Genomic DNA, 121,896 nt, shown 5'->3' with positions numbered 1-121,896 from the left:
ATTCCAATCATAGGAATACGGGGATATTTTTGTCCCAACCTTGTAAAAATCTCTCGTAAGAAGCATACCATGTTCCTTGGCCCTTGGCCCATGTACCCGAAAACCTTATGACTATTATGGAAGAACTAAATGCAGGTCGTTGATCAACACTATCTATACTACATGTAGTCTCCTACCTTATCGGGTCCTCTCTATCTGTCTACTCTAGAGATGCAAAATAAACATTACAATATGATTTTTTTTTACCATTTTGGCATTTTTGCCGGGGCAATTTAAGAATGAAAAAAAACACAATTATATTTTTCAAGTCTATCTATCATGTTGGATGGGTTATGGCCATGCAAGTCTTGCTATTTGTTCATACAGATCAGATATCAATGCCGTTTCTTAAAAAAGCCAACGGTCAATATGGTGCGAGTTTTGAGCAAACTCGTCCTAACTCAGACCTGGACCATCTTTTTTACTGCAGGACAGATCAACATGTTCAACAATCAACAAGAAATTCTACAGGCCACTCTCCTTGTGCGATGCACATGGACACCTGCAGTGACACACATGAATGCGTCCTTACAATTTGCAATTTGCCAGTGGCATGGCAACTGGCAAGGCACCGCACCACCTCTCATGTACTCCCTTTTTCGCGTGTTGATGAAAAATCCAACTACTAGTATTATAAGATTAATACTGCCATGTTCTTTTCTCCAACAAAAATTGGATAAACTTTTGGATAAAAATGACATGCTTTTTAAACTGCTAAACGGTGTGTTTCGTGTGAAAACTTTCTATATAAAAGTTGTTCTAAAATATAAGATTAATCTATGTTTCAAGTTTGTAATAATTAAAACTTAATTAATCACACGTTATTACCACCTCATTTTGCGTGAAACACTTAATCTTTATCTTCATCTTCATCTTCATCTTCAGAAGATTCAAACACCAGTATCTGTATGATTGTATCTCCTTGTTGCGTCTGTGGCCCTCTCCCCTCTACACTATGGTGATCAGTGTTCATCCATCTGCTCTCCATCAATGCCACTTCAATGCTCTCGGTCCATATCAGCATCATATCAGAGAACTGGTCATAAATGAATGAGTGAGCATTTAACATGCTGAGACATGCTTCGACACAGGAACTAAGGAAGGAAACTGGTCATTGGTCAAGTCATCGTCAAGCTTGGGCCACTAAGTTCGACAACAAATCCTGTTCTCAAACATGGCAACAACAGTATTATAAAAAAACATGGCAACGAGTGTTTAACCCAGATTTGGGATTTATATCACCCAATTTTCTGAAACATAGGATTTATATCATACCAGATTAGCCCTTCAAAATGTGGACTGACCAACTAATTTGATAAATTTGCAATCAGGAAGGAATGGATGCGTACAAAAACTAGAATATGACAAAAACAAAGCAGAACAAAAATCTGACGGTAAGAAAAAACAGCAGACAGACGTGTAGGTAGACAACGTTCACACCAGCTGTTCAGCAGAAGCTTTTTCTATATTGATCGCAATGAGAAACACGAAAGTTATTTACGGAAAGAACAGATATCCATGAACCAAAATTATAAATACTGTTAGTCTTGGTAACACTCAACATTTCAACAGATCAGCAGGCAATTCTAACACTGACAGTGCTATTCGCCGATCAACATGACCAGCTAATTTTCTTGCAGCAACATTTCTTACCCGGTCTCTAGAAACCCACATGAGAGAAAACAGGGCAGCCAACTTCAAGATTTTGGTCATCTTCAAAGGGAGATGGTCTGGTCCTGATCAAAGTTTGAAATTATTAGCACAGAGAATTTTGAAACCTCAGCAAAATATAATACTAGCAAGTCTTAAAAGAGTTTCTCTGAACGACCGGCCACGTTAAACTAAGGCCAAGTCAACGCAGAGCCCCCGGAGCTTTTGCTGCCACCAGCACGCCACAAGTCCAAAACACCTTTCTTTGACTTCACACTATTCTTAGTTTTTAAATTTATTTCGCAACAGAATAAATTACTAAGAGGATAGCATCATAGCAGATGTTGGCGTCTCTGTTCACAAATGTGAATACTAATAAATTACTAAGAGGGGACACGAATATCTTCAATCCTAGAACACAAGTTGATTAGTTGAACAGGCAGCAAAATTAATTAATACTAGGAACAGTACTATTTCGCAAACAAAACTGTAGAACCAATTTTCTGCACCCCTCCTGCAAAAAAACAAAATAAAACCCACCATTTAATAATTCACCACAATTTTAAACAGAATATTACATTTCATATTGATTATTCTTCTATAAACAAACACCAGGTCTTCGGGTACGTACCTTTTCCGCAGAACCCTCTACTGTGCCAGGTCAAAGAGCGTTCATTCTGCAATATCTCGTGAAGTGGAGCCTTGCTGTCCATATGAGTTATAAGACCAAGCTTACCTTCCTCTCAGGTTCCAACCACCATAATCAAATTACTCCAAAGGCCAAGCTCAGCTTCCATTCGTCCCAGGTTCTCAGCCCTGGCTGCTCTGCCAAGATCCATCCATGGCTCCTCTCTTCTTCCTCCTCCTCTTCAGCCAAATCTTTCTCTGCACCGCGGTGGACACCATCAACTCCACCGCGCCGCTGTCCGGGACGCAGAAGATCGTCTCCAAGGGCGGCAGGTTCGCCCTTGGATTCTACACCCCGCCACAAGGTAACAACACCGCCTCCGGCACCGGCAACTACTACATAGCTATATGGTACAACAACATACCGTTGCAGACGACGGTGTGGACGGCCAACAGCGACTTGCCGGTGTCTGACCCGACCACCGCATCCTTGGCCATCGGCAGCGATGGCAATCTTGTCCTCCTTGATCAATCCAAGAACAGGCAGCTGTGGTCGACCAACATAAGTGTGGCCTCCAGCTCCACCGTTGCCGTCATCCAGGACGGCGGTAGCCTCGACCTCATGGATGCCACCAATTCATCCATAGTCTACTGGAGGAGCATAGATCATCCGACAAACACCTGGCTTCCGGGCGGCAAGCTGGGGCTGAACAAGACCACTGGTGTGAGCCAGCGGCTTGTGCCATGGAGGAACAATGCAAACCCGTCCCCTGGGTTGTTCTCCCTTGAGCTGGATCCCAACGGCACAACGCAGTACTTCATCCAGTGGAACGACTCCATCACTTACTGGACCAGCGGCCCTTGGAACGGTAATATCTTCAGTCTTGTGCCCGAGATGACGGCCGGTTACAACTACAACTTCCGGTTCATTAACAATGTCTCGGAGAGCTACTTCATATACTCCATGAAGGATGACTCGATCATCTCGCGGTTCACCATTGATGTGAATGGGCAGATCAAGCAGTGGACATGGGTACCAGCCTCGGAGAATTGGATCTTGTTCTGGTCCCAGCCACGGACACAGTGTGAGGTGTACGGGCTCTGCGGTGCATATGGAAGTTGCAACCTCAATGTCCTGCCGTTCTGCAACTGCATCAAGGGGTTCAGCCAGAAGTTTCAGAGTGATTGGGACCTCCAGGATTTTACTGGTGGATGCAAGAGAAACGTACCTTTGCAGTGCCAAACCAACTCAAGCTCTGCACAGACTCAGCCTGATAAGTTCTATTCCATGGTTAGTGTGAGGCTACCTGATAATGCTCAGAGTGCAGTGGCCGCTAGTTCTCAGGCCTGTCAGGTTGCTTGCCTGAATAATTGCGCCTGTAATGCTTACACTTACAATAGTAGTGGCTGCTTTGTTTGGCACGGGGACTTGATTAACCTCCAAGACCAATACAATGGGAATGGAGGAGGCACACTTTTCCTCAGGCTTGCAGCGTCTGAACTTCCAGACTCTAAAAAGAGCAAGAAAGTGATCATTGGTGCAGTTGTAGGTGGAGTTGCTGCAGCTTTGATAATCCTTGCAATTGTGTTGTTCATCGTATTCCAGAAATGCCGCCGAGACAGGACTCTTCGCATATCCAAGACCACTGGGGGTGCACTGATTGCCTTCCGGTACAGTGATCTGCAGCATGTCACCAGCAACTTCTCAGAGAAGCTGGGTGGAGGTGCCTTTGGCACAGTATTTAAAGGGAAGCTCCCAGATTCAACAGCCATTGCAGTGAAGAGGCTTGATGGACTGAGCCAGGGGGAGAAGCAATTCCGTGCTGAGGTAAGCACCATCGGGACCATCCAACATGTCAATCTGGTTCGCCTACTTGGTTTCTGCTCTGAAGGATCAAGAAGACTGCTTGTCTATGAGTACATGCCAAAGGGCTCCCTGGAATTGCAGCTGTTCCATGGTGAGACAACGGCACTGAACTGGGCCATAAGGTATCAAATTGCACTTGGAACAGCAAGGGGCCTAAATTACCTGCATGAAAAATGTAGGGATTGCATAATACACTGTGATGTTAAGCCAGATAACATACTTTTGGATGAGTCATTTGTACCCAAAGTGTCTGACTTTGGTCTAGCAAAGCTATTAGGGCGGGATTTCAGCCGTGTTTTGACAACAATGAGAGGGACAAGGGGTTACCTTGCGCCTGAGTGGATCAGTGGTGTGCCGATTACTCCTAAGGCAGATGTCTTCAGCTATGGCATGATGCTCTTCGAACTCATATCAGGCAGAAGGAATGCTGATCTAGGGGAGGAGGGAAAGTCCTCTTTCTTCCCAACTTTGGCTGTAAACAAACTACAGGAAGGTGATGTGCAGACCTTGTTAGACCCCAGGTTGAATGGAGATGCCAGCGCTGATGAGCTCACAAAAGCTTGCAAGGTTGCCTGCTGGTGTATCCAAGATGATGAAAATGCCAGACCTACAATGGGTCAGGTCGTCCAAATTTTAGAGGGATTCCTTGATGTCAACATGCCTCCTGTTCCAAGGTCACTGAAGGTTCTTAATGAAAGCCCTGATGTCATAAATTTTTTCTCAGATGTTTCATCAAGTCAAACTTCGCAGATGCATAATAGCACAGCTTCTTCGCAGACAAAGAGTTCTACTTCAGGTGGTTCACAATTTCAGAGCTCATAAATCAGAAAATCCTGAATTTGATTAGGGAAAGACATTTACGTATTTGAGAGTAATATGAGTGACTCATGTTGTACATATGCTATGCTTTTCTGTAGTTCTGTAGTTCCATGCCTTCTGTATATTAATAGCACATAATTGAGCTATCACGAAGTAACACATTGAGCCATCCACCATGTATTAGAATTTTCATGTTTAACCTATGAGGAGGCCTGACTGCACATGTTAACATTTGATAAAGAGTCCCAGCATGTGCTTCAATTCAGGTGTTATGATCTGCTTGCACATAACAATCTGAATAGATTAAATTTGGTAATCTTGAGCTACTTGAGAATAAATACTCCCTCCGCCCCAAAATATAAGCATTTTTAGCACAGTGACAAGTCAAACATTTTTAACTTTGACCACTAATAGCAAAAAAAAAAACAATCATATAAAATTGATGTTACTAGATTTATTATTAAACAATCAAATATGCAACTCTTTTTATTTAAAACATCTTATTTTTATAGATATTGTTGGTCAAAGTAGTATCTCGGAGACCATGTCAGGGTTAAAAAATGTTTATATTTTAGGACGGAGGGAGTAGCTATATTTTCTTTAACATCTGCACTGGTTAAATATTTTTCAAATTCTTAAGGGCCAAATGCCATCATCTGAGTAATTACACCATTGTTATCCTGTAAATTTACAAAATAGTTTTTTGGCAGGCCAGTAGAAGAACCCCGGCTGAAGTTTTGTTATACTAATAACAAGCCCTCACATTAATCTTAAAAATTCTAAAAGAAATAAATTCACACAATAATAAAAAAAATGGCTAAACATGAGCACATTAATCTTTAAAAAAGGAAACCATGACCGTCAAATTTGATTTAATGTTTTCGTCTACGGCCTACATGCAATAGATAATAAGTATCAGAGTAGTAGTAGTTTTTAAAGTAATAGTCAAAACTCAGAAGCATGCGTTCCATGCATTGCACACAATATGAAGATAAGAACCAGAAGGCATCCATGAATCTGTTTCCTGGGCGCACATGGCCTGGAAAAACAAATCGAAGTTCAGTTCATAGTAACTCTATGTATACAAGGTCTGAACATATAAATATACACAGAATAATTAGATTTATTTTCGATTCCCATGTTCTAATCAAGTTGATTTACACTATCTGCCCAATCAGTATGAATTAAGGCATACAACTAAAGCATACCTAGAGTAATATGTAGCTAGCTTACATACTAATCTTGTCTTAAAAATGTTCTTAGGCTGTAAGTAATCATGAAAAAAAAGATTTATTAGGTTTTAATTTCCAGAGTTTAAAAACTAAACTTCCATACTAAATATAAGCATCATGCTGCAACAAATTACAAAAGTATCCACACCCAAAGTAATAACTTCGTTGGCAAAGAGGAAAAATATAAGTGTACTGTATTCTCAGAAGATTTAAAAAAGTGCTGGCAAGGAATTTTCTTGTTGTTTAGATAGAGTTTTCTCAATATATTAAATTAAATTATTCATAAATATAAATAATGATGTTCCAAAATCACATAACAATAAAAATACTAGCCTGTGCAGGTGTACAGACTGATGACTACAGATGCATAATCACATGAAAAACAACATTAAGAAAGATGTAAAACTGAAATCGAAACTACAGCATGATGCACAGCAGATTCTATGCAATTACATGAAAAGAAAAAATAAGTGATTGCCAAATAAACCATCTATGCTCCTGGTGATGCACAGCTTTATCATGTTTCTGCCTTTTACACTTGAATAACAAGATGAACCACCAAAAACATCTGATGATTCAATGGCCAAAACAGCGTTGCAATTGAAGAACATATTACTACTAGGACAAATATGATATATAACTTACTAAAGGTGAGTTATATCGCTATATATGATGCTTAAAAGAAGACATTATTTGGTTTGAATCACCAGAACAGCAGTAAAACAGAAGCAACTAGGAGAAGAATTCAGAGTTTGAAAGAGGATGTCCGTTCTTTAGTCAAAAAAAAGAGGATGTCCGTTTCACATTCTGTGTCTGGACTTATTTGTGAACAAGTCGTGTCTAACTCTAATCAAGTGCTCACACATGGTTGTGCTTGTTCCAGATGGCACAATAGCATCCTTCAATTCACAGGAAACTAGACTAACAACATAAAAAAAATATTATTTTGGAAGACAAGTCAAATGAGAAGGATGACAATAGAGGGAAGAAATAACTCTCTACCTTGTGGCTTTTGCATTAACTAGAAGAATACCACACATCCAAATTTCCATGCAAAAAGGATGGCCCCTCCCAGCAAGAGGAAGATATGTTCTTCCTTTTCTTTTCTCATATTATCAATCTTCCATCTTTACACAAGTACTTCTGCTTTGACTGATACAATCTCAAGAGTCCAATCTCTTTCTGGTAGTACAACTGTTGTCTCAAAAGAAGGAAATTTTGAGCTGGGATTCTTCTCTCCAGGTAATACTGGAAACCTTTATGTTGGTATATGGTTCAGAACCACATCAAAGAAGGCTGTTATCTGGGTGGCCAACCGAGACAATCCTGTCACAAGTGCTACATCTCCAGAGCTCAAGATATCAGAGGATGGAAATTTAGTCCTCCTTAACAAGTTTGGAGAACCAAAATGGTCATCAAATGGTACTTGGAATAAACCAAGAAAGTCAATAGTTGCAGTTCTTCTTGACAATGGAAACCTTATTCTGAGGGATCAAGGTAACTCTTCTGATGTAATCTGGCAAAGCTTTGATCACCCAACAGACACAATACTGAGTGGGCAGGGATTTGGGATCGATAAGATCACCGGTGAATACCAGGATCGTGTTTCTTGGAAAGATCCAGAAGATCCTGCACCAGGTCCTTTCTCCAACCATGTGGATCTAATTAGATTGAACCAATATGTCTCTCTCTGGAATCAATCTAAAGTTTATTGGCAGTCTGGGAACTGGACAGGACAAGCATTCACATCGATCCCTGGAATGCCACTAAATACTGAATACAATTATGTTTTCATTAATAATAGTCACCAGCTCAAGTTTATATACACCACAAAGGATGTATCCATAATCACAAGAATAGTTCTTACCGTTAACCGTCAACTCCAACGCCATACATGTCCAACAAATCAGAGGAATGGATAGTACAATGGTCTCTACCTGCAGCTCTGTGTGATGTTTATTCAGTCTGTGGGCCTTTTGGAGTCTGCAAAACAGGTTTTGATGAGAAATGCTACTGCCTGCCAGGTTTCAGGCCAGTTTCCTTGAGGAGCTGGGATCTTGGAGCATGGAATCAAGGTTGTGTTAGGAAAACAGATATCTCTTGTGTTGACTCTAATAAACATAATGACCAACAAGAGAAGCATGCATTTCTCAAGATTGCCAACATCAAAGTTCCAGGCAATCCAATGCAATTGAATGTTCAAAGCGAGGAGGAGTGCAGATCCATATGCCTGAACAACTGCATTTGTACTGCATATGCACATCAACATGAATGCATTGTTTGGAATAGTGAGCTCCGGGATCTTAAACAATTGTCTGATGGTAATGTTGATGCTATTGATATTTATGTACGTCTTGCAGCATCTGATCTTCAAGTTCAATACAATGAACATAAGACACATCATATGAGGCTAATTGCAGTGCTGGGAAGTACCTTTGTTGCACTATGTGTTTTTGGTGCAATAATTTGGACGTTTCGAAAAAGGAATGCAACTCAAAAGGCTTTCTCCAATGATGATTCTCTCATCCTATACAGTTACTCTTTTTTACAGCACTGCACAAAGAATTTCTCAGATAAGTTGGGGCAAGGTAGTTTTGGTTCAGTGTACAAAGGATCACTCCCAAACTCTAAAATGATAGCTGTAAAGAAGCTTCAAGGAATGAGGCAAGGCGAGAAGCAATTTCAAACTGAGGTGAGGGCCTTAGGACGAATTCACCACACAAATCTGGTTTGCCTCAAGGGTTTTTGCTTGAGAGGAGCTGAAAGGCTTCTGGTATATGAATTTATGGTAAATGGTTCTCTAGATTGTCACCTTTTTAATAATGTGAAGGTGTTGGACTGGTACACAAGATTCCAAGTTATTCTAGGTATTGCAAAAGGATTACATTATCTCCATGAGGAATGCCATGAATGCATCATACACTGTGATATAAAACCAGAAAATGTACTTTTTGATGCGGACTTCAGCCCAAAAGTGGCAGATTTCGGTCTTGCTAAGCTTATGGATCGGAATTTTAGTCGGGCACTAACAACTATGAGAGGAACAATAGGATATCTTGCACCGGAATGGATCGCAGGTCTTCCCATCACGTCAAAAGCAGATGTCTACAGCTATGGAATGATGTTGTTTGAGATAATTTCAGGCAAAAGGAACACAGAATTGATGGAGAGTAAAACTATAAAGTACTTTCCTGTCTGGGCTGCAGTCAGGATAAGCAATGGTGACATTTCTGAAGTCTTTGATCATAGAATGCATGACACGAATGTTCAAGAGCTGGAGAGAGCATGCAAGGTTGCATGTTGGTGCATTCAGGACAACGAGGCTCATAGACCAACAATGCAGCAGATAGTTCATACCTTGCAGGGTACTCGAGATGTCGGGTTGCCCCCAATACCGGCATTTCTACAAAACCTTGTGGAAGAATATGATCCTGCCAGCTACTCATAGAATGTCTAGTATAATGCATGGTAATAGTGTTATCTGAATAATTTAGTGACTGTATACTGGAGATTTGGTTAGTAACTATCATGTTCATCTATGTCTAGTAAACCAGGGTTTTTACATTTTCGAACCAAAAAAATAAACGAAATGCAAGCAACCGCAAAAAGAAATTTTCAGATTTTTTTTTCAAACTGAACAACTTTTCGCTAAATAAATAGACTCGCAATTTTGGGCCAGAGACATTTTCTGCTGGGACCAACTGGTAAATCCGAAATTTCAAAAATTGAGGCAAACCAATTGACCATTCTGTTACTCGAACTTTTAATGCTTTGTGTCTCTTTTATGAGCTTTTGTTGCAAGTATCCTTAATGCTGTGGGTGCGTGGTTGTGAGCCTAAGTTACTGGTGAAGTGAGCCGTTCTGTAGGGTGTTGAGTCTAAGAACTCTTGTATGGATGTTGCAAAATCACATAACAATGAAAAATTAAACGGAATGCAAGCAACTGTTAAACGAAATTTTCAGATTTTTTTTTTTACAAATTGGACAACTTTTCGCTAAATAAATACAAACTTGGAATTTTTGGCCAGAGACATTTTCTGCTGGGACCCACTCGCAAATCCGAAATCTCAAACCTTGATTTAAACCAATTCACCATTGTGTTATTCGAACTTCTAAAATTCCTTTAATAGTTCATTGAAGCGGTTACAATGCTCAAGTAGCACCTCTAGATCCTGGGTTCAACTTTCCTCGAGAGCGAATTTTAGGCCTACTTAAAAAAAATGTTACTCGCTGGCCCCTCGTAAAAACACATGTCACGAAACGACCTATGGAGAGCGGGCCTTGTGTACGAGAAAGGGGCCTCAAAGTCATCCGGCCATCCTGCTACTACCTGCTACTACTCTATATCATGATGAAATCACTCTAGTTCCCGTGGGAAGTCCAGAACCAATTCGCACAACTCTCTTCAATGCCAGATTTTCCGGATTACTAGCCAATGTACCGATTCCCCCATTGACGCGCAACCAACAGCCGAATGGCGGACTCCGGCACAAAATCCCCCAGAAAATATATGCTCACCACACAGCTATTACAATTTTTCAATGATCCAATCACACGGTTAGTGAGCTAACAATGAAAAGGCAACCCCCCCCCCCCCCCCACCCACCCCCACCCCCACCAAAAAAAAAAAAAAAAAAAAAAAAAAAAAAAAAAAAAAAAAACCCGGCATGACGCGTTGGAGGCTGGTCAGCCGCCGCGCGGAGGTCAACCAAATGGGGAAAGCAGCGGTGCAGCCAGTTCGAGAGGAGCTAGCGGAGTGGAAGAGGAGGCGCGCCGCGCGTACCTGGGGGTCCTGGGGTTGGAGCGGCGAGAGGAAGACGACGACGAGTGCGGACATCTTCCTCGGCCCTTAAAAAGATGTTGTGAGTACGGCCCAACTAAATATAGCACCTTCTTTTGGGCCGGAACGGGGATTACCAGGAATGGGCCGGAGCGGGATTCGGGGAGCGTGTTGGGCCGTATCTCACGTGTACCAAAATCATGAAGTGCGAGTTTATATATATATTACTAGTAAGAACTTTAGTTAATGCCTTCATTAGTACGCCTAACTCGTCTCGCCAAGATCACGTGATTAGGGAATTAACGCCAAGCAAAATGACCAAAACTCATCTCAAAATTTTAAAAAGAAAGACTAACACAAGAAACCATCGACTTCTTGGCTTGCATTAGCTGTATCAGCTAGCCAATCGATTATTCCAGCTTGATGCATTGTCACATGGACGGCTAAAACACATGTGATGCACACGCATCGTCGCCTCTGAATTAACTAGATCTCCCTCAGTTCCTAACCCGGCCGCCTACATGTTAGCTTGTCAGAGATGGACTAAATTGGTGTACCATGTAATTACCTTTAACACTCTAAGATCCACCCATTAATACTGTATTAAAAATTAAGTATACACTCTTTGATTTGACATGTACTGATAGCAATCTACATGTATGGTTTTGTTCTTTTTTGACATTCACCTTGAGGTTAATCTTTGCATCTGATCAAATCGGACTCTCGAGTTTTGATGAGCATGTTGGTATAATAATTAAGAGGTCAGAAGAACAGGAATTAAGATTCGTTTGGACTTGTAATTAGTAAACCAGACTAGACGGTCTACTGATCATAGCTGATTTAATACAGTTCTAAGAGCAAGGTTAATAGTATAGCCAACTACTGGCTCCAATTCATTTGTAGCCAATCTAATAGCCAATTCATACAATAGTTGCTTACTATACTATTAGCACATGGTCCCACTGCCATACACACATTGCGTCTTGGAGTCCGTGCTGCAGCTGGCTACAGACTTGTAGCCCGCTGCTATTCTCTCTCATCTTTTATCTTATTAAAATATGTTTGCAGCTGGTTTATAGCCTGCTATTATACCTGCTTTAACAGTACTCCTACATCTACAGATCTATTTCTTTTTTAGATGACTGTAGCTGGTAATGTGGTGCATAAATTTCAAACATGCATGTACACATGCCTGGCAAACTGCAGTACTGCCATTGTGAACACATACTAGTATAATGCCCTGTCTGCTATTGTAAATCTCAAGTTCGTAAATGGTTTCGAATTGTCTAAAGATTAACCAATATAAGGTTCAAACTCAACTCATACAGTGAGATATAAAAAACAAATTCAGCATATAAATAGTAGTTGTAGTATTCATACCTGATTTTTTTTCCCTCTTAATGTATATGTTGAATTTGAGATTTTTGATGGAGTGGTAGATATTACTATATTCTGTATACAATCATTTTTTTCAAACTATCTTAACTATTTACATTAAACATAGAAAAAGAAGTACACGAAGTGACATCTACGAAAGACGTACCGTCACATTAATTTATATGCTACCACAATTGTGACACTAGCTAACACATCGATCACACATGTTCAAGAGATATAGTCCAAGATAATTAATATCCATGACGTTGTGCATATAAAATCTTTCCAAAATGTTCTTGTATATGCATCCGCAATTATGAACAATATATATATATATATATATATATATATATATATATATATATATATATATATATATATATAGCATTTGAATACTACCTCTCTATTCCATATTATAATAGTCTCAAACTTCAACTTTAACTAAGTTTATTGGAAAACACAGCAATATGTATAACACCAACCATGTACCTCGTTTTCCGCACGCATGCTTTTCAAACTGCTAAACGGTGCGTTTTTTTACAATAAGTTTTTATACGAAAGTTGCTTTAAAAAATTATATTGATCCATTTTGAAAAAAATTAGCAAATACTTAATTAGTCACGTGCTAATGGACTGCTCCGTTTTTCGTGCCGAAGGGTAATGTTCCCAACCCAATGTAACGAACGCAGCCTAAGTTTCATTCAAATCAACTATTAATATATTTTTATAGTGTGCTTGTTTCGTATATCAAAATATTGCTAATTTTTTACAAACTTGGTTTTAAACTTTAAAAGGTTTAACAAAACCCATATGATTTACTACCTCAGTTCATAAATACAACCACCTAGAACCAGACGAAATGCATCGTAGTACTGTGAATTTAGACATGATCAATTTGGATAGAATATATCTAGATTTGCATACTAGGATATGTTATCTAATTTACTACATACATTCCAAAATATAGCAACTTAAAATCGAACAAAACAGATCCTAATATTGTGAATCTGGATATACTCAATTTGGACAGAACATATCCAGATTCGTAGTACTTTGATGTGTCTCACGTCCGATCATATATGTTATTCAGATTTGTAGTACTAGGAGGTGTCTCGTCTAGTCTTAGGTGTTGTCCGGATTCGTTATATTAGGATATATCTTATTTAATTTTAGGTTGCTATATTTTGAGACGAATTGAGTAGTAGTAAACATAAAACGGAGGGAGTAGTAGTACATAGATTAATTCACCACAGAGATGCTTCTCCGAGCAGTGTGTGAACTCTTATTTCGATCAATATAAGATCTGGCCATTTATTTTATCTCCCTCAGTTCTGTGAGATCAATTTGGATTCTAGCAGTATATACTTATAACCGGCATCACCAGATCTCAATGAGTAAAAAAAAAAAATCAACACACAACATGCAACACATTGAGGTATAAACTAACTTATATGCACCAACTTGTACACTGATTAACAACAAAATCAGTACTCTCTGCAGATCTGCAAAGAGAGAATCATACTGGATTTCCGATTTGTTTAACAAAAACAAGAGAGAAGCAAACAATTAAAATCTATGCTGCCAGATTTCTGGTCGTCCCCTCGCACTGGATCGATCTCTCTCTCATGCATGCACGGTGATCTAATTAAGCTACTTCTGCTTAACTGCAACTTGCATAGGTAGATCCATCTCCAACGATCTGATCGTTGCACCCACATGCTCGATCGACGACGACTGAATAACACCAGGCCGTAATTAAGGCGGCAAAAGTTGACTTTCACAAATAACCTGAGCTTATATATTACAGTGGCACAGTTAATTCAGCTGATTAGCAATGCAGCTTATTAACCAAAGTAACCATATGGCGATATTTATTAATTAGCCTGACAAGACGTAAGACAGTACAGAGCATGCATGCAAAGCACTGCAGACAAGTGCGTTTTTTGGGTCAGCCTGCAGGCACATGGACGCAACATGCTTATGCATTCTGCTGCACGTTTTGTTCATCAGTGGTTTGTTTAGTGCTCAGACGAAGCAACGTACTAATGCATGACACTGTTGACTTTTTTTCAACGTTTGATAATTTATCTTATTAAAAAAATTTATATAATTATTATTTATTTTATTATGACTTGATTCGTCATCAAATGTTCTTTAAACATGACATAAATATTTTCATATTTATATAAATATTTTAAATAAAACGAATGGTCAAACATTGATTGAAAAATCAACGGCGTCATATATATAAATTAATATATGGAGGGAGTAACACGTTTGGTGAGGCGAGGCGACCGATCAATCGATAGACGATAGTTGCGGCGCACGCAGATCTGGATGCACGCAAATATTCATTCAACCCAACGATCAGTCACTAGTACAGTACTATATATACATGGTGCATCTGCACACTCTCTTCAGCTTCAAGTACCAGTAGGGCAGCACACTTGCACTGGCTTAAGCTTGCCAGTGAGCTCTATAGAGTGCTCGTCATGGCTTCGCCGGCGTCGGTCGCCGGCGGTGGTGAGGACAGCAATGGCAGCAGCAGCCTCATCGACCCGCTGCTAGTGAGCCGCACGAGCAGCATCGGCGGCGCGGAGAGGAAGGCGGCCGCCGGCGGCGGCGGCGGCGCCAAGGGGAAGCACTGGGCCGCCGCCGATAAGGGGGAGTGGCGCGCGGCGAAGGAGTGCGGCGGCGAGGACGGCCGCCGGCCGCTGCTGTTCAGGTCGTACAGGGTCAAGGGCTCCCTCCTGCACCCGTACAGGTACGTACATCCGATCGAGTGTACGATCGAAAAATCAGCGACATTGCAATGAAAATCTTTTTATGCATAAAGATTATTATTAGTACTGAGCTTGCTAGATACAGAATCTGGACGCTATACTTTTGTTACTTCCTCTGTATAAGTTATTTTAGTATTTCCCACATTTATCTTGATGTTAATGAATCTAGATAGATATATATGTTTAGATTTATTAATATCAATATAAATGTGAAAAATACTAGAATGACTTACATTGTGAAACGGGGGAGTATCTAATAATAGAAGTATCTAAAAATTAGTTAAGCCGGGAATGTATGCGTTTTCTAGTTGGTAGAATGAAGTATATATATGCAAGTCAATGAGCACGTTGATCATTTGGATGGATCGTGAGTGATATATATTCTGCTCCCGGATTTCTTTCAGTGATAATCCGTTGACTCGTAGTAACCCACAGTACGGCCTCATGTTTCCAATAATGTCTTTGCAGCTTATAATTGGATCAAGAATATTTACCCTTTCTGGTCACCTGGGCATGTGCATTTACTTGCATTTCTAGAAATAATTGTTTTTAAGATAATAAATAAAATTCAGCCTTCGTTTCAATAGAAATTAACTACAGTCGGATCATGTTTTTTTTAATCTCTTACAGGGCTCTGATCTTTGCACGCTTGATTGCCGTTCTCCTCTTCTTCGGATGGCGGATCAGGCACAATAATTCTGACATAATGTGGTTCTGGACAATGTCAGTCGCCGGTGATGTTTGGTTTGGTTTTTCATGGCTACTTAACCAACTCCCAAAGTTCAATCCGGTCAAAACCATACCTGACCTTACTGCCCTAAGGCAGTACTGTGATCTCGCCGACGGAAGCTACAGACTTCCCGGCATCGATGTTTTCGTCACCACCGCTGATCCAATCGACGAACCGGTTCTATACACCATGAATTGTGTTCTCTCTATTCTTGCGGCTGACTACCCTGTTGATAGGTCAGCCTGCTATCTCTCTGATGATAGTGGAGCATTGATCCTATATGAAGCATTGGTTGAGACAGCCAAATTTGCTACTCTATGGGTTCCATTTTGCCGGAAGCATTGCATTGAGCCTAGATCCCCAGAGAGCTACTTTGAGCTCGAGGCACCATCGTACACTGGAAGTGCACCAGAGGAGTTCAAGAATGACTCTAGGATTGTGCATCTTGAGTATGATGAGTTCAAGGTGCGATTGGAAGCACTTCCTGAGACTATTCGTAAACGATCAGATGTTTACAATAGTATGAAAACTGATCAAGGAGCACCAAATGCGACTTGGATGGCTAATGGGACCCAATGGCCAGGCACGTGGATTGAGCCAATAGAAAATCACAGGAAAGGACACCATGCTGGAATTGTTAAGGTACATAACTCCACCTTAATTTTTTTTTCTAATGTATTACTAAGGGGATAATATCATATTGTGCAATCCGCAATTACCTTGTTAAGTGGATTCACCATAAATTTTCCATTAACATGACCTACATATTTATCAATTTGAACAGGTTGTGTTGGACCATCCCATCCATGGCCACAATCTTAGCCTGAAGGATAGCACGGGCAACAATCTCAATTTTAATGCCACTGATGTGCGCATCCCGATGCTTGTATATGTGTCTCGTGGAAAGAACCCAAATTATGATCATAATAAGAAGGCGGGTGCATTAAATGCGCAACTTCGTGCCTCTGCTCTACTCTCCAATGCACAATTCATCATCAACTTTGATTGTGATCACTACATCAACAATTCTCAAGCCCTCCGTGCAGCAATTTGTTTCATGCTTGACCAAAGAGAAGGTGATAATACTGCCTTTGTTCAGTTCCCACAACGCTTTGACAATGTTGACCCAAAAGACCGATATGGCAATCATAATCGTGTATTCTTTGATGGCACAATGCTTGCCCTAAATGGTCTCCAAGGACCTTCATACCTTGGTACTGGTTGCATGTTCCGTCGCTTAGCTCTCTATGGTATTGATCCTCCTCATTGGAGACAAGACAACATCACACCTGAAGCTAGCAAGTTTGGTAACTCCATACTCTTATTAGAGTCAGTGTTAGAAGCCCTAAACCAAGACCGATTTGCTACACCATCACCGGTCAATGACATATTTGTCAATGAGCTGGAGATGGTTGTGTCAGCTTCATTCGACAAAGAAACCGATTGGGGCAAGGGTGTTGGATACATATATGACATAGCCACAGAAGATATAGTCACGGGTTTTCGCATCCATGGGCAAGGTTGGCGATCCATGTATTGCACCATGGAGCATGATGCATTCTGTGGCACTGCACCTATAAATCTAACAGAACGTCTTCACCAAATTGTACGTTGGTCTGGTGGATCCCTAGAGATGTTCTTCTCCCACAATAACCCACTTATTGGAGGTCGTCGGCTCCAACCTCTCCAGCGTGTCTCATACCTCAATATGACAATCTACCCGGTGACATCACTCTTCATTTTACTCTATGCTATCAGCCCTGTGATGTGGCTTATCCCCGATGAAGTATATATTCAGAGGCCATTCACTAGGTATGTGGTGTACCTTCTCGTGATCATTTTGATGATTCATATGATCGGATGGCTCGAGATAAAGTGGGCAGGGATCACATGGTTAGATTATTGGCGCAATGAGCAGTTCTTCATGATCGGCTCAACGAGTGCTTACCCAACAGCTGTGCTTCATATGGTGGTCAATCTTCTCACAAAGAAGGGTATACATTTTAGAGTCACTTCAAAGCAAACAACCGCTGACACCAACGATAAATTTGCTGACTTATATGAGATGAGATGGGTTCCCATGTTAATCCCAACAATGGTAGTTTTAGTTGCTAATATCGGTGCCATTGGTGTAGCTATTGGAAAGACGGCAGTATATATGGGAGTATGGACGATAGCACAGAAGAGACATGCTGCAATGGGACTCCTATTCAACATGTGGGTTATGTTTCTCCTTTACCCATTTGCACTAGCAATCATGGGGAGATGGGCAAAGAGGCCAATCATTCTTGTCGTTTTGTTGCCAATTATCTTTGTAATTGTTGCCCTTGTATATGTTGCTACCCATATCTTACTAGCAAACATTATTCCATTCTAGGTGCATAGATAAAAGATTGTATTGTTTAACTTTTGTAATAAATAATATTGTTCTTGAACTAATCCAATTGTGTCAAATATTTTTGGACTTACCTTATATGAGAACTTTCATATGTATTACCAACTGTCTTTACATATTCATGTCATATATATTCTTCATATTGAACATATAGAAAAATCACTTGAGTAAATAGAAAAGCGAGTGGTTTACATCTTAGGATGTTGGTAATCGGTATAATTGGCAAGGATGCGTCAACCTCTTTAATATAACTTTCTTGGTGAACTTTAAAAAGACCACACTTGGGCTATATCTATATGAATATGGTGGACCGCGAGGTTTAACACTGAAAAAATACTACCACTGCAGATGCATGCTACCATTCAACAAGCATCTAACTCTGAGTCTGTTCAATTTTACTTCTTTGGACTTCCCTTATATGAGAACTTTCATATGTACCATCAACTGTCTTTATATATTCATGTCCTATATCTTTTTCATATTGAACATATAGAAAAACCACATGAGTAAATATAAAAGCAGGTGGTTTGCAGAAAGAAATTTAAAAATATACTGTTCATTTATTTTTTTAACAAAAATATTCGGGATACAATTGTTTTGGCAGAAATATACGTCCGATCTCACACGATCGTTGTGCGAAAATGACGTGGGTATGACGATACGGACGATATTGCTGCGGTATCGTGCAGCAATGGTGCGAGACCGCGCGGTCTCGCAGATGAAAAGAGCGAGACCGAACAGTCTCGCGAAAGGAAAGAGCTAGACCGAAACAATGTCGCATAATGAAACAGCGATACCGAATGTGTTGTCCAATGGTTTCGTTTAACTAGTGATTGATTACCATAATTAGTGGTTAATTAATGATGATTAGGGATTAATTAGTCGCTAATAAATGTGATTAAACATTAATTATTGGCCCTGTCGCAGCCATGCCGTGCGGTCTCGCACAAGCAATGTGCGAGACCGTACGCTCTCGCGGCTAACCAATACGAAACCGTGGCGCATCGTCACCCCCACGTCATTCTCGCATAGTGGATCAGCGATACCGTATCGTTTTCGTGCTTTCATCCAGCGACGATGGTATACTTTTGTAAAAAAAATTGTATCCTGAATGTTTATAAGAAAATTATAAATAAACAATATATTTTTAAATTTAATTCGTGGTTTGCATCGATTTTAGGATATTGGTAATCAGTAGAACATGCAAAGATATGTCACCCTCTTCAATGTAACTTCTCTGGTAAGTTTTACAAAGATCACACTTGGAGTGGATCTAAATGAATACGGTGGACCGCTCAACACTGAAAAATGCTTTACCATTCGACAAGCATCTAACTCTGATTATGTTTGTTTTTTTTTCCTTAGAAAGGAATTTGAATTGTTGGTTCAAAGCAAACAAAAGTAAAATCCAATATATCTGTCTATGCTATTCGGTTTTGATTTTTTTTTCACCTTTCTAGTTCTCCAGAACAGAATTTAGACCGCTATTTAGAAATACCTATTACTAACTCTAATTAAACAAGTTACAAGAACTGTGCAATAATGACAAATCAAGTGGTGTAGCTTTCATGTGTCCAATTCTGCTAATGGTAAAGAATCTGATGAACTGTTAAAAAAATTAGATGTCTAAGGACACCAATTATAAAGTGTTAAATAAAAAGAACGAGAGTATGTGTGTGAGTTTAGGCAGGTTTAGGAAGCACACGAACTGATTCGGAGCAAATTGCACTTAGTTAATATGGATTTGCTGAAATACTATATTCAACGGGCATGATTTGGTCAGAAATTACGGACTAAAGTACAGACTTCTCTCTTTTCTTTTGTGCTAACCCTTCCTCAGAAAAACTTAAACAACTCCGCTGGTTCTTTCCAAAGAAACATAAATAAACTAATAAATAACTCAAATGGAACATCTCAGTTATTAGAGTATCTTCCCCTCGAAAAAAAGTTATTAGAGTATCAGTGGGCGAGCTCGTCAGCTGCTGATTTCATTTCACCGTTGCTATCCCCATCAAGTTTGGCTGTCCACCACTTGATCACTGTCTCATATATACTCGATCGATGCTCTCCTTGACCTCTCTCCCTTTTATTTTTCCTCCCCTCTGACCAGCACGGCAGCTAGGTACGTACACAGGTTTTAACTCTGTCTTCTCATACAAAACCCGGCAATATTTTTTTTGAAAATTTGAGCTTACGTACGTACGTTCGTACGTACGCGCTTGATAACATCATCAGGAGTTCAGAACTCAGAAAGGCCAACACATGCGTGCACAGTTTTGGGCATAATCCATGCACTTGTTTCGATATATATACTAGTAGTAAGTAGTAACAACTTGAGTACGTACTCGGTTCGGTTTTTTGTTCGTGTCCAAGTGGACAACACTATGTTCTCCCTTACCTTTCGTTCCAGCTGTTTTTATGATTTTGACGTGGAAGCTGCAGCCTATCTCTATCTTTTTTAATCACCTGAGTTAATCATCAAGTGAATGATCACTCGTTTATTACACATAAACTAAGGTGATTATAACTTTTTTAAAAAAAGAACGACAAGAATGATTTGTATGAAATATATTCCTTTCTCTATCTCAAGATATAATGGATTTTGAATGGATGTGACACATCCTAATAGTACGAATCTGGTCACCTAAAATATAAGAGATTTAGGATGAATGGGACACATTCTAGCATTACGACTTTGAAATCTGGCCAGGTTCCTGTCCGAATTCGAAATATTAGAATGTACCCCGTCCATCCTAAATCTCTTATATTTTGAGTGGTCAGATTCGTACTACTAGGATGTACTGCCACATCCATCTAAATCTCTAATAGTTTTTGAACGGAGGAAGCATTCAACAAGCATATATTAAATTTAAATTCAACTAGTATAAATTGTAAAAAAAAGAGACAAATTTGACTACAAATATATTACTTAGAGTTTAATTTGTTATAACATGTTGAATTTAAATTTGAACTTATATGTTTGTAGAGAATGATATATTGCATATTAATTTATTTTGTTAGGTACTCCTTCCTTATTGTATTATAAGATGTTTTGATTTTTTTTAAGTCAAAGCAGAGTTTATAGAAAAATGTTGAAGTATTTTTTTATAAAAATGTATCAAAATATATTTAATGTTAGATTTAATGAAAGATGTTATAGATGTTGCTACTACGTTTATTCCACAATATAATCAAATTAAAGAAAACTAAAAATGTCTTGTAATATAAATTAGATTGAGTAGGTCTCTACTGTTGCTGGTGCAGATGTACACGTTTTATTTTTCCTTGTTTCTGAAGATGTCACACGATCAGCTGACTTGGCTGCTAGAGGAGAACCGAGAATCTGTAGTTTCTGCGCCCGACTGGTGACCTTGTGCCGGTGGTTTTTGATCGCCAACACGATGATCGTTGCTGAGTTTGATCGAAAGAGAGGAACGAAAATTACATACGCTGCAGAGAGGAAAAATGCTCATCAGCTTGCTTCACTGTGACAGTGGCGGCTTCTTGTACTGTACGTAGGTAGCAGCAGTATTTTGACCAGGCAGGGGTGAGACGATGATTAATTAAACTCATGTCGTTTCGCCGCGCTATATAAGCCACCACGATGTGTTCACCAGTTCGCCACGGAGCTTACGTAGTTAGCTAGGTGCGTTTGCGTGCATGGAGTTGGCTACGGCCTCCACGATGTCCGCGGCGGCCGTGACTCGCCGGATCAACGCGGGCGGCCTCCGCGTCGAGGTCACCAACGGCAATGGCGCGGCCGGCGTCTACGTGGCGGCGGCGGCGGCACCGTGCTCGCCGGCGGCCAAGCGGGTGAACGACGGCGGCGGCAAGGATGACGTGTGGGTGGCCGTCGACGAGGCGGACGTGTCGGGGGCCAGCGGCGGCGATGGCGTTCGGCCGACGCTGTTCCGGACGTACAAGGTCAAGGGCAGCATCCTGCATCCTTACAGGTCTGACCGCCTGGGCCCACACTGATGTCAAATACTAACTGCTCTTAAACTTAATCAAGCTTAAACAAATGAGCAATTTTACTGTACTTAAGAAAGTAGCATGAGGTACTAAAAATTTAGTGTAAAATTTGGTACCTCTTGATACATAGGTACTATAAGATACCAATTTTACAATAGAAAAAAATGGTACCTCATGATACCTCCTTAATAACCGTAAAATTGCTCTAAACAAATGAGCATTCATTTTGATTGTCCTTATGCTGTTCTCTAATATACGAACAGGTTCTTGATCCTAGTTCGACTGATCGCCATCGTCGCCTTCTTCGCGTGGCGCGTACGCCACAAGAACCGCGACGGCGCGTGGCTGTGGACAATGTCCATGGCCGGCGACGTCTGGTTCGGCTTCTCGTGGGTGCTCAACCAGCTCCCCAAGCTGAACCCCATCAAGCGCGTCGCGGACCTCGCCGCCCTCGCCGACCGGCAGCAGCACGGCACCTCCTCCGGCGAGCTCCCCGGCGTCGACGTCTTCGTCACCACCGTCGACCCCGTCGACGAGCCGATCCTCTACACCGTGAACTCCATCCTCTCCATCCTCGCCGCCGACTACCCGGTGGACAGGTACGCCTGCTACCTGTCCGACGACGGGGGGACGCTGGTCCACTACGAGGCCATGGTGGAGGTCGCCAAGTTCGCCGAGCTGTGGGTGCCCTTCTGCCGGAAGCACTGCGTCGAGCCGAGGGCGCCGGAGAGCTACTTCGCGATGAAGACGCAGGCGTACAGGGGCGGCGTCGCCGGCGAGCTGATGAGCGATCGCCGCCGCGTGCGGCGAGAGTACGAGGAGTTCAAGGTCAGGATCGACTCGCTGTTCAGCACCATTCGCAAGCGATCTGACGCGTACAACAGAGCGAAGAATGGCAAAGATGACGGTGAAAACGCGACATGGATGGCTGATGGGACGCATTGGCCCGGCACATGGTTTGAGCCGGCGGAGAATCACCGGAAAGGGCAACACGCTGGGATTGTTCAGGTACGTAACGTACGCATGAAGAGAGAATTTATTCCTTTTCCAATATCTAAAGACAGAGTTATTGCATTTTAGTTTCTGTTTAGGGCATCCACAACGTGACCATAAGAGTGAGCCTTAAGACTTTTTTTCAGCTATATACATTATGGACATGGACATAAGGCATTAAATGCTTAGAAACAGCTCTAAGCTTATAGTTGAACTTAAGAGATTAAAAAATGATATCTAATGGAGCCTATCAGCATATGGTTGCGAATTGGTGGTATGTTTCTTCTTTGATGGGACCCAGTGGGACCCGACTTGTTTCTCATCCAAGGCCATAACCATTGTAGAGATAGATATAGCTAAAGCTATCTGCACATGGGCCCACCCCTATCGCTCATTCAGCAACCCAACATTGAGGTTGCCCTTATAATCTTGTTCTGACGACAAATTTTGTCGAGTGGAGATGGACTATTGTTCATAGAGGGACATGTCCCTCGTCTCGTTTAGTGCATATCATTTAAAAAAACATTAAACTTTTTTTTAGAAAAATAAACAAGATAGATCAATATGTGACATATTATTCCACAAACACACCAGTTCAAATTTAGTCTATACAATAAGAATAAAAGTAATAGATTTGACTAAAAATTGCACGTTCTATTTAGAATCAATATATTTTGTTATTTTTGTTTCTTCTTATATAAGTTCAGTTTAAACTTGCAAGTATGTAAAATATCATATCCCATATTGATCTACTTACTTAAAAAAAAACTAGCTAAGGCCCCTACATTGCAACAAATACTGTAAGAGATAAAAGAAAACACAAAAAAAATATACAAGTTTATAGCATAGTTAATGGATTAGAATATAATGCAATATCTAAAAATAATATTTACGTGTGGACCTTATGGTCACATGGCAGCTTGTAACATTAAAGACAATTTTAGACACCATCACTAATATCTTTTAATGCAGTATAAATATAATTTTTTTTAACTTTGAGGCAACATGCACAACCTAGACATTCCCTCCGAGAATATAATAGACTTTCCCCAAAGTGAGTGGTTTTCTTTGTGTTTTTGACAGGTTTTACTGAACCATCCCACCAGTAAGCCACGGTTTGGAGTGGCGGCGAGTGTTGACAACCCGTTGGACTTCAGCGGCGTGGACGTGCGGCTCCCTATGCTGGTGTACATCTCGCGCGAGAAGCGCCCCGGGTACAACCACCAGAAGAAGGCCGGCGCCATGAACGCGCTGCTCCGCGTGTCCGCGCTGCTGTCGAACGCGCCCTTCATCATCAACTTCGACTGCGACCACTACGTCAACAACTCGCAGGCGTTCCGTGCGCCGATGTGCTTCATGCTCGACCGGCGCGGCGGCGGCGACGACGTGGCGTTCGTCCAGTTCCCGCAGCGGTTCGACGACGTCGACCCGACGGACCGGTACGCGAACCACAACCGCGTCTTCTTCGACGGCACCACGCTCTCCCTCAACGGCCTCCAGGGCCCCTCCTACCTCGGCACCGGCACCATGTTCCGCCGCGCCGCGCTCTACGGCCTGGAGCCGCCGCGGTGGGGGGCGGCGGGGAGCCAGATCAAGGCCATGGGCAATGCCAACAAGTTCGGCGCCTCGTCGACGCTAGTCAGCTCGATGCTGGACGGCGCCAACCAAGAACGGTCGATCACGCCGCCCGTGGCGATCGACGGGTCGGTCGCCCGTGACCTCGGCGCCGTGACGGCGTGCGGCTACGACCTCGGGACGTCGTGGGGGAGAGACGCCGGGTGGGTGTACGACATCGCGACGGAGGACGTGGCGACCGGGTTCCGCATGCACCGGCAGGGGTGGCGCTCCGTGTACACCTCCATGGAGCCCGCCGCGTTCCGCGGCACGGCGCCGATCAACCTCACCGAGCGCCTCTACCAGATCCTAAGGTGGTCGGGCGGCTCGCTCGAGATGTTCTTCTCCCACAGCAACGCGCTCCTCGCCGGCCGCCGCCTCCACCCGCTGCAGCGCATCGCCTACCTCAACATGTCGACCTACCCGATCGTCACCGTGTTCATCTTCTTCTACAACCTCTTCCCGGTGATGTGGCTCATCTCCGAGCAGTACTACATCCAGCAGCCGTTCGGCGAGTACCTCCTCTACCTCGTCGCCATCATCGCCATGATCCACGTGATCGGCATGTTCGAGGTGAAGTGGTCGGGCATCACGGTGCTGGACTGGTGCCGCAACGAGCAGTTCTACATGATCGGCTCCACGGGGGTGTACCCGACGGCGGTGCTGTACATGGCGCTCAAGCTCTTCACCGGGAAGGGCATCCACTTCAGGCTCACGTCGAAGCAGACGACGGCCAGCCCCGGCGACAAGTTCGCCGACCTGTACACCGTGCGGTGGGTGCCTCTGCTGATCCCGACCATCGTCGTCCTGGCCGTGAACGTCGGCGCCGTCGGGGTGGCGGTCGGCAAGGCAGCGGCGTGGGGGTTGCTCACCGAGCAGGGGCGGTTCGCGGTGCTCGGGATGGTGTTCAACGTGTGGATCCTGGCGCTCCTCTACCCGTTCGCGCTGGGGATCATGGGGCAGTGGGGGAAGCGGCCGGCGGTGCTGTTCGTGGCGACGGTGATGGCCGTCGCCGCCGTGGCGATCATGTACGCCGCCTTCGGTGCGCCGTACCAAGCTGGGTTGTCAGGTGTCGCGGCTTCTCTCGGTAAAGCGGCGTCGCTGACCGGGCCATCTGGGTAGGGACGACATGAGTCCGGATTTGAATTTGATGAATGATCTCGCGGGGGTAATAATCCGGGTGTTCAGATATATCTCGTTACGTCATGAGGGCGGCAGCTGATTATGTGCTAGTCTACTCTGATCGAGTGAGACTTGAATTATTTTTTAAAATGTGAAGACTTGAATTATTTTATTTTATTTTATTTGTTCAGTGTGATATGTTGGCATTAAATTCATGGAGAACTTTTTTTTTTCTCTGTGTTGTTTTTTCTTAAAGAGTACTCCTATATACTGCTATACCTATAGATGGCACAGCATTACAAGTTTAATTAATTACAAGTTTAAGTACCATTTTAGTGTGTTATATACACTACTAGTCACATGCCCATGCATTGTAACGAATCTAAAGGAAAACCGATGAATGGTATGGGTTCACAATTTTTAAGTCATTTTTAATACTTTTTCAATTCGAGTAAAATTTTGTAATAGAACTTCTTTGTTTCATTATTTAAAAATTCAATACTTTTAACATAAATTTTGAAACTTTTAACTTAAAATTTAGAACTTTCAAATTGAAATTTTAAAAACACTAACCCAAATTAGAAACTTTTTGGCTCAAAATTTGAACTATTATAAACACGTAATAGGAAAAAAAAAACTTTAAAATGTTCCATATATGTTGGGCCTACAAGTCTGCAGGGCCATGGAAAGGCCTGGAGCAGAGGCATAGATGCGTCAAATAAATTTTCCATAGGAGTAAGTCTATTTTGCCTTTCTCATCTCTGGTTGTTGATTGAATCACTTCCCTCAATCATAAAACCGGGTAAAATGACTCCCCCATCTTTAAAAACCGGTGCAAATCAGCTTCTTTGGTGGTTTGGAAGGTGTTTTTTTGCTCATGTAGCATATTGACTATGGTTGACTAGCTAAGTCAGCGGGTGGGATCCACATGTCATAAAAATCTCATATACTTTTGCCCCTCTCCCTTCCCCCTCTCTCTTGCTAGGCGGCAAACAATGGCGGCCAGCATCGTGGGGCCTAGCTCATAGCCGCTGAAGGGCTAGCGCGGGGCGAAGACGGCATCAAGGGCTAAGTGGGAGGGTAGGGATGAGGAGCAGGTCACCCTTGACGTGGGAGGATGGAGGTGGAAGGATGGGGAGGAGATCGCTTTGGCATCGACAGCGGAAGAGAGAGAAGGTGGCTCGAGTAGTGGGGAGTGGAGTGGGGGGTAGGAGCGACGGTAGAGGAGGAGCGTTGAGGAAAGGAGGAGGGAGGGTGGCAGAATATAGTGGGAGAAAGTAGTGAAACCGACGGGTGGAGGCGGAGTAGTGGTCGCGGCAAAGAACTGCGCCATCTCCACGATAGGGGAGACGGTGTAGAGTCCACAAGTTTTGGGAGGAGGACGCGGAGCGCGCGAGTGCATGGGGTGTCGTCGACGCCACTGCTGTCCGGACACCATGAGGAAGTAGATGACGAGGTTGTTGCCCCGGGCAGTGGAGACTGAGGAAGAGGGGGTACACCCCCGGGCGTGATGTACTAGCTACAAAAAGGAGCTGGAGCATGCACCGCCAATGCACGGCGACGAACATCGAGGTGGTGGTGGTGTTGCAGCCGCGGTGACGCCGTCGTCTTGTCCCTCGCCGACTAGTCTTGCTGGGCCCCAAATCCGCCGCCTCCCCTCTCTATCTGCGTGAGGTACCCTCTGGTTAGGGAGCTGTCAAGCTTCTCCCCCCTCCCCCCTTCCCCCCCCCCCCCCCCCGCGCCCTCTTTGCCCCCACCTCTCGACGTTGTCTACTTGCCATCCTCCTTCTGCGTCGGCATCGGTGAATTTATTGGTGGAGAGCATATTGACTTCTGCACCGCCATGCCATCACGCTGCCCACTGCCGCCTCCTCCTTTGCATCACCGCTTGTTGTTGTCTCTCAGTCGCCCGTAGGTAAGAGAGACGGAGGAAAGGTGAAGAGAAAGGTATGGGAGGAAAGTAGAGAGAAGGATGACATGTGGACCCTACTGATTTTTCCGTAGAGGCTTACCTGTGAGTCTATGATAACATAAAGCAATCTAGGCCATGCATTTGTGAAGGCTATACTGAAGCGCTTCTCAATAAGGCCTTATTATAAGGTGGTGGCCCATTATTTGTTCAAAATATTAGTAATCAGTTCGAAGCCAATGACAGCACCGGCCGGAATAACCAGCCAAAATATGCTAAATTTGAATTGAAGATTCATAGTTCTATTTTTATGAGGAAAGTTTCAAAGCCCCACAGCTTGGCCGATTTCATTGGATGCCAGAAACACAACTACACAAGTGACAAGACCAACGGTTACTGCTTGCAGCGGAATGGGCTGTAGCTAGCTGCAGCAAGTACAACCGAGCAAGGCCATAATTTAAATTGGAATAAGATTTGGATATGATTCGTATCCTTTAATCACAATATTAGATATCTCGACCCCTCAACTATTAAAACCGATGCAATTTGACTCTCTCAGTGTTTTTGGAGGACGGTTTCGCTGACGTGGCATCTACGTGGCCGTGTTGACTTGGTTTGTGGCATTGACATGACGCTTAGGTGTCATTAGAGTTAAAAACATATATGTGGGACCCATTTGTCATTCACACACAAAAAATTGTGGACCCACTGACACGTGGGACCCACACGTCATCCACTCCTCGCTCCTTCCTTCTCGCTCCCTCCCTTCTCTCTCTTCTCTCTCTCCCCTTCGACCCCATCACCGCCTGCCGCTGAGCGCGAGGAAGAGGGCGAGGAGTCGTGGCGGTGAGGGGCGCTCATGGCAGTGGAGGACCTGCTGGCTGCTGTCGCTGCTCCGGTCCTCGCCGTTGTCAGAGTCAGCACCGCTCGCGTTGACGGAGAATCCCGAGGAGGCGACGAGCACATGCCGAGGCTTGAACCCAGCTTTGTCAGCGGGACAAAGGGGGGACTCGATGAAGGTGGTGGAGCTCTCCTCCTGCTCCTTCAACACCATCTCGTGCAGCTTCCCCCTCGGTGTGCCAGCAGGAGGGGGTATCCGCCGCCGTGTACCCTGCCGCCGTGCAGTTAATTTTATGAATTCTTCTATAGTTTACGGGGCTTAATTGCAAATCTATTAACTTATTAAAGTAATAGAAAAAAGAATCTCCACGTTAGTTCTCACGGCCTAGAAATTCTCCTATTAATCAAAGAAAAAGAAAAATAGAGTCCATACAAGTATATAATTTAGAACTAATGAAAATTCGAAATTAGAAAAAAAATAAAATTAAAAGTTGAGGTTAGAGTCATATAGAAATACAATTTATAAATAACTAAAATTTGGGATTAAAAATAAAGAATTTTAGGAGAAAAGTATAGTGTCCATATAGAAATACAATTAAAAAGTAAAAGAAATTCAGAATTAAAAAAATAAATATTAGAAGAAAAGTATAGAGTGTATATAGGAATTTGGAATTAATTAAAATCTAGAATAAAAATAATAAAATTAAAAATAGAGTTTAGTGTCCATATAGTTAAAATTAGTACACTTGTGGACGTATGGTACATAGATCATGTGTTCTCATCTTGATCTGCATAATAAAAAAAGTTTAAATGCATAAATTCGCTAAAAAGATCTTTGAGAACTTAAAGTCAAAATGTCATGCAGAACAAATTCAAGTCTTCACATTTTTCTCTACTATTATAAAAGTTGAAGAAGTTTTTGCCGGTATTTTGGTACGTCTCATCCGTGTTTGAGTTGGTTTTTTAGTTCGTTAGCTTTTGAAAATATAATTCCGTGTATGAGTCAAATTTTAAGTTCGTTTGTTTTTTTTTGTGGGGAAGAGCAAAGATATATTACTCAACCAGAGGAGTCCTTACAGAGAATCTGAGATATTATGCTACAAGTATTTCCTAACCAGAAATCAGAGATGTGATCACCACGAGCTTTACAAGCTAAAACATGGCTGGCTTGATTCTGGGATCTCTGTATCTTCTTTATGGTGACTCCTCTCTCATCTTCCAGCAAACATTTAATCTCGCTGACAATATGCGAGAAGACAGATCGATCTTGGTCTTTTGAAAGCGCCAAATTAACCACTGTCAAGCAATCTGTCTCTATGACGATGGGGAGAATCGTCCACTGGAGTGCCAATCCAAGTCCTTCGACACAGGCAAGAAGTTCAGATTCTAGCGCCTCCTGGCATCTGTTCAAAAACCTGCAAGAGGAGAAAATTACCTCTCCTGAACTGTTGCGCGGAACCATTCCTACTCCTCCTGTTTCCTCCTGTGGATGGAAGGATCCATCGATATTCAGTTTCATCCACCCCGCTGGTGGTTTCTCCCACGGCACGGGGACATCCTTGACAGAGCAGCAAGGGGCAGGAGCCCGCTTAGCAATACCAACAGCCAGTTTCCCTTTCTCCAAATTTGCACCAGGATTCTGCTTGATTTGGACAATTGTTGACATATAGCTTTCCAGGAACCGCCTTGACGCCCACACGGGGGCAGCCGGCTTCCTATGAGTTATATCATTACGAACCTGCCAGTTTCGCCAAAGGATCATGAGAATCATAGGGCGCTCCTTAGCTGGAACTCTCCCCAACCAGTCCAAGAACCAGTAAGAACCCCCTCTGATCGAATTAATGTCAGATACAAGTTTTCCTGCCTTGGCCATTTCCATCCAAAGATTCCTGGCATGACTGCATCGACATAGAGCATGTCCAGTATCCTCTCTTTCTCTATCACAGATGGTGCAGGAATCACTCACCTCCAGTTTCCTCTTCTTTTTATTCTCCATCGTTGCCAAACTGTCTGTGGCTACTCTCCAGGAGAAGATCTTAACCTTGTGTGGAACTTCACATTTCCAGATTAAATCCCAAGAATTCTTTGCACAAATTGAAGAGGATGAAGAGCTCTCATCCTTGGATGCCAGCCTCACTGCAAGGTGATAGGCGCTTCTCACCGAGAACCGGCCGTTCTTGTCGGGGTTCCAGGATATGAAGTCCTCCGTTTCCCTATAGGGTAGTCTGATTTTTAAAATTTCCTCTGCATCAACATTCCAAAAGTATTGAGAGACCTTAGCTACATCCCAAGCACCATTCTCATCAATTAGCTCTGAAACCCATTTCAGACGATAATGTCGTTTGACTGTAATTGGTCTTCTAGTAAACTCCCTCGGCAACCATGGATCTCTCCAAATTTTCATTGATTTCCCGTTTCCTATCCTCCAAATTAATCCTTGTTTCAGAAGTACCAAACCATATTCCACTCCTTTCCATCCAGGAGAGGCATTACCGCCAAAAACAGTATCAATGAGGGAACCATTCGGATAATACTTCACTTTCAACACCCGAGCACAGAGACTATCGGGAGATTCAATCAACCGCCATGCTTGCCTAGCTAGCAAGGCTTGGTTGAACCATCTAATATCCCTGAAACCCATGCCACCACTCTGTTTTGACTTCATTAGCACATCCCATGCCTTCCAATGAGTTTTTCACTGTCCATCCTGAGATCCCCACCAGAATTGACGAGTGAGTTTGTTCAAATCCTCACACACAGACTCTGGCAGTTTGAAGATTCCCATGACATACACCGGTATCGCTTGGAGGACTGCTTTGATCATTATTTCTTTGCCGCCAGAGGACAGGAATGTTTCCCCCCACTGAATGATTCTTTTCCGTATCTTCTCTTGAAGACTTTGGAATTTCCCTCTCTTCATCCTACCTTCGGGAGTAGGGAACCCCAAGTACCTTTCTTCAAATTCGTCTTTCTCAATGTGAAGAATACTCTTAATTGCTTCCTGTATTCCTGGTGGAGAAGCCTCACCAAACATAATAGAACATTTCGCTGGGTTTATTAGCTGTCCAGTCCCAACTGCATAAGCACTGAGAACCTCACTTACCGCAATCGCCTGCTGTTGTTCAGCCTTGAAAAATAACAAGGTATCATCTGCAAAGAGCAAATGAGATATACCAGGAGCGCGTCGACATATCTGAATAGGAGAGATGGACCCCTGTGCAACTCTTTCTCTCAACAACATAGACAAACCATCAGCTACGAACAGAAACAAGAATGGCGACAGAGGATCTCCTTGACGAAGACCCCTGGAGGGTGCAAAGGAGCTAAGGAGAGTTCCGTTAAATTTGACAGAGTATCTCACCGAGGTAACACATGCCATAATCCAGTTAACCCAACGGTGAGCGAAACCCAACTTGTTCAATGCCATTTCCAGATACCGCCAATCCACACGATCGTAAGCTTTCGATAAGTCTAGCTTGTAGGCACACATTGCTCTATTCTGTCTTCTGTTAGTTTGAATGGTGTGGAAGCATTCAAAAGCCAGCAAGGCATTATCTGTAATTAGGCGACCTGGCACGAATGCACTTTGCTCACAGGAAACTAGCTCATCAAGTATAGTCCTCAACCGGTTGACCAAACATTTCGATACCACCTTGTACATAACATTGCATAAACTTATAGGTCTGAAATCCTTTAGCTCCATGGGTTGATCAATCTTCGGGATAAGAACTATCGCTGTGTCGTTTACCCCATCAGGCATAGTGCCTGTCTGAAAGAACTTGCTAACAGCATGTACAATATCCTGTTTAACAGCACCCCAATTCCTCTGATAAAACCGAGCAGGAAAGCCATCAGGGCCTGGTGCCTTCAGGGGACCAATTTGAAACATTGCAAGTGAAATCTCCTCCTCTGTAAACTCCTCACATAACTTATTATTCATAGCATCAGAAACCTTTCTTTGGATCAATCTCGCAACCGATTCTGGATTGATATTGGGTCGCCAGTGTACACCTCCTTGAAATAATCAGTTGCCATTGCTTCCATAATTTCTGTCTTGCTGTGGACAATCCCTGCACTATCCCGAAGTTTTTGAATTCTATTTTTCTTAGCCCTCCAAACTGCCCGGCTGTGAAAGAATCGAGTATTATGATCACCTTCCTTCAACCAACTAATTCTGGAGCGTTGGAGCCACAACATTTCTTCCTTGTATAACAATTCATTCATATGGTCTGAAGCTTGCCGAACAACTGAACTATCAGCTCCATTCTCTAACAGAGCCGCCAGTCTTTTTCTTGCCTTTTCTAACTCCCTGCCTATATTCTTAACCTTCCTGTTACTCCAAGAACGCAGTGAAGCCATCACCCGATCTAGAGCTTTGTTAACTTCCCCCAGGTCGCCCTTATCCCCTGCATCAGACCAAGCATCTGCCACAACCTCAGGGAAATCAGCTTCCCTTTCCCACGGTATCTCATAGTGCAAGCACTTGTTACGTACAGTGCTAGTATCCTTCATCTTACAGTTTAACAAAAGAGGTGAATGGTCAGAGCAGGGAGAAACCAAATGAACAACATGTGCCTCAGAGAAAATATCCCTCCAACTATCATCTGCAATCACTCTGTCCAATCTCACCTTCACATTGTTCCAGCCTTCCCTACGGTTATCATAAGTATGGGGTAGCCCTTTGAAACCCAGGTCACTCAGACCACAGATCTGCAAGACATCCCGGAAAGCCTTCATCTGATTCTCATTTCTCGGTGTTTTCGAAAAGTGTTCGAATTGCCATAAGGCTTCATTAAAATCGCTTATGACCATCCACGGAAAGTTTGACGATTGTCGAAGGGCATTCAAAGACGACCACATACGGTGCCGATTCTCCACCCGAGGTTCGCCATACACAAAAGTAACATGCCAAACAGGATCAATCGGAGACAAACGAACATACGCATCAATATATCTTGCATTCACATCTTTAATATCAACAATGACAGATTCGTGCCAGAACAAAGCCAAACCACCACTCATACCTTCACTACTAACACCAGTAAAACCTCTAAGACCCAACCTTTTACTGAGGCGGCTTACCTTCTCAACTCGCTGCCTTGTTTCACACAAGAAGACTAATTGGGAACCAGTGTCCTTGACTAAGGTATACAGTTCACGAACTGTCGAGGGGTTCCCTATCCCCCGACAGTTCCAAGCCAAGCAACTCATTGTCCCTGGCGGGACCCTGCCGTAGGTCTCGCCAGTGAACCAGCAGCCCCAGCGCTGGTAGCTTCCAAGCCAGTCACCTCCCCTGTTGCTCCACCATCCTTCTTGAGTCTCTTTAGCGACCGTCCTATGGACTCAATGTCCTTCTTGCTTTGAGCTGTGCTCTCCTCTAGCTGTTTGTACTCCAACAAAGCTTGCTGAACAATGCCTGTCTTCTTTGTATCTGACAAACTGCCTGTTTTCCTCTTGCTCGGACTGCTTGTTTCATCCATAGAGCCTTCATCCAACGAGTCCTGATAAGCGCTCAGATCCCTGACAGCCGGTATCATCTCATTTGAAGGGATTGGCAACAGCTCCCCCCCTCTTTCAGCCATAATCAAATCTCTAGAGAGCCCCTTATCAGTATTTATGGGTTTATGCTGGGAACTATTCATGTCCGACACGCGTATCTGGTTGGCCTGTTCTGCTAGTTGGGCATCCACACCTTCATCCCCTCTCCTTCACCTGAGATTAAAGTCGTACAAAAAAATCTCTAAAAAATTTCGTTTGTCACCGGAGTTCGTTTGTTTTTGGAAATATAAAATGAATCGTACAAGAAAATCTCTAAAAAAACTTGTACGCTAACTTGAGATTAAAGTCGGACTCCTAATTGCAGCTCATGATTTTCTAAAAAAAAATTATCAAAGCGAATTCCCACATCGAACTTCACCCTAGTTAAACCGTATAACAATAATAATAAGATTAAAATAGTATTCATCTGTTGCAACGCATGGGCATATTTTCTAGTAAAAGAAAAATTCAAGTATCACCCAAGGGGCCGAGTAGCACAGAATAGCAAGTATGTTAGAATTGAACGTAAGCTAAAATTAGCGCACTTGACTTTTAGATCTGCATGTATGGTGGTGGATGTGTGAACGTCTTTCGTTTAATGAGTAATACTGTAAAAGGTCTCCGAGAATTTAGCGTCAATATATGCACACTGGACAAATTCAAGTCTTCATATTTTTAAAAGAACAATTAAAGTATCACCCTAGTGGCAGAGTAGCATAGACTACAAATATGCTAGAATTGAACTTAGGCTGTGTTTAGTTCAGTACGAAGTTTGGATTTTGGTTGAAATTGGAGATGATGTAACTGAAAAGTTGTGTGTGTATGACAGATTGATGTGATGGAAAAGGACTGAAATTTGGATCCAAACTTTGAATCTAAACACAACCTTAAGCTAAAAGTAGTTCACTTGGCTTTTAGGATTTCTTGCAAAGTGTTGTTCTCCCTCCATATTTCTATATAGTTAGCACCGTTAAATTTTTAAGTTACATTTGATTATTTATCTTATTTAGAAAACTATACAAATATGAAAAATAGAAGTCATAATTAAAGTACTTGTAGTGATGAGACAAATCATAAAAAGATAAGTAATAAATGTTTTTTAAAAGGATGAATGGTCGTATGTAAGTTAAAAAATCAACGATGTTAAACATTATTTAAAAAAGAGAGTACAATTTTTATAGAAGGGTAATAATTACCGAACATTTGTATTCAATCGGATATATGCATCTTTTTAAATTGGTAAACAACCAAACTTGAAATTCGCTCTTATGGATATTTGAACTCAGGACCTTGGGGTGCTACTCAGATCAATGCAACCACTAAGCTAAATGCCTTTTAGCAAAAAAAAAGTCAACGTGTTAAGAATCCAAATAAAGTAATATATGTCGTAAAAGATATCCGAGCATATAAAGTCGACAAATCACGCTGGAGAAATTCAAATCTTGTCATTTTTAAAGAAGAACAATCCAAGTCTCACTCGTATAGAGCAGACTAGCAATATAGTCAGCCGCTCCTATGACGTAACGACATAACAGAAGTAACAACCAATTATTGCACCAAGAAAATAATCAAATACTCAAATCAAATCAAACGCGATCGAACTGTCCCTACCCGGATGGCCCGGTCAGCGACGCCGCCGCTTTTCCGAGAGAAGCAGCACCACCTGACAACTCAGCTTGGTACGGTGCACCGAAGGCGACGTACATGGACGCCACGGCGGCGACGGCCATCGCCATCGCCACGAACAGCACGGCCGGCCGCTTCCCCCATTGACCCATGACCCCGAGCGCGAACGGGTAGAGGAGCACCAGGATCCACACGTTGAACACCATCCCGAGCACGGCGAGCCACCCCGGCTCGGTGAGCGGCCCCCACGCCGCCGCCTTGCCGACCGCCACCCCGACGGCGGCGACGTTCACGACCATGATGACGATGGTCGGGATCAGCAGAGGCACCCACCGCACGGTGTACAGGTCGGCGAACTTGTCGCCGGAGCTGGCTGCCGTCTGCTTCGACGTGAGGCGGAAGTAGATGCCCTTCCCGGTGACGAGCTTGAGCGCCATGTACAGCACCGCCGTCGGGTACACCCCCGTGGATCCGATCATGTAGAACTGCTCGTTGCGGCACCAGTCCAGCAGCGTGATGCCAGCCCACTTCACCTCGAACATGCCGATCACGTGGATCATGGCGATGACGGCGACGAGGTAGAGGAGGTACTCGCCGAACGGCCGCTGGATGTAGTACTGCTCGGAGATGAGCCACATCACCGGGAAGAGGTTGTAGAAGAAGATGAACACGGTCACGATCGGGTAGGTCGACATGTTGAGGTAGGCGACGCGCTGCAGCGGGTGGAGGCGGCGGCCGGCGAGGAGGGCGTTGCTGTGGGAGAAGAACATCTCGAGCGAGCCGCCCGACCATCGGAGGATCTGGTAGAGGCGCTCGGTGAGGTTGATCGGCGCCGTGCCGCGGAACGCGGCGGGCTCCACTGAGGCGTACACGGAGCGCCACCCCTGCCGGTGCATGCGGAACCCGGTCACCACGTCCTCCGTCGCGATGTTGTACACCCACCCGACGTCTCTCCCCCATGACGTCCCGTCCTCATACGCGCACGCCGTCAGGGCGGCGAGGTCGCCGGCGACCGACTCGTCGAGCACCGCCAGCGGCGTGATCGACCGTTCTTGGTTGGCGCCGTCCAGCATCGTGCCGACGAACGACGTCGAGCTGCCGAACTTGTTGGCGATGTCCATAGCCTTGATCTGGCTCGCCGCCGCTCCCCAGCGCGGCGGCTCCACGCCGTAGAGCGCGACGCGGCGGAACATGGTGCCGGTGCCGAGGTAGGAGGGCCCCTGGAGGCCGTTGAGGGAGAGCATGGTGCCGTCGAAGAAGACGCGGTTATGGTTCGCGTACCGGTCCGTCGGGTCAACGTCGTCGAACCGCTGCGGGAACTGGACGAACGCCGTGTTCTCGCCGCCGCGGCCGCGGCCGTCGAGCATGAAGCACATCGGCGCCCTGAACGCCTGCGAGTTGTTGACGTAGTGGTCGCCGTCGAAGTTGATGACGAACGGCGCGTTCGACAGCAGCGCGGACACGCGGAGCATCACGTTCATGGCGCCGGCCTTCTTCTGGTGGTTGTATCCGGGCCTCTTCTCGCGCGAGATGTACACCAGCATGGGGAGCCGCACGTCGACACCGCTGAAATCAACCGGATTCTCAGCACTCGCCGCCAATCCAAGCCTCGGTTTACAGCTTGGATGGTTCAGTAAAACCTATCAAAAACACACAAAAAACCATTCACTCTGATACAAATTGTCCGGACAAGATTGTAGACAGAAATTAAACATGTGTAGTGCCCAAATACCTGAACAATTCCAGCATGTTTCCCTCTCTGGTGGTTGTCAGCCGGCTCAAACCATGTGCCGGGCCAATGTGTGCCATCAGCCATCCATGTCGCATTTTCGCCGGCATGTTTGGCGTTGTACACATCAGATCGCTGGCGAATGGTGCTCGAGAGGGAGTCGATCCTGACCTTGAACTCCTCGTACTCTCGCCGCACACGCCGGTGATCGCTCATCAGCTCGCCGGGGACGCCGCCTTTGTACGCCTGCGTCTTCATCGCGAAGTAGTTCTCCGGCGACCTCGGCTCGACGCAGTGCTTCCGGCAGAAGGGCACCCACAGCTCGGCGAACTTGGCGACCTCCACCATGGCCTCGTAGTGGACCAGCGTCCCGCCGTCGTCGGACAGGTAGCAGGCGTACCTGTCCACCGGGTAGTCGGCGGCGAGGATGGAGAGGATGGTGTTCACGGTGTAGAGTATCGGCTCGTCGACGGGGTCGACGGTGGTGACGAAGACGTCGACGCCGGGTAGGTCGCCGGAGTGCCGGTCGGCGAGGGCGGCGATGTCCGGGACGCGCTTGATGGGGCTCAGCTTCGGTAGCTGGTTGAGCACCCACGAGAAGCCGAACCAGACGTCGCCGGCCATGGACATTGTCCACAGCCACGCGCCGTCGCGGTTCTTGTGACGTATGCGCCACGCGAAGAAGGCGACGATGGCGATCAGTCGCGCCAGGATCAAGAACCTGTAAGGATGAAGGATGCTGCCCTTGACCTTGTACGTCTGGAACAGCGGCGGCCGGCCGCCGCCGTCGCTGCCGCGGGCCCCCGACACGTCCGCTTCGTCGACGGCCACCCACACATCGTCCTTGCCGCCGTCGTTCACCCGCGTAGCCGCGGGCGACCAGCATCCGTTAGTCCAGCTTGTCACCGCTGCCGCCGCGGACATCGTGGAAGCCGTGGTGGCCGCCGCCAAGCATGCAATGCACCTAGTTAGCTAGCTCCTCCTTGTCCATGGCAAATTATTTCACGCCAAGCGGGCTTTATGCCTTTATGTAGCGCCGCAAACAACATGAGTTTCATGGGTCTGTTTGAGAGCTTCTTGCAACTACTGTACTGCTTCTTCTAAAATCAGAATCTCTTTTAAACATTATTTTTTAAAATTCTATGAATCCAACAATATAAATTAGAAAATAACTACCAACTAGTTAATTATTAGAATTTTAAGCTTCACCCTAAATAATGACGTGTCTACCTACCAAGTCAATGTGCTACTATTGCTACTATACGGCCTCCACCAGACCACCACACTAGCGCAAGCTGAGCATTTTACTTTCTCCGTACCAAATTATTGCTACCTAGAATTAGAGAATTTTGGTGAGAGAGTAGTGATTTCTATGCCCACGGTTTCTTTATCACCAACACTATCATACTCCTAGTTGCTGCAAGTTTGATAAAAGAGAGGACGAAAAATACATAGTTTGAGTATAGTGTGTTGGCTGCAGGAAGTTACTACCTCCGTTCGATCAAAATATCTTATATTTTGAGACGGAGGAGGTACTAGTCGAGTATAGAAACAGAAACTACAGATTAATTCTTGTTCTTCGTTGACTAGCAGATCCAAGTCACGTCTTCAAAGAAGAAAATGTTACTACGCTGCACGCCTGCACCAGCAAGTTTTCATGTTGTTTTATCTAAATTCCGAATTTCTGATGATGCTATCAAGCGCGTGTACGTACGCGTGAGCTTGATCGGATCTTTACAAAATTTAATTACAGTATTTTTTTTTTTTTGTGAAAAGACGAGCTGAAAGTTGAAACCAGTGTACTAGCTTGCTGCTGTGCTGGTCAGAGGGGAACAAAAAACAATTTTTATTTTTTAAAAAGGAGAGGTCAAAGAGAGCACCGGATACGCGAAGCTGACTGGTGTACACAGCCCAATTGTACCAACGCAGCCTCCGGCTCGTACGACCAGCTCGCCCACTGATAGTAACTGAGATATTCCATCTCTTACGGTCTTACCTAACCTTGTCAGTTGCCAGTGGAGTTGTTTAAGTTTTCCTGAAGAAGGTTACGGAGTAATTAGCATAAGTAAAGCGAGAAGTTTGTACTTATATATATATATATATATATATATATATATATATATATATATATATATATATATATATATATATATATATATATATATATATATATATATATAACATATAACTCTGCGAACCGCTTTCTGTTTCTACAATCTTTTTATAGTTGTCTACTTGTCTATTTATAGTTAACTTGTTTGTTCTAGGTTTTTTATATGCTTAGACTTCTTTCCACTCAGATATTATATTGTACAATTGCTTCAGGAATACATTTATGTTTGGGAAGTGCTGGACATTGCAGGAGTTGTGTTCCAAGAAGGGACTTTGGAATGAGGATACAATCCAATGGAGATGGTCGGCCAACGGCCTCTATACGGCAAGGTCTGCATACACCATGCAGTTCAGGGGAAAACAAGATCAGAGTCCGCTATTCTCATATAGAAAACTTGGGCGTCGGCCAAGCAAAAGTTCTGGCCAAAGAACAAGAACAGAATATGGACGGTGGATCGATTACAATGCCGAGGCTGGCTAAATAACTATTTTTGCCAACTGTGTTTTAGAAATCTAGAAACTGTGCAGCACCTCTTCAAGGAGTGCCCCTTCATGCAGAGGGTTTGGCAGGAGATAGGCCACCAGATCAGACCAAATCGATTCTTGAACACGAGCAATGATGACACCCTACTCAATTGGTGGCACCAGCAGACAAATAGGGCGGAAAAATTGCAAAAGAAGGGACTACGATCTGTCTTCATGACCACGCTTTGGGAGGTTTGGATAGAAAGAAACAATCGCATCTTCAGGAACATCGAATCTACACCACCGGCACTTACAAGCAAGATTATGGATGAACTCCAATTGTGGGAGTTGGCGGGTGCTAAGGGAGTGCAGTGTATAATGTCGCGAGAATAGGCTTGTTTTAATTTCTACTCTCTCCATCCCAAAATATAACAACTTTTAGTTCTTAGGATTTGTCCCAAAATATAACAACTTCTCCACCAACATTCTCTTCTCAACCAATCGCAACCCTCCACCATTCACTTTTCCCACCTACCTCCACTGCTCATCCAATCACAATCCTCCACCATTCACTTTTACCTAATTTCTTAATAACCGTGTCCAACTTTAAAACTTCTTATATTATTATGGGACGGAGGGAGTAGTTATTTGCGGGAGACATTTCTGTTCTAGGAATGTCATTCCTCCTCCTGTATGGTTATTCTCTTCCTTCTATAATATAAAACCAGCTTTGTTGGGTTCTTTAAAAAAAGATATTATATTATTATATATATTAGTACCTCTTCTCTATCAATATATACGAGGCAAAGCTTTTGCCCACTTTTTTTTAAAAAAATGTTATATTTAAAGAGATGGATATAACAAATTTATAATAAAAGTCATTAACTTGATTGGAATATCGGACTGAACCAAGAAAGTCCAAACTAATCTGATGTGAGTATGTGACTTTAAGCAACAATGCATAAAAAATTAGAGACGACATATAAGATAGGCAACGCTTGCTTTAGCCCGAATAGAACATCGGATCTAACCGAGAAAGTCCTAGCAACGCCAATGAAAGCGAAGATGACGGAGCTTACTTCTCGTCGGAGATCGAACTTAACCGATGTATCCCCCCTCGAAATTAACTAAGAACTCGCCGGGATAAAAAGGGTGGTGATGCGTTGAAAATAATTGTATTGATTTATGAAGATTGATTAAAACAACTTCGGTTGTACATATTTATAACTCCGGGTTGATACTAGTCTTGATCGGACACAATACAAGTTTTCTAAAGATAAAATAAAAGATACAAGTCAAGATCAGACACTAAACAAAACTTTTTGAAGATAACAGAAAATTACTAAATTATGTCCAATTAATAGGTAGAATTAAATTGCCACACTATGATCTTCACGATTCCTTCCGGAGATCGGTCTCTTCTACATAGGTTTACATTAGTTGATCGACTTCTTTCCTTACATTTTTTTTTGAGAATTACACAGTACAACACAGACACTCACAACGCACGCGCACTCACCCCTATGAGCATCTTCGAAGACTGGGCCGGCAAATCCTGGAGAGATTGACGAGGTCACCATAGGCGCCTCGCTGTCGACGGGTACGTCGTCTACCACTGAAAGCACAACGCCGTTAAATCCTGAAAAATTCGCTCCCATGGGGAGTCGAACCCAGGACCTCAGGTGCTACTGAGGCTCTTATAACCACTAGGCTACAGGCCCTTTCGCTCTTTCCTTACCTGAATGCAGTAAAAAAACATACCATATTTTGGCGTTAATAGAAGGACAACATGAAGTCATCCAGACATATAAAGAGAATACTGATATAGTCTGTCAGGAAGCTGAAAAACTCCGGAGTGATAGCATTGTACTATGTTCAGACTGCTAAAAATCTGGCAAATCAGTTCACTAAGGGTCTATCGCGTAATGTGATAGGCAGTGCATCGAGTGAGATGGGCTTGGATCCACTTGAGTTACACAATAGTGATAGTCCGTCCTTTATGATTAGAGATCCTGTGAATTAGGATGGTGAAACAAGTTATTTGGTAGCTAGGAGGAGAGACCCAAAGCTCATTTCTATGATGTACTTATCTCCTTATTTGTATGGTGGGTTGGTGCATTCCCTTATGTGACCTGAGTGGCTTTTCTTAAACAAGATATGTTAGCCTACAGAACATCTTAGAATGAACACACCTATATGAGTCCGACTGCTAGCCAAAGTCTATGAGATTTAGGTGATCTCTAGATACTCATGAAAAGGCCTGGAGTACAACTTATACACACCACACAAAGGAGATGCTAATGACAGTCTAGTATCAATTAAGAAATTGAGTAAAGCCTAACTGCACAAGACCGACAATTCAAGGAATAGTCCATTGTTCAGTTGTGGTCAAGTGTAACTCCTTTTTCTAGGTGAAAGTTCAACTTCACAGTCTACGCCGAAATACTGAGAACATTTCTGTGAGCCCTGAAATTAGGTGGGGATTATTGTTAGAACTAAATGGGTTAGGCCCAATTTATTCCTAGTAAATTCTATGGGTCCACAGTTAGTGTTAATGGATTAATACCAGTTTGAAAAGTGTAACGCCTCGTTTTTCGCGAGACGTTAAAAAACCTAATTAATAAAATCCTAATTGTGAAAATTTTCATTCTTTGTGGCCGAGTCTAAGTCATGCCGTGGATCTCAGTTTAAATCTCCTTGATCCCTCTCGTCGAAATCAAAAATTGTCTCCTCGAAATTCCCATTCCAAAGACAACTCCGACATTCAATCTATTCCTTTGAATCCTCGCCAAATGCTTGTCCCCGATTCCAAGAAAATATTAAATCCCTACCTTAAATCCATCCCTGTCTATCGATCGACCTATCTATCGCCCTATCCATCCATCTATGTATTGCTCTATCGTCATCTCCCGTCGTTCCGTTTTTCAATGATGACTTTCTTCTTGGATCCTTTCCTTTACCTCTCCGTCCGTGAGTTCAAACATCACATTTGAATTCAATTCTAAATCCAAATCCGAATCCAATACCTCCAAATCAAATCTTTTGGAAAAGTCTATTTTGCGTCCCTCTTGATCGTTGGGCCGTTTCTCTCTTGCTCGGCCCATCCTCTTCACTCGGCCCTCCCATTCCTCACGTGCAGCGCACGTGCAAACCGAGAGAGAAGCAGCCCTCTCCCCCGAGATTGCTAATCCGCGCAGACGCGCCAGATTAGCAACTCGCGCGCACTCCGAGTCCGTAGCGCCTCACGTTCCTTTTTTTTTTCCCTTTTCTGTATTTTCGGTTCCGCTTCTTGCGTGGGAGGTTAAGCGCGTGGGCCCACTAGTCATTAGCACTAATAATAGTGCTAAGCGTGTAGATTAATTTAATTATAGATTTTATTATATCAAAATAATATACAAATAGTTAAGTTGAAAAGTTTCAGAAATATGATGAAATTTTCAAAAGTTGAGTTGAAAGTTTTTTTAAAAAATATTTTGAAAGTTAAAATTTCAAGGTGACGGTTTTGAAATTTGAGTTGAAAGCTTTCAAATTCAAGTTTGGAAGTTTTCATATTTGAGTTGAAAGTTTTTAAGTTTTGAGCTAAAAGTTTTCAAATTTCAGGTCGAAAGTTTTCAAATTCTGGTCGAAAGTTTTCAAATTCAGGTAGAAAGTTTTCAAATTCAAGTTGAAAGTTTTCAAATTTTGAATTGAAAGTTTTCAAATCTTTCAAATTCCGGTCGAAAGTTTTCAAATTCAGGTAGAAAGTTTTCAAATTCAAGTTGAAAGTTTTCAAATTTTGAGTTGAAAGATTCTTTCAACTCAAAATTTGAAAACTTTCAAGTCAAAATTAAAAACTTTCAATTCTATATTTGTAAAGAGGTCTGCGAAAGATTAAAAAATCGAAAAGAAACGGCAAAGAAGAAGAAGAAGAACACGCATAAAATTAAAAAAAAGTGTAAACAGTAAGAAGAAAAAAAAAGGCACGGGGAGAAGGCCAGCTGCCGCGCACGCTTGCTAAATTGCTGGCGCGTACGCGCGCTAGCAACCCCCGGTGGAAGGGAAGCAGATCCTCTGACTTAACTGCACATGCAGTTGAGTCACTGACATGTGGGTCCCACTTTGCAATGGCCCACATGTCAGTGACTCAACTGCACACAGAGGATCCCTTTCCCGGTGGAAGGCAGCGTGGGCCTTTGAGCTTTGAGGCGGACAGTGGTGGCGTGCGCGCGGCACGCCGGCCGGACGGCACCGCCTCCGCTCTATCCGTGCAAGGACATTGTACCAAAGGAGATGCCGAGATGGGCAGTAGGCGGTGACGCCTCTTCATGTGCCTCGGCAAATGATGGCTGAGACAGCCGGAGAACGACGCTCACGCAAGATTGATTCTTTTCTTTTCCTGTTTCACTCATTGTGTTGGAGAGGAGTCGAGGCGCATCAGTCAGAACCTCGTCCGGAACAGCGTCCTTTCTTGGACGCTCTTCGAAAGTGCGTCCAAATCTAAACGTTATTGGCAACAGAGTTCATTATTTTTACAAATTCGATCTAAGATTTACTAATTATTTAATTCAAGTACGTCACTAATAATTACTATAAATAAAAAAAATCGAGAAAAAGCAAGTGCACCTGGAGTAGATTGGGCCAATGGAGGACCGCGGCAAGCTGATCCACTGCCGACGAATCAAAGCCGTCCTTTGCCTTAAGCAACTTAGAGCAAGTATAATAGTGGGCTATAAGAAGGCTGAATGCTGAGGTGGATGGGAGAAAAGAGGAGAGAGATGAGAAGCGGGCTGTAAGTTTACAGCCAGCTTAGACACAGGAACCAAGAAAATCTGTAAGACAGACATGTGGACCATATATTTATAGTGAAGAGTTAACCACTATATGAGTGAGCTGATAGATAGGCTATAAGTAAGTAGCTGGCTGCATTATTATCCTTGCTCTTAAGGGGTTGTTTGGATGTTATGCTAACATTATTGTCATTAACCTGATGTGACATCCCGGTCCAGGGTCTAATAGAATTAATAGAATAGTCATATCAACAAGTTGCAACTTTTTTTGGAAACCGATTTCCAAAGAACTCTGAGGTTGTTGGCGGCTGTTAAATGTCAATTCTATACCGCCAACATTTACATAAAGTTCAAATAATAAAACATCCAACATATTAATAGGTGCTTAATCTCACATATTCCACAAGTGTTGGTGTATATTTGTATGCAGGTGATAAACCCCGATGTTGGGAGGAAATCTAGACTAAAGTGAGGAGAATTATGTATCCCTACAAGGATGGGTTGTGAACTTAATCAAAACATCAGTGAATCAACCTAAAACTCCGAGAAATGGATAGAGGCCAGGAGGGCCCAGCCCAGGTTCGGCCGAACCCCCTGATCGCCGTTGATCCTAGGGTTTGGCGTGGACATTCCAGATGTTCTCCCAATGACGGTTGCGGGGCAGTTCGGACATTTCCCCTTCACACAACCGTCATAACTGCCCTATAAAAGGACCACACTTCATTCACTCTCACACACACTTCCAAGTTTGAGCCGAATTATAAGAGGCTCTATTGTACAATATTGTCTACTAGAATAGGAAGAGAGTAGAGTAGAAGAGGTCGGAAGAATTCCGGAGTTGCCGGTAATCTTGTCCTATTTCTTTTATTCTGTTTATTACTCTGAATTCAATATAATATTCTTCTTGAGTAATTTAGATTTATCTTGTGAGAATTATCTCTTAGTTAGTTCCTAAATAGCATACGGGATTATTGTTCACTATAATCAACTAAAATATAGTGATTACTTTGGTGAGTTATAAACACAAAAGTAGATAGAAATTCCTTAGACGTGGTGTTTAGGTAATTATTATCCAGTAATTGCTGCGTATCCCACAGAACGTTTGAGGTAGGTATAGAGGTGGTGACAGCCCTCGAGATCACTTAAGTCCTCCCTGTCCGGGTACGTAGTAAAGCGACATCTGGGAATAGCGGGTTGCCAGTGCCTGAAGTATTGCATTAGGATTAAAGTTAAGCTTTCCCTAGACACTGTTTCTCACTAGTAAATCCTCTCTATCCTGGCCTATCTTTTGCTTGGTATCCTTGGATGAACCAGAGGAAGATTTGACCACACACGTTCTCTTGGATTCGATACCCTTATAATACTCCGTAGGGAAAGTGCTACATCGGTATATCCGTACGCTTGCGGATTTTATCAGTGTCCGTATTAAATACCAATAGAGGTTAAGCGTGCTTGGCCTGGAGTTGTGTTGGGAGGGCAGTCTATGACCTATAAAAGATATCATATGTAGGTGGGCTGGCTGGGAGAGACGGGATGTTACACCTGAGTTATGGCTAACAAAAATAAGCCACTTTAGCTAGCAAAAGAAAAGCACACTTTTTTTAGTTGATAACACGTGACAGCATAAAAAATGAAAGGGCATCTTGTCATAAGTGTGACCATGAATTAAATAATGAGCTAACTTGATTAAATTTGTCTAATATGAGATGGGACAATCTTTGGAAGTAAACCAAACAACCCCTTAGATTAACTATTATAGTTCTAATTTCTGAAGATGATAAAAGATTTATACTTGACCTCCATTTGTTGGGTGTAAAGTTAAAATTAGTGTAGTACTTGGGTGCAAAGTTAAAATTAGTGCATATATAGTTACATATACTCGTAGGATCGTAAATAGTCTTTTTAATTACCTTAAAATCTAGCTTCTGAGGTAAGAGATTTCCCACTTATATATTACATCTTTTGCCCTTTTTACAATCAATATATTACTATTCACCAACACTAATATGTCCATGTGCTCTCATCTTCTGCGTAATTAAAAAACTTTAAATGCAAAAATTCAATAAAAAGTTATTTAAGAGAACTTAATTAGAGTCAAAATGTCATGTCAAACAAATTCAAATCATCGTAATTTCAAAACAAAAATTCAAGTATCACCCAAGTAGCTGAGTAGCCTATATAGACTACTCCCTCTGTTTCAGGTTACCATTTCAGGTTATAAGATGTTTTGACTTTGGTCACAATTAAACTGTTTCAAGTTTAACTAAGCTTGTAGATAAAATAATAACATTTTCAAACCAACACAAATTTATTATGAAAATATATTCAATTATTGATTTAATGAAACTAATTTGGTATTATAAATATTATTATATTTGTCTATAAACTTAGTCAAATTTAAAGTAGTTTGACTTTGACCAAAGTTAAAACGTCTTATAACCTGAAACTGATGGAGTAGTGAATAGGTTAAAATTAGTGCACTTGACTTTTAGAGATGTACTAGCATAGTTGTGTATTTGCGAACGTCTTCTGTGTTAAAAAAAAAATCGAACAGAGTAAAGCCGTAAAATATATCCGAACATATAAAGTCGACAAATCACGCTGGAGAAATTCAAATCTTGTCATTTTTAAAGAAGAACAATCCAAGTCTCACTCGTATAGAGCAGACTAGCAATATAGTCAGCCGCTCCTATGACGTAACGACATAACAGAAGTAACAACCAATTATTGCACCAAGAAAATAATCAAATATTCAAATCAAATCAAACGCGATCGAACTGTCCCTACCCGGATGGCCCGGTCAGCGACGCCGCCGCTTTTCCGAGAGAAGCAGCACCACCTGACAACTCAGCTTGGTACGGTGCACCGAAGGCGACGTACATGGACGCCACGGCGGCGACGGCCATCGCCATCGCCACGAACAGCACGGCCGGCCGCTTCCCCCATTGACCCATGACCCCGAGCGCGAACGGGTAGAGGAGCACCAGGATCCACACGTTGAACACCATCCCGAGCACGGCGAGCCACCCCGGCTCGGTGAGCGGCCCCCACGCCGCCGCCTTGCCGACCGCCACCCCGACGGCGGCGACGTTCACGACCATGATGACGATGGTCGGGATCAGCAGAGGCACCCACCGCACGGTGTACAGGTCGGCGAACTTGTCGCCGGAGCTGGCTGCCGTCTGCTTCGACGTGAGGCGGAAGTAGATGCCCTTCCCGGTGACGAGCTTGAGCGCCATGTACAGCACCGCCGTCGGGTACACCCCCGTGGATCCGATCATGTAGAACTGCTCGTTGCGGCACCAGTCCAGCAGCGTGATGCCAGCCCACTTCACCTCGAACATGCCGATCACGTGGATCATGGCGATGACGGCGACGAGGTAGAGGAGGTACTCGCCGAACGGCCGCTGGATGTAGTACTGCTCGGAGATGAGCCACATCACCGGGAAGAGGTTGTAGAAGAAGATGAACACGGTCACGATCGGGTAGGTCGACATGTTGAGGTAGGCGACGCGCTGCAGCGGGTGGAGGCGGCGGCCGGCGAGGAGGGCGTTGCTGTGGGAGAAGAACATCTCGAGCGAGCCGCCCGACCATCGGAGGATCTGGTAGAGGCGCTCGGTGAGGTTGATCGGCGCCGTGCCGCGGAACGCGGCGGGCTCCACTGAGGCGTACACGGAGCGCCACCCCTGCCGGTGCATGCGGAACCCGGTCACCACGTCCTCCGTCGCGATGTTGTACACCCACCCGACGTCTCTCCCCCATGACGTCCCGTCCTCATACGCGCACGCCGTCAGGGCGGCGAGGTCGCCGGCGACCGACTCGTCGAGCACCGCCAGCGGCGTGATCGACCGTTCTTGGTTGGCGCCGTCCAGCATCGTGCCGACGAACGACGTCGAGCTGCCGAACTTGTTGGCGATGTCCATAGCCTTGATCTGGCTCGCCGCCGCTCCCCAGCGCGGCGGCTCCACGCCGTAGAGCGCGACGCGGCGGAACATGGTGCCGGTGCCGAGGTAGGAGGGCCCCTGGAGGCCGTTGAGGGAGAGCATGGTGCCGTCGAAGAAGACGCGGTTATGGTTCGCGTACCGGTCCGTCGGGTCAACGTCGTCGAACCGCTGCGGGAACTGGACGAACGCCGTGTTCTCGCCGCCGCGGCCGCGGCCGTCGAGCATGAAGCACATCGGCGCCCTGAACGCCTGCGAGTTGTTGACGTAGTGGTCGCCGTCGAAGTTGATGACGAACGGCGCGTTCGACAGCAGCGCGGACACGCGGAGCATCACGTTCATGGCGCCGGCCTTCTTCTGGTGGTTGTATCCGGGCCTCTTCTCGCGCGAGATGTACACCAGCATGGGGAGCCGCACGTCGACACCGCTGAAATCAACCGGATTCTCAGCACTCGCCGCCAATCCAAGCCTCGGTTTACAGCTTGGATGGTTCAGTAAAACCTATCAAAAACACACAAAAAACCATTCACTCTGATACAAATTGTCCGGACAAGATTGTAGACAGAAATTAAACATGTGTAGTGCCCAAATACCTGAACAATTCCAGCATGTTTCCCTCTCTGGTGGTTGTCAGCCGGCTCAAACCATGTGCCGGGCCAATGTGTGCCATCAGCCATCCATGTCGCATTTTCGCCGGCATGTTTGGCGTTGTACACATCAGATCGCTGGCGAATGGTGCTCGAGAGGGAGTCGATCCTGACCTTGAACTCCTCGTACTCTCGCCGCACACGCCGGTGATCGCTCATCAGCTCGCCGGGGACGCCGCCTTTGTACGCCTGCGTCTTCATCGCGAAGTAGTTCTCCGGCGACCTCGGCTCGACGCAGTGCTTCCGGCAGAAGGGCACCCACAGCTCGGCGAACTTGGCGACCTCCACCATGGCCTCGTAGTGGACCAGCGTCCCGCCGTCGTCGGACAGGTAGCAGGCGTACCTGTCCACCGGGTAGTCGGCGGCGAGGATGGAGAGGATGGTGTTCACGGTGTAGAGTATCGGCTCGTCGACGGGGTCGACGGTGGTGACGAAGACGTCGACGCCGGGTAGGTCGCCGGAGTGCCGGTCGGCGAGGGCGGCGATGTCCGGGACGCGCTTGATGGGGCTCAGCTTCGGTAGCTGGTTGAGCACCCACGAGAAGCCGAACCAGACGTCGCCGGCCATGGACATTGTCCACAGCCACGCGCCGTCGCGGTTCTTGTGACGTATGCGCCACGCGAAGAAGGCGACGATGGCGATCAGTCGCGCCAGGATCAAGAACCTGTAAGGATGAAGGATGCTGCCCTTGACCTTGTACGTCTGGAACAGCGGCGGCCGGCCGCCGCCGTCGCTGCCGCGGGCCCCCGACACGTCCGCTTCGTCGACGGCCACCCACACATCGTCCTTGCCGCCGTCGTTCACCCGCGTAGCCGCGGGCGACCAGCATCCGTTAGTCCAGCTTGTCACCGCTGCCGCCGCGGACATCGTGGAAGCCGTGGTGGCCGCCGCCAAGCATGCAATGCACCTAGTTAGCTAGCTCCTCCTTGTCCATGGCAAATTATTTCACGCCAAGCGGGCTTTATGCCTTTATGTAGCGCCGCAAACAACATGAGTTTCATGGGTCTGTTTGAGAGCTTCTTGCAACTACTGTACTGCTTCTTCTAAAATCAGAATCTCTTTTAAACATTATTTTTTAAAATTCTATGAATCCAACAATATAAATTAGAAAATAACTACCAACTAGTTAATTATTAGAATTTTAAGCTTCACCCTAAATAATGACGTGTCTACCTACCAAGTCAATGTGCTACTATTGCTACTATACGGCCTCCACCAGACCACCACACTAGCGCAAGCTGAGCATTTTACTTTCTCCGTACCAAATTATTGCTACCTAGAATTAGAGAATTTTGGTGAGAGAGTAGTGATTTCTATGCCCACGGTTTCTTTATCACCAACACTATCATACTCCTAGTTGCTGCAAGTTTGATAAAAGAGAGGACGAAAAATACATAGTTTGAGTATAGTGTGTTGGCTGCAGGAAGTTACTACCTCCGTTCGATCAAAATATCTTATATTTTGAGACGGAGGAGGTACTAGTCGAGTATAGAAACAGAAACTACAGATTAATTCTTGTTCTTCGTTGACTAGCAGATCCAAGTCACGTCTTCAAAGAAGAAAATGTTACTACGCTGCACGCCTGCACCAGCAAGTTTTCATGTTGTTTTATCTAAATTCCGAATTTCTGATGATGCTATCAAGCGCGTGTACGTACGCGTGAGCTTGATCGGATCTTTACAAAATTTAATTACAGTATTTTTTTTTTTTGTGAAAAGACGAGCTGAAAGTTGAAACCAGTGTACTAGCTTGCTGCTGTGCTGGTCAGAGGGGAACAAAAAACAATTTTTATTTTTTAAAAAGGAGAGGTCAAAGAGAGCACCGGATACGCGAAGCTGACTGGTGTACACAGCCCAATTGTACCAACGCAGCCTCCGGCTCGTACGACCAGCTCGCCCACTGATAGTAACTGAGATATTCCATCTCTTACGGTCTTACCTAACCTTGTCAGTTGCCAGTGGAGTTGTTTAAGTTTTCCTGAAGAAGGTTACGGAGTAATTAGCATAAGTAAAGCGAGAAGTTTGTACTTATATATATATATATATATATATATATATATATATATATATATAACATATAACTCTGCGAACCGCTTTCTGTTTCTACAATCTTTTTATAGTTGTCTACTTGTCTATTTATAGTTAACTTGTTTGTTCTAGGTTTTTTATATGCTTAGACTTCTTTCCACTCAGATATTATATTGTACAATTGCTTCAGGAATACATTTATGTTTGGGAAGTGCTGGACATTGCAGGAGTTGTGTTCCAAGAAGGGACTTTGGAATGAGGATACAATCCAATGGAGATGGTCGGCCAACGGCCTCTATACGGCAAGGTCTGCATACACCATGCAGTTCAGGGGAAAACAAGATCAGAGTCCGCTATTCTCATATAGAAAACTTGGGCGTCGGCCAAGCAAAAGTTCTGGCCAAAGAACAAGAACAGAATATGGACGGTGGATCGATTACAATGCCGAGGCTGGCTAAATAACTATTTTTGCCAACTGTGTTTTAGAAATCTAGAAACTGTGCAGCACCTCTTCAAGGAGTGCCCCTTCATGCAGAGGGTTTGGCAGGAGATAGGCCACCAGATCAGACCAAATCGATTCTTGAACACGAGCAATGATGACACCCTACTCAATTGGTGGCACCAGCAGACAAATAGGGCGGAAAAATTGCAAAAGAAGGGACTACGATCTGTCTTCATGACCACGCTTTGGGAGGTTTGGATAGAAAGAAACAATCGCATCTTCAGGAACATCGAATCTACACCACCGGCACTTACAAGCAAGATTATGGATGAACTCCAATTGTGGGAGTTGGCGGGTGCTAAGGGAGTGCAGTGTATAATGTCGCGAGAATAGGCTTGTTTTAATTTCTACTCTCTCCATCCCAAAATATAACAACTTTTAGTTCTTAGGATTTGTCCCAAAATATAACAACTTCTCCACCAACATTCTCTTCTCAACCAATCGCAACCCTCCACCATTCACTTTTCCCACCTACCTCCACTGCTCATCCAATCACAATCCTCCACCATTCACTTTTACCTAATTTCTTAATAACCGTGTCCAACTTTAAAACTTCTTATATTATTATGGGACGGAGGGAGTAGTTATTTGCGGGAGACATTTCTGTTCTAGGAATGTCATTCCTCCTCCTGTATGGTTATTCTCTTCCTTCTATAATATAAAACCAGCTTTGTTGGGTTCTTTAAAAAAAGATATTATATTATTATATATATTAGTACCTCTTCTCTATCAATATATACGAGGCAAAGCTTTTGCCCACTTTTTTTTAAAAAAATGTTATATTTAAAGAGATGGATATAACAAATTTATAATAAAAGTCATTAACTTGATTGGAATATCGGACTGAACCAAGAAAGTCCAAACTAATCTGATGTGAGTATGTGACTTTAAGCAACAATGCATAAAAAATTAGAGACGACATATAAGATAGGCAACGCTTGCTTTAGCCCGAATAGAACATCGGATCTAACCGAGAAAGTCCTAGCAACGCCAATGAAAGCGAAGATGACGGAGCTTACTTCTCGTCGGAGATCGAACTTAACCGATGTATCCCCCCTCGAAATTAACTAAGAACTCGCCGGGATAAAAAGGGTGGTGATGCGTTGAAAATAATTGTATTGATTTATGAAGATTGATTAAAACAACTTCGGTTGTACATATTTATAACTCCGGGTTGATACTAGTCTTGATCGGACACAATACAAGTTTTCTAAAGATAAAATAAAAGATACAAGTCAAGATCAGACACTAAACAAAACTTTTTGAAGATAACAGAAAATTACTAAATTATGTCCAATTAATAGGTAGAATTAAATTGCCACACTATGATCTTCACGATTCCTTCCGGAGATCGGTCTCTTCTACATAGGTTTACATTAGTTGATCGACTTCTTTCCTTACATTTTTTTTTGAGAATTACACAGTACAACACAGACACTCACAACGCACGCGCACTCACCCCTATGAGCATCTTCGAAGACTGGGCCGGCAAATCCTGGAGAGATTGACGAGGTCACCATAGGCGCCTCGCTGTCGACGGGTACGTCGTCTACCACTGAAAGCACAACGCCGTTAAATCCTGAAAAATTCGCTCCCATGGGGAGTCGAACCCAGGACCTCAGGTGCTACTGAGGCTCTTATAACCACTAGGCTACAGGCCCTTTCGCTCTTTCCTTACCTGAATGCAGTAAAAAAACATACCATATTTTGGCGTTAATAGAAGGACAACATGAAGTCATCCAGACATATAAAGAGAATACTGATATAGTCTGTCAGGAAGCTGAAAAACTCCGGAGTGATAGCATTGTACTATGTTCAGACTGCTAAAAATCTGGCAAATCAGTTCACTAAGGGTCTATCGCGTAATGTGATAGGCAGTGCATCGAGTGAGATGGGCTTGGATCCACTTGAGTTACACAATAGTGATAGTCCGTCCTTTATGATTAGAGATCCTGTGAATTAGGATGGTGAAACAAGTTATTTGGTAGCTAGGAGGAGAGACCCAAAGCTCATTTCTATGATGTACTTATCTCCTTATTTGTATGGTGGGTTGGTGCATTCCCTTATGTGACCTGAGTGGCTTTTCTTAAACAAGATATGTTAGCCTACAGAACATCTTAGAATGAACACACCTATATGAGTCCGACTGCTAGCCAAAGTCTATGAGATTTAGGTGATCTCTAGATACTCATGAAAAGGCCTGGAGTACAACTTATACACACCACACAAAGGAGATGCTAATGACAGTCTAGTATCAATTAAGAAATTGAGTAAAGCCTAACTGCACAAGACCGACAATTCAAGGAATAGTCCATTGTTCAGTTGTGGTCAAGTGTAACTCCTTTTTCTAGGTGAAAGTTCAACTTCACAGTCTACGCCGAAATACTGAGAACATTTCTGTGAGCCCTGAAATTAGGTGGGGATTATTGTTAGAACTAAATGGGTTAGGCCCAATTTATTCCTAGTAAATTCTATGGGTCCACAGTTAGTGTTAATGGATTAATACCAGTTTGAAAAGTGTAACGCCTCGTTTTTCGCGAGACGTTAAAAAACCTAATTAATAAAATCCTAATTGTGAAAATTTTCATTCTTTGTGGCCGAGTCTAAGTCATGCCGTGGATCTCAGTTTAAATCTCCTTGATCCCTCTCGTCGAAATCAAAAATTGTCTCCTCGAAATTCCCATTCCAAAGACAACTCCGACATTCAATCTATTCCTTTGAATCCTCGCCAAATGCTTGTCCCCGATTCCAAGAAAATATTAAATCCCTACCTTAAATCCATCCCTGTCTATCGATCGACCTATCTATCGCCCTATCCATCCATCTATGTATTGCTCTATCGTCATCTCCCGTCGTTCCGTTTTTCAATGATGACTTTCTCCTTGGATCCTTTCCTTTACCTCTCCGTCCGTGAGTTCAAACATCACATTTGAATTCAATTCTAAATCCAAATCCGAATCCAATACCTCCAAATCAAATCTTTTGGAAAAGTCTATTTTGCGTCCCTCTTGATCGTTGGGCCGTTTCTCTCTTGCTCGGCCCATCCTCTTCACTCGGCCCTCCCATTCCTCACGTGCAGCGCACGTGCAAACCGAGAGAGAAGCAGCCCTCTCCCCCGAGATTGCTAATCCGCGCAGACGCGCCAGATTAGCAACTCGCGCGCACTCCGAGTCCGTAGCGCCTCACGTTCCTTTTTTTTTTCCCTTTTCTGTATTTTCGGTTCCGCTTCTTGCGTGGGAGGTTAAGCGCGTGGGCCCACTAGTCATTAGCACTAATAATAGTGCTAAGCGTGTAGATTAATTTAATTATAGATTTTATTATATCAAAATAATATACAAATAGTTAAGTTGAAAAGTTTCAGAAATATGATGAAATTTTCAAAAGTTGAGTTGAAAGTTTTTTTAAAAAATATTTTGAAAGTTAAAATTTCAAGGTGACGGTTTTGAAATTTGAGTTGAAAGCTTTCAAATTCAAGTTTGGAAGTTTTCATATTTGAGTTGAAAGTTTTTAAGTTTTGAGCTAAAAGTTTTCAAATTTCAGGTCGAAAGTTTTCAAATTCTGGTCGAAAGTTTTCAAATTCAGGTAGAAAGTTTTCAAATTCAAGTTGAAAGTTTTCAAATTTTGAATTGAAAGTTTTCAAATCTTTCAAATTCCGGTCGAAAGTTTTCAAATTCAGGTAGAAAGTTTTCAAATTCAAGTTGAAAGTTTTCAAATTTTGAGTTGAAAGATTCTTTCAACTCAAAATTTGAAAACTTTCAAGTCAAAATTAAAAACTTTCAATTCTATATTTGTAAAGAGGTCTGCGAAAGATTAAAAAATCGAAAAGAAACGGCAAAGAAGAAGAAGAAGAACACGCATAAAATTAAAAAAAAGTGTAAACAGTAAGAAGAAAAAAAAAGGCACGGGGAGAAGGCCAGCTGCCGCGCACGCTTGCTAAATTGCTGGCGCGTACGCGCGCTAGCAACCCCCGGTGGAAGGGAAGCAGATCCTCTGACTTAACTGCACATGCAGTTGAGTCACTGACATGTGGGTCCCACTTTGCAATGGCCCACATGTCAGTGACTCAACTGCACACAGAGGATCCCTTTCCCGGTGGAAGGCAGCGTGGGCCTTTGAGCTTTGAGGCGGACAGTGGTGGCGTGCGCGCGGCACGCCGGCCGGACGGCACCGCCTCCGCTCTATCCGTGCAAGGACATTGTACCAAAGGAGATGCCGAGATGGGCAGTAGGCGGTGACGCCTCTTCATGTGCCTCGGCAAATGATGGCTGAGACAGCCGGAGAACGACGCTCACGCAAGATTGATTCTTTTCTTTTCCTGTTTCACTCATTGTGTTGGAGAGGAGTCGAGGCGCATCAGTCAGAACCTCGTCCGGAACAGCGTCCTTTCTTGGACGCTCTTCGAAAGTGCGTCCAAATCTAAACGTTATTGGCAACAGAGTTCATTATTTTTACAAATTCGATCTAAGATTTACTAATTATTTAATTCAAGTACGTCACTAATAATTACTATAAATAAAAAAAATCGAGAAAAAGCAAGTGCACCTGGAGTAGATTGGGCCAATGGAGGACCGCGGCAAGCTGATCCACTGCCGACGAATCAAAGCCGTCCTTTGCCTTAAGCAACTTAGAGCAAGTATAATAGTGGGCTATAAGAAGGCTGAATGCTGAGGTGGATGGGAGAAAAGAGGAGAGAGATGAGAAGCGGGCTGTAAGTTTACAGCCAGCTTAGACACAGGAACCAAGAAAATCTGTAAGACAGACATGTGGACCATATATTTATAGTGAAGAGTTAACCACTATATGAGTGAGCTGATAGATAGGCTATAAGTAAGTAGCTGGCTGCATTATTATCCTTGCTCTTAAGGGGTTGTTTGGATGTTATGCTAACATTATTGTCATTAACCTGATGTGACATCCCGGTCCAGGGTCTAATAGAATTAATAGAATAGTCATATCAACAAGTTGCAACTTTTTTTGGAAACCGATTTCCAAAGAACTCTGAGGTTGTTGGCGGCTGTTAAATGTCAATTCTATACCGCCAACATTTACATAAAGTTCAAATAATAAAACATCCAACATATTAATAGGTGCTTAATCTCACATATTCCACAAGTGTTGGTGTATATTTGTATGCAGGTGATAAACCCCGATGTTGGGAGGAAATCTAGACTAAAGTGAGGAGAATTATGTATCCCTACAAGGATGGGTTGTGAACTTAATCAAAACATCAGTGAATCAACCTAAAACTCCGAGAAATGGATAGAGGCCAGGAGGGCCCAGCCCAGGTTCGGCCGAACCCCCTGATCGCCGTTGATCCTAGGGTTTGGCGTGGACATTCCAGATGTTCTCCCAATGACGGTTGCGGGGCAGTTCGGACATTTCCCCTTCACACAACCGTCATAACTGCCCTATAAAAGGACCACACTTCATTCACTCTCACACACACTTCCAAGTTTGAGCCGAATTATAAGAGGCTCTATTGTACAATATTGTCTACTAGAATAGGAAGAGAGTAGAGTAGAAGAGGTCGGAAGAATTCCGGAGTTGCCGGTAATCTTGTCCTATTTCTTTTATTCTGTTTATTACTCTGAATTCAATATAATATTCTTCTTGAGTAATTTAGATTTATCTTGTGAGAATTATCTCTTAGTTAGTTCCTAAATAGCATACGGGATTATTGTTCACTATAATCAACTAAAATATAGTGATTACTTTGGTGAGTTATAAACACAAAAGTAGATAGAAATTCCTTAGACGTGGTGTTTAGGTAATTATTATCCAGTAATTGCTGCGTATCCCACAGAACGTTTGAGGTAGGTATAGAGGTGGTGACAGCCCTCGAGATCACTTAAGTCCTCCCTGTCCGGGTACGTAGTAAAGCGACATCTGGGAATAGCGGGTTGCCAGTGCCTGAAGTATTGCATTAGGATTAAAGTTAAGCTTTCCCTAGACACTGTTTCTCACTAGTAAATCCTCTCTATCCTGGCCTATCTTTTGCTTGGTATCCTTGGATGAACCAGAGGAAGATTTGACCACACACGTTCTCTTGGATTCGATACCCTTATAATACTCCGTAGGGAAAGTGCTACATCGGTATATCCGTACGCTTGCGGATTTTATCAGTGTCCGTATTAAATACCAATAGAGGTTAAGCGTGCTTGGCCTGGAGTTGTGTTGGGAGGGCAGTCTATGACCTATAAAAGATATCATATGTAGGTGGGCTGGCTGGGAGAGACGGGATGTTACACCTGAGTTATGGCTAACAAAAATAAGCCACTTTAGCTAGCAAAAGAAAAGCACACTTTTTTTAGTTGATAACACGTGACAGCATAAAAAATGAAAGGGCATCTTGTCATAAGTGTGACCATGAATTAAATAATGAGCTAACTTGATTAAATTTGTCTAATATGAGATGGGACAATCTTTGGAAGTAAACCAAACAACCCCTTAGATTAACTATTATAGTTCTAATTTCTGAAGATGATAAAAGATTTATACTTGACCTCCATTTGTTGGGTGTAAAGTTAAAATTAGTGTAGTACTTGGGTGCAAAGTTAAAATTAGTGCATATATAGTTACATATACTCGTAGGATCGTAAATAGTCTTTTTAATTACCTTAAAATCTAGCTTCTGAGGTAAGAGATTTCCCACTTATATATTACATCTTTTGCCCTTTTTACAATCAATATATTACTATTCACCAACACTAATATGTCCATGTGCTCTCATCTTCTGCGTAATTAAAAAACTTTAAATGCAAAAATTCAATAAAAAGTTATTTAAGAGAACTTAATTAGAGTCAAAATGTCATGTCAAACAAATTCAAATCATCGTAATTTCAAAACAAAAATTCAAGTATCACCCAAGTAGCTGAGTAGCCTATATAGACTACTCCCTCTGTTTCAGGTTACCATTTCAGGTTATAAGATGTTTTGACTTTGGTCACAATTAAACTGTTTCAAGTTTAACTAAGCTTGTAGATAAAATAATAACATTTTCAAACCAACACAAATTTATTATGAAAATATATTCAATTATTGATTTAATGAAACTAATTTGGTATTATAAATATTATTATATTTGTCTATAAACTTAGTCAAATTTAAAGTAGTTTGACTTTGACCAAAGTTAAAACGTCTTATAACCTGAAACTGATGGAGTAGTGAATAGGTTAAAATTAGTGCACTTGACTTTTAGAGATGTACTAGCATAGTTGTGTATTTGCGAACGTCTTCTGTGTTAAAAAAAAAATCGAACAGAGTAAAGCCGTAAAATATATCCGAACATATAAAGTCGACAAATCACGCTGGAGAAATTCAAATCTTGTCATTTTTAAAGAAGAACAATCCAAGTCTCACTCGTATAGAGCAGACTAGCAATATAGTCAGCCGCTCCTATGACGTAACGACATAACAGAAGTAACAACCAATTATTGCACCAAGAAAATAATCAAATATTCAAATCAAATCAAACGCGATCGAACTGTCCCTACCCGGATGGCCCGGTCAGCGACGCCGCCGCTTTTCCGAGAGAAGCAGCACCACCTGACAACTCAGCTTGGTACGGTGCACCGAAGGCGACGTACATGGACGCCACGGCGGCGACGGCCATCGCCATCGCCACGAACAGCACGGCCGGCCGCTTCCCCCATTGACCCATGACCCCGAGCGCGAACGGGTAGAGGAGCACCAGGATCCACACGTTGAACACCATCCCGAGCACGGCGAGCCACCCCGGCTCGGTGAGCGGCCCCCACGCCGCCGCCTTGCCGACCGCCACCCCGACGGCGGCGACGTTCACGACCATGATGACGATGGTCGGGATCAGCAGAGGCACCCACCGCACGGTGTACAGGTCGGCGAACTTGTCGCCGGAGCTGGCTGCCGTCTGCTTCGACGTGAGGCGGAAGTAGATGCCCTTCCCGGTGACGAGCTTGAGCGCCATGTACAGCACCGCCGTCGGGTACACCCCCGTGGATCCGATCATGTAGAACTGCTCGTTGCGGCACCAGTCCAGCAGCGTGATGCCAGCCCACTTCACCTCGAACATGCCGATCACGTGGATCATGGCGATGACGGCGACGAGGTAGAGGAGGTACTCGCCGAACGGCCGCTGGATGTAGTACTGCTCGGAGATGAGCCACATCACCGGGAAGAGGTTGTAGAAGAAGATGAACACGGTCACGATCGGGTAGGTCGACATGTTGAGGTAGGCGACGCGCTGCAGCGGGTGGAGGCGGCGGCCGGCGAGGAGGGCGTTGCTGTGGGAGAAGAACATCTCGAGCGAGCCGCCCGACCATCGGAGGATCTGGTAGAGGCGCTCGGTGAGGTTGATCGGCGCCGTGCCGCGGAACGCGGCGGGCTCCACTGAGGCGTACACGGAGCGCCACCCCTGCCGGTGCATGCGGAACCCGGTCACCACGTCCTCCGTCGCGATGTTGTACACCCACCCGACGTCTCTCCCCCATGACGTCCCGTCCTCATACGCGCACGCCGTCAGGGCGGCGAGGTCGCCGGCGACCGACTCGTCGAGCACCGCCAGCGGCGTGATCGACCGTTCTTGGTTGGCGCCGTCCAGCATCGTGCCGACGAACGACGTCGAGCTGCCGAACTTGTTGGCGATGTCCATAGCCTTGATCTGGCTCGCCGCCGCTCCCCAGCGCGGCGGCTCCACGCCGTAGAGCGCGACGCGGCGGAACATGGTGCCGGTGCCGAGGTAGGAGGGCCCCTGGAGGCCGTTGAGGGAGAGCATGGTGCCGTCGAAGAAGACGCGGTTATGGTTCGCGTACCGGTCCGTCGGGTCAACGTCGTCGAACCGCTGCGGGAACTGGACGAACGCCGTGTTCTCGCCGCCGCGGCCGCGGCCGTCGAGCATGAAGCACATCGGCGCCCTGAACGCCTGCGAGTTGTTGACGTAGTGGTCGCCGTCGAAGTTGATGACGAACGGCGCGTTCGACAGCAGCGCGGACACGCGGAGCATCACGTTCATGGCGCCGGCCTTCTTCTGGTGGTTGTATCCGGGCCTCTTCTCGCGCGAGATGTACACCAGCATGGGGAGCCGCACGTCGACACCGCTGAAATCAACCGGATTCTCAGCACTCGCCGCCAATCCAAGCCTCGGTTTACAGCTTGGATGGTTCAGTAAAACCTATCAAAAACACACAAAAAACCATTCACTCTGATACAAATTGTCCGGACAAGATTGTAGACAGAAATTAAACATGTGTAGTGCCCAAATACCTGAACAATTCCAGCATGTTTCCCTCTCTGGTGGTTGTCAGCCGGCTCAAACCATGTGCCGGGCCAATGTGTGCCATCAGCCATCCATGTCGCATTTTCGCCGGCATGTTTGGCGTTGTACACATCAGATCGCTGGCGAATGGTGCTCGAGAGGGAGTCGATCCTGACCTTGAACTCCTCGTACTCTCGCCGCACACGCCGGTGATCGCTCATCAGCTCGCCGGGGACGCCGCCTTTGTACGCCTGCGTCTTCATCGCGAAGTAGTTCTCCGGCGACCTCGGCTCGACGCAGTGCTTCCGGCAGAAGGGCACCCACAGCTCGGCGAACTTGGCGACCTCCACCATGGCCTCGTAGTGGACCAGCGTCCCGCCGTCGTCGGACAGGTAGCAGGCGTACCTGTCCACCGGGTAGTCGGCGGCGAGGATGGAGAGGATGGTGTTCACGGTGTAGAGTATCGGCTCGTCGACGGGGTCGACGGTGGTGACGAAGACGTCGACGCCGGGTAGGTCGCCGGAGTGCCGGTCGGCGAGGGCGGCGAGGTCCGGGACGCGCTTGATGGGGCTCAGCTTCGGGAGCTGGTTGAGCACCCACGAGAAGCCGAACCAGACGTCGCCGACCATGGACATTGTCCACAGCCACGCGCCGTCGCGGTTCTTGTGACGTACGCGCCACGCGAAGAAGGCGACGATGGCGATCAGTCGAAGAAGGATCAGGAACCTGTAAGGATGAAGGATGCTGCCCTTGACCTTGTACGTCCGGAACAGCGGCGGCCGGGCGGCGCCATCGCCGCCGCGGGCCCCGCACACGTCCTTTTCGTCGACGGCCACCCACACGTCATCCTTGCCGCCACCGCCGTCGTTCACCCGCTTGGCCACGGGCGACCGGCGCCCGTTCTGCCCGTCGGCGCCGGCCGCGACGTCACCGCTGGTGGCGTCCACGCGGAGGGCAGCGTTGATCCGGCGAGTCACTGCCGCCGCCGCGGACATCGTGGAAGCCGCGGTGGCCGCCATGCACGGAACACACCTATTTCACTAGCTAGCTCCTCCTTGTCCGTGGCTCCTCCTTGTCCGCGGCGAACTGGTGCACGCCGAGCTGGCTTCATATAGCGCGGCAAACGACATATGAGTTTCATAATGTCGTCTCTACCTGCCTGGTCAAAGTACTACTGCTGCTAGCCTGCTAGTAATACACAACAAGAAGGCAAGAAGCCGCCACCCCTGCAGTGCAGTGCAGATGAGCATTTTCCTTTCTGCATTGTTCTACTCGTCCTTCTAAACAAAATACTACTATCTTCATCCCATAAAAAACCAACATAATATTAAATATGATACATCCTATTCTGATTTATTGTATTAGAATATATCACATCCAGTCCTAAATTAATTTTCTTTTGGACGGAGGGAGTAAGCAACAATTATAGTGTTTGGTGGGAAGTCTGTTCCTCATTTTTACATGTCATATAAAAATGCTTTTAAGAAAATAATAGTATAAATTAATTTAATATATATTACTCCATAAATATGTATGTTTAAATGTAACACATATAAGTAGGGGAAAAACAAATTTGACTATAAACAATATGTAGTTAAATTTATTTTTCTTCTATTTGTATTAGTTATTTCATAACCCTTCCCATAATGTTATTTTAACTATTAATACTGATTATGCAAACAGTAATTCTAGCTTGTGTGGACACTAAGTAATTATAAATCTAATAGAATGTCTTGACTTATATAAATCTAATGTACTTGTAACTGCATTTAGAGTTCAGTTGAATGATAACGTGAAATCGATACTGATCGAAGGTAAACTGACGTCATAAAGAAAGAGCCTTGCGGTTTGTTTTGTCTTGTGCTGCGATATGTTTTTTCTTGTGTGTTTCTACTATTTGTATGTTCCGATATGTAATGTTTGTCTTGCATGCGCCCATATTTGTATATTTTGCCTTGCAAGTGATATCTGTAAAATCGCGTGAAAAAGAGCGGAGTAGGAGACGACGTAGACAGATCTGCACTCCAGGACGTAGGTTGGGCTTGTGGACGGAGCTGGACTCATGGCCTACTCCGGACGGACCTAGACTTCTAGACGTACATGAGCGCGATGACGAAATCTATATATACCGGATTTAATCCGGTTAACAGCCCGATCGGGCATTTTTTTATCTACTCCAAAACCACGTTTGATACGGTATATGTACTTTCCATGTAATCACTTCTCACATTTAGTAGTCTGCCCACTTGGTGAGGGATGAAGGTTTTTATTTCGGCCACCCGGGTTCGACTCCCACTTTTCTCTCATTCGTACACCTATTATTACTTGCACAGTTTGCTTCCCGATTTTTTTTCTCTTTTTTCAACAGATTTTTATTTATTATGAAATCTTATCTTATAATGAATTAGTTTTTAATTCGAAAATTAAAAATAATTAAATTATGTACACAAAAATCAATATAAATATATGTTTACCTAGGCCCTAGAATAAGTCTACTTTCCTTCCCTCTCTCAAATCATACAGATTTTTATTTATTATGAAATATTATCTTCTAATGGATTAGTTTTTAATTCAAAAATTGAAAATAATTAGATTATGTACACAAAAATCAATATAAATATATGTTTACCTAGGCCCTAGAATAAGTCTACTTTCCTTCCCTCTCTCAAATCATATTTGCGTGTATTTTTTTTTCTCTCAACCACTAGCACGGACCATGCACATCCGATGGATGAAAAATCAAAAGTTCAGCACCTCTTTCTTCAACAGACTTTTAGTGATTCTGAAATCTTATAATTATATTATATAAAAAAATCAGTATAAACACGTGAACCAACCGATATTTTTTTAAAACATGAAAACTGAATATGTGCATGGTGTGAAACTTCACACCATGCATCCGTTCCTTCTATCTCGGTTTTTGTTAGCGTGTTTTTTAAACTTTCTATATACAAGTTGATGTAAAATACTAGATATTTTTCCTTAATTTTTGTAATAATAAAACTCAATTAATCATACGCTAAGAGGTTTTCTACAAAAGAAAAAGGAACGGCATGGTACGGCTGGCACTGTTCAGGTTTTGTAGGTTAGAGCATAGCTGTATACTGTTGCATTGTGATTATAAATCAATGCAATGTTATAGCAATTATCAATTATGAAAAAAGATTATAAAAGTGCCAGAAAAATGTAGTTTAAAATAATTAATGAACTCCCAAAAAATTCATTATTTACTTATACGTAAAGGTGCGTTGCTCGGACGTCAGTTTCTCCAATGCTACAATCATCGGGACCATGTGTTAGGGACATCATTCACATCCTACACGCGTAGAGCGGATTAATTGTCCAAGCACAAATATGCATTTGTGATAACTATGAAGGTGCTTCGATAAATCATTGAGGTTAAATTTCATTCACCTAACCATTACCAGTGCAATGATATCACAGTTTGTCACACAAGGGTTGAGAGAGAGAGTGTGTTTTTATCCATCGTGATTATCATTAGCCTAATGAATAATTTATCTATCTTGAAACATTACTATATACATGTTAACTCTAGACTTTATAGCATTTAACTGTTCCTTTACCCATAACGAAGCACGTGCATTTTTCTAGCATAACAATAACATGATTAAAATAGCCTTCACCCGTTGCAACGCACGGGTATTTTTTCTAGTACACTAAGAAAATCGGATCGTGCGTACTAAGCGGACCGACAAACGAAAAACAATGTGATGTTTGGAAATTTACCATTTTTTTAAAGTAGTTAAGATAAGATAACATATAGATGGAATATGAAGTTACATGTTTGTAAAGATGTATAATATACTAATTATCTTGTCATTCTTTTAAGAAAAAAATATAACATTTTGTAATATGTAAAAACCGAGTAGCGGTCCTCTCAAGGACAAAACTCCACCTAGCTCCCTGTTGGTGACAGAAAACCATCGCCAAAGAAATCACTAGTCGAGTACAGAAACCACAGATTCTCGGTTCTCCGGCCCCTAGCAGCAGCAGCCAAGTCACATCTTCATAGAAGAAAATGTTGCCCTGCACCAGCAACAGTCCAGATCGGGATATTAAAAACAGCTTGATCGAAAGGTACGGGGCAACATATATAGTGTTGTCCAGTCTTGCACACGAACAAGCAACTGAAGCACATTCCTAAACTGTGCACGCGTGCGTCCTTTCTGAATTAATTCTGAATTTCTGGTGATGTTATCAAGCTTGTACGTACGTACGTGAGCTCTGATCGGATCATGACAAAATCTGCCGTATTTTTGTATACAAAAAGAATGAGTTGAAAGTTGAAACCAGTGTAGCTATAGCTGCTGTGCTGGTCAGAGGGGGAGCAAAAAACAATTTAAATAAACAACAGAGGTCAAAGAGAGCATCGGATACGCGATGCTGAGTGGTGGTGGTCTGGTGGACAGCCCAACTGGATGATAGCAACGCAACGGTGAAAAGAAATCAGCAGCCAACCCTGTTGCCTCCGGCTCGTACGACCAGCTCGCCCACTGATAGTAACTGAGATATTCCAGTTCTTACCTAACCTTGCCAGTGGAATTGTTTAATTAAGTTTTTTCAGAAGAAGGTTACTAGTAAGTAGCATAAGAAAAGTGATGAGTCTGTACTTTAGTGTTTCAGCAAATCCATACTGAGTGCAAATTGCTCCGAATTAGCTTGTATGCTTCTTTCCGAAACTCATTTTTTTCATAACAAAGAAAATATATTTTTTAAGTCTCTGCACCAACTTATAATTACCCTCCATTATATTTATGAACACAAGAATTTGAACTTAATGGATGGAGCTATGCACCTACAACCACAACTATCATAGTACTGCATGTCATTCTTTTTATTCCACACTTTAAAACTGGTGTGGGTCAGATCTAATTTTTTTTTTATCAGTTGCCATCAGCAAAATTGGACACATGAAAGCTATATTACTAGATTTGTCATTATGACATCTCTTTTTAATAACTTGTGTTGTTTAACTATAGAGATAATTCTTTTTAAAAATGATCTAAGTTGTGCTTTGGGGGGTAAGCACCGGTGGTGTGCTCGTAGTAGAGTCATAGGTGCATACTTCTAACCATTAGGGTTTAAATTTAAATGCAAACTAATATTACATATACTAGAAAAATCATCCGTGCGTTGCAACGTGTAATGCTATTTTAATTTTATTATTGTTATACAGTTTAGCTAGGGTAAAATTCACAGAGGGAATTTGCTTGGATATTTTTTTTCAAAAAATCATGAGCTGTAATTAGGAGTCTATATTTTATCTCAAGTTAGCATGAGAGTTTTTTTAAAAGATTTCTTATACGGCTCCTTTTATACTTCTAAAAGGAAACAAACTTAAAATCCAACTAAAACACAGATATGTATTTTCAAAAACGAACGAACTTGAAAACCGACCCAAATACGGTTGACGTACTAAACTACCGACAAAAACATTTTTAATTTTTATAATAGTAGAGATAGAGATAGGTGCAATAGGATTTTAGTGAGGTATGCAAGTTGGTGCGTGAGTGAGAATGCGCTCACAATTATACGCTTCTAAAATTTTGACAATTTAACCCTTTTGAAAAACTTATTTCAAGAATTGACAATGATCAAGCTATTATAAAAATAAACCACGACCGTAGTGTCAAGCTTGAAAGCGTTGAGCTGTAACTGCAAGATCTACATAAACAAGAACCTACGAACGAAAAATCGAAAGACTGAAGCTCAAGCAATCGTAAGTGAAATAGCAAAACCGTTAATTTATTTAGTACCTTACCCATCTATTAATCAATAGTCTCCAACTCCCAATATCTCTACGTAGCTTGCAAACACCGTAAAAGTTCTCGATTGATTTATATTAATCTCTAACAATTGAGAAACTGTTAGAGATTTGGACTCGAAGCACTAACCCATCGCCTGTAACACTGGTTACAAACCATTAGAAATTTGGGACTTCACCTGTTACAAATAAGTTTTTTTTTTTACACAAGTGTAGTCTCTCTAATTCCCTTCCGCACTGCTAGAAAAATAATTTTTACAGGCGGCCAAATACGGTTTTCCCGGGCGGGGAGTCATCCGCCGCTATCCCATCGCCTGTGAAAATAGGTGATTTTCGCAGGCGGGTCCGCCACCCGTATGCGAAAATAAAGCGAGGGAACAAAAAAAAAATCCGGCGCTCGCCGGCGCCGGCTTCCCATTCCCCCATCCAATCCCCAATCCAATCCAGTAGTTCACAAATTCACAAAAGCATCATAGTAGCATCACAATTAAATTCACAAATCAAATCAAACGCATCACAATAACTTTCAAAATCATTTCAAAAATCAAAACAAATGCGCCGCCTCCACCCTCACCGTCACCGGCGGTAGCTGCTGCCGCGACTGCCCTCTGCGTCGCCAGATCTGGGAGGAGGGAGGGGAGACGCCGCTGACTCCACTCTCCTCGCCGTTGTTGCTGCTGGTCTGCCCCGAGCCACCGGCCACCGGCCTCCCCCCTCCCCCTCCGGCCAGATCTGGGAGGGAGGGAGGGAGGGGAGCCACCCCGCGCCGCCAGCCGCCGGCCGCCGGCCTCCCCCTCCCCCCTCCGGCCAGATCTGGGAGGGGGGATGGAGGGGAGCCGCCCCGCGCCGCCGGCCACCGGCTTCCCCCTCCCGCCCTCCGGCCACATCTGGGAGGGAGGGAGGGAAGGGAGCCGCTCCACACCGCCGGCTGCCGGCCACCGGCCACCGGCCTCCCCCTCCGCCCCCCCTCCCCCCCCCCCCGGCCAGATCTGGGAGGGAGGGAGTGAGGGGAGCTGCCCCGCGTCGCTGGCCACCACGCATCCGCGCCGCCTTCCGCCGCTCGCGCCGCCGTGCACCGCCTCCGGCCGGCGGCTGGGGAGAGGCCGAGAGGTGAGGTGAGGGTAGGGGAGAGGTGAGGGGGAGGGGAGGGGAGGGGAGAGGACTGGGACTTAGAAAATATCGTGGGGTGGGGGAGACTCATCCGCTGTATTTATATTCCACGCCAATGTTCGCAGGCGGACCAAATAAGAGATCCGCCTATAAAAATGAAGGGTATTTTTGCAGGCGGACTGCTTAAATGGTCCGCCTGCGAAACAATGAGTTTCAACCGGGTTTGTATTTTTTTAGGCGGCTATTTGGTTCCAATGGTCATACTTGCCTAGAAAAATAAAAGGCCAACGTTGCTAAAAATTATTTTTCTAGTAGTGCGGTAAAATTTCATAGATCATGGCACGGCAAAATCAGTTCTTAAACCTTAATTGGAAAAGGTCCACTTTTGATATCTCAACTGTGATATGAGTTCCATTAATATCTCTTAACCACAAAATTGGAAATATAGTCCCTAACTTATAAAACTGGTGCAAATTGAGTCCCTCGATAGTATAGACAACAATTTCGGTTCACGTGGCACCTATGCGATGCACTGATCCAGTCTTCACTCGACGTGGCGTCTACATGGTTCTTATGTCACATTCCAATTAGAAAAAAGAACTAAAAATATGGTTCCTTCCTGACCGGCTTCTCTCTGCTCTCCTCTCCTCCTATTTCTCCCAAGTCCTGACGAGGAGTCAGCAGTGGTGGCTCTGGTGAGCTCAAGCTCGCTAGCCCTTCCGTGGGAGGTGACAGCAGTGGTGAGTGGCCGAAGAGGAGGGGAATCCATTGGTGTTGCAGAGGAGGAGAGAATGGAGGCGAGGGAATTTGGGAGATCGAGCTCGTCAACTCATGTCTAGGAAGGCGGCAACGACGGTGGTTGCCCGAAGAGGAGGGGGTGACTATATGTGGTAGTAGAGAAGGATAGGACGGACAAGGGAGAGGGATGGGTTGGGCTGCCTCGTTGTCGAGCTTATGCTGTGCTACCTCATCGCTGAGGTCGAGCTGCAGCGCCAGATTCAGACGATCGAGCATCCTTGCAAAGGTTGACGCTCCAACGTCTTCCCTCAAATCCCTTTTCCCTTTCCTTCAAATTAAGATGGTTCAGCAACAGCTCTCCTTCTTTGACAGTCATGGCCGTGGTCACGTAGGAGGTGTTGTTGAAGCTGCTGTGGGCGATTCTCACCAATGACCGCCGTGGTGGGCAACTACCACTACCCAGTGCTCCGGGTCACCGCCAACTCCCTCTAGCTAGCCCTCTAACTAATTTCTCTTCTAGCTCTCCGACAACATTTGCTCCATCTATGTACGATGTTTATGCCCTCATCTCCGCGTGCTCGCAGCTTGTCCAACACCTCTTCCACCTCGATTGCCTCCAGTTCGCCCTCCACGGTACCCCACGTCGTCCTCCCACAGTGTTTGCGTCAGTTGTTGTTAAGCGGTGCATCAGCTTAACTCTCTTATTGTAGGTCGGAGTTTTCCCGAGCTACGGTAGCTACACTTCGAAACCATCCGTCCTCTGTAGATTAACACACCTTCCTAACTTCTCCCCGCGCCGTTGTAGAGCTCGATAGAGAGGTGCACGTGGCAAGCAGGGATATGGAGAGGGAGGTAGAGGATACAGGGGATCAGCTCGCTGTGCTAGTTGAGCTCGAGCCCAGCCCGGGCAGAATGAGGGATGGAGATTGTATCAGTGAGATGTGGGGCTTACTGCGGTTTTTATTTTTTTTCCTTGAAGAAGCTTACATGTGGGTCCAACCAATTTCCATTTTTTTTTGTTTGATTGGCATGCCAAGAAATCTCCATGTAGACATATGAAGTTAGCGAGCCACGTAGGTGTCACATCATATAAAACTGTTCTTAATATTATCGAGGGACTTGATTTGTACTTATTTTAAAAGACTAGCAAATATGTCTGTGCGTTGCACCGGGTGAATATCAAACAAATATTGATGGATAAGATTGCTTGTATACTTATAACACGTGCACAAAAATATTGAATTTGTACATACCTCGCAAATATCTCTAAATTTTATACATATGAGTTGTTGTGTAAATCGTGTGAATTCCATATTGCCGTGTTGATCTGGAGTATTACTGATGAGCCAATCTATGGTGATAATTTAGAGGGTGTAGCTCAACGAATTTACATTTGCTATGTATCTCAGTGTTGATATGTTACTACTACAACCATCAATGACCTTTTCTGGGATCCAAGCCTGTCGACCCCGCCAACGTGGCGGCGGTGCAAGGCGCCAAGATGAGGGCCACGGGGCTATTCACCTATCCAGGGTCATCCCCGGCTATGTGGTTGCTGCGGTGCTCAGGCCATCGAGGCGAACATGAGGCACCACCCGATGAAGACGGGGAGAATATTAACAAGGCCACGACACTCAAGGACGTGGTGGGCAGCGTCGCGGAGGTGCTCCCGGCGAACAAGCTAGCCACCAGGGAGGATGCCAACAAGGTGGCGGGCGCCGCTGCGCAGAACGACGAGATGAGTGCCACAGGGCTATTCGCCTGTCCAGGGTCATCCTCAGTCGTGTGGTTGTTGCGGCGCTCAGGCTGTCGAGGCAAACATGAGGCACCACCCGATGATGATGGGGAGAAGATTAACAAGGCCACGACACTCAAGGACGTGGTGATGGGCGGCATCGCGGAAGTCCTCCCGGTGAACAAGCTGGCCACCAGGGAGGACGCCAACAAGGTGGCGGCTGCCGCTGCGCAGAACGACGAGAGGCACGCCGGTGGCAGCAGGGAGCTAACACGATCCATTCCGTCCCGATCCGAATCGATCAGGAATCTAATCCCGCACCGTGTGGATGCGTTTTTCTTTTCCACAGGGAAAGCAATCACCGATGGTAGAGACAAAGTGCATGCGAGAACGGAGGCCAGGCTGTCGCTAGATTGGATTTACGAAGGAAATATCGATGTGACGAACAGAAAATTATCAATTTGATTTAATTTTCATAATTGGAGCTCTTTAATAGAAAAAAAAATTACATGTACGTTCGTTCATCGTGCCCATGTCCATCTGGGAGTCCAGGTTAGTCCGGAGCAGGCCAGGAGTCCAGGTTTATTCACAAAAGACCCAATCTACAGCTAGGAGTCCAAGTCCAAGAATTTGTATTTTAATCAATTACATAATGTAAATCTTTCTCATCTTTTCCTTTATTATATTTTCTTCCCGTTGCAACGCATAGGTATTTTTTTCATCTGGTATTGATAGTTGAAGTTAAAAGATGTCTGCCTTTTCAGGTCTTTTCAAATATACTCACAAGGTTGAATAGTTACCATATTTTTTAAAAAATCCAGTTGCAACGCATGGGCCGCTCTGCTAGTACATGAAAACATGAAAAAAAAAAAGACGTTTCTGAAAAGTACCGATCGATGAATTAATCTAATGTTCTACGCAGATAACATAGCCGCCGGAAAACAAACCAAATTAAATCGTTATATGTCGTCGTAACTAACCTGTAAGCAGTAAGAGAAAAGAAAAAAGGAAAAAAAAAAGAACGTCTTTCCTCGCTGCTCTGATTCTCCTCAGCTCGTTGCCCCCGTCCCCACGATACTTATCCGTGTGAGTAGTTAGAGAGAAGAAAAAAAAAGAAAAAAAAGAACAGAATCGCCGCCCGATAATTTACAGGTTAATTAGATTCATGCCATTATAAATTTGCAGATTTAGAAAAATATTATTACTATTCACAAAATTAGAAACATACCATTATAATTTAATAGGTCTTTGAGATGTGCCATTGCTTATCCCTTTTATCATACTTTATAAATTTTTCTAACCAAAATACCCTTATCTTCTTCCTCCTTTCCATTTCTCTCTCTCCTCTCTCTTTCTCCATCCATGCTGGTGTTGCCTGTTCTTTTTTTTGAAACGATATGGCGTTGCCTGTTCGTCTGTTCGTCTCATGCATGACGCAACCAGAGCAACCAGCTGTGCATGCGCCGAAGCCGCTCGTTGTCCCCGGCCAGCGCGTGCACCAAATCTCTGCAACTACACGCACCTCCTGCCTAAGTCGCTCATCTTCCCTAGCTGCTGAAGCCGTGTAGTCGCTCGTCGTCCCCGGCCGCAACGTGCCGGAGCCGCTGGTCCTCCCTAGTCGCCGAAGCTGCGCAACTGCTCGTCGTCCCCGCTCGCCGCGTGCGCCGAAGCCGTGCAGCCGCGCGCCTCCCGCCGGTGCTGCTCATCGTTCCTAGCCGGAAGATGAAGAGAGAGAAAGGGGAAGGAAGAAGAGGATGGAGGAAGAAGATGAGGGCAATTTGGTCAGAAAAATCTAAAAATTTTAGCAAAAGGGTAAGTAGTGGTATATCTCAAAGATATGTTAAATCTTAATGGCATGCTTCCAATTTCGTGAATTGTAATGGTATTTTTCCAAAGCTACAAATTTATAATTGCATAGATCCAATTAACCCCCCGATAATTTATTCACGTGAGCGTTCTTTCCCCTCGTCCACATCGCCGCGTGAGCGTTCTTTCCCCCTCAGCGCGTCGCCCCTTTCCCCTCAGCCCGCCGCCCCTAATGCACCAGATCCGGCGGTGGCAGTGGCGGTGGCGTCGGCGGCTCCCGGTGGAGAATCCAGCGGCGGCGGTGTTTCTGGCATGCGGATTCGGCGGAGGCTTTTCCGGTGGGTGGATCCAACGGTTCTCTACCCCTCATCCTCACCCTCCGTGCCCAAGCTTGTCCCGCGGCGGTGGCATCGGTGCTCCCACATGCAGATATGGTGGAAGTGGTGGCGGCGGCGTTTCCGGTGGGCGGATCTAACGGTCCTCCACCCCCCCTCCCCCTCCGCCCCAAGCTTCTCCCTTGGATCTGGCGGCGGCAGCGACGACGACATTGGCGGCACCCACGGGCAGATCCGACCGAGGGGATATGCCCAACGCCGTCGACGTGCCATCGGCCCGATCCACCGGTGTTGTGTATGAGTTGTTTGTATTTTTTTTATGTGATGATGATGTTGTTGCTATGATTGATTTTGGGGTTTTTATGTGATGATGATGATGTTGCTCCCGCTTGCCCCTCCATCTCCTCTCATCATCTCTTGGATGATTTTGTGATGACTTGGATTTGGATTGAGATTGAGATTTTGTTTTTGAGTTGGATTGTGATGATGTGAGATTTGAAGAGGAGGTGTGGGACAGACTAAAAATCGTGGTACGGACGACCTTATGACGAAAGGAAGAATGGGAATCTTTTAATTAGTTAAGATAAGATAATATTAAGATAGTAGTAGGGAGTAAGTTCATAAACCTAGGCCTGAAATTGAAAGTACGTTGTTTCATCAACAAGCCAAGCTTTTGGTATCTACGGCCTATCGGTCGATTCCTCGAAGGAGCGACGCACAATGTGGCCCATCAGATTACCCCCTCCCCCCCCCCCCCCCACCTGTGCGGCAGCGCCACAACATGGGCCGACCCACCCAACCATCGATCCACACTCGAAAAAGCTAATGGGCGACCAGTCGCGCGCGCCCTCCCCCGCACGACTGGACACGTGTCGCGCGCGGAGGGGGCGGCAGACGGCGCCCACGCGGGATTTTATTTTTTTTCCGTTTCTCTTCCCTTTTTTTCCGGTTCTCTTTCTGTTTTGGTTTTTTTCATTTCTCTTTCCTTTTTTTCCGGTTCTCTTTCTGTTTTGGTTTTGTTCGGTTTCTCTTCTTTTTGTTCGGTTCTCTTTCTATTTGGTTTTTTTCTCTTTTTTTTTCTCTTCTTTTTTTTCGGTTTTTTAAGATATACGTATGCAAAGTTTATATACGTATGTATGCTAAGTTTTGTATTTTTTTTATTCATGTTTTTTCTCTCGGTTTTTAATATGTACATATACAAAATTAGTATAAGCATATGCAAACTTTGTATACACGTATACAAACTTTGCATACGTGTATACAAAGTTTATATATGTGTACATACGGGATGCAAGGTTTGTATACGCGTATACAAAGTTTGCATTTGTAGCTACGTATAAAAACCTAAAAAATACACGTATATAAATTTTGTAAATGTGTATATAAACTTTATATATATGTATACAAAATTGGTATACGTAGGTATAAAAACCCAAAAAAAATACACATTTACAAACTTTATATGTGTGTATATAAAATTTGTATACATGTATATTAAATTGGTATACGTACGTATAAAACCTAAAAATAAACGTATACAAAATTTGTATTTGTACGTATATAAAATTTGCATACATAAGTATTAAAAACAGAAAAAGATATGGAAAGAAAAAAACAGAAAAAACAAAACGGAAGGTAGGGAAGAAAAACAGAAAAAACCTAAAAAAAAGAGAAACCGAAAAAAAATAAAAAAGAAACGGAAAACGCGGGCGCTCAAGAGAAACCGAAAAAAAAACGGAAAATACGGTCGCTAGTAGTAGAGAGGAGAGGCTAGAAGCGTCAGAACTGATCGCGCGACATGCAGAGAGCGCGACTGATCGCACATTAGGGCTCCCACCGGCTTACGTTTCCGACAGCCAAGACGTACGCCGCGCGAGGCCGAGCCACCGACACTCGCTCGCCCTCACCGCCGCGACTCGCGAGAGGCTGTGGCCTGGCTGGCTGCATGCGCTGACGCGCGTACGTACTAAGCTTATGGCCGATCGCAGCGACCGGGCACCACCACGTACTATAGATCATATCGCGGGCCTCGACACCATGCACGATACGTATGGATACTGCACGCATGCAGCTATACCGTCTGGCGTCTGTAATACGGCTGCGCGTACTATCCGGACAAGCTAAGGCAAAGGCAAATTATTGGCGGTATTATCGACCAATCGATCGGCGTACGTACGGTCCGTGTGGTGGACGTGGCATGCAAAGTAGTGATGTGGATGCGTCATCTACAGGCTACATGAGTATTTCGATCGATCTTGTGATGAGATCTGTCTGCCCCGATCTAGCGCGCGCGATGCATATGCCAACTTGCAAAATTAAGGTTCGCGCGATAATTTCGTCGTCGTAGGCTCGTAGCACGTACTGCACTAAAATGAAAAACAATCTCGTAGCACTCGGGAGCTAGTACTGTCGATTAGCATGTGCGAGGTGACCAATCACAGTCGGCAATCGGGACCTTGAGAATTGGGCCCACTAATCATAATCCACTTCAGTCAAGTGCTATACTTAATCATAATCCACTTTAGTCTTCATTAGCCATCTCTCTTAAGTGCCAAATCAGCTAATTTGATGATTTGGAAGAGAGAGAGAGAGAGAGAGGGAGGAGGATAGAGAAACAATTGATGTTTTGGTTGACATCGACTAAACAACGACCCTACAGCGAGGAAAACGTACGTGAGGAGACGAAAGCACCGGCACCGTTGTACAGCCCCGACTTCACAAGAGTCTTCCCATCGGATCTGATGCGGGACATATTGATTTTTGGCACGGGAAATTAAACCATCGTCCTCAAGTTTTCTCTGCATCCCCAAATCGAAGCTGAAGATCCGAGCGGCGCGATTCCTCTGGCCGGGGGGAACGTCACGCCGCCCTCCGTCGTGCCACCGCTCGTCCTGATCCCCTTGCTCCATCGCCGGACGCTGGGCTTCTTGCACATGAGCCAGCCAGCGGACGCCCCAATCCCACTGCCTCTCCGCAGCGAGCCACCGGTGAACGCGTCGAGCGACTGCTCCGATTTCATCGGCAACAACCTCATCTTGAACGGCCTGGTCCGCAAGAATCCAGGATGGTTACCATGCATGCCACCCTTGCCTAGCGTACCAAGCAAAACCAAAATACTGCAAGACGAAAGGAGGAAGAGGAGGTCTCTGCTCTGAGCAAATGGCGATGTGAACTGCGCAAGTTGCTTGTTCTTTTTTTTTTCTTTTGTCGCGCGTCTCAGACTAGCTGAGATGTACATGTGTCCGGACATGACGCATTTCATCAAAAAAAATTTACCATTTTGCTAGCCTACGTAACAGTTGCTTTTACTTTCAAAAAACACAAAAACATATGCAAAGATGAAATGCACACACGCAACAATTTAATTAGCATGCATTAATGTAGAGTCAGCTTAAGAGACAGTCCCTTATATGAGTGGTGTTTCCTTTATTGGCGTGGAATACCTAAGTCCATTCCCAGTGCACACATATGGCGCGTGACAATATTGGTCCATGTAGACAAATAGCTTGCATGGAGGAGAGAGGGGAGTGGGGACCATGATTTCACCGGGTTCACGTGACCAAAGTTAGTAACGAGAGTCTCGCAACAGTTTCATAAAAAAATTATCACAACTGTGCGGGACAAGAAAGAGAGAGAGAGGGGGGGGGAACGGTGTCCAAGCTCGATTTGCGCCGAGAGGGGTGCGAAGGTGGTGAAGTGGTGACGAGCCCAAGCCCTAGCCCGACGACGGCGCCCTCTATGGGGACCTCGCCTGCCCACGCCTCCTAATCCACGTCAGAGGAGCTCGCCGAAGAGGGGAGAGGAGTAGGGGTGCTGACGCCGCTAGATCCGCCCCTAGCTTAGGCGGTCATCGGCTCGATCTGCGGGGATCTCGCTGCCCACGTCGTTGGGGGCTCCTCGACCACCGCCATTGTGTGGATTCAGGGTAGCCAAGGGAGGAGGCTAGAGGGGTAGAGGAAGGAATGGTGCCACGGTGATGATCAGAGCAGGGAGAGAGGGACGATTGTGGTGCACAGCGGCTCGATCTGCCCCGTGCGGTCACGCCGTTGAGGGAGGAGGCCGGAGGGGGAGAGGGAAGGGTGGTGGTGGCCGAAGCGGTGGAAGAACGAAGGTGGAGAGGAGAACGTCGGTTGAGGTCGTGAGGAAAAGGGGAGAGAGGGGGAAAGACCGAGAAAAATGGAGAATTTTATTTTCATGGACCCCACTTGAGGTTACAACGTTGTGAAACTTGTGTCTAACACGGTTCTTCAACCTATGTGGCATGTAAGGTCCAGCAATTATATGTACCACATGGCTACTAACTTATGAGACCGTAATAGACTCTACCTTTGAAAATGTCTTAAGTTACACAAAAATAAATTACTCTTGTAGGGCCCAAAATAGGCTACGACATATCAATTTGACATTTTTTGTTTCCAAGTTTTTATTCATGCATTCTATAAAAAAAGAAGTTCCTGAAAAGGAAAACACAGAGGAACAGTATTCTTACTTGTTCTAGCACGTACAGATCGATCTTGCTGTTGGGTCCTCAGAGTAAAAAAAAATAGATTTGATCAGTTTGATCCGATCAGGACCACTTAAACAAACACCGGCCAATTAAACAAAGTATTTTTCTACTACTCCTAAACAAAATCAACTGACGAGATCCATAAACCGTACATAAATAATCGGGACATCGCTATATATAGGTGTTCAAACGAGCCAGCGATGCATGTATATACACACAACAAACATTAATCAGTAGTTCGTTCCAAAAAAAAAATTAATCAGTATGAATTATTTTTTCCACGAGTTAATTAATTAAATCTAGAGATCGAGTCTGGCAGTACTATTAGATAAGCCAAAGTACATGTGTACATACACAGACAAAACAACAGCAATTATAGTACACACATCGCGCCGTGCCTTCCCGTCCAAACATGTCATGATCAGTGATCTAACGGCTGCTGGTATATACGTCCATGAAGAGCATGCACGTTGCTTGCATGCATGCACACTGTTTTGTACAACTATATACAACTTTGTGTCCCCTGGACCAACAACTGGCTTATTCGGTTCGTAGGATTTCAAAATCATAGTAACCCCAAAAAAATAAAGAGTAAAGGATTAGTAGTATATCAGATGTAATTCAGTCTAATTCTGAGAAACTTTTTCTAAAGTAGTTCTCATCTCATGTTAAGAATTCTATGGAATAAAAAAAAATTCAAGAGCTCTCACCTCATGCCAGGAGTTCTATGAAATAAATTTGTAAGACTATAATTGATCCTTGGGAATTTGATACGGAGGAGTATATGAAACCAATTAATGATGCATATAAAAATATATCATAAGGTTTTAATTTCTACGATAATCCGATAATCCTTTGTAAATCATACAAACCGAGTGCAGAGATCGACCCTGGGCGCTGCCATGTCAATATCGTGGGCAAACGAGACAAAAATAATAATTCGTACGTGGTGCGCGTTTAATGGTTATTTTTTAACTCAAGTGGCGTACGTTTAAGTGTTCAGCATTCGGCTGGCATCTGGTTGTTGGCTACCTTGTGTTTCATCAGGGCGAAATGAATTTACATCTGGTTAGATCTCGACGACATATGAAATGATTAATTGAGTTGGATAAGATTATAATTATTCATTTTTCGTCATGTGATTCTGCCTGCACCTGACATAGTGACATGACATGCAATGGTTCCCTGCCTCCAAGCTCCAACTCAGACCATTCTCCCTTGTCTACCTGGTCCTATGGGCACGAACCAAGGAATTTAGAACATGATGGCTGGGCTGGATAATCAAGCTGGTAGTACTCTATCCGTTCCATAATATAAAGGATTTTAATTTTTTTTCCTTACAACGTTTGACTACTCGTCTTATTCAAAATTTTTAAAATTATTATTTATTTTATTTGTGACTTATTTTATTATCTACAGTACTTTAAGCACAACTTTTCATTTTTTATATTTGTAAAAAAAGTTTGAATAAGACAAATGGTCAAACGTTATAAGCAAAAACTCAAAATCCTTTATATTGTGGGACGGAGGGAGTATATCATTATATTACCTTCACGCTCTATTGCTTTATATATTATAGACTCATGGAGTATTTGAAAAACAGAAATATAGTATAGAAGTATTTCTCAGTCTGCAAAAAAACCAACTTAATTATTTTGTATAGTAATATGGAGGGAGTTGGATTATCCAGCCCCGTTCGATCTCCCGTTTGAGAGTTGGATTTTTTTTTTCACGCAAAACGAAAAACCTCATTAGCACATGATTAATTAATTATTAACTATTATAAATTTGAAAAATAAATTTATTTGCTTTTTTAAACAACTTCTATATAGAAATTATTTTAAAAAATATATACCATTTAACAGTTTAAAAGGCGTGCTAATAGAAAACGAGAAACGATTCAGTCCGTCGCAGAAGGGGCAAGAATAATGCAAGGCAGCAAGGGCTTATCGTATACATTTCTTCCACCAATGGCCAGACCCCTCACTATTTTTTATGGAAAAACCCCTCACCTTTTATCGATATATAGTATAGTAGCACACCATTATCTTTTTAATTTTTGAACTAGCACCACTACCTTCCATCCCACTTCGAAGAGTTGAGCTCAAGTAGTGGTCAATAGTTTTCAACTTTAATTTTGAAATTTTCAACTCAAGAGATCATGGATTGTATTTGTAGGTGGTAGCCAGTTTCAAATCAACCCGAGATCGTATCCCACCCACCCCCAAGCTTTAAAATCCTTGCCACGGTAGGTAGTGTAGCCGGTCACTATCTAAGCTGAGGGCGCATGCAGAGTGCTCTAGCTAGGAGGTTGTTGTGTCGATGGTCAGTCACCACTCACCAGTAGCACAATGAGCATAAGAGACATCGAGGAAACTAATTACCATTCTTATTAACATATTTTAATTGGCTAATTTTTAGAGGTTTTCTAGTAGTAATTAACTAATAATCAAATCAGTGTTTTGATGAACATGTTGTCCAAAATGTCACTTATCTATGATTGGAGATAGTATATATCTCTAGTTGGAATTAATAGAAACCAAGATCGAGCTACCATTTTTATTATCCAAAAAGACATGGTCTACAATAATCGTTTGCTTGTTAGTTTATCCGCGTAAGCCCCGTAGCCAAAATTTAAAATTTGAAACCTAATTTATGTTGATTTTGGTTTTTGTCTAGGATACTTTTCAGCATTAGTTTTTAAACTGCCAACAACACCGTTACAAAAATATTATCAATAATCTTTTTTTTGTTTCGTTTATTTTTTTTATTATGGTTTAATAGTCGTAGCCAAATGATCATAGCCGAAAAAAGTCCAAGGTACCTAGCCAATTAAATCCAAAACTAACTCCCCAAAACATTTCTCATACGGATAACCATCTACAGCATTCCTTTAAGAGTAAATTTCAGAAAACTGCAACTATAGTAACAAAGCTATCAGTTTGCTGCAATATTAGTGATCTATTTCAGTTTGCTGCAACAATAACGTGGGAAATTATCACAAAACTATAACTTTTACATAATATGCTGCTACAGGACATGTAGATGACAACTGTAGCAGCATATCACATAAAAGTTACAGTTTTTTATTAATTCCCCACGTTATTATTGCAGCAAACTGAAATAGATCACTAATGTTGCAGCAAACTGATAGTTTTGTCATTATAGTTGCAGTTTTCTGAAATTTACTCTTCTTTTAATTTATCTCCAAAAGTATCCATTTCGTAGTGAGGTTAATTATTTTGAAATTCGATATAGATCCGTCGTTTAAGAATCACGTTTTCCCCTATCAGAAATTTAGCCGTTAGCAAGTTAGATCCATGTAATGAGTAATGTGTATGTTGTATATATACAAGCATCCATTGATTATAATATAATATATTACTGTATAGCACTGTACACGGCATCTCTATAAGTGAATGGTGAATCCCAAGAATCAACTAGGATGAGCCACATAATCAACAAAAATAATAGACACTGAATCTACATAAAGACAAAATAGCAAGAAGAAATATGAGCCATTGGATTCACTTTGTCTATAAGTTTCCTTAACCTACTAAGAAAAAATAGTAAGGTTATGGATATAACTTTACAATGTACACTTTTAATTAAAAAACTATTTTGCAAATATACCCTTTTACTCTATCTATGCAACTTTCCTTTGAGGAAAAACATTACAAACTTTACAATGTACACTTTTAATTAAAAAACTATTTTGCAAATATACCCTTTTACTCTATCTATGCAACTTTTCTTTGAGGAAAAAAATTACAAATGGATCACTGACCTATATTTAGAAAGATCCAACAAATGTTGTGCATATAATTTTTCAAATCACACGGTTTACAAATAAACCTCATGTTTTAATAAATATTAATATGATCCGACTAAGCTTTATATCATTCAAAGTTATATATATTAGTAATGACAGTATATATGTGTGTGTGATATGCTGATGTAACTATCAGCTATATATGCACCCATTAAAGACGTTATGATTAATCATCATTACAAATTTAAGCTTATTATTGCTACTACAATCTATAGACATATTTAATAGAGAGGGAGTTTATAGTTGTGCGATGCGAGTTTATAGTTGCGCGATGCGCAACTTAATATACTAGTAACTATGGGCGATTTTGAATAATATATACAGATGGAGTTGAAGATTTCATCCAGCCAGTGAGGGACAATGGCTCCAATCGCAGGCATGCAGCATGCATCAATTAATGTATAAGCGACGAACTGATGCGCATACAGTTAATTAACACCATGCATACAACATGTACTCTATTCGTTGATGCGACGCATGGCAATAATTTTATTAATCCAGCTTGTTTGCTTCGAAGACCGCAATATTCATATAATTTCATCGATCGATCGATCATTCGATCGTGTACATGATATGATATGCCAATATATGTAGGATGTCATTAACTTTTATAACACACATTTCATCATTTATCTTGTTAAAAAAGTTACGGAATTATTATTAGTTTTGTTGTGAGTTATTTTATTACTTAAAAATATATTAAATATGATTTATATATCTTATTTATTTGTATATTTTTTAAAAAATAAATGATTAAATATGTGTCTGAAAATCAACGATATCGTATATTAAAATAACATAGGGAATATATGCACACATATTTTATACAGGTCCACCAGCAGGTGGTGAGCCAGTCCACCCTGTACTACGTGACGTATAGGCCGAGCCGATTGCGTTTTGCGCCCTCGTGACTCGCCGCCGACACTCGCTAAGTTTGATCGCTTCTAACCGCCGCGCCCGCGCGCAGCAGGCACAGCCAGTGACCCAGTTGTACATATACCCAGCGCACACTGCCTCACTAGCTCACTCCCACTCCGCCGGCCATCCACTCCCACTACTCTACCATCGTGCGCGCGACGCGCGTGCGAAATCAATGGCGGCCAACGGCGGCGGCGGCGGCGCCGGTGGCTGCAGCAATGGTGGTGGCGGCGCCGCGGCGAACGGCGGCGGCGGCGGAGGACGCGGCAGTAAGGGCGCGACGACGAGGAGGGCCAAGGTCAGCCCGATGGACAGGTACTGGGTGCCCACTGACGAGAAGGAGATGGCGGCGGCGGTCGCCGACGGCGGCGAGGACGGACGGCGGCCGCTGCTGTTCCGGACGTTCACGGCCAGCGGCATCCTCCTCCAACCCTACAGGTGCGAATTTGCGATAGTGCAAGCCGCACTTGAGGATCGTATCTGATCTTTCCTCATCATCATTCAAGTGGCATAATCGATCTTCTTCCAAGTTTTCAACTTCCATTTTGAATTACTAGCTCACTGCTAAATTTCTATGGGATCACTCACTAATATATTATTAGTAGGGAGTAGCTATATATTTATGATACCATATTTTTATAAAAGAAATTAGACCGTTTTACACTACAAACTAAAATCACTATAATTTTTTAAGACTTACACTATAATTACATACATTGCAAGTTTTAATATTTATATTATAATTTTCTAATACACAATATATAAAATAATTGAGATTAAAAGTAATTTATTATCTAATATAGAAAAAGATAGAAGTATACTTATGTATTGGAGAAAGAGTCGCAAACTAGTAGTGGTTCCGTCTTTAGTGGCTGCATCATCCAGCGAGTGAGCGAACAAGTGAACGCCTCAGTCAGTCAGGCTGTGTTTAGATAAGGGGTAAAAAAAAATTTTTTTGTCCGTGTCACATCGGATATACGGATACATTTGAAGTATTAAACGTAGTCTAATAACCAAACAAATTACAGAATCCATCTGTAAACTACAAGACAAATTTATTAAGTCTAATTAATCCATCATTAGTAAATGTTTACTTTAGCACTACATTGTCAAATCATGGAGCAATTAGGCTTAAAAGATTCGTCTCGCAATTTACACGTAATATGTATAATTAGTTTTTATATTTGTCTATATTTAATACTGCATGCATGTGTCCAAATATTCAATATGGTAGGATGAAAAACTTGCTAGGGATATAAAAAGGACCTCAGTCTTGTGGCTTTTTTGTTTTTATTTGTTTCCTTACATATAGAAAAAAATAATTGAAACTAATAAAAAAATATTACTAGTAGGTGCAAAAGTGTTCGGTTTGAAAATGAACGAAATGTGATGGTGTAGGATTTTCATCATTGCAGAGACTGTGTGAACAGGCGTTTTCAGCCGGTTGAAATTAGCTTCGGTTTCCAGCTATATGTTCAGTTTTGTCATATGCGTCCGTTAGTTACAATGGGAATCTCATGGGCCACACTAACCAGCGTCCAAACTCCAAATTATTGAGCCCAACAGCAGCCTCTGCCACGTGAAAAATGTTGGACCGAAATACCCCCCTGCGGTCAATAGCCCATGGGCCTCAAACCTAACGCGCTACTCCTGCTAAGGGCAGTCCCACATGTCAGTGCCCGAGGAGGCAAGTGGGAGTGGGACCCAACTCCACTCTCCTCCCCTTCCCAACACTGTGGCACACCGCACATGGCTCGCCGAGGCCACGAGCGGCGTAACCCTACGTAGGGGACGCGCGTGTCTTCGCTCCTCCACCCTTCCGCTCGGACGCGGCTTGCTCCTCCACAGTGCTCCCATCCATGCTCCGTTGCATCGGACGGCTTCGGTTATTTAGCGGTGGGTTCGTCTCTGTTTTTATTTCTTTTTTACCTGCAAAATCAGCGGCGGTATTTTTCGAAAGAAAAAAAAACTTCAACAGAAAAGAAGGCATATAGCAGACGATAAATCATAAAACTGCTACTTAGATCGGTTGCATCCTTCTTCTACCAAAGATATCCAAAGTAACCTTATATTTGAGGGGAAACCATCTAGAGCATTCTCTATCTGATAAAACTATTACGATCACTTGAATAACTGCATTCATATTGCGCATGCCGCAGAAAATATCCTATCCTCATGTACTGTGATAAAATATTTAATTAGTTGCTTAGTGCTAATTACAGTGTCACGAAAGCCTAAATTAGCAATCGCTTGATCCTAACATGTGCTTGATCGTTAGCATTGACGATTTGAAAAATCGCGTTGCCGAAGAGAATCAAAGATCTTGCCACCGTTGATCGTTGTTCTAGCCGATTCATTTTTTCCCTTTCTCCGATTATTTCCATGGGAGAGGAACTTGGAGAAAGAAAATGAATAGGCTTGGGAGAAAAAAGATGCAGGCCCATCACCGAAGAATCAGAGCCGTCCGATGAATTGGGAGTACGGATGGGAGCACTGTGGAGGAGCAGGCAAGCCGCGTCCCTTCCGCTCCCAGATCCCAGCCCTTTCCGCCGTCCAGTCTGGCTGCACCCCACCCCCCCCCCCCCCCCCCCCCCCCCCCCCCCCCGCGCGGCCCCTGTTACCGTGGCAGTGCGGCTCGCCGGAGGGTCCGACCCGCGGCATCGAAGCCGAACGGGATCGGCTGAGGTCCCAGTAGGCTATTAGCCCCATCATCTTCTCGCCACATTCGAGATAGGTTTGACTAGTGGACTCATTTTTTTCTTTAGAAGGTGCAATGCTATTGCTATGAATTGTGGGTTGTGGCTGGTAGTTGAAATGCTTGTGCATTTGAATTGACAGTTTTAAAATTAAATATGCGATGTTTTCAGTTACTAAATTTGAAGTGTATTAGGCATGGACACGGTGTATTAATTTCTTCCCAAAAAATACAATGCTAATGTTCAAGGCTTTTATTCTCTTGTGCCAGCTTTGTAGATTTTGAGTATTCTGACCTTTTTTTTTCCATTTCTTTGCAACAGGTTATTGACATTGGTCAGATTGGTTGCTATCGTCCTATTTTTCATATGGCGTATCAGGCACCCGTACGCCGATGGCATGTTTTTCTGGTGGATATCTGTGATTGGGGATTTTTGGTTTGGTGTTAGTTGGCTACTAAACCAAGTGGCAAAGCTGAAACCGATCAAGCGTGTTCCCGATCTTGCCCTCTTACAACAACAGTTTGATCTTCCTGATGGAAACTCCAACCTCCCTGGCCTTGATGTATTCATCAACACCGTCGATCCCATAAATGAGCCTATGATATACACTATGAACGCCATTTTGTCCATTCTTGCAGCAGACTACCCAGTTGACAAGCATGCTTGCTATCTTTCGGATGATGGTGGATCGATCATCCATTATGATGGTTTACTTGAGACTGCAAAGTTTGCTAAATTATGGGTTCCCTTTTGCCGAAAACATTCCATTGAGCCTAGGGCCCCTGAGAGCTATTTTGCAGTGAAGTCGCGTCCATACGCTGGAAGTGCACCAGAGGATTTTCTCAGTGACCACAGATACATGAGTAGGGAGTATGATGAGTTCAAGGTACGCTTGGATGCTCTTTTTACCATCATTCCCAAACGGTCAGATGCATACAACCAGACACATGCCGAAGAAGGTGTGAAGGCAACCTGGATGGCAGATGGGACAGAGTGGCCTGGTACATGGATTGATCCATCTGAGAACCATAAGAAAGGACATCACGCTGGAATTGTTCAGGTATTTTCACTTGCTTATACTATTACCTTTTTCTTAATTAGCTTTCAGTAATTCCAACATATATTGACTAGAGTAGTATATGAGTTAGAGTTACCTAATAAGTTAGAGTGCACTGATATATTTTTCAACTACCATGGTTGTTCAATAGGTTATGTTGAACCATCCGAGCAATCAACCTCAACTTGGTCTACCAGCAAGCACTGACAGCCCTGTGGACTTCAGCAATGTTGATGTGCGCCTTCCTATGCTTGTATACATAGCCCGCGAGAAGCGCCCAGGCTATGACCACCAAAAGAAGGCAGGTGCCATGAACGTGCAGCTGCGAGTATCTGCCCTCCTCACCAATGCACCATTCATCATCAACTTTGATGGTGACCACTATGTCAACAATTCGAAGGCCTTCCGTGCTGGTATATGTTTCATGCTCGATCGACGTGAAGGTGACAACACCGCCTTTGTCCAATTCCCCCAACGTTTTGATGACGTTGACCCAACTGATAGGTATTGCAATCACAACCGAGTCTTCTTTGATGCTACTTTGCTCGGCCTCAATGGTATCCAGGGCCCTTCTTATGTTGGCACCGGTTGCATGTTCCGCCGAGTCGCACTGTATGGTGTTGACCCACCTCGTTGGAGACCCGATGATTGCAATATTGTGGATAGCTCCAAAAAGTTTGGCAACTTGGACTCCTTCATCAGCTCAATACCTATAGCAGCAAACCAAGAACGCTCAATCATATCACCGCCTGCCCTTGAAGAGTCTATCCTGCAGGAGTTGAGTGATGCCATGGCATGTGCATATGAGGATGGGACTGACTGGGGCAAGGATGTTGGTTGGGTTTACAATATTGCAACCGAGGATGTGGTGACTGGTTTCCGATTGCATCGGACAGGGTGGCGCTCAATGTACTGCCGCATGGAGCCTGATGCATTCCGCGGCACTGCACCAATCAACCTCACTGAGCGTCTCTACCAGATTCTGCGCTGGTCAGGTGGCTCCCTTGAGATGTTCTTCTCACATAACTGCCCACTCCTTGCTGGCCGCCGACTCAACTTTATGCAACGAATTGCTTACGTTAACATGACAGGCTACCCAGTTACATCAGTCTTCCTTTTGTTCTATCTCCTCTTCCCAGTCATATGGATCTTCCGCGGCATATTCTACATACAGAAGCCATTTCCTACATATGTATTGTACCTTGTGATCGTCATATTTATGTCAGAAATGATCGGTATGGTTGAGATCAAGTGGGCGGGGCTAACACTACTGGACTGGATCCGCAATGAACAGTTCTACATTATTGGAGCAACAGCTGTTTACCCGCTTGCAGTCCTGCACATAGTGCTGAAGTGTTTTGGTTTGAAGGGTGTCTCATTCAAGCTGACAGCAAAACAAGTAGCAAGCAGCACCAGCGAGAAGTTTGCAGAACTGTATGATGTTCAATGGGCACCATTGTTGTTCCCAACGATAGTGGTGATAGCAGTGAATATCTGTGCCATTGGCGCGGCAATAGGCAAGGCTCTCTTTGGAGGATGGTCACTGATGCAGATGGGAGATGCGTCGCTCGGGCTGGTATTCAACGTGTGGATCCTGCTGCTAATATATCCATTTGCACTGGGTATCATGGGAAGATGGAGCAAGAGACCCTATATCCTGTTCATCTTGATTGTGATTTCGTTTGTTATAATCGCATTGGCCGATATTGCCATCCAGGCGATGCGTTCTGGATCCGTTCAGCTCCACTTTAGACGGTCAGGTGGAGCCAACTTCCCTACAAGCTGGGGGTTTTAGGATTAATTTGTATCTCCAATGTTAGCTGGTACTTGTTTTCCCCTTGTTGAGTTTTTTTTTTTGTTGATTCTCAGGTTTTACTTTACATGTTGTGCATAGCATAGTACATATACAGATTCGTACAATAAATGAAAGATTAGCCATTTGTTTGATAAAAGAAGTTGTACTGATGTTTTCTTTTGAGAACGGAGAAGTTGTGCTAATGTACCTCTCACAGTTAAATTTTCAAGTGTTCTACAGCATGAGTCCAATGTATGAAATGATGCATGTGGGTAACTCCTGTAGTCAAATTAGCAAGGTACCGTTGTATCAAGATTTCTTAGTCCATCTGCTAACTGCATTATTCACATATTTGAGTATGAATCTCGCGTGCCTGCTTCTCGAACTGTCTGAACTTCACTGTGAGAGTTTCTTTACGAGTTTCTAGTATTTGCATTTGGAATCAATCCACTGTGGTCTGCAAGTTCATTGCATCTAACATGTAAGTATCAGCCTGCCAAATATTAAGGCGCCCTCTAATTCAAAGAAAATTCATAGGAATTTTAGAGGATTTCATTTCTATAGGAATTTTTCCTATATAACTTTTTGAATCAAAAGAATGAATCCTATAGAATGCCTAATGCCATGTAAGTTTTGGAGGAAAACTAACACGAGGTTTTACCCCATGGAAACTTTCTTTTGAGTTTTTATCTCTCCTCTTATTTCTGTATTTTTCTGTTGTCCAATCAAACGGTCATTCATGTATTTTACAATCCTCTGTTTTATACTTACCTTCATATCAAAATCATGCGTTTTTCCTAATTCTACATTTTCTCTACCATGCGATTCAAACGGGCTCTTACCAGGGAAAGATTAACTGCAGTGAAAATCCATGGCACGATGCAGCCTGTGGTAGCAGACTGCCAAGGTATTTCTAACTGAGACGCGGGCGCCACGAGGGCCCAGCCATTCTACTCTCTATATGTATGTGTATATACGTATATATATATATATTTTATAAACATACGTATAAACTTTGCATTATACAATACAAAGAGTGTGTGCGCGCGCGCATATATATATACCATTTTTTATATGTATATGCATACACTTTTTATGTGTAAAAATATATATACATATATACCAAGTTTGCATATCTACGTATAAAAAAAAGAAAAAGTTACGTATACAAAGTTTATATACGTATATGTAAAAAAAGGGGGAAAAGCGTCACGTGCCCCCTCCCCTCCCCCCTCATGTGGGGGAGCCCTAATGGGCGATCAGTCACGCCCCTTGACCAGCGCGCGATCAGTTCTAACCCCTTCTAGTCTCTCCTCTCTACTACTGCATGTATATAGGGCAGCGGACGGCACATCGCTCCCGCGTTTTCCATTTTTTTTTTCAGTTTCTCTTTTCTTTCTTGTGAGCGCCCCGCTTTTTCCGTTTTTTGTTTCTCTTTTTTTTCCTGTTTTTCTTTCGTACCTTCCGTTTCGTTTTTTTTCTTTTCGTATCATTTTCGGACGTACAAATACAAACTTTATATACGTGTATTTTTAGGTTTTTATATGTACGTATACTAATTTTGTATACATGTATACAAAGTTTGTATACACATATATAAAGTTTGTATACATGTATTTTTTGGGTTTTTATACGTGCGTATACCAATTTTATATACACGTATACAAAATTTATATACACATATAAAGTTTATATACGTGTATTTTTTTTAGGTTTTTATACATACGTACAAATACAAACTTTGTATACGCGTATACAAACTTTGCATCCCGTATGTACACATATATAAACTTTGTATACGCGTATATAAAGTTTATATACATGCATGCATACAAAGTTTGTATACGTGTGTATTAAAAAACCGAAAAAAACTGAAAAAAGATACAGAAAGAAAAAAAACAGGAAAAAACATGCGAAAAGAAAGAAAACAAAACCGCACTAAAAAGATACGAAAATAAAAAAAAAACAGAAAAGAAGAAAACCGTGCGTAAAAAAAAAGAGAAACCGCGTGCTGCTCGCGCCCCCCGCGCGCGACGCGTGTCCGGTCGCGCGGGGGAGGACGTGCGCGGCTGAGCGCTCATTAGCCTTTTCGTTTCGTGTGCGCCACATGGCTGCGTTGTGGGGGTGAGGAGGGGGGGGGGGGGGACTCGCGCAACTAGAAGTGCATTAGCTTTTTCGAACGCCGGTGGCCGTCATTGTGTAGGCGGGAAGCGATTAAGATGGAAAATTGTTCGGTATGGGCCATATAAGACGGGCTGTTGATACACCACACTTCCGTTCTAGCCCATACAAATGGCTCGCATGTGCATCGCATTAAGTTCACTTTAGGCCCCTCACTATGACACTGAGATTGAATTACATTCTTAAACCATAATAACAGATATAACCCATCGCTTAGCTTACACACCGGTGCACCCGAGATCCTGGTAGTATAGTGCATATGTTTTTTGCTGACGTGGTGACTGAGACCCGTGCAAATCCCACATGTCAGAGCTATTTCCTCCTCCCCCAACCACAACACCGAACCCCACCATTGTGTACCTGGACAGGTAATTGAACTGCCTTATGAATATGTCAGAGTCCGGTTTATTGGTCTGAAGTAAACCTGTTAAAAGCATAACGGATTTCTGAATTTGTTGACATGTTTCAGTCACAGCACAGAATAGAGCTTCTGGTATAGTGATTCAGTGATTGTTATCTCCTTCAGAGTTCAGACGTATCTGAATTCTGAATTTACCTTGTACATTACGATGTTTCACTAGCAGCTCCCTCTCAGAATGTTCTACTAGCTCTGAAAATTAACAAAGGGCACGCATTGACACGGGAAGCTCCATTGTGATCGCAGTTCGCAGAAATCCAGACCTAGGATGTTCAAAAGTGATACGGTACAAGCATTTTTTTTGGTTTGGTTGGAATGAGAACCAAGCACGCCCATACGTCGTCGAGAGTAGGCCGTTGAGCAAGCGAGCGATCTGTGAGCCAGGCAGGATGATGAGTGCAGACTGCAGAAGAGGGGCGGCGCGGCTGATGAGGAGCTTGTCAACGTGAAGTCGCTGCAGGAGAGACACGGGGATTAGAGGAGAGAGAGAGAGAGTAGGTCAGAGTAAGAGAAATAACCCTGACATGTGGAGCCCACGTGACTCACGTGAGTCCCACTAACCACGCAAGTCAAAACCGAACACTATACTATCTAGTATCTCAGGCACACCCTCTACCAGAAAAAGCATTTTTGCCGACATTGGGTATTTTTTTCGCAGACGGGCATGACCTTCCGTCTACAAAAATGTAAATCGGGATGAAACCCGCTGCCCACCTGCGAAAATCTATTTTTGCAAGTGGAAGACTTAAACGGTCCACCTGCAAAAATCCCCTTCATTTTTTAGGTGGACCTCTTATGTGGTCCGCTTGCGAAAATACATAGGGAATATAAAATAGAGGCTACATACCCTAGATTTTTTCTAAGTCCTCTTTCCCTCACCTCCTAGCTCTCTCCCGCACCTCTCCCCTCCCCTCCCCTCACCTCTCCTCCTCTCCCCAGTGCTGACGGCGGGGTTTGCAAACAGGGGCGGAGGGCGACGGCTACCGATGGAGGCGGCGGCGGAGGGCAGCAGCTACCAGCGGGAGGCGGAGGACGGCAGTGGCTCCCGGCCCCTCCCAACCTCCCAGATCTGGCCCGAGGGGGGCGGGGAGAGGGTGGTGGCCGGCGGCACTCTCCTCCCAGATTTGGCCTGAGGGGGGCGAGGGGAGGGCGGTGGCCGCTCGTGCGGTGGCGGCGGCGGCGGGAGGTCAGCAGCGGCAGGGGGAAGGGGGCCGCGGCAACGTCAGAGGAGGAGGAACCGATGGCCGTTGGCGCGCGCAAGGAAAGGAGCAGCCGGCGGCCGGCGGCGTCTCAGCGCGAGCATTAAGGAGGAGGCAGCGGCTAAGAGGAGCGGCGGCGGCTCTGGGCACCAATCCTCTCCATTCCTTCCCCAGACGCCAGCGGCAGAGGAAGAGCCGACGGCGGCGGCGGCGCAGACAGCACCGGCCACTCCCCTCCCAGATCTGGACGGAAGAGGGGAGCCGGCAGCGGCCGTAAAGGCGGCGTTCCCCTCGCCATCGGTTAGCGGCGCCGGACGGAGGTGGAGAGCCGTCGGCCGGAGGGGGATGCCAGCGCCGGCGGGTAAGGGTGGTGACGCCGGATTTTTTTTTTGTTCCCTGAAATTATTTTCGCAGGCGATAGGATATCGGCGGTTCTCTCCCCCGTCAGCAAAAACTGTTTTTGGCCGCCTGTAAAAACTATTTTTCTAGTAGTTACCGATTTTGCAAATTGAGTGATTATATTTGGTATTGCAAAAGGCTCTTTTGAATTTGAATAATAGGAATAGAAAAAAAGAAATAGAAAAAACACATGATTCCGACAAAAATGCAAGTGCAAAACAAGGATTGCAAAGCATATAAAAAAACACAGGAATTACCGTTTAGTTAAACCATAGGAAAAACGCAGAAACAGGACGAGAGATAGACTGAAATAAGGCCCCCTTTGATTCAAAGGAAATTCATAGGAATTTTAGAAAATTTTATTCCTATAGGAATTTTTCCTACAAAGCCATTTAAATCAAAGGATTGAACCCTATAGAATCCTATGAAATTCCTATGGAATGCCTCTTCCCATACAAGTTTTGGAGGAATTTTAACAAGAGGTAGAACCTCATGGAAGAAATCCTTTGAGTCTTTGTCTCTCCTCAAATCCCTGTGTTTTTTTCCTGTGGTCCAATCAAACGGTCATTCCTACGTTTTTCCTGTGATTTGCAATCCTCCGTTTTACACTTTCATTCCTGTCAGAATCCTATGTTTTTCCTATTCCTCCGTTTTTTCATTCCTGTGATTCAAAGGGGCCCTTAAATTCTTCCAAGAGGTTAGATCTCTTGCTAACTTTTCTCTAAAATCTATATAGGATTACTCATTCCATAGGAATTTTGAAAGATATGATAGGATTCAATCATTTTTTTTCAAAGATTTTCATAGAATTTTTTTATATGATTAAAATCCTTCAAAATTCCTATAATTTTCCTATAAATCCTTCAAACTTGGTATCAAGATAAGGAACCTGAAGCGAATTTATTCCACCCCACGACCTCGATACCCTAATGCGGCAGTAGTCGACGACGATGCAAGATAGGCTGTGCCTTCTTATACGTGTCCATCCAATGTCGTAGCCCTATGGCATGCTGTTGCGTTTGCGTGATACGATGTAAAATATACTACCTTCATTTTAAAATATAAGGATTTTGGCCTATAAATCGAGATAGACTTCAAGTTTATATTCGTAATATTATGATGTATTGTATTGGATTAAAATACATTATATTCTGGAAAAAAAAAAGTAAAAACATACTATACTGATCCAGACGTATGTCGGTGCGCACAACCAATTGAGAACCCCCGTAGTTCTGCACATGCTGTATGTTCAGTGACATATGGATCCGAGAGTTTGTGGGGCCTTAGAGCAGGTACAATAGCAGGCTATAAGCCAGTTATAAACATATTTTAAGAAGATAAAAGAGGAGAGAGAAGAGCAGCGGGCTACAGATTTATAGCCAGCTGTAGCACGGACTTCAAGACGCAGTGTGTATGATAGGTGGGACCAAGTATTAATAATGTAGTATATAACTATTGTATGAATTACTCCCTCCGTCCCACAATATAAGAGATTTTAAATTTTTGTTTGCAACGTTTGACCACTCATCTTATTCAAATTTTTTTTACAAATATAAAAAACAAAAAGTTGTACTTAAAGTACTGTAGATAATAAAGTAAATAACAAATAAAATAAATAATAATTTCAAAAAATTTTGAATAAGACGAGTGGTCAAACGTTACAAGTAAAAACTCATAATCCCTTATATTATAGGACAGAGGGAGTAGCTATTAAGTTAGCTATATGTGATTTGGAGTTAATAGTTGGCTATCCTATACTAAACTTGCTCTTATATGGCAGTGCGGCACGACCTGCATCCGCGCACAAACCGCGCCTGCAGCGCCTGCAATGAACGCGAACGCACGTTTTCTGCGTGGTCTTCGTACTACTCCAGCAGACCAGCACACAGCGCGGCCGCAAGATAGAGCGCGCGGATCTCGACGCCACCTCGTGTCCGGCAGGGCAGGGCTGGCAGCAGCAGCAGCTAGCCCACTCCGGTGTGGTGGTGTGGTGTGGTGTGGTGTGTGCAGTGTGCTCCTCGTGGCTCGCCGGATCACGTGGCATGGGGGACACGTCGCACACTCCCCCACTCGCGCACACGTACACTCGATCTCGGTTTCTCTCGCTCTTTAATAAATCGAGAGCTACTGAGTTTATTACTTGAGGTAGTGTTTAGTGGGCTAGTGGCTGCTGGATAACTGGGGAGAAGGATCATATCAGGGCGATCGATGGCGCCTTCGCCGGCGGCGGCCGGGCGTACCGGCCGAAACAACAATAACGACGCCGGCCTCGCGGACCCTCTGCTGCCGGGCGGCGGCGGCGGCGGTAAGGACAAGTACTGGGTGCCCGCCGATGAGGAGGAGGAAGAGATTTGCCGCGGCGAGGACGGCGGCCGCCCGCCGGCGCCGCCGCTGCTGTACCGGACGTTCAAGGTCAGCGGCGTCCTCCTCCATCCCTACAGGTGTGTGTCAAGTGTCAGCTAGCCTCTCTTCTCCTTCTTTCCTTCTTGCCGTCGTGCGCGTACTCGAGCGTATGTTGTTGCTACCGTGTTATGAGATGGATTCTAATATCTCGGGTGGACATCTATCCGTTTCTTGCATGCCGCCTAAATGATTATGAAAAAATTTCAAATAAACTTATAAGATATGTTAATATGTAATATATTACTTTACAAACATGTAAGTTCAAATTTGATTTCTACATATTGTAAAAATAAACAAATTAAACTCTAACTAGTATATGCATATTCACAGTCAAATATGTTATTTTGTTACAACTTGTAGAAGTTGAATTTGAACTTATATGTTTGTGAGATGATATATTATATATTAACCTATCATGTTAATATTTTTAAAAAAATTTCATAACCTATCATGTTAATATTTTTAAAAAAATTTTATAACCATTTAAATGACATACAAGAAATAAGTGGACGTCCACCCGAGTGTTTAAAACAGTTTCCCTACCGTGCTAGCATCCTTCTGCGAAATTTTCCCACTACTGCTATGTGATGGAATGATGGATAGCTGTATCAAGTTTCCTGAATCTTGTCACTTGTGGAACACCGATTTTTTTTCCTTCAGTTCATGCAGAAATCTCTACAAAAATCATGTCAAATTAATTATTGCCTATGAAGATCGCCTAATAGCTGTGTGCTGGTAGCTCTTAGTGCTAGCTAGAATTATCTTTTCTACAAAGTGATTAGTAGAAAACAACTAAACCAAACATTATAAAACGTGAGAAAAAAAAAAGCAGCATTAAAATAATTTTAGTGGGTTGCAGCAAGCCAAGCGTGGTAGAGCGAAAGTAACTGCAGAGTGCCAGCGTTAGTTTGTGCTCTCCTCTACTCCCCTGAACACTGGTGTCGCACGTTCGTTGGAGGAAAGACAAGTCCAAAAGTCTGCACGCCCACGTGAAAAGGCCCCTCTCGATGTCGGCCCGCGTGGGGTACATGAGTACATCTAAACAGTGGGCTGACATGCAGTTTGTGGGCCATTAGCTCGACTTGCACTTTATTAGCCCAACAGTAGGCTACAGTCATCCAAGTTCTTTTTACCCTCTTTCGTTATTCCGAATCCACTGTTTTTTTTTTTACACTCAAGATGGTCATGATTTCTCCAGAGTAATTAAATTTCACAGGATTATATATATGTTGAAAAAATCAGTGTACACGAGGATTACAAAATTTTGAGTACATATGCTTCGATAAGAGAATGGATTCTAATCTCGAGCTGAGGGGACAGAGGACTTCCCTCGAGGAATCAAATGAGTTTTCTTGCAAGGTCTCATATTTTCACTTATACTTATAATTATCAGCTAAAATTTAAATTTTTAATTTTAAATTTGGAGATGATTTTTAGGATTTTCCTCATCGAAGTTTATTTTTCCACTTTTGCTTTTATATCGTTTAGAACATATATATATATAATTTCTATTCACAAATTATTTTTTTTATAAATAAAGGGAAAATAGGGAAAATTGGTTTATTCCACAAATAAGCCAATATCTATGTAAAGATTTTTACACGCTAATCCTAACCATGCCCTCGTTCACTTGTGACAGGTTACTGACCTTAGTCAGGCTGATCGCCGTCGTCCTCTTCCTCGCATGGCGCCTGAAGCACCGGGACTCCGACGCCATGTGGCTCTGGTGGATCTCGGTCGCCGGCGACTTCTGGTTCGGCGTCACCTGGCTGCTCAACCAGGCCTCCAAGCTCAACCCCGTCAAGCGCGTCCCGGACCTCTCCCTCCTCAGGCGGCGCTTCGACGACGGCGGCCTCCCCGGCATCGACGTGTTCATCAACACCGTCGACCCCGTCGACGAGCCGATGCTCTACACCATGAACTCCGTCCTGTCCATCCTCGCCACCGACTACCCCGCCGGCCGGCACGCCGCCTACCTCTCCGACGACGGCGCGTCGCTGGCCCACTACGAGGGGCTGATCGAGGCGGCGAGGTTCGCCGCGCTGTGGGTCCCGTTCTGCCGGAAGCACCGCGTCGAGCCCAGGGCGCCCGAGAGCTACTTCGCGGCGAAGGCGGCGCCGCACGCCGGGCCGGCGCCGCCGGAGGAGTTCGTCGGCGACCGCAGGCTCGTGCGCCGGGAGTACGAGGAGTTCAAGGCGCGGCTCGATGCGCTCTTCACTGTCATTCCGCAACGATCGGAAGCGAGTGTTGGCAATGCCAACACCAAAGGCGCGAAGGCCACTCTGATGGCAGATGGGACCCCTTGGGCAGGGACATGGACCGAGCCAGCTGAGAATCACAAAAAAGGACAGCACGCAGGAATCGTTAAGGTAAAAAAAATTAATTCCCCTGTTCAGTTTAAACTTTAAACTTCTTTCTATAAAATTATTTTTTGACATCAGTTTAAACTTTAAAGTCGTCTTAATTTACTGAGTAATTTATATATTAGTTAGATACAAATATTTGGAGGCAGCTCCTCTGATGTAAAGTTAGAAAGACGTAAGTCCCTGATAGGGTGAGACCCACACGTCAAAAAGACACGTCCCCCTGACGTACATCAGAGAAGCCCCCATCACAAATGTTTTGTTCATGGCATGCAACCAATTTTGCAGTTTCAATATGTTTGTGAAAGTTTTGATTTTGTAGGTGCACAAATTTTTCTTATTTCACACAAGACATGGCAAAAAGAAAATGTTTGATGATGTATTGATGTATGGCAGGGTTCTAAATTTCAGTTCGAAACCCCACCGGCATGCTCAAATCTCGCTTGAAAATTTTCCTTTTTCGTATTTTTTTAAATTTGGTCAAATTTTATTTAAATTTTGTTAAATTTTCAAATAATTTCGGCTCGAAATTTGGTTACCCCCCGGCATAAAATCCAATTTCGAAATTTCAAACCTGATGTATGGTCGTTGAATAGGTAATGTTGAGCCATCCGGGTGAAGAGCCCCAGCTCGGCATGCCGGCGAGCTCCGGCCACCCTCTGGACTTCAGCGCCGTCGACGTGCGCCTCCCGATGCTGGTCTACATCGCCCGGGAGAAGCGGCCGGGATACGACCACCAGAAGAAGGCCGGCGCCATGAACGCGCAGCTCCGCGTGTCCGCGCTGCTGTCGAACGCGCCCTTCATCTTCAACTTCGACGGCGACCACTACATCAACAACTCCCAGGCGTTCCGCGCCGCCCTGTGCTTCATGCTCGACCGCCGCCACGGCGACGACACCGCGTTCGTCCAGTTCCCGCAGCGCTTCGACGACGTCGACCCGACCGACCGGTACTGCAACCACAACCGCGTCTTCTTCGACGCCACGCTGCTCGGCCTCAACGGCGTCCAGGGCCCGTCCTACGTCGGCACCGGCTGCATGTTCCGCCGCGTCGCGCTCTACGGCGCCGACCCGCCGCGGTGGCGGCCGGAGGACGACGACGCCAAGGCGCTGGGCTGCCCCGGCAGGTATGGAAACTCGATGCCGTTCATCAACACGATTCCGGCGGCGGCGAGCCAAGAACGGTCCATCGCGTCGCTCGACGAGACGGCGGCCATGGCGGAGCTGGAGGAGGTGATGGCGTGCGCGTACGAGGACGGGACGGAGTGGGGCGACGGCGTCGGGTGGGTGTACGACATCGCGACGGAGGACGTGGTGACCGGCTTCCGGCTGCACCGGAAGGGGTGGCGGTCCATGTACTGCGACATGGAGCCCGACGCGTTCCGCGGCACGGCGCCGATCAACCTCACGGAGCGCCTCTACCAGATCCTGCGGTGGTCGGGCGGCTCGCTCGAGATGTTCTTCTCCCGCAACTGCCCGCTCCTCGCCGGCCGCCGGCTGCGCCCCATGCAGCGCGTCGCGTACACCAACATGACGGCGTACCCGGTCTCGGCGCTGTTCATGGTCGTCTACGACCTCCTCCCGGTGATCTGGCTCTCCCACCACCACGGCGAGTTCCACATCCAGAAGCCGTTCCCGATGTACGTCGCCTACCTCGTCGCCGTCATCGCCATGATCGAGGTGATCGGCCTGGTCGAGATCAGGTGGGCGGGGCTCACCCTGCTCGACTGGTGGCGCAACGAGCAGTTCTACATGATCGGCGCCACGGGGGTGTACCCGGCGGCGGTGCTGCACATCGTGCTCAAGAGGGTCCTCGGCCTGAAAGGCGTGCGGTTCAAGCTGACGGCGAAGCAGCTGGCCGGTGGCGCGAGGGAGAGGTTCGCGGAGCTGTACGACGTGCACTGGTCGCCGCTGCTGGCGCCGACGGTGGTGGTGATGGCGGTGAACGTGGCCGCCATCGGCGCGGCGGCGGGGAAGGCGGTCGTCGGGGGGTGGACGGCGGCGCAGCTCGCCGGCGCGTCGGCTGGGCTGGTGTTCAACGTGTGGGTCCTGGTGCTGCTCTACCCGTTCGCGCTCGGGATCATGGGGAGGTGGGGGAAGCGGCCGTGCGCGCTCTTCGCGCTGCTCGTGGCCGCGTGCGCCGCGGTCGCGGCGGGGTTCGTCGCCGTCCATGCCGTGCTCGCCGCCGGCTCCGCCGCGCCGTCCTGGTTGGGATGGTCTCGTGGCGCCACTGCCATTTTGCCGTCAAGCTGGCGACTTAAGCGGGGTTTCTGATTGATGCAATCGGTTGAAACTTGAAAGTATTTTGGAATGCGGATCCCTGTGAGAATCCTACAGTTCTCTGAGAATTTTGCTCCGTTTCAAAGGGGCTTTTGTCACAAGTAATTTTGGAATATAACAAACGTTGATTTCAATCGTCTCTACTTACTATGGAAAAAAAATTAGCAAACGTTGCTGCGCACTAAAAAAACACAAAATTCGGTAAAGCAAAACAGAAAAAAAAAGGAAAAGGAAAATGTTTGGATAAGAAAAAAAACTCTGGTTTATGCTAGGCCATAGCCCATTTTCAGTGGTATGGGCTCATTACTATACACGAGTAGTTCATGAAGGTGTTATTGAGTTCTCGTTGGAACCTAGGATTTAGATTTTGACAGTGTCTTTTGTTGTTCAGCAAATGGGATCTAAGGACTATGTTTGATTTGTCCGCATAAATACCCAAATTAAGATATAAAAAATACCAAAACTCGTATGATACCAAAACACAGGGGAAATACATCCTGAGAAAAACATAAATTATGTGGAAAACTAATGTTTGGTTTGTAAAGAAAAGGGGTCATGCAAAAAAAAATAGCGCCATTATCTTTTTCTTATGCTTATCAGCCAAAATTTAAATTTTCAATCTTAAATTTAAAGTTAATTTCAGGATTTTTCATCGTAGTTTCTTTTTCATCCTTTGCTTTTATATCGTAAAGAACGCATATATAAAAATTTTATTCATAAATTATTTTTCATTTGTAAATATGCCTTCGTTTATACTTATAATTAGCGAACCGATGGGGCCGCTACGCATAGGAGTGTTTAGAATTTAGGCCTCGTTGGTTACCTAGTTGTGGCACTGGCTCAAATGGTGTCCCATTTTAAGTGAGCACTGTCAAACTTTTCAGTAGAAGGGTAGCTCTGCATCAAAACAGACAGGCACGGCTGGTCATGTTCTCCATGTTCACATGATTGAATGATCAAATCAACAATGCAAGTTTGGAGATGCCAACGGGATTCTCCAACAGGAAAATTGCAGTCATGTAATATATCATGGTGCATTATTTTATCCTTATCCTTCATGCATGAGAAACACAAAAACTGTGGAATTCCTGCCTGATGGACACTGTCTTGCACACATCCATTATTTCCTTCTGTCATCTGTTCACAGAATCCTCTCAAGTGTTGATTATTATTGTATTGCAAGCTTGCCAACAAACTAGGATCAATAATTGTAGTACAAAACCACACCACTAGCAGACCAGAATGTTCTTCATAATTCAAATCGTCTGTAGCCTGAAATAAGAAAAATACTCCCTCGTCACAAGAATATAAGGAGTTTTTTTTTGCATTTTTATGATGTATAGAAATTGACAATATTTTGACCAACAATTGTTTAACTAATATATCATTATATATGATATAAAAGTATAGTTACATAAAAGTACTTTTAAATATGATCTAGTGGCATCAATTATATATATAATAGTGTAGTTATTGATCGAAGTCCAGTTTTAACGAAATAAAATGTGCATTATATTATGGAGGGGATACATATAAAGGAGGTACCGTATGGGCCGGAAGTGATGCAGCTCACCTGGTCATTGGCCTTCATTTGCACAACTTTTGACTTGTGAAGATTGTAGTCACACAAAGAGAAAGATGAACTCACTCTCTGAATCTGAATCATCCCAAATAAAAGAAAAGGGAAAAAGAAAAGATGAACTCTGAAGTGGTCCTGCCATTCATGTGTTCGTTAAACCTTATCTCGACAGCCTCGCAAGTTGCAACCGCTCATGGAGAGCGTAGAAACCATGAGCAGCAACATAAGCTAATAAAATCCCCCGTGATTTATACTGTTCTAGCAGAACAGCACTCCCACTCCCACGTCATGATATCTATCAGAGATGGTCCTCATTTTTGCATGATTGGGTATCAATCCATCTTTTGTTGGTGTTGAGTCATGGAAATGGACAGTTGATCAAGTATATTATGCAACCACACTCCTCTATCACACGCCATAAGAGAAAACAGAGATCAATAATAAATCTGTAAGCTTGTGCATAACAATGCCACAATGGTAGTGAGATTTTGAATTCTGGTGGGCAAAGAAATATGGTTATATTAGTTGAGCACTTTTTTTAGAACTTAGTTGAGCACTTAAGCTGCGTTTGCTAGGGGAGGATGGGAACCTGCACGGCTGCACAGTGCGCACAGAATAGAAAGTAGTCTATTAACGCGTGATTAATTAAATATTAGCTTTTTTTTTCAAAAATAGATCGATATAATTTTTTTTAAACAGCTCTCGTATAGAAACTTTTAAAAAAATGCACCGTTTAGCAGCTTGAAGAGTGTACATGCGAAAAACAAGATGGGAGTATTGGGAACTTGCTCTTGCGGACACAGCCTTAATCAGCAATTCAGAACTACCATTACAATTTTATCAGACAAAAAGCGCAAGAACTTTTGTAGAGATTGGCATAACAAGTTTTGTCACTACACCAAGAAAATTTCATAGGCCGTCAAACTTTCTAAATTCTTAGCACTTCCTCCATTCTAAGATATATTAAGATACAACCACTACAAATATAAAAATAAAAAATAATTTAATCATTTTCTCGGTTGGATCATCACAAGTAATGTGATTGGAGGTGTGCTGGTAGATGATTTAAAACAAATCAAGTTTCTATACGAAAGTGTAGAAAAAGGTAAAAAGGAGTCCGAAAATTGAGCACTGGGAAGGATCTTGGAGGGGATTGGAAACTTGGAACAGTGAATACTAGCGGCCGGGCCGACGGACGTGCGCCCGTGCGGCGGCGAAAGTTGGATCCAAGCCGTTCTTATCTTCCAAGTGTCGCCGACGTGCCGTCTCACTCCCCGTGTTTATCTATTCATCCCCTTCTTCGACTCCCACTTGACGCCGTCCGTTTCCCTTCTTCTTCCGCCGCGTCTCCCCAACTTCCAAGTCTTCCATTCCCCCTTCTTCCAGTAGCTTCCTCCTCCTTCTCCGCCGCAACCCCACCCAACCAAACCAAAAAACCAAAGGAAACCAAAGCGAAGCGAGCTCTGAGCTCTCCACCCACGAGCGCGTGCGGAATCTGTAGTAAACTAGTAATCCATCCCCTATCGGCGGCGATGCAGAACCCGGCGAGCCACCCCGTTGACCTGCCGCTGGCGGCGGCGCCGCCGCCGGTGAAGGCGCCGACCCCGCGCCCCCCCACGCCGGCGTCGCTGCAGCCGGAGTCCCCGGGGGTGTTCTTCACGGCCGCCGCGGCGGCCGCCCCGGTCGGGTCCTCGCACCGCCGCATCGCCATCGCCGTTGACCTCTCCGACGAGTCCGCCTACGCCGTCCGCTGGGCCGTCGCCAACTACCTCCGCCCCGGGGACGCCGTCATACTGCTGCACGTCCGCCCCACCTCCGTGCTCTACGGCGCCGACTGGGGCTCCGTCGACCTCTCCCTCCCCGCCGCCAACCCTAACCCTAGCGGCGACCCGCCGTCGGCCGAGGACGACGCTGAGGCCGCGGCCCGCAAGATGGAGGACGACTTCGACGCCTTCACCGCGTCCAAGGCCGACGACCTGGCCAAGCCGCTCAAGGACGCCGGGATCCCCTACAAGATCCACATCGTCAAGGATCACGACATGAAGGAGAGGCTCTGCCTCGAGGTGGAGAGGCTTGGGCTCAGCGCGGTCATCATGGGGAGCAAGGGCTTCGGCGCCTCCAGGCGGACCAGCAAGGGGAGGCTTGGAAGCGTCAGCGATTACTGCGTGCACCACTGTGTGTGCCCCGTGGTGGTGGTGCGTTTCCCCGACGATGGTGTGGCGGAGGGCGGAGAGGCCGGTGGCGCATCGGAGTTGGCGGTGGGCGAGGAAGTGCTGCACCCTGTTCCAGAGGAGGATGCCGAGTACCATGACGCCACTGAAGAGCACAAGGGTAATTGATTTACCGTCTTGTGTGCACTTGTGTTGCTGACTCTATATGTGTTGTTTCCTACTTTGATTTGCTATACAAAGTGTAATCTGAATAATCAAATAGTGGGTATGGATAAAAAAACAAACGAACAATCAACTACACCTGCAAATTATCGTTATTCGTGCAAAAATAACAAGAGAAAAATGAGTTGTAAGATAATGTAAGGTTGTGTAGTACAACAATGAAGCAATGTTGACACTTACTGCAGAGCCCTATGTTTTGGTTTAGTTCCCCACAACCCCAATTCCACAACATACATAAAACCCCTTGACATTTTAGGAGTTGCTCTATGTAGTCACAGGGAGGTGCAATAATATGGTGGGGATGTGGCTTTTAAGTGTAGGGATATGCTGTAACATACTGCATTTCCTTTCTATTCTCAAAATTACATGATCTAGTCTCTTGTTCATGACATCTTTATATGCAAAAGCGATTTAACTATACAATTTTGATCTTGTCGTGTGATTTAGTTTTTTGGCCAATCAGTTATCAGTCAACAACAGTGTTATCTATATATATCCTATATAGTTGGAACCAAAATCTCAACATGCATTGAGCCACATCATCCTAAACATCCTGACCGTTGGATCATCTGTTGGAGAGCTAAAACATATTAGCTGATATGAAACTGAAGTATTTAAATTTTGCTATATTTACATGCATTTCATCGTCGTAATTATGGTACATTCATGCAGCTTCAATTTTAGTTGGAAGACTATTGATCTCCCCGCCACATAACAAGAGTTAGCCTGTATACAGGGAACAGGTGGCGAATCTGTTAACAGGTAGTTGCATGTTATGTCGCATAAGTGCGCCTGGGTAGTATAATCACCTCAAGGTGGGTGACCGCACAAATACTACTGTTCATACTGTGACGATTAGTTACCGTTTATATGTTCCTTCAGTGCAAAGTACTCCCTATATCTCAAAATATAAGGCGCAACTACCACTAACGCAAAGACCAAGAAAGAATTATTATCACCTCCTTGTTTGGATCACTCAAATAAATACAATGCATGCACCCAACGGGATTAGAGTTTTTGAGGGTGGAGGATATAAAAAACGAATTAAAGAGGAGGGAGGTGCTAGTTAATTGTATGCATGCATGCACGCCTTATATTACGAAACATTGAAAAAAAAGTGGTTATGCCTAATATTTTTGGATGGGGGAGTATATTTTTACATCACGTGCATATCTATTAGGCATGTTCCTAGATAGCTTTTGGCACAAGTTGAACATGTCTACAGGTTCTTGTTGGTTTTCAAAACTATGGATTAGCATAGGAAATAACTACGATTTGGATTCTTTTGGATGTTTTGTTATCTGCATGCTTCAAAATGGATAACATAAGTCTATGATTAATTTTAGGTATTGGTTGCATATGAGTTTATAAGGGACTGAAAACTGTAGTTGGAGTTTTTCGCCTTGAACTTTACTTATGAGCAATGTTCATGATGGATTGAATTATGCCATTCATTTGCTGTATCATCCATTCGTGCCAAAGGTTCTGATTTACTAATCATGCTAATGTCTTAAATTGGTTATGTTTCTGCAGATACTTGATCATGCTGTATGATGATGTCCTCTTTGATCCAGGTGAGCATATCATGAATTCCTCTACTAAGTTTGTATGGTCAGTCTTATGGTTTCAACTGTGAAATGTTTGTTCGGAGAAATTCATATATCCAAAGGATCTAAAGTTCTATTTTGTGCTGTACATTTCTGTATATGTAGTACACAGGTTAATCTGTTAAGACCAAAGACCATAATATCTCTGTAGTTTGTTGTAATGTGACTAGGGCTATATACCAAATTACAATTTAAATGGATTAATCAGATTAACAACTGAAGCCTCCTTTCACGTATTTATCATGATGACAAAGGCTGTGGTGTTGGGCAAAATGATTATTCCATTCTCCAAGGCTACACAGGAGAAACCCAGAGGGGCCTGAAGCCTGGACACTGTTATATTTAGAGCCCAGTGGTTCACTGTTATATTTGGAGCTCAGTGGTCAAGCCTTTGCACTCTTGATAAACCTTGATTTCGTTAGATCCGATTGATAATTTTCCTTCCATCTGACTAGCTCTCTGACATATTCTAAATTATTCCCACAATGCCATTATCTGTTCCATATATGGTAAATTAGAATATTTGGGAACTGCAATGCCCTAACACTGATTTGAGTGTTTTACAATACACATGTTGAATTAATTTCCTTCTGCTTGTATTCAGTACCTAATTTCTTCCCTTTCCTTCTGCAGCATGTAAAGGTTCTGGCAGTCAACTGTTTGCTGGGTGCTAGCTGGGGTTTCTTCTGAGGGCATTTGCTGTTCCGTTCAACTTTCACTGCCTATGTTTATTCGTGCTTTCACTTTGTTGTATTTTATTGTCTTGTTTCATGTAGTTTTATCTGACCTACTGCTTGCACGGTTAATTTTTATGATTTAGAACTTTTGTGCTTTCTCAACATCACAAGATCTGTTTCTGATGAAAGTTACAGTTTGACTACTTAACGAACCAAGTAACCGTCTCCCTTTTATTTTTCTCCCTTGTTGTACTTTCCCTTAAAGTAAGATTATGGTAGATATCATGAATCTCTTGATGTGCGCAGTCAATATCTGCCAAAGGAAACTTTATTTTTTTTAAAATCTACTGTTAGGAAAAGTTGGCGTTTCTACACAAGAGCATGGTTACTTAAATTGTGTTCTGCTCTCTGGTCCCTGTCTTGGTTTGTTTGTTCTGCTGTTAGAATTATAGTTAACTCGTAACTAGGACTTGGAAGCTGAGCTCTGGAATCTTCTTTGTACATGTATAATCTATTGGCACATGGAAAGTAGTATGACCAGTACTCATCTAATATGCCTTGCTATAAAATTAAGTATGTTAGAATGATGACATGGCAAGGATTAGTTCATTTCACTTTTGAAATCTGCAATGGGTAGTTGGTACTACTATGTACGATTTCTGTGACTCTGCCAGCTGTCGTAGGTTCCAAGATAGATGTGTGCAGTGTGCTGTCATTGCGTTTTGCTTTGCATTCCTGTAAATTGGACTGTTTAAAGAAATAAAGCTCAGGTACAATTCAAAATAGTAGTAGAAATTGTACATAAAGGTCAGGCACAATTCAAAGTGATCCGGATCTCAAAAGATTAGTGGAGTAATCCATAAACTGTAGAGGTGAGGATTATGTCATGTCAAACTACAGGGTTTCTTATTGTAGTGTACTATTTGTTGGTCTGTGCTCTATCTAATGCTTTTTACATTCAACGGATGACTTGAAATAATGAATTGTAGTATTGTTGGACCTCTGAACATTTAGGTGAACAACTCTCTGAATATGTATCCAGGCCCCTTTCCATGTCGTCTTGAGCTGCTCATATTCCAGCTCAACTTTGCACTTTCTGTGATAAGTCTTCGTCTCTCCTTGCCTTTTTTGCCACTCGCCACCACTTTTTAGATTTTACCGGCGAATTATTCCATATTTCCATGTTGCTCGCACCTTCCGTTTATTGACCAATAACTATCATTAGTCAGACATGCTGTCACCATGGATCCTTCTGTTCGAGAATATGGCTATTTGAGACGTGGTATCTTGTTCTTCACATGATTCTCGAATACAACTATTTGGGACATATCTTGCTCTTCAATTCATGTGACTTTCCATCGTTGCGGCTACATCACTAAGTTTCGTTTGTCGCTAAAATGTGTTACTCCTATCTTCGTCGTTGTCATCGTCATCTTTTGTCGTCGTTTTCAATTTCTTGGACCAAATGCGGACCATGTGGGGCAGTGGAGGGGCCTCCTTTTTGGTTGGGCTGTTCGACTGTTCTCTTCTCACGCATTATCATTGTCCTTTTTTCCTGTACCAACGTCACCAACCTGTAGCACATTGCTTCTGAATTCTCGATACAATTAAGAACACGCTCGCATTGCGCGTGTTTTCTGTAGTTTCTGTCAACGATGAAAGTCTATGTACTGTGTAATTGACACCTCCTATATTGATGCCAGAGTTCAGATGTCATCCTATAAATCACTTTTTCTTCTCGTCCTCTTCCTCTCATGTAACGGTTGCCAAATGGTCTAATCTCAGCATTTACAGAGAAGATTATGCATTTTTTATCGAGTAGTACTGCCATCTGGGGTGAGTGTTAAGGTGCAGAATTGTTAATCACTGTGCTTTAGATCCGGATTTGTTAAATGTTTGATCATATCTGCTTACGGTAGTAGTAGCACATTAGCGGCTAGTTTAGGGCAGGGAGAAATTTTGATAAACTGGCCACGAGCTACTGCATTCGGATTATTTATTATCCAAAGTCTTTGGATATAGTACTCCTTGTTTCTAGGGATTGCCCGTGTGAAGTACGGAACTCCCAGAGACTGTACTGTACTAGTACAGTACTTCCTCGGTAAAAAAAAAAACCTAAGATGTAATATATTTAAGCAATACAAATTTAATAGATATTTATTTACATTCGTAATACTAGAAAGTGTTATATTTTATTTTAGATTTGTTTTAATATCACGAAAAGAGTAAAATAGTCACTGGTGGAGAAACCATCTTTGGTCGGTCGACCCAAATCCACAATAGTCCCGGTTCCATTAAAAACCGCAAATAAAAACGAGTTTTAGTCCCGGTTTATAAGAGCAACAGGACTAGATGATCTTTATTCCAAGATGATCTTTAATCCCGGTTGGTGTTACTAACCGGGACTAAAGATGATTTTTAGTCCCGGTTGGTTCCATGTCAGACCGTGCCAAGCGTCTAGGATCTTTAGTCCCGGTTGGTGTTACTAACTGGGAATAAAAATCACTACGTACTATATAATCCTTATTACTTATCCTCTTATAATCCTTAGTACTTTTCCTCTTCTCTCGTCCACACAACAAACTCTCTCTCTCTCTATCTCTTTTTTCTTCTCTAATTCTCTGTCTCTATCCTGCCTTATCTCTTTCTTTTTTCCTTCAAGCGGTGCTGGATCGGAGCGAGATCGAGCGAGAGCGAGAGCGGGCTGGCCGGTGCGGCGGCGGGCGGAGGGCGGCGGGCAGCGCCGCGGAGGGCCGCGCGGCGGTGGCCGGCCGGCGCCTCTGTGGATTTTTTTTTAGAATTTGTGATTTATTGCATGATCCTGGGATGTATTTGATTTGTGTGTGATGTGAACTTGTGATGTATTTGCGATGAATTTTGTAGAACTTGTGATGTAATTTGATTTGTGTGTAATTTTTTTTAGGATTTATGATGTATTTGATTTGTGTGTATAAGTAACTTTAAGATTTATGATGTGGATTTAGGATGTTACTTTGATTTGAGATTTGGGGTTTAATTTGGGGATATGCATGCCACTTGATTCGGGAGAAAATAAAAAAGAAAAAAATAGAATAAAGGGGGCCTGCCGATAGGGATCTTTAGTCCTGGTTGTCACCAACCGGGATTAAAGATGGAACCGGGACTAAAGATGGGCACCTTTAGTTCTAGATTGCTGCTCCCGGTTGGAAAACCCATAACTAAAGAGGGTTACCAATCGGGAGTAAAAAATGTTTCTTCACCAGTGAGTACTCCCTCCGTTTCAAAAAAAATCCTAACTTAGAAGTTGGATAGGACATAATCTAGTAGAACGAATGCCTAAGAATCTATCTATTATATGCTAAAAGTCCATTAAACTCCCTACAAATGCTCCTAAACCGCCATGTGTCATCCTATAAACACTCTCGAGTTGCCACGTGGCACTCTAATAAAATATAGAATATCATAACATTAGACTTCTTAAGAAACAAAAATCCGGTAGCCCTCATCCCCATCGTGCATATATGCGGCATGTGCAGGTACGTGCTATACCTCCCTCCCTCCAGCCCCTCTCTTTCTCTCCTCTTTTCTCGGTAACTACTCCTATTTTTTAGCTAACACCTATATCTATCTTCAGATTTTCTAACTATGTTTACCTGTGAAAGATTTGCACGTAAAAAAAAAAGTTCTACTGTTCCACATACATGCACGTGCATACATACGTACTCTCTTTTTTTTTCCTTTTTTCCCTTCTTCTTGGTTAGATGAGATAGAAAACCAAATTAATAATTTAATATATTAACTGTTAATATTTTAAGTTCTAAAATGCACTTTAATAGATTAGAAAAAATTCAAGAAAATCTGAGGAAAAAAGTAAAACATTTAGTTATCGATTTTTATTTAAAATAGTAGATCTGTCTCTCAGATCATTAGATTAAATCTATTAATAACCTCACACCTAATCTCTCTCAGCGCACCGATGAGAGAAAGGTACTTACATATTGCTCATAAAAAAACCAAAAAAAAATACATATACAACTGTAACGCAACATACGATTAAAAAAAATAAATATATATTACATATATCATTAAAAATTACGTCCGCTTCCATCTCCTTCCCTCTTTTCTCTATGCATGTATAGATGAGATTGTAACTATAATTAGTGATATTAAATTTTAAAAAACTATAACTTTATAAACATAGATTATATATATCACAAGATATACGTAAATAAATTAGATCTATAATCTTTGGAAATAAAATTTTTAGGATTCTATTATTTTACCCATTATATTAACAATATAATATAATTTTATTTAGAACCATTATTTTAAAAAACACGTGGTTTAAAATAAAGGTTACACAACTATATTTTATACCATTAATTATCAATTTATTATCTATATTAACTAATTTATACTCCCTCCGTTTCTAAATATTTGACACCCTTGACTTTTTTAAATATGTTTGACTGTTAGTCTTATTCAAAATATTTAAGTAATTATTAATTCTTTTTCTATCATTTGATTCATTGTTAAATATACTTATATGTATACATATAGTTTTACATATTTCACAAAAGTTTTTAAATAAGACGAACGGTCAAACATGTGCTAAAAAGTATACTATTTTTAATAAAAATATTTTTCCATCGATTTTCAACGGACCTATTAATTAATTAATTAGGCAATCATATATATCTTTCATAAAAAAATGAAAAAAAAAGCTTCTAAAAACCTCTCTTCAGTCCTCTGCAACACGTGTTCATATTTGCCTTCTGCACATATGACAAAAAGCATCGTACCTGAGGCAGCTAAAAGTGATTACTAAAGTGATCATGACTGTCAATAAACACTACACATACTAATAAAATTTATATAATTTCTCTCTTATTTCAAACAAATATTATTTCGAAGAATACAATTGAACATGTGAAAAACAAAAAAAAAGGCTTTAAACAATTGCTGATATTTTTGCACTACTAAACCAAGCAATCGTGTAGATGATTTGTGTCATAACATAAAAAAGTCTTCAATTCTTTAAAAGTGTGGAAAAATATGAACATTTTGAACTTCTACTAATGGAGGAACAATCCAACCGTTAATCTATCCTTAATTTGGTTGTTACTAAATCATGCATCTTCATAAGGCGATTCAGTCATAATAACTTTGAATTTCTTACCATCACAGTTTGTGCTTATAGCAATATTGTACATAATATTTACTTACTTGATCCAAAAGTTGAACTCTATGGCCTTGATTTATCATCTAACATGAATGATATTTAGATATGCCCACCCTATAGTTTACCCTTACGAGATGCAATTTCTGAAGAAAAAAAAGTATAATATCATGTTTTAATAATACGGATGTCCACGCATGGCGTGGGCCACCTTTCTAGTTGAATATAAATCTAGGTTGAAATTTTTTTTAGACAGATGAAGTACAATGTACACGGACAGTGAACTGAATGATTTTGTTTTCAATAGGACAAAAAGGGTAGAAGTGTACAAGGTACACCGACAGTGAACTGAATATTGGACATGATAACAAGGACCAACGTCAGTTTGAAGATGATTCGAGCCTGATCTGATTGCTGGTTGGTCACTTGGTTGTGATTGTCTTCTCTGTGTCTAAGCGAGTAAATGTAGTCTGCTTCCTTTATCTCAAAGAGATAAATAAGTTAACTTTCTCAAAACAAAAATAACTCAGAGCATATTTATATTTATAGTATTAGGATATGTTACATCTCATATGAAGATAACTTATTTTAGGACGGATAAAGTATTTCGGAGCAATAAGATTGAAGCTGATGGATGTTTCATGCTTGATCACTGAGATTCACAGTTCAAACGTACTAATCACGGGCATAACTCATCACCTACCGTCCTGCTCACCATATCAAAATTCATGCCCAACTAAAACACTGAAGACTTCTCATTCCTTGGGGACAAGAAATTAATCTATGGTTGTAATATAGTCCACTAATTAACCAAAGTTCTACACCAAATCACACTGTCACATATGCTTCCTTAATTAAAGCCTTGTGCCTTTCCAGGTAAGCAGATGGGCATAAACATGATCATTCATTCCATAACATCACAGCTAGAATAGTGTGTCATTCAGCTCAGGGAAGAAAGGAAAAACCTGTTTGCTGGCAGTGCTGCCATCGGGATGGTGGGTCCCATCAGCCAGCCGATACTGGACTATCTCCTCTTTTCAGCCACTTCCAACTATTATAACCCCGGATTATTTGCTCTATGCTTCAAAAAATATTTTTGAAAAAATTTTTTTCTACTACTTTGATGATTAATTGTTATGAATTATTTGTTAATTTTATTTTTTAAAAATATTTAATTTAAAGCCACAACATTTTTTTAAGCTGCTGCTTGTAAATTCATCAAGCATGAAGGAAAAAAAAATCAATCCTAGACTACTAGAATGAAATGAAAAGAAATTAGAATAAGACCTTTTGTGCTTGATGAAAAGCGACGGAACAATAACTTAGGATGAGTTCGTTTCTTGAGATTGGTGGTAGATTGGTTTGCACGCAAAACGAGAAAGCTCGTCATTACATGATTAATTAAATTTTATTAACTATTATAAATTTAAAAAAGGATTTTATTATATTTTTTAAAAAAACTTTTATATAGAAATTTCTATTGTTTAGCCGTTTGGAAAATTTGCTAATGAAAAACGGAAAGGCTAAAAAACTGTTGACACATTTTTCTTTAGAAATATGTCGATTTCTGATCCATTAGATCAACTGTAAGATTCGTGCTATTTGGTTGACGAAAATAAAATTGTACTGCAAAGAATCGAACCTAGGATTTCCGGTGGCTTGTCCAGCGGCTCTGACCAACTGATCGAGCAAAGATTTTGGCCTGAATTGAAATTACGTACTAATTACACTTAAATTATATACTATTTACATATATAATTTAGAGACTTACATTGTAAATACACTAAAATTACATACTCCCTCCATCCCAAAAAAACCCAATCCAGGGTGGATTGGGTTTTTTTGGAACGGAGGGAGTATGTAATTTAGAGACTTACATATGTAATTTAGGACTTACATTGTAAATACATTAAAATTACATATGTAATTTATGGGCTTACAATGCAAATACATGCCGACTATTTTTTGTGAAAAATATGATACCATAAATATAGTTACTCCCATGAAAAAAATGAGTGGGTTGTTGTTTGGAGTTTTAGCTTGAAAATTTGCCACGCGTGCGTGACGTGTGTACGAGTGCATGTGTGTCTTGTTTCACCAAAAATATTGTTTCCAATTTCTTTGAATTTCGAATTTTAATGTGCATGTGATGAGAAAGAGGAGTTGAGAACCTGCCCAAACGAACATAGCCTTAAGTCAAGCTGGCCTGGGACCTACCTGTACGAATGGCTAGATAAAATACATGTCATCACGGGCGGTAGGCCAGTCAAGGTCCTAAGGTCGAGGACCTGTACGCATGGGCATATGACTATTGACTAGGGGCATGTTTAGTTTCGCAGCCAATTATTTTTAAGTATACGAACACATATTTAAAGTATTAAATATAAACTAATAACAAAACAAATTACAGATTCCGCCTGTAAACTGTTTGACGAATCTATTAATTCTAATTAATTAATTATTAGTAAATATTTACTGTAGCACCATATTATCAAATTATGGTATAATTAGACTCAAAAGATTCGTCTCACAATTTATACGCAAACTGTGCAATTAGTTTTTTTCATCCATATTTAATACTCTATACATCTGTTCAGACATTTAATATGACGGAATTTTTAAAGTTTAAAGGGAACTAAACACAGCCTAGGGTGTACCCATATGGCCAGATATATGCATGGCCCGTTGCATGTAGGCTGTATAAGCCAGGGTTCACGAAACCATTTTGAGAAGGGTTATGGTCTTACGTAAAAAAAAAAAAGAAGGGTTATGGTCACTTTACAGTTTGATGGTACGGGCATCGCGAGTGGTTTTAAAAATTAAAAAGGTTATCATAAACCGTATGGTAACCGTAAGTTTTTGTAAACCCCGATGTAAGCCCGTTGATTCGTCCAACTATCGCATGGCTGCAGCGTACACCATCCGCGACCGCGAGTACACCACCGCGACGGCTTCGGGCGATGGCTTTGCCGTTGAAAACGCGGACGATGGTCGAGCTGAAAGAAGGCGAGAGGCGTGGGCGCCGCGCGCACGTTCACCACACACCACAAAAGCTAGTACTATTTCTCGTCTCGTTCCACTTGCAACGCGGAACTACTATACTACCAGTAGTACTAGTACATCATCATGGTCTTGGGCTCATGGGTCATGGCGATGTCGCCGTCTGCAGTAATTTGATCGATCGGTCCCTGGTACCTTTCATTTTCTGTGCGAGTATGGCACCCCATATATCACATCTTTTTCGTTTCAAATGTGTAAATTGCTTGTGTTTCTATATATGAGGGTTTGGTGCTATCATCAAATACTCCTGTTTGTTCATTTTTTTTGACTTTCCAAAGAAAATATGGGTGTACGAGATTGAATAAACTTTCCATAGAAAAAAGAAAAAGTATTTCAAATTAAAACATAGTCATCCTTTTTCCATCCCTTTCCCATACTGCTCAGTTCCTCACGTACACAACCTGTCTTTTAGGTAAAAAGTAAACTACTGTCCTTCTCTAATTATATGGATCTAGCCGGTTAACGTATGAGCTTTTGATTTTATTCCTAATTAGACTTTTCCAATGTACGGGTACGTATATGTAAGTATAGGAAAACTCTACAATGTTACCGTCATTCCCTAACCAATTTGATTAGCTGGTTCATAGTAATGAACATGAATAATTAATCAGAAAATCTAGATAACAGTATCTCGTTGTAACAGAATATCCGCTTATGAGACAGTACCCGATACCTGATACTTGCTATGGTACCAGTTGTATGGTACTCAATACCGGTTACCCGGTACCATATCTAGGACTTGGTACCTGTGATATGTCTATCTCGTTGCAATGAGATCTCGTTTTTGTAGCAGCTCTCATAATTAATCCATCGCTTCGAAAACGATTATCGGTCGGTCGAAAATTGACGGAGGATCACTGTCAGTCACCGGCGCGGCGGGCAACCCGACCTGCGGCTTGCGGCCATGCCGCGCACTCAAGTCTTTAACCTCAAAAAGCGAAAGCCACGCTTACCCGCACTAATAACTCCTCCAATATATTCATTTCCCACTTGCCCTTTCAGACACAGCGCCGCCACTAAACAAATCCGCGACACAATCCTCCGCCATTAAACTCTCTCTCTCCTCTCGACACCACATCACAGCAGTGAGGTGGTAGTTGGCGGAGGAGGGAGGCTGGCTGCTGCTGCTGCTGCCGCCGCCTCCATCCATGGCGGCTTCTCCTCCTCCTCCTCCTCCTCGTCCCCTGCTGCTGCTTCTCCCGTTGCTGCTCGTTTGGGGCGTGGTGGTTGCGGCGGCGGCGGCGACGGATACGTTGAGGCAGGGGGAGTCGCTGACGGGGGCGGCGACGCTGGTGTCGTCGCCGTCGGGGGTGTTCGAGGTGGGGTTCTTCGCGCCGGACCCGAAGCTGCCGTCGCGGCTCTACCTCGGCATCTGGTACCGCAGCATCTCGCCGAGGACCGTCGTCTGGGTCGCCAACCGCGCCGCGCCGGCCACCGCGCCGTCGCCGTCGCTCACGCTCGCGGCCAACGGCGAGCTCCGCGTGCTCGACGGCTCCGCCGCGGATGCGGACGCGCCGCTCCTGTGGAGGTCGAACGCGTCCACGCAGTCCGCGCCACGCGGCGGGTACAAGGCCGTCATCCAGGACACCGGCAGCCTCGAGGTGCGCAGCGACGACGGCACGCTGTGGGACAGCTTCTGGCACCCGTCGGACACCATGCTGTCCGGGATGCGCATCGCCGTGCGCACGCCCGGGAGGGGCCCCTCCGAGCCGATGCGCTTCACGTCGTGGACCAGCGAGACGGACCCCTCGCCGGGGCGGTACGCGCTCGGCCTCGACCCGGCCAACTCCGGCCAGGCCTACATCTGGAGAGATGGCAATGTCACCATTTGGAGGTCAGTTTCTCGATTCGCTCTGGTTGCTAGTATCATTTGATTTGGATTTGATTGATACTAATATCTTAAGACTGTAGGGCCTAGAATAATGACTACTCAGTTCAAATCAAATCTGACCCGCAATTATGCTTAGAATAAAAATTGGGGTTATTAATGTATACTTCAACTTCAAGTGGTTGCTGTTGGTCATAGGAATTTCTTAAGTTCGAGTACAGTTTTACACAAATCTAAGCATCTTCCTTGTTATTCACGGGGCAATCCAAGACCTATATTTAGTTTTTGAAAATATTGCTCAGCTTCAATTAATGTTGCTTGGTAGATAGCCTAGTTTGGTTTGGCTTTGGTTGCTCATCCTCTATTAGACTAGTTGCTTTAGTCGGAAGCAAGGCAGCTTAAGCTATTATACTTTGGAGTTTGGATTACAAGTTTTGAGCATCTCCTTTTCATGGGTGATGTAGACATCGTTTTCATTATGATGTAGAATGGTTGGTGAGGGGCTATCAGAAAAAATAAGTTTAGCAATTGGAATGGGCAAAATATCCATGTGGGGAACGTTACCTCCTACTTGCAATCCATCAATAATCATTACTCACTAGTTCATGATTAGTGCTAGTATATTGGTAGGCTATTCTAACAGATTTAACCTCTGTTTTTTGACACACTGATATGTTTTCTGCACTTAAGTTATATGAGTATGGTGTTAAGTTATAAATAAGCCATTTCGCCCGGTTGCAAATAAGTTTTGTAATTGACATGACCTCCAAACATAGCTCTGATGAATGATTTCTGTTGCATTATGTGTTTAAAAAACCTAGAAATACTGCGACCTGTCAGGTGCAGTTTTAAATATTTTTTTCAGTCAAATCTATGCTTATCACTTTCATATGTTTGGTTTAAATTTCCACAAAACATATTGAGGGCCAAATTAAAGGAAGCTAGAAACAACATGCCTAAACATCATTTATTTTTTACTGGAGGGAGTAGTAACTACTCCCTGTTTTTAGATGCCATTTTAGAAAGTTATTTTTGTTTTCAAATTGTAATCGGTCTTCTAGTTAGCGTTTACCCAAATAGGCCCTAGTTGAAAATTGGAATTGAATGAGCAAGATAGGTGGAGGCTATTGATTGCAGCTAAGAACATTTAAGAGGGGGAACATGTCAAAACATGGGCAATTGCTTAGGCCCTGTTTAGATCCTCCAAAATGGCAAAAGTTTTGCTATTTTGTAGCACTTTTTGCCATTTTGGATCTAAACACTAGTAGCAAAAGTTGGCAATTTGGCATTTGCTAGTCCATAGTAGCAAATTGTGCCAAAAAGTACTTTGGGACCACTCCCTCTCTCTTTCTCTCTCTCACTTTAGTGCTAGAATGGCAAAACTTTAACATGCATCTAAACACCAACTAGTACTTTTGCAATGCCAAAACTTTTGTCACCAAAACTTTTGCCATTTGCCATTCCAAATGGATCTAAACAGGCCCTTAGCTCCTTGGTTTGTTAATATCTAAAAAGAACAGAGGGAATACATGTGAGCAGACCGTTTGAGAAAACTCTTTCAACAAACAGATTTGTATTTTTCTCTCTTTCCCCATGAAGTAATCCAATAAATCCAGTCATTAACAAAAAGAAAAAAAAAATCCTCTATGCCACTCGAGTTTGTGAAATGTTGGTTAGTGAAAGTGGCATGTAACAAGAGTATATTGCCCCCCCCCCTCCCTGTTAAGTGTTAACCTCTGAAAGTGGCATATAACATCAGTACAATATGTTTCTGGTGACACAATACTACTATAATAGATAAACTCAGGTGGCAGATTCAAGAGTGTCATATAAGAAAATTGTCCTTTTCGGTACTGCATGGTATGCTTCGATAAATTCTCACTTCCTCTCAGTTCCTGCAAGCTGAACATCAGCCTGAAGGATCCACAGAAAAGAAGTCAATACCTAGGAAATATGTAATGCAAGTGTGCAAAAGCTAGTATTCAAGATGAAATGGGATTTGAATAGTGTTATTGATATAATTAATGGCAAAATAACTGGTTTAATATATAATATCAGAAAAAATGGATTCTCAATTTAAGATATACCATAACTTTAATTGGCTCTTTACAGGTCAGGACAATGGACTGGGCAGAATTTTGTGGGCATTCCTTGGAGACCACTGTACTTGTATGGGTTCAAGCCAGCAAATGATCCAAACTTAGGTGCATACTACACTTACACTGCATCAAATACATCTCTGCAAAGGTTTGTTGTTATGCCAAATGGTACAGACATCTGTTACATGGTTAAGAAGTCAGCACAAGAGTGGGAGACTGTCTGGATGCAACCATCAAATGAGTGTGAGTACTATGCTACGTGTGGTGCAAATGCTAAATGCACAGCCATGCAAGATGGCAAGGCAAAATGTACCTGTCTAAAAGGTATCTCCTTGACCAATAGTTTAGAAATTGAATTCCTCTTGTAGTAGTGAGAGAAGTGTAACTGACATCAAATTAGGTTTGTGTTTATACCGATGATCATAGAGATTAAGACCCTTTTTTAGTCCAGGAATTCATGTTAATCTTGTGGAAATTGTGTCGGTTGCTTCACTATTAATTTATTCCAAAGTTGAAACATTAGATCTTTCTTCTCCTTTATCTGAAAGTTTCTTATATAACTTCACAGTTCCACATGATTTAGTTGCGGTGTGGACATAGATTCTTCCAATCATGGTGGCTATAACACTACCAAAGAAAAAGAAAACTGACCTTCAGTCGTTGTATGTAAATTTTTGAAAATATTAAAGTTGAGTGCTTACTTTAGGGGATTTTCTCAACCCAGTCAAAAATTGTTGTCTTAATTGAATGGGTGTTCTTCCTTTTCAGTTCACCCACAGTAAATATATTAGCACCCTAAAATACAAATATGTGGTGTGCTATCTCGGGTTGCTTTGATACCTTTACTACCCTTTTTACATGCTTACAAACAAATACTGGTTGCAACAGTGGGTTTAAAATTTTTTGCTGACATCTATAGGATTTCAGCCAAAGTTGGTTGATCAGTGGAACATGGGAAATTGGAGTCAAGGTTGTGTCAGGAGCCCACCTTTGGGTTGTCAGGTGAACCAATCTGGGGATGGATTTCTTTCTATCCCAAACATCAAGTGGCCAGATTTCTCATATTGGCCATCTACGGTGCAAGATGAGAATGGATGCATGAATGCTTGCCTCAGCAACTGTTCATGTGGTGCCTATGTCTACATGACTACAATAGGATGTCTACTGTGGGGTAGCGACCTGATCGACATGTACCAGTTTCAGAGTGGGGGATATAGCCTAAACCTCAAACTTCCTGCTTCTGAGTTACGTAAGTGATGATGATTATTTAATACAAGTACATAACAGTGTACATATGCACTTCCATATCTTCTTGCATGTAAAATATGATGTTTATGATGACTTTAGCTTCCCTCTATTATCAGGCTCACATCATGCAGTTTGGAAAATAGCCACAATAGTGTCTGCAGTGGTGCTATTTGTTTTGCTAGTTTGCCTCTTCCTGTGGTGGAAACGTGGGAGGAATATCAAAGGTAAGGTTTTGTTGCACACATCCAAATTCAGCTGACCATGTGATGCTAGTAATACTGTAAGTAAAGATGTCATCATGCTCAGGAATGTTCCTATCCTGATTTCACCCCACAAGCCTTAAAAATAAGAATTGACCAACAAAACTGGAGGATTTAATGTTCTAAGAGAAGATAGTGGGTGGGGCTGAATGTAGAGCTTCTTGTTCAACGTGTAACTAATCATGACAAGACCATGGATTTGTGTAATGCGATTCTGGGAAGATATTGTCATTGTCAGCATTTGAAGGTATTCTCATGTTAAAGTTGAGTGCTTACTTTAGGGTTTTCTCATGTCATGCATTTTTACCCCACAGAGTGTTGATTCACTGATTGAAACATAGTAAATGTTCACTTCTATGAGTTGTCATACCAAAATCTTTTGCATAGTGATCATGTATTTTGAAGGATGGTTATTACTTATTACTCGGTATTATGGTTGAGTATGCCAGTTAGATTCATGGTCCGTCATGCCTGCCAAGAGATTTGCACAAACTGTTAAATTTGCTATACTGTTGTGAACTTTTTGCTAATAAAAGAATTAGCTGTGAATGTCAGCCATTTAGTGTTTATTCATCTTTCAACATCAATTCATGGGGGTATGCATAATATTAACTTAAAACTGCCACTTATGGAGCAGATGTAATGCACAAAAGTTGGAGGTCAATGCATACGTCTACACGATCTCAGCAGAATAGCGGTATGCTGGACATCTCGCAGTCGATTCCTTTTGAAGACGACACAGAGGATGGAAAAAGTCATGAACTCAAAGTATACTCCTTTGACCGGATAAAAGCTGCCACATGTAATTTCAGTGACTCCAACAAGCTTGGAGCAGGAGGATTTGGTCCTGTATATATGGTAAGTTTTTATTTTTTGATGAAATATATGGTACGTTTTTATATCATAAATGAGAGAGTAATCTTATGTAATATTGAGATCAGGTTTATTATTTCAATGAAATGACTGTAGGGAAAATTACCCGGGGGAGAAGAAGTAGCCGTTAAGAGGCTTTGTAGGAAATCAGGTCAAGGCCTTGAGGAGTTCAAGAATGAGGTCATACTTATTGCAAAACTGCAGCATCGCAATCTTGTGAGACTATTAGGATGCTGCATACAGGGAGAAGAGAAGATCTTGGTGTATGAGTACATGCCTAACAAAAGTTTAGACGCATTCCTCTTCAGTACGTATCATTTCCGCATCATCATTCCCTTTATGAATGAGCAAATGAATTGATTGAATTGTGTTTACTGTGGATGAATAGATCCTGAGAAGCAAGGGCTCCTAGATTGGAGGAAACGGTTTGATATAATTGAAGGGATTGCTCGAGGGCTGCTATATCTCCACCGGGACTCAAGGTTGCGAGTTGTTCATCGTGATCTCAAGGCCAGCAACATTCTCCTGGACAAAGACATGAACCCCAAGATTTCAGATTTTGGAATGGCCAGGATGTTTGGAGGGGATCAAAACCAATTCAACACGAATCGTGTGGTTGGAACATTGTATGTGTAATTCAAATATACCTCAGAATATCCTCAACATTGCCACTGTTATGATAAGTTGGTTTCCTTTTTGCAGTGGCTATATGTCGCCGGAATATGCTATGGAAGGCATTTTCTCAGTAAAGTCCGATATTTATAGCTTTGGAGTTCTAATGTTGGAGATCATCACAGGAAAGAGGGCTTTGAGCTTTCATGGTCAACAAGACTCCCTAAACATTGCGGGATTTGTAAGCACAAGCCTGTCTCCCTTATATACCGAACTTATCCTAATATTTTGTTTTTTTAATCTTCATGGCTTGATTTTACAACAATTTTTCAGGCATGGCGACAATGGAATGAAGACAAGGGCGAGGAACTGATTGATCCATTGATAAGAGCATCGTGCTCACTTCGACAAGTCTTGAGATGCATCCACATTGCGTTGCTATGTGTTCAAGATCATGCGCAAGAACGTCCTGATATCCCTGCGGTCATACTGATGTTGAGCAGCGACAGCTCCAGCCTTCCCATGCCAAGACCGCCTACCCTGATGCTCCATGGTCGTTCGGGTGAGACGAGCAAATCAAGTGAGAAGGATCAGAGCCACTCCATCGGTACTGTGTCAATGACACAATTGCATGGAAGATAGCTTAGCAGGGACAACATAGTGAAAATCATTAACAGCTTGGTTCTTTTTTTTTCCCCTTTTCTCTGCTATTACAAAGGTATTGTCTTGTGTAGATTAGGATTCAGGGGCCTTCACTCGTGCTGATTTGTAAAATAACATTTATGTCATATGTAAAATGGCATGTAAGTTTTGTGAAATGAAGCATTTGTAGATGATTGTGGTTGCCATTATTATTAGTCACTTTGTCAGACCACAGCATGAACCTGCCACCCCGTAGCCATGACCTAGTTAATAAACTAAATAAGATTTTATTAACCTTTTAAAACTTTGTCTATCGATTCTATATTAGAGCAAGTTATAAAATATGATAAGTTTATGACATTCTTACAGCCCTTCTCAAGGTAAATCTATGCATACCATTCTTCTGTTCTTAAAAACTACTCTCTCTATATCACAATGTTTCAACCGTTTTTTTTTGACAAATTGACCCTTTTCAAAAACTTATTTCGAAACTAACCCTTGTCAAAAACTTCAACCAAAAATAGACCGTTCGCTCAGCGCCAAGCGCATTGGCGCTGAGGTTGGACGTGTCAGCACCAACTTTTCCATAAAACAATACCTAATTGTTTCAACTAAAATACTACACATTATTCATAAAAAAAATTCCCCTCCTGCATAGTGCCTAAACCTCACCACACATCAACCCCTTGCATCCATTTCAATCACCACACATCAATCCAACAAAGCCCTAACCATCACCACACATCTTCTGCACTACATCTCCACCCACATTATCCAATTAACATCCCAATCCGAGCCAATAATTATCACACCACGGTTGGAACCAAAACAATGCGAAATATCACCCGTTGGCGTTGACATGCCCAACCTCAGCGCCAATGCGCTTGGCGCTGAGCGAACGGCCTATTTTTGGTTGAAGTTTTTGGTAGGGGTTAGTTTCGAAATAAGTTTTTGAAAAGGGTCAATTTGT

At 43.4% G+C, this 121,896-nt stretch overlaps 12 protein-coding genes across 15 annotated transcripts; 8 read left to right on the top strand and 4 right to left on the bottom strand.

The window, feature by feature from the left end:
* Positions 1–476: 476 nt before the first annotated feature.
* Positions 477–2,450, bottom strand: LOC127779147 (uncharacterized). Its single transcript, XM_052305857.1, has 3 exons — positions 2,321–2,450; positions 1,693–1,775; positions 477–1,075 (listed from the first exon to the last, which is right to left on the bottom strand). The coding sequence occupies exons 1-3, from the start codon at positions 2,400–2,402 to the stop codon at positions 890–892; spliced, it is 351 nt and encodes a 116-aa protein (XP_052161817.1). The 5' UTR covers positions 2,403–2,450; the 3' UTR covers positions 477–889.
* On the top strand, positions 2,443–5,242 carry LOC127779145 (G-type lectin S-receptor-like serine/threonine-protein kinase At2g19130). Its single transcript, XM_052305854.1, has one exon. The coding sequence runs from the start codon at positions 2,531–2,533 to the stop codon at positions 5,003–5,005; it is 2,475 nt and encodes an 824-aa protein (XP_052161814.1). The 5' UTR covers positions 2,443–2,530; the 3' UTR covers positions 5,006–5,242.
* Positions 5,243–7,993: 2,751 nt separating this feature from the next.
* LOC127779146 (G-type lectin S-receptor-like serine/threonine-protein kinase At2g19130) lies at positions 7,994–9,798 on the top strand. The gene has a single exon (XM_052305855.1). It carries the CDS (start codon positions 8,129–8,131, stop codon positions 9,680–9,682), a length of 1,554 nt encoding a protein of 517 aa, XP_052161815.1. The 5' UTR covers positions 7,994–8,128; the 3' UTR covers positions 9,683–9,798.
* Positions 9,799–14,843: 5,045 nt separating this feature from the next.
* On the top strand, positions 14,844–18,343 carry LOC127780055 (probable mixed-linked glucan synthase 3). The gene is made up of 3 exons (XM_052307012.1): positions 14,844–15,155; positions 15,805–16,546; positions 16,689–18,343. The coding sequence occupies exons 1-3, from the start codon at positions 14,884–14,886 to the stop codon at positions 18,279–18,281; spliced, it is 2,607 nt and encodes an 868-aa protein (XP_052162972.1). The 5' UTR covers positions 14,844–14,883; the 3' UTR covers positions 18,282–18,343.
* Positions 18,344–21,959: 3,616 nt separating this feature from the next.
* Positions 21,960–26,000, top strand: LOC127780108 (mixed-linked glucan synthase 4). The gene is made up of 3 exons (XM_052307058.1): positions 21,960–22,252; positions 22,535–23,279; positions 24,348–26,000. Exons 1-3 carry the CDS (start codon positions 21,960–21,962, stop codon positions 25,998–26,000), a joined length of 2,691 nt encoding a protein of 896 aa, XP_052163018.1.
* A 9,713-nt stretch (positions 26,001–35,713) lies between these two features.
* On the bottom strand, positions 35,714–38,615 carry LOC127779051 (putative mixed-linked glucan synthase 1). The gene is made up of 2 exons (XM_052305730.1): positions 37,646–38,615; positions 35,714–37,553 (listed from the first exon to the last, which is right to left on the bottom strand). Exons 1-2 carry the CDS (start codon positions 38,564–38,566, stop codon positions 35,895–35,897), a joined length of 2,580 nt encoding a protein of 859 aa, XP_052161690.1. The 5' UTR covers positions 38,567–38,615; the 3' UTR covers positions 35,714–35,894.
* Positions 38,616–47,587: 8,972 nt separating this feature from the next.
* LOC127779050 (putative mixed-linked glucan synthase 1) lies at positions 47,588–50,500 on the bottom strand. Its single transcript, XM_052305729.1, has 2 exons — positions 49,520–50,500; positions 47,588–49,427 (listed from the first exon to the last, which is right to left on the bottom strand). Exons 1-2 carry the CDS (start codon positions 50,438–50,440, stop codon positions 47,769–47,771), a joined length of 2,580 nt encoding a protein of 859 aa, XP_052161689.1. The 5' UTR covers positions 50,441–50,500; the 3' UTR covers positions 47,588–47,768.
* Positions 50,501–59,410: 8,910 nt separating this feature from the next.
* On the bottom strand, positions 59,411–62,495 carry LOC127779049 (mixed-linked glucan synthase 2). The gene is made up of 2 exons (XM_052305728.1): positions 61,343–62,495; positions 59,411–61,250 (listed from the first exon to the last, which is right to left on the bottom strand). Exons 1-2 carry the CDS (start codon positions 62,351–62,353, stop codon positions 59,592–59,594), a joined length of 2,670 nt encoding a protein of 889 aa, XP_052161688.1. The 5' UTR covers positions 62,354–62,495; the 3' UTR covers positions 59,411–59,591.
* A 19,736-nt stretch (positions 62,496–82,231) lies between these two features.
* Positions 82,232–88,034, top strand: LOC127778627 (probable mixed-linked glucan synthase 8). The gene is made up of 3 exons (XM_052305248.1): positions 82,232–82,538; positions 85,118–85,856; positions 86,005–88,034. The coding sequence occupies exons 1-3, from the start codon at positions 82,276–82,278 to the stop codon at positions 87,646–87,648; spliced, it is 2,646 nt and encodes an 881-aa protein (XP_052161208.1). The 5' UTR covers positions 82,232–82,275; the 3' UTR covers positions 87,649–88,034.
* Positions 88,035–93,791: 5,757 nt separating this feature from the next.
* On the top strand, positions 93,792–99,040 carry LOC127778629 (probable mixed-linked glucan synthase 9). Its single transcript, XM_052305249.1, has 3 exons — positions 93,792–94,286; positions 95,888–96,617; positions 97,208–99,040. Exons 1-3 carry the CDS (start codon positions 94,054–94,056, stop codon positions 98,882–98,884), a joined length of 2,640 nt encoding a protein of 879 aa, XP_052161209.1. The 5' UTR covers positions 93,792–94,053; the 3' UTR covers positions 98,885–99,040.
* A 2,710-nt stretch (positions 99,041–101,750) lies between these two features.
* LOC127778630 (universal stress protein PHOS32-like) lies at positions 101,751–105,362 on the top strand. 4 transcript variants are annotated; one of them, XR_008018543.1, is made up of 4 exons: positions 101,751–102,800; positions 103,599–103,677; positions 104,396–104,436; positions 105,103–105,362. XR_008018543.1 is itself a non-coding variant. In XM_052305250.1 (4 exons), exons 1-2 carry the CDS (start codon positions 102,002–102,004, stop codon positions 103,619–103,621), a joined length of 822 nt encoding a protein of 273 aa, XP_052161210.1. In that variant the 5' UTR covers positions 101,751–102,001; the 3' UTR covers positions 103,622–103,624; positions 104,396–104,436; positions 105,103–105,362. The 4 variants fall into 4 exon arrangements, 2 of the variants coding, with proteins under 2 accessions (XP_052161210.1, XP_052161211.1); XR_008018542.1 differs by having other exon boundaries at positions 103,535–103,624; XM_052305250.1 differs by having other exon boundaries at positions 103,599–103,624.
* An 8,999-nt stretch (positions 105,363–114,361) lies between these two features.
* Positions 114,362–121,160, top strand: LOC127780480 (G-type lectin S-receptor-like serine/threonine-protein kinase B120). The gene is made up of 9 exons (XM_052307394.1): positions 114,362–115,198; positions 117,305–117,615; positions 118,211–118,540; positions 118,656–118,763; positions 119,437–119,657; positions 119,769–119,979; positions 120,061–120,298; positions 120,375–120,525; positions 120,618–121,160. The coding sequence occupies exons 1-9, from the start codon at positions 114,513–114,515 to the stop codon at positions 120,924–120,926; spliced, it is 2,565 nt and encodes an 854-aa protein (XP_052163354.1). The 5' UTR covers positions 114,362–114,512; the 3' UTR covers positions 120,927–121,160.
* The last annotated feature ends 736 nt before the right edge of the window (positions 121,161–121,896 follow it).

This window comes from Oryza glaberrima, chromosome 7 (genome assembly GCF_000147395.1).
Source record: "Oryza glaberrima chromosome 7, OglaRS2, whole genome shotgun sequence".
NCBI classification, from domain to species: Eukaryota; Viridiplantae; Streptophyta; class Magnoliopsida; order Poales; family Poaceae; genus Oryza; species Oryza glaberrima.
This window is presented reverse-complemented; position numbering and strand designations above follow the sequence as displayed.

Bases quoted from the DNA above. Each gene is read 5' to 3' on its own strand.
- LOC127779145 (XM_052305854.1), top strand. From the start codon at position 2,531: ATGGCTCCTCTCTTCTTCCTCCTCCTCTTCAGCCAAATCTTTCTCTGC.
- LOC127780055 (XM_052307012.1), top strand. From the start codon at position 14,884: ATGGCTTCGCCGGCGTCGGTCGCCGGCGGTGGTGAGGACAGCAATGGC. The intron at 15,156-15,804 runs GTACGTACATCC...AATCTCTTACAG, and splicing joins TCCCTCCTGCACCCGTACAG to GGCTCTGATCTTTGCACGCT. The intron at 16,547-16,688 runs GTACATAACTCC...CAATTTGAACAG, and splicing joins ACCATGCTGGAATTGTTAAG to GTTGTGTTGGACCATCCCAT.
- LOC127778627 (XM_052305248.1), top strand. From the start codon at position 82,276: ATGGCGGCCAACGGCGGCGGCGGCGGCGCCGGTGGCTGCAGCAATGGT. The intron at 82,539-85,117 runs GTGCGAATTTGC...TCTTTGCAACAG, and splicing joins ATCCTCCTCCAACCCTACAG to GTTATTGACATTGGTCAGAT. The intron at 85,857-86,004 runs GTATTTTCACTT...GTTGTTCAATAG, and splicing joins ATCACGCTGGAATTGTTCAG to GTTATGTTGAACCATCCGAG.
- LOC127778630 (XM_052305250.1), top strand. From the start codon at position 102,002: ATGCAGAACCCGGCGAGCCACCCCGTTGACCTGCCGCTGGCGGCGGCG. The intron at 102,801-103,598 runs GTAATTGATTTA...GCCTGTATACAG, and splicing joins CGCCACTGAAGAGCACAAGG to GGAACAGGTGGCGAATCTGT.
- LOC127779049 (XM_052305728.1), bottom strand. From the start codon at position 62,353: ATGGCGGCCACCGCGGCTTCCACGATGTCCGCGGCGGCGGCAGTGACT. The intron at 61,251-61,342 runs GTATTTGGGCAC...TGTTTTTGATAG, and splicing joins AACATGCTGGAATTGTTCAG to GTTTTACTGAACCATCCAAG.
- LOC127780480 (XM_052307394.1), top strand. From the start codon at position 114,513: ATGGCGGCTTCTCCTCCTCCTCCTCCTCCTCGTCCCCTGCTGCTGCTT. The intron at 118,764-119,436 runs GTAAGGTTTTGT...CTTATGGAGCAG, and splicing joins ACGTGGGAGGAATATCAAAG to ATGTAATGCACAAAAGTTGG. The intron at 120,299-120,374 runs GTATGTGTAATT...TCCTTTTTGCAG, and splicing joins AATCGTGTGGTTGGAACATT to TGGCTATATGTCGCCGGAAT.
- LOC127778629 (XM_052305249.1), top strand. From the start codon at position 94,054: ATGGCGCCTTCGCCGGCGGCGGCCGGGCGTACCGGCCGAAACAACAAT. The intron at 94,287-95,887 runs GTGTGTGTCAAG...CACTTGTGACAG, and splicing joins GTCCTCCTCCATCCCTACAG to GTTACTGACCTTAGTCAGGC. The intron at 96,618-97,207 runs GTAAAAAAAATT...GTCGTTGAATAG, and splicing joins AGCACGCAGGAATCGTTAAG to GTAATGTTGAGCCATCCGGG.
- LOC127779147 (XM_052305857.1), bottom strand. From the start codon at position 2,402: ATGGACAGCAAGGCTCCACTTCACGAGATATTGCAGAATGAACGCTCT. The intron at 1,776-2,320 runs GTACGTACCCGA...AACTTTGATCAG, and splicing joins TAGAGGGTTCTGCGGAAAAG to GACCAGACCATCTCCCTTTG. The intron at 1,076-1,692 runs GTAAGAAATGTT...ATTTATGACCAG, and splicing joins TGTGGGTTTCTAGAGACCGG to TTCTCTGATATGATGCTGAT.
- LOC127779050 (XM_052305729.1), bottom strand. From the start codon at position 50,440: ATGTCCGCGGCGGCAGCGGTGACAAGCTGGACTAACGGATGCTGGTCG. The intron at 49,428-49,519 runs GTATTTGGGCAC...TGTTTTTGATAG, and splicing joins AACATGCTGGAATTGTTCAG to GTTTTACTGAACCATCCAAG.
- LOC127779146 (XM_052305855.1), top strand. From the start codon at position 8,129: ATGTCCAACAAATCAGAGGAATGGATAGTACAATGGTCTCTACCTGCA.
- LOC127780108 (XM_052307058.1), top strand. From the start codon at position 21,960: ATGGAGTTGGCTACGGCCTCCACGATGTCCGCGGCGGCCGTGACTCGC. The intron at 22,253-22,534 runs GTCTGACCGCCT...ATATACGAACAG, and splicing joins AGCATCCTGCATCCTTACAG to GTTCTTGATCCTAGTTCGAC. The intron at 23,280-24,347 runs GTACGTAACGTA...TGTTTTTGACAG, and splicing joins AACACGCTGGGATTGTTCAG to GTTTTACTGAACCATCCCAC.
- LOC127779051 (XM_052305730.1), bottom strand. From the start codon at position 38,566: ATGTCCGCGGCGGCAGCGGTGACAAGCTGGACTAACGGATGCTGGTCG. The intron at 37,554-37,645 runs GTATTTGGGCAC...TGTTTTTGATAG, and splicing joins AACATGCTGGAATTGTTCAG to GTTTTACTGAACCATCCAAG.